At 40.5% G+C, this 144179-nt stretch overlaps 1 protein-coding gene, 1 long non-coding RNA gene and 1 pseudogene across 9 annotated transcripts; 1 reads left to right on the top strand and 2 right to left on the bottom strand.

Moving 5' to 3' along the window:
- Positions 1 to 225: 225 nt before the first annotated feature.
- On the bottom strand, positions 226 to 67360 carry LOC118548593 (uncharacterized). 3 transcript variants are annotated; one of them, XR_013448812.1, is made up of 5 exons: positions 67078 to 67360; positions 31530 to 31655; positions 6758 to 6876; positions 6016 to 6228; positions 226 to 292 (listed from the first exon to the last, which is right to left on the bottom strand). It is a non-coding gene; the product is annotated as an uncharacterized LOC118548593 (long non-coding RNA). The 3 variants fall into 3 exon arrangements; XR_013448811.1 differs by lacking the exon at positions 226 to 292 and having other exon boundaries at positions 5242 to 6228; XR_013448813.1 differs by lacking the exons at positions 226 to 292; positions 6758 to 6876; positions 31530 to 31655 and having other exon boundaries at positions 5242 to 6233.
- Positions 54875 to 56323, top strand: LOC118555912 (5'-AMP-activated protein kinase subunit gamma-1 pseudogene; annotated as a pseudogene).
- A 23889-nt stretch (positions 67361 to 91249) lies between the features above and the next one.
- Positions 91250 to 128898, bottom strand: RBBP6 (RB binding protein 6, ubiquitin ligase). Of its 6 annotated transcripts, XM_078074680.1 has the most exons (22): positions 128725 to 128898; positions 127311 to 127389; positions 124496 to 124569; positions 121607 to 121787; positions 116344 to 116443; positions 113682 to 113718; positions 109174 to 109218; positions 107018 to 107106; positions 106809 to 106905; positions 106273 to 106412; positions 104608 to 104721; positions 103478 to 103650; positions 102125 to 102228; positions 101460 to 101797; positions 100297 to 100393; positions 100080 to 100158; positions 99923 to 99977; positions 98686 to 98754; positions 96583 to 96945; positions 96189 to 96290; positions 93579 to 95339; positions 91250 to 93239 (listed from the first exon to the last, which is right to left on the bottom strand). In XM_078074680.1, exons 4-22 carry the CDS (start codon positions 121770 to 121772, stop codon positions 91670 to 91672), a joined length of 5499 nt encoding a protein of 1832 aa, XP_077930806.1. In that variant the 5' UTR covers positions 121773 to 121787; positions 124496 to 124569; positions 127311 to 127389; positions 128725 to 128898; the 3' UTR covers positions 91250 to 91669. The 6 variants fall into 6 exon arrangements, with proteins under 6 accessions (XP_077930806.1, XP_077930807.1, XP_077930809.1 ...); XM_078074681.1 differs by lacking the exon at positions 127311 to 127389; XM_078074683.1 differs by lacking the exon at positions 104608 to 104721.
- Positions 128899 to 144179: the final 15281 nt, after the last annotated feature.

The following is a 144179-nucleotide window of genomic DNA, read 5'->3' on the forward strand; positions in this document are numbered from 1 at the left end:
CATCTGCTAGGAAAGGAAAGAAGGATGTCCAAGAAAGTTGGGACAGCCTATAAACCCATGGCATCTTAAGGTTTGTTACAACTAGAGGCTAGGGTGGTGGGCTAGGAAGAATTTCCAGAAATTAGATTAAGTGAACAATGGATGTATTAGTCAGGGTTCTTCAGAAAAACAGAACTAATAGGATGTATAGATTAAGAGATTTATGAAAAGGAATTGACTCACATGATTATGGAGGATGAGACATCCAAACCCAGGAGAGCCGATGGTATTGTTCTAGTCCGAGTCCGAAGGCCTGAGACCCAGGAGAGACAGTAGTATAAATCCCAGCCTGAGTCTGAGTCTGAAGGCAGAAGACTAATGTCCCAGCTTGAATACAGTCAGGCAGAGAAAGAAAATTCTTTCTTATTCAGCCTGTTATTCTGTTCAGGCCTTCAACAGATTAGATGAGGCCCACCCACACCAGGTCTAGCAATCTGCTTTACGCAGTCTACCAATTCCAATGGTAATTACAACCAGAAACACTCTCATAGACACCTCCAGAACTAATATTTAACTAAATATTTGGACACCCTGTGGCCCAGTCAGGTTGACACGTAAAAATTAACCATCACAGTGGGTGTTAGTCAAATTGTATGCATGACAAGGAGGTTAGACTTACCCTTTGGCCATTCAGTTGTTCACATTTTCACTGATCTCCTACTCCACGGACTGTGCTTGGAGGTGGGAATTAGATGGGGAAATAATGCAGATATGATCCCTGACCTCAGGGAAGTAGGGGGAGGTATAGATGTTAAGTAGCTAATTATCTAGATGCTACCTCCTCTGGTAAGGCCTCTCTCACTGCTCAACCTCCAACTCTCCATGAAGACTGAGCGTCTCCCTCCTTCTGGGTTCCCGGGGTCACTTGAGGTAGTGGCAATAATACAACAGATCTAGGAGTACTGCCCTAGGTGCGTGCACTCACTCATTTAAACCTCAAGCAGCTCTGTGCATCAGGTGCTAGGACAGACCCCACTGAACAGAGAGGTTAACTAACTTGCCCAAGGACACAGAGCTGCTAAGTGGTAGAGCTGAGAGCTTGAACTAGTCAGTGCCACGTCAGAAGGCAGACTCCTAACCACCATGCTATGTCATGCTCCCAAGTGCCTCTCCCTATTTTACAGATGAGAAGACCAAGGCTCAGGCCCAGGCTCAGGGTTCGCCGTAGGCCATGGAGTTTAGGAGCTGAATCTGAATGCAGGCAGGCGGCGGAGGCCGAGCTTCCCATTGGGGTTCCACAGCGCCCTGCAGAGCCCTGTGTCAAGGCATGAGGCATACTGGATAGTGTGTAGCCATCCACATGCCTGTCCCCACTCTCCAGTGGACAGGCTCCTCAAGACTAACGACCCAGTCTGTTCTGCTCCTTTCTTCAGTTCCAGCACAGTTCTCCATTTAATCCAGTACCCAAGTGTTTGTTGAATGAAAAAAACTACTAAAAAAAAAAAAAAAAAAAGAAAGGATAAATGAATGAATGAATGAATGACCATTAGTGAAATTTCCAGACTCAGGGTATGCCCTGTGATTAGGGGGACTTAGAAATATTCTTCGCAAACCGGGGATGCGTGTGAGCCTCTGTGTCCTTAGCCACAGGAGGAAACAAAACCCTCTAAAAGGAAGACAGAGAGAAAATGGGGCGTAGCAAGGATTCCGGGTTGGATTCCATGACGTCACCCTCAAGCTGGATGTCTGGGCTGGTAAACAAAGGCTCTTGTGACATGGGCCCTGGCTGGGCGGCCCACCCGGCCGGCGTGGGGGAGGCAGTCAAAATGGCCCGCCTCAACCCTGGCCTCCGCCCCAAGCTTTAGCCCAGACGCCTCTGCATTCAGCAGGTATCTCGTCCAAGGGAAAACCAGGACAGGAAATCACGTTGCCATGGAGACCAGAGAGGCCCTTCCAGACACAGGGGAAAATAAACACGTTCTGGTTGGACTTAACCCCAACGAAGCCAGGGTAGCCTTACCTCCTACTCTGAGAGGTCCTGCTTTTCACTAGAAATGCCGGGGGGCCTCTCCTCCAAGGGCCCTTGGCACCAAGGGCGGTGGAGCCTGTGCCCCCTCAAGGTCTCTGGGGGCAGCGTCACCCCAGGGCTGAAGGAGGAAGCCATTGCTTTTGCCCAGACCTAAGACCTCCTCAGTCTCCTTCACAGCTGAGAGCTTCATGCTGACAAGGACTAATGCCAGGCACATTTCTGCACACTGCTGGTCTACGGAACTCATTCAATCCTCATAACAACCCAGTGAGAAAGGCCTTGTTATTATCATCATGCCCATTTTACTGACAAGGAAACTGAGACACAGACTGAGTGACCCGCCCAAGGTTGCCAGATAGTTGACGGCGGCACCAGACTATGAGGCACTTGGAGATTTCTGGGGCAACAGAGAGCACGGCACGCTGAAGCCTCCAAAACTAGCTGTGTGACCTTGAGCATGTTAAGTCATCTCTCTGAGCGTCAGTTTTCCCCCTCGGTATATAGGCACCTACCTAGAGGCACTGTGATGGGGTTAAGTATGATGCACGTTTATTGAGCACTCACTGTATGCTAGGCACTATGTTGGGCCTTGAAAGTACAGTGGGAAGGAAGACAAGTGCAGTCCCACGATCACGCAGTGGGCAGGTGCCTTCAGGACAGGGGGAAGCGCCCTTCTGGAAGCCGGGAGGCAGGGAAGGAGTTGGCCCCTTGGAAGAAGTGGGAAAAGGCCAGAAGGGCTGAAGATCCCAGCACCATGGAGCTGAGTGCCAGAAGCTGGATCACACAGGCTCATGGTAGATTTATCTTCACCCGAGGAGGTGGCGTTTGTTGCCAGGCCTGACTCTGAGTGGCAAACACAGAAGAAAGTCAGGTTTCAGGTGCGCTGCTCGGGGTTCGGCTGTGCCTGAAGGGGCCTCCACTAGGGGTTGCCTAATTCTGGACTAACGGCTAAACCTGTCTTGCTGCTTTTTTTTTTTTTACTTTTACTTATGTATTTGAGAGAAAGCACAAGTGTTGGGGGGCAGGGGAGCGGCAGGCCGAGGGAGAGGGAGAAGCAGGCTCCCCGCTGAGCAGGGAGCTGGACGTGGGGCTCGATCCCAGAACCCTGGGATCATGACCTGAGCCGAAGGCAGACGCTCAACCGACTGAGCCACCCAGGCGCCCCGCCGCTTGTTTCTGTATGGCCCGTGAACTAAGAGTGATCTTAGAAATTTTAAGTCATTGAGAAAGAATCCAAAAAATATTATTTTGTGACATGAAATTCTGATATCAGTGTCTATAAATAAAGGTTTATTGGAACCCAGCCACACCCACGTTGATAGATGGTCCCTGGCTGCTTTTGTCCTGGGAAGGTGACAAGAGATGTACGGCCCGCAAAGCCGGAAGTACTGAATGTTTGGCTCTTTACAGCCCTGGACAAGACGCCTCTGGCTTTGGGGAGCAGAGTCTCACTAAGGAGAGACGATGCCTCAGGAGCTCTTCAGGGGAGCAAGGCCAGGAGGCAGCAGACTTCTGTGAGTCAGAGCGGACGCAAGAAAAATGAGCTGGGCACTCCCCGCTGTCACGCGTGAAGCCCTCCCAACAGTCCCTGAGGTAAGAACCAGGATTATCCTCACTTTCCAGAGGGAGAAACAGGACCAGGAGACACTAAGGAGCCTGCCCGAAGCTACCCAGCTGGTGGGGGACAGAGCAGGGACCTGAACTGGAGCAGCTGTGTCCAGAATCAGACTTTGAGCCTCTCCCAGGTGCACCTCCACGGCTGGCCGTGGCTGGGGACTCGTCTACCGCACTGCACCTGAGCCACCACCTCACGTGTCACAGAGGCTGCAGGACAGTTGGGATGCACAGCTTCACCCTGTGTTGGGGATTTTCAACATCTGACAACAGGTTCGTGCTGCTGCCTACTTGCCGTCAGATCCAAGCCCCGTAGCCCTGAAGGGCACAGAGCTCAGGAGCCCTCAAAAACTGGTGTGACCTTGGGCAAGTTAGTTCATCTCTCTGAGCCTCAGTTTCCCCCACTGAAACGTAAGTGCCTGCCTTGAAGAATTGCTGTGAGGGTTACATCCAATGACACATTTATTGAGCATTTACTATATGCTGTATGCCTCAGGCCTCGGAAGGCCAAGTGTACAGATGATTCAAAGGGTGCCCTTGCCCTCTGGCTTCCCATTGGTTTTGACCCACAGGGAGTCCCAGAAGGTGACTGGGGAGGGTGGGAGAAGGAGAGTGAGGTTAGGGTATTAAGTTGCCAGCTTCCAGGCACCTGGGTGGCTCAGTTGGTTAAGCGTCTGCCTTCGGCTCAGGTCACGATCCCGGAGTCCTGGGATCGAGTCCCACGTTGACTCCCTGCTCAGCAGGGAGCCTGCTTCTCCCTTTCCTTCTGCCCCCTCCCCTCTGCTTGTGCTCTCTCTCTAATAGATAAATAAAAAATCTTAAAAAAAAAAAAAATTGCCAGCTTCCTCCCTTTGGGACCTCTAGGTGCCTTAGGACAGCCCTTGCCAGGCAGCCTCCCCTGCCTCCACTTCGGCCCTCCTCTGCCGGCGTCTGCCGGCCTGGGGTGACAACAGAGCCTGCTCTACTTAGTCCTTGACGATGCCTGTGGGGTTGTGGTACCCTACCCTCCTTTGGGAAGAGTCCCTTTATTAAATGCTCCTCAAATCACCTAATCTGAGTGTGCCTTCTCTCTCCTGCTGGGACCCTATTGCTCTCTTCATTTACATTGATTTCCCAAGTGCACTGGGTAGGCTCAGTGCATTGTGCCTGGTCTCCAGCTCCCCAATACAATACCGATAGTTGAGGAGCCATGGCAACCTTATGTCAGAGACGAATTATATCCCACACTGCTGGGGGCGTGGGGGACACAGGCACTTGTGCACACCGATTCGTAGACTCTAAATGCAGAGAGATTTGGCAACATGTTTCAAGATTTTAGGACAGCCCTTTTGACTCTGTGACTTCATCTTTAGGAATTCATCTCAAGGAAATAATCATACTAGTATAAAAAGATGTCCTATTGCAGAATCAAACCAATTGTCCATGTATGTAGTGACTACATAAATGAACGCACTCAATGGATATTTTTTGAGTAACTACTAAGCTTCAAGCATTGTGCTAACCCCTAAAGATATATACTAAAGCATATGCAAAAAAAATTAATAGTTCTATGTGTATGAGTATAGAAAGATGCCCACCATATAAGGGCAGTAGGAAAAAAATCGGGCTACAGAACAGTAAGTGAAATAGGATCCCATTTTTATTCATTAGGTTCAGAGAAAAGTATGGAAGAATATAGAACAAACTGTTCGTAATGGTTAACTGGGGAGATGGAGTTATCATGGACTTTCATCTTTTTATTTTATACAGTCTGTATTACTTGAGTTTTATTGGAATAAGCTTTACTAATTAAAAGAAATTTCCATTTTGAACAACTAAACTTCATGCCTGTTTCCTTCCTTTTTAGAGTAATATTTACCCTTTTCATTATAAAAACTATACATAAATACATTCTTAGAGTTAAATTTTCAAAAACTATAGGCAGAGTTTAAGTCCTTCTTAACCACCCCGAGGTAATGACTGCTATCTGTGGATATGTTTACCTCCAGAATTATTTTGCATCTTACATGCATTTACATATACTTACATGTAGCTATAGACAATATATTGTGCGTTGTGTTGGATTTTTTTTCTTTTACATGAATGAAAAAATACTACTAATAGTAATACTACGATAAGTATTACTCTGCACCTTGCTTTTTAAAATCCAATGTCTTGAAAGCCTTTTCACATTAGTATAGATGGACTTAGCATTTCTTAACCACTCCAGAGTATTCATAGTATGAATATACCACAGTTAACATAGGCTATTAGAGGGTTTAGAGCTTGCAATTTGAAATTAAGCCTTAGGTCACATATTAGTTATCTATATAACTAATATTAGTTATCTATATTTACAGAACAAATCACTGTGGAATTTAGCAGCTTAAGACAATCAGTATTTATTATCTTACAGTTTCTGTGGATCAGGGTCTCCCACAAGGCTGCAGGCAAGGTGTTGGCTGGGACTACAGTTTCATCTGATGGCTCAAGTGAGGAAGAATCTTATTCCCAGCTCACTCACACCGTTGTTGGCAGGTCTCCTTGCTGGCTGTTGACTGGAGGGTCTTCCTCAGTTCCTTGCCACATGGGTCTTTCCACTGGATAGCTCACAACATAGTAGCTGTCTTCCCTCAGAGAGAGCAAGCAAGAAAAGGCATGCAAAATGGAAGCCAGAGTCTTTTCATCACCTAATCTTAGAAGTGACATTCTATTGCTTTTTTGGCATATTCAGTGCATTTGAAGTGATTCACTAGGCCCAGCCCAAGCGTCAGGGGAGGAAATTATATAAGGGCATGAACATAAGAAGACAAGAATCACTGGGAACCATCTTGGAGGTTATCTACCATTGGAACGGTAATCCAGCAATCACATGAACCATGGATATGAAGAGAGAGAGAACAGTGGAAGCATAACCTGTTCAAGGCAGGGGCTGTCTATCAATTCAGCAAATATATTCTGAGCACCCACTTTGTGCCTAAGCACTACCCTAGGTCCTGGGGATAAAATGCTGAACAAGACAGACCAAGCTGAAGACAGACCTCATGGAGTTTATAGTATAGCAGAGGCAAGACAAGGCAACTAGAGAGATTATGAGCATAAGGAACAAGAAACAGTGGTCATGCAATTCACAAGTGATTTCACAGGTAAACTCACCGCAGCCTGTGACCGGTTGGATGTGGTGAGTGAAGGGGAGGGAGGAGTTCAGGATGACTCCCATGTTTCAAAGTTGGGTAACTGGTGGACTCTGGTGCCTCTGCCTGAGGGGAAGAAAACTAGAGGGAGAACAGACTTAGGGAAGGAGAGTAAGCCCAGTGTTGGACATGTTGAGTTTAAGGAATATATCTGGCAACCAGGTGATATTTGAGAGTCAACTGGACACCAGCCTAGGACCTCAGAAGTGATACCTGAACTGGAGACAGAAGATAAGGCGTCAGTGGCATGGTGGTGGTATTTAAAGCTACATCAATGACTATAGAGAGAATAGAAGGCTGGTGGAATTCTGACAAGTGGGAACATCTAAGGGGTGGCGGAAAGGAAAGAGAAGGGCAAAAGGAAGGAGGAAAAAGGAAAGAGAAGATAAAAGAGCAGTCAGAGAGACAAGGACGGGATGTCATGGATTCTGCAGGAGAGAAGAACTGGAAAATAAAGGAGTGATCATAAATGTCCCACAGAGTCAATAAATCAAGATATGTCCCTTGGCGCAAAAAGGAGGTCATCGGTGACCGTGATGAGAAGAGTTTCAGGTGGAGACTGTGATGAGAACAGTTTCAGAAGTGGTGAGTGGGAAGAAGAGAAGGCTGAAGAGCAGAGATAGTGAGTGCAAATCACCCTCGACTTTCACCCCACTGGCACATATGTGAATTCTGAGGCATTATCTGAATTAAATGTCCATCCTTGAAGTTATTTTAGCATCTGGGAGGGCGCCAGAAATTCCTTTTCCATTCAGTCCTGTTGCTGTGGTTGGGAATCATTCCATTAAGCAAGAAGAATAGGATTGCTTTTGACAGGTGGGTAAAGAAAAGGAAGAAAAGCCAGGGTGGCACATCTTTCTTGGGATGTGTTGGTGAGGCTGTGTGACCTCCAGTGAGCAGAGAAGTGAAGGAGCACCATGGTGGCTGTGGATCCTGGATCCCATGTGGGTACTCAACATCCCATATCTAACGTGAATCTTCTTCCAAAGCCGGAATGCCTTCATATCCTTTAGCAACCTGGAATCTTAGGAAATTCGGGCATTTATTATTTAAGTAGGAAGAATCCTAGCTTTCCTCGGGTGAAATATCTTCGGGTACTTCTCTTGCAATTTCCATTTGTTCTCTCTGCCCACCAGAGGCCTTGCTTCTTTGATCTCCCCTGTCCCCCTTGGGATCAGAAAACTGCATGAAATTGGTGATGTTGGTTGGAGAACTGGAGTGGATTAACCAAAATGGTTAGTTTGGTAGCCCTTTCCCTAACCTTCTGGTGACCTTTTCTAAAAAAGTTTATGAACATGATTGCTCAGATTTAGACCAATGTACACGTGTGTATTGGGGGAGGGGTGCTTTCAGAGAACATTCATGCTTAAAAGGATTACATTTCAGGGTGTCAGCTTTTGTCACAATACATTGAACGATGTACCTGCTTTTGCGCGTTATTGAGTTGCAATGGAGAGAAGATTATGCTCCACCTCCACTTATTACCATTATAAGGCTCTATTATTTGCAAGATCCCTTTCTTGTTAGTCCCAGATTAATTCCACCCAGGAAAACTGGTACCTCCCTGTTTGTGGGCCTCCTTGGTACCAAATCATTTACTACTATTTTACTTTTGAATCACCTAGGGGTTGGAAATAAAAAAGTAAACCATTGGTAAACCTTAGCATTCTACCTGAAGGGCTTTCTGTTGGGAAGTAGCATTTAGAAAGAGGTACCCAGAGCTGGAAAATTTTAGAACTAATTTGCCGGGCATTTTCATTTTTACTTGCCTTCCAAATAATCCTACCCCCACAGCTGTTTTGTTTTTATTTTCAACCACCCTCCCCAACCCCCATTTCATTTTATTAATCCATGTTCAGACACGGACCTGCATTTAGGACCCAAAGACAGTTAAGTTTTGCGAAATGTTATTGTCAATAAAAATGATTTGCAATCTGTAGATTTCACTCCTTGGGAGACGCCGGTCTGGTGTGATGTCCCCTCAACCAGGCTTTGATCATCTAGAACAGTACACCCTCCAGGGGAATCTGTGTAGCCCCTCCCATCTTCTCCTTCAATTCCGGGGAGTGAACCTTTGTTGTGTTATATCATTAATTTTAGTTTAAGACTCACTGCCAGTTCTTTCTCACCACAGGGAAGTCAGAAGCTCCATGATCCAGTTCTTCTCTTACTTTTTTTCCTTTCTTTTTAAATTTAATTTAATTTTATTTTATTAGGTTAATCACCATACATCATTAGTTTTTGATGTAGTGTTCCATGATCCATTGTTTGCGTATAACACCCAGTGCTCCATGCAGAACGTGTGCTCTTTAATACCCATCACCAGACTAACCCATCCTCCCACCCCCTCCCCTCTAGAACCCTCAGTTTGTTTCTCAGAGTCCATGGTCTCTCATGGTTAGTCTCCCCCTCTGATTTCCCCCCTTCACTTTTTTTCCTTTCTTGATTAATTTCCTGTTCATTTCCCAAGTTCTTCTTTTGTTGTATTGATACACCTTTCTCCTGTGTCATTTCTGCTTTTCCTGCCTTCAGCTGCAATTTTGACGAAGTTGATCCTTTGTATCCATTTTTTCTTTTCACCCTTGTTTTAATATCTGCCCTTTTATCTCCTTGAGTATAGACCATTTTTCAAACATTGCTGCTTTCTTGGCAGTAAATCTTTGTTATCTCGAGAAGCATTTTCTTCTGAGCTCTTTGATCTTTGTAATTCATCTCAGGCTGTTAAATATCTTCACAAATCCCAAGATTTTATTTTTTATTCATTGATAATCTACTAGTTTACTTTTTTTTATCTACATATGTGTCACTGGAATGTCTTCAAGATTGAGTAGATGTTTCAACCAATACAGATGTCCCCTCATTTTTACGATGGTTTGACTTGGATTTTCCGACTTTAATGCTGGTGTGAAAGCCATATGCATTCAGTAGAAACCATACTTCACATTTTGAATTTGGATCTTTTCCTGGGCTAGGGAGATGCACGGTACGATCCTCCCTTACCATGCTCGGCAGCGGCACCCAGCCACAGTTCACGGTTGGCCACAGGATTACTTTAATACTTTCGGGCTTGTTAAGTCTAGTGTTGAAAGTAAATTTTGGACTTGGTGCTTTTAAGAAATACTCTCGATAATATTGCTAATGTTGATGTTGTTATTGATACTGCAGACATTTTGATGCTACGAAAATTACAGACTATAGCTCCCGACTCCCCTTCCTAGGCTGTACCCAGAAATATGTTTCAAGTAGTATCTGATGCCAGACTCTGCTGCTAAGAATGTAGTCTAAAGTGGTTGCCATGTAAGCTGCACAGAGGCGGGGACTTTGTCTGTTTTCATTCATAACTGCATTCCTTTAGCCACTGACAGTTCCATAGTTGTCTCACAAAAATATCTCTTGAATAGTTGAAAGGTTGTTTCACTGCTTGGAGGGTGGGATTCTCCCATCATGCCAGAATCTGATTCCTTACTGTCTGAGTACATGGCCCCTTGCAAAGGGAACCGCTGGTATCTTTAAGGTGAGCAACAGAACAAGGTTCTGGAACACAGGGTTTGAAGCCAGGTGGCTCAGATCACAGTTCACTTCTGACACCTACTAGCTATGTGACCTTGGACCTTGGACAAGTTACTCAATCTTTCTTTACTTTTACTCACACTTATTATGAAAAATTTCATAATAGTACTATCACAACCCATGTGATATGCTACTGATAACCCAATGATGAACCACCAGGGTTCAACCGTTGTTAACATTTTGCTATATTTGCTATATTTGCTATATATGTATGTGTGTGCATAAGTGTGATATTATAACAAAAATCAATATTTGGCCTTTGTCCCAGGTTCCTGGCACAGAGCTCCTAAAACCCCTGGATCCCTGGGAATGATAAGTGTGCCTTTCGTATGCTAATGAATGGCTGCTGCCTGGGGGTCCCTAGATAGCTCCTGGACTGGGGGCTGGTGACCAGAAAGACGAAGGCACAATGAGATGGTTGGAACTTTCAGCCCCATCCTCCCACATCTGGGGAGGGGAGAGGGGCTGGCAATTTGAGTCGGTCGCTCATAGCCAACTATTTCAGCAATCCTGCCTATGTGATGAAACTTCCATAAGAACCTCCAAATGACAGGGTTCAGAGAGCTTTGGAGTTAGCAAACACCCTGAAAGCCTGGGAGGGTGGTGCGTCCCGAGAGGACATGGAAGCTCTGCGCCCTTCTCCCCTACCCTGCCCTGTGCATCTCTTCCATTTGGCTGTTCCTGAGTTGCACCCTTTGTCATACACTAGTAAATATAAGGACAATGCTTTCCTGACTTCTGAGTCATTCTAGAGAATAATCGAACCTGAGGAGGGGACTGTAGGGACCCCTGAATTTATAGCCTGGGCAGTCAGAAGTAGAGGTGAAAACCTGGGGCTTGTGACTGGTATCTCAAGTGGGGCAGTCTTGTGGACCCTGTGGGGCCTGTGCTGACTCTGGGTAGTTAGGGTCACAATTGAGTTGAATTGTAGGACCCCTCCTTAGAGTCCAGAGAAATCAGAGAATTGGCTATTAGAAAACATCATGGAGTAAGTATATGCACAAGTAAATTACAGGCATCATGATACTTCTCCCCTAAATATCACAGCCTGTGTCACCTAAAAATAAGTACATTCTCCTACATAAGCACAATACTAGTATCACACTTAGTAAAAATTAACAATGATTCCTAATGTCATCTAATATGCAGTCCATATTCAAATTTCACCAAGTGTGCCTCAAATGTGTTTTATACTGTTTTTATTTTTCATATCAGGGCTGAAGGTAGGATCGCAAACTGCATTTGGTTCTTAGCCTCTTTACTCTTCTTTTTTCTAGGAAAGATCCCTACCCTTTTGTAAATGACATTAGTATTTTTGAGGCGTCCAGGCCAACTGTCTTGCAGAATGGCCCATGTTCTGGATTTGTGGGGTTGTTCTTCCTTGGGGTGAGATACTTAACTTGTCTACGTCTTATAATCCCACCTGTGAACTGGGTGTAGGAACAGTACCTGCCACCTGGCTAGTACATGCTACTGCATAGTTAATGTGAGGATTATGTGCAATAATGCTCGCAAAGTGCTTAGTATGGTGTCTGGCACATAGTAAATGCTCAATAAATGGTCTGTTGTCATCATAGGGATCAACATCCTTATCCTCATCTGCATCATCACCACTACCATCCTCAGTGCTCAGGCTCCAAGCTGCTTCGACATGGGAACTTTTTTGATTCTTTTCTCACCTTTCTGGGATATTTTGCGCTCATCTTGACCCTGTCCTTTTATCCAGGAGAACCTAATCAATGAATCCTAAACCAAACAAATCTCTTAACCCCTCCAAGGACTGGTGTTTCCCCTTATCTGTTCTCCTAGGGACACCCCTTTTCTTTTTTTTTAAAGATTTATTTTTATTTTTGAGGGGGGGAGGGGCAAAGGGAGGGAGGGAATCCCAAGCAGACTCCGCACTGAGCACAGAGCTCAACGTGGGGCTCAATCTCACGGCCCTGCGATCATGACCTGAGCTGAAACCAAGAGTCAGACACTTAACCCACTGAGCCACCCGGGAGCCCCAAGGGACACCCTCTTCTTGCAGAATCACAATCTCATTACCTTAAATGGCTCAGACAATAGTGAGGCATCAGCCAGTGCAATGCCCACCCAAGAAGGAAGGGGGTGCTCCGTCACTGTTGGCCCCGGGGGGTGACCTTGATGCTGAGGTTGATGGAGGGCTGCTGGGGAAAGGAGACTGGCTGGCGCAGAAGGTGAGGGATGTGCTGCCAGAACACTGGGCTCAGGGCCAAATGCTAATGACAATGGGGGGGTGCTGGTACCTGCTGTCAGCATCATCTAAGGAAGTGGGAAGTGTGGGGCGGGGGGCTGGTGGGAGTGGGGGAGGTGGGAGGAACAGGAAAGGTGAGAGGGACTGACAGGTTGGAGAAATCCACTTGCTCCCCTAGGGTCCACCCTCCCTTCAGACCCAAGCTGTCTGGGAGAAATTGTGGCTGTCACCATGGCAACAGCCAGCAGCTGATGCGTGATGCACAGTGTCTTTATTAGAGAACCTCGGTCAAGCTTGTGCCAGTATTTTTCCACCTGAATCTCATTTCTTCAGTGAAACGAGAGACCAGAAGCTGGAGATGGCATGGGTAGGGCTGCGGGTGTTTGCAGACGGAGTAGAGACGGGAGGGATCTCAGATACTGTACTGAAATTCTGGGGATTGTAGTAGATTGAAGAGAAGCAGCTTTTTTTTTTTTTATGTTGTCTTGATAAGACATAATTTAAATATTCAAATTGCTTCAGAATTCCCTTAAATTATACATGAATTGCTGAAGCAGAGTTTCCGTTGCCTTTGGAAAGGTACAAGGCATTGCACTATGGAAACCCTTGAGGGAGGAGTTGTCTCTGGTCGTGAAGAGCGCAAACCTGGGAGTCAGACTGACCTTAGGCTCTCAGTTCTGCTACTTCCCAGCCAATTATCTGAGCTCATTAAGCTTCAATGTCTCATCTGTAAAATGGAGGTAGTAAGAGTAGCTTGTAGGGTTGCAATGAGAACAAATGAGCAGATGCATATAGAATTAAGTCCAATACTTGACCCACACCAGGTGTTCAGTAAATGATTGCAACTATTACTACCATGACCGCTCCTGGTACTCTTACTGTTTCTGCTCTTACTATTACTACAACTGCTACTGTCAGTACTCCTTCTTCTCCTCTTCTCCTACTATCACCACGAGGATAATGCAATCCGGCTGAGTACAGGATTATGAATCACTGGCTACTCCCTTGTCTCCCACGAACGGTATCGGAGTGCTGAATTGGCCAGCACCTTTGTGAGGAGCTGGTGTCAAAGACTGAGAAGGCCTGGTCTCTGCCCTCAGAGACTGTGGATCCAGTGCCAGACAAAAGCATGACTCCACCAACAACAAGGGAAACCTATAAGCACCGGAGGGTTTTTATTATAAGAGATTGTACAGCTGATCCATTTCAGGATTTTCCCAAACTTGTCACTCTACTACCCCCTCTCTATTTTTGTCCTGAGTACCACCCACATTGATATTTATTTAAGGTTTTCTCCTTTAAATTGGTTCCTTTTTTTATTGGTCAAATAAAGGCAGTTTTGAAGGAGCCTTTATAGTGCCATGAAAAATGTAAAACTCGTATCTCTCGCCACGAAAGAAAGTAACTATAAAAATAAAAGTGATGGAAACAGTTCGGGACCAATCCTTTTTTCCTCCTGAAAGGTTTGAGACCCAGGCTCACTTTCTGTTGAACAAAAAGGAGGCTGGCAAGGATTCCAGGGATGTTAAAGACACACCAGAACCCAAAGGAAACTTCCCTGTGTGATCAAAAGTATTGAAAAACTGAAGGGAGGTTGATGGTTCGATGATACCCAGTACTCCCTGTGTGTCCCACCTGAAGTCACCGCTGACCTTCGTGAAGAGCGAATAATGAGCTCTTCTCAGAGGGGGAGGGCTGGGGCAAGAAGCAGGCCCTAGAGCAGATGGGGTCTCAATGGCACCTGTGTTCAGGGGCCTAGGAGACAGGTGGGTGTTTCCGGTGGAAGGAAGAGTATCAGTGAAAACATGGCGGCATGGGGCAGGATGATGTACCTTCAGGCAACTTGAATAGTTCAGTCACTGCCATGGGGTAGGGACGCGGGGAGGGGGTGGACTGACAAGATCCGAATCATGCAGGCTTTCGATTCAGATTTCATTCCCCAAGGGAAGTGCAACCATTGAAATATATTAAAGAGCAGAACGACAAGACAGTCACCTTAGCTATGGTATGCAAGCGCTAACTGCGCACTAGGCATGCAGTCTTCACAACTCTGGGGCGGACCATACTCCCTGCCCCGTTCTACAGCTGAGAAAATGGAGGCTTACCGAGGTTAAGAAGCTTGCCCAAGTGTGGGAGATTGCAGAAATGACCACAGTTCTCCATCCCCCCCGGGGCTGTCACTTTGCAAATGACTTTGCAGCCCTTGCCATCAAGAGAAGAATCTGTTTTCCCACCCGCTGGCCTTGTGATCTTCTGGGCTCAAAGGAATGCAGGGGAAGGGATGAAGGGCCCAGGCCATGTGTGGTTCCAGCTGTGCTCCTAACCCTGACATCACCATGTGTACAAGGCATAGCTAGCCTTTTGCAGAACAAGAGAGACCAGGTGGAGAGGAGTCCAGTTTTTCTGGCTAAGACCCAGGCAAGTGACGGAGCCCAGCTAATATCAGCAAACCACTTCTCCAACATGCAGCTGACCAGAGGCACATGAGTGAGCCCAGACAAGCCCAGCACAGCCACCCAGCTGACCACAGACCCATGAACAATATGGTGGTGTTATTTTCAGCCACCTTTTTTTTTTAGACTGGCTTTGGTTAGTAACAGCTAACTACAAAACCAAGATAACTCGGTGAATAAAATGTTGCAGTTACGATTTGTTCCCCGGCTGTGATTTTTTCCTCTTTTTCCCAGCCTGTTCTTTAAACACCATTTCTCAGAAGCACTCAGAAAATTTCCAATTTACATTGGTATGTGTCATTTCTGCAGGACGACTGCTCGTAACTTTCCACTGATCGTGGACCACGCATCAGCTGCCTTGTACCAGCAGCACCTCACACGGATTTGATTGATACACCAGCAGAGTGTAGGCGGAGGAGGGGCAAAGAAAGATCTGTCCCCCCCGAGAAAATTTCCTGCAAGTGGCACCTCCAATAATTCTTGTAAGGCTGCAGTTCTCAGCCAGAAATGATTTTGACCCCCTAGGGGACAGTGGCAGTGTCTGGAGACATTTTTTATTGTCACAGCTGGGGAGTGGGGTGCTACTGGCATAGAGGGAGTAGAGGTCAAGGGGCGCCGCTAAACACACATCCTACAATGCACAAGACAAGCCCCCAAAACAGAATGGTTGGGCCAAAATAGCTGTGGTGAGGTTGAAAAACTCTGTTTGAAAGTAACCTGGAAACAAGACTGCGACGGATGCTTCTGAGCAGTGGATCCCAACACTGTCTATGCATTAGATTGGTCCACAAATTAAAACAAAACAAAACAAAACAATGCCCAGCCCCGATTTCCAGAGACTCTGATTCATTTGGGGCGGGGCCATTTAAAAAATTCTTTCCAGGTGATTGGAATGTATGGCCAGGGCGGAAAGCCACTCCTTGAGAAAAAGTACAACGAGTCATACAAAGAAGACAGAGAAAGGATGCTTACAAAATACGTTTGCCCCTTCTCCTCGTCAAAACCCACCTGTCCACCCCAGCCGGGCTCCCCCAACGGTGGAAGCTGCCAGCAAACCCCTGCACAATTCCCTCTGGTCCTGTGGCTTACCCCCCACCCCCCCCATTTCTTTCTGTCTCCACTTTTGTTCCCCACCACCCTCGCCCCAAACAAACACTTTTTCTCTGATGCAAAACTAAGTGCTCACAGCAAGCGTTTACAGAAAGCATTTCAGGACTTCTTACAGGCTTTTCTCAGAGATTTGGGGATTACAGGCAGGACAGTCAGTCCACAAGAGTCTTCCGACATCTTGTTTTCATTCGTCCCTCCCTTCTGTGCCCTGTTCCCTCAGCAGGCTTAGGATGGTCAAACCCTGCACATTTCATAAAGAAGACTGGCTTTGATCTGCCCCTGGAAGATAACCTCTAAGCCCTTGGAATAACCTGCTTGAGAAGAGTGTCTTTGTATACCTGAAGCCTTGGGCCCTGCCAGATAGCTTATGCGAACGTGTGATTTGGGGTGGGGACTCCGGGCCATGCTCTATCCGTGGGACTTCTGGACAGGCTGGAGACGGGGTAATGAAGGGCAGTCACACAGTCCTGACATGACTAACCCCCAGTAAAAGCTACAGATGCCAAGGCTTAGGGGAGCCTCCCTGGCTGACAGCAGTCTGTGTGAGTTGTCACACGTCACTGCCGGGAGAATTAAGTGTCGTCTACATGATCCCACTTGGAGGTACGATTGAAAGCCAGCGCCTGGACTCTGCTTGGGCAGCTTTTCCCTTTGCTGGTTTAATCTGTATCCTTTTAATCTGTATTCCTTTAACAAACGTTAACTGTGACTATACCAGGTTTTCTGAGTTCTGGGAGTCCTTCTAGAAAATCATCAAACCTGAGAGTGGTCTTGGGAACCGCTGACACATCTTCCCACTCCTCGCTTTCCACTTCTGGAATGAACCAGAAGATTCTGCTGTCTGTCTCTTGCAAAATCAGGGCATTTGTATTTCATACTCTAAGTCGTTTATCAAGAAATTTCTTTCAATACATTCAGTGCGGGGCGCCTGGGTGGCTCAGTCGTTAAGCGTCTGCCTTCGGCTCAGGTCATGATCCCAGGGTCCTGGGATCGAGCCCCGCATCGGGCTCCCTGCTCAGCGGGAAGCCTGCTTCTCCCTCTCCCACTCCCCCTGCTTGTGTTCCCTCTCTGGCTGTGTCTCTCTGTCAAATAAATAAATAAAATCTTAAAAAAAAATACATTCAGCACTCCCCATGGAAGTGACGTTGGTAAAAACAATTTTCTCTAGCTTATCTCCTTTTGCAAACACACCTAGGAAGCATGTGTGTATGCATGCATGTGCACACACACATACACACACACACATTCACACACTTAGAGTGGTCCTACCTTTATCAGAACCAGGACTAGGAGTTACTTTAATAATGCCAGAATCTAGGCATTATTTCCACTTACTGTAAGGCCAGTGAAAAAAGATGAAAAACACAATGGACAGGGCACCTCGGATGGCCTCTCTGCAAACAACATGAGGTCTCTTTACCCCCCTCATGGTGACTAATGGCTGCATTGATCTCATCACACACCTGTACCATAATTTTCTAACCAGTCATCTATTGTTGAATAATTGCATTTCTAACATTTTTGCTTTTCCAAATAAAGCACCAGTGAAGATTCTTGCATTAGTAATCATTAGGCTCTGCTATAATTATTTTCTTAACATCAATTTTTATGCATGGGATTTCTGAATTAAAGAGCCCAGATGTTTTTAAAGATCTTTGATAGAGCACACCTTTTGGGGACTGTATCAATTAAAAACTCCACCAGTTCTATGTAAACATGATCATTTCCCTGCTTCTTTATCACACCGGGCATTAATTACTTGCTCCATGAATTAATTAACTGCTCTATCAGTAAGAGGATGCTGAGTTAAATTACAGTACATTTATACTTCAGAATATTATGCTGTAAAGAACAAGGGAATTTTCAGGACTATAAAGGTGGAGAGAAACAAAAAGACGGACTTTTCCTATCCTAATATAACAAAATGAACAAAAAATTGACAAAATCTAGATGAAAAAAAAAAAAAAACCCACCAGGAACATTTAGAAGAAGACAGGGAGGTTTTACGACCTCATGTTATAGCTTTAAAATGCCAATCGAGGAAACAGAGAAGCTTCATGGAATCAACAAGCAGCTTCCACCCTGTATTCCAAGAAGAGGGGTTGAAGAATGGGTAGAAGGTAAAGGTGAAAATGCTGAAAAATCTGAGTAATATCCCCAGTTTGGAGAGAAGCCAACTGAGGGATGAGCCCCAGCCTGGAGAGAAGGCTCCCCCACCCCCTGGAGGAGAAGCCCCTTGCCTTCACCAATCTGTTCTAGAAGAGTGCGGGAAAACAGTGAAGGGCTGGCCAGTGTTTTTCCCAAATGGCAGGAAAGCAGGAAAGGAGGTGTAGACTGGTTTCAACCACCTCACTCTAACCATCCCCTGTCATAAAAGGAACTGGACAGAAGAGGAGACAGTAAAGAAAATAAATCAGATAAGCCTCCTGAGGGCAGCTGTGACAGGTGGAGGTGCATGGTGGTTGTCCCCCAGCCCCACTTTTGGCAAGGAGGGGAGTGGGTGGGATCTCTGGAAAAGCTGGGTGAGACATTTTCTAACATTGACAAATGAGGAAGTGGAGGTTTAAAATATTATCTAAAAGTATAAAGGCAAGCTAAAATTATAAAGCTAAAAACTACCAGAAACACATAGATACAAAGTAATGTGAAGCAATGCAAACATAATGCTTGTATCAAATTGGAAAGAACAGAGAAAATGTTAAAAACAGATAATAGAACATGAGAGAATTAAAACAAAGCATCTCTTATTTCAATAAGTGTATGTGGAATTTTTTTTTTAAGAAGCAATTTAGGGGCACCCGGGTGGCTAAGTTGGTTAAACGTCTGCTCTCGGCTCAGGTCATGATCTCTGGGTCCTGGGATCAAGCCCTGCCCTGGGCTTCCTGCTGAGTAGAGAGTCTGCTTCTCTCTCTCTCTCCTTCTGCCCTCCCCACTGCTCGTTCTCTCTCTCTCTCTCTCTCAAATAAATAAATGAAATCTTAAAAAAAAATAAGCAATTTAAAGAGAAAGCCTTACAGATTGGGTCAAAAAAGCAAAACCTAACTTTTGGTTGAAAACAAAAGAATATGTCAAAGTTTCTCAGGAAGGTCGAAAGTTATGAACAAAGACATGCCAGGTGAAGTTAACCAAAAGAAAGCTAGGCTCATGAAATTAATATCGGACAAAATCGAATCCAAGTTTCAATGAGGTAATGAAGACCAATGGGGGGATTTTATGATAACAAAGGGCTTATACCCTCCACAATTAGGCTAAAACTTCAATGATTGAGAAAATAACCAAAAACAACATCAAAATAATCAGAGCATCAACTTCCAACACATACCAAGGACTAACAGACTTAACTGTAGCTCATCTCTCCCATGATAGATAAGGAAATTGAAAATAAAGACTTCGAGGACCTGAATATATATTTAATAAAGCTAATTTTGCCATTTTGTATCAAATGCTATACACTGATAATACAGGATAAACTTCTTCATGAGCTTGTGGAATTTTTACGATAACAGATAACAGGCCACAAAGAAAATCCTAACAAAATTCAAAAAAGTACAAACATTACAGACCATTTTCAAATCACAGCACAAGAAAACTAGAAAACTCACAACAAAAAAAGAAGGATTAGAAAATAATTAGAAGGGAGGCGCCTGGGTGGCTCAGTCAGTCAAGTGTCTGCCTTGGGCCCAGGGTCCTAGAATCGAGCCTCGAATCGGGCTCCCTGCTCAGTGGGGAGTCTGTTTCTCCCTCTCCCTCTGTTGCTCCCCCTGCTTGTGCTCGTTCTTGCTCTCTCTCAAATAAATAAATAACATCTTAAAAAAAATAGAGAAGAATTAGAGAATTAGAAGGAAAAACCTATCACCCATTGGGCTGGGGGAGAAATTCAGGGAGAGATCAAAGAAAAAGTGTAAACCAGAATTTCCCCAGTATCTTGAATAATGAAATAAAGTTTAATAGATAGCAAAAACCTAAGTCATATGGCTAAAACGGGGTTAAGTGGAAAAATGCATAGCCTTAAACAAACACATTAGTAAAGAAAGCAGTGAAAATAAATACAGTATGCAATTGAAGAAGTTAGAAAAAGAACAACAAACTATCCTAAGAAGTTAGAAACAAGAAAATAATTTTAAAACTTCATGAATTTAAAAGCAAAACAAATCAAGAAAATGGAATTGGTTAATCCTAACCCTGAGTCTTTGGGATGGGGTCAGTTAGAATAAAATGGATAAAATCTGAGTTGGCTAATTTAAAAAAAAAGGAGGAAAGCACCAAAACCAACATTAAAGATGATGCGGAAAGAACATCACACAGGAGAAATGAAAAGACTTAGCACCTTGCAAAACTTTGTGCAATTAAATTTGAAAATCTGGGGTCGCCTGGGTGGCTCAGTCAGTTGAGCGTACAACTCTTGGTTTCAGGTCAGGTCATGATCTTGTCATTGTGAGATTGAGCCTCATGTCTGGCTCTGTGCTCAGTGTAGAGTTGGCTTTGTTTTTTATTTATTTATTTTTATTTGACAGAGATAGAGAGAGAACACAAGTAGGCAGAGCAGCAGGCAGAGTGAGAGGGAGGAGAAGCAGGCTCCCCGATGAGGAAGGAGCCGACACAGGGCTCAATCCCAGGACCCTGGGACCATGACCTGAGCCGAAGGCAGCCTTTTAACCGGCTGAGCCACCCAGGCGCCCCAGGAGTCGGCTTTGGATTCTTTCTCCCTTTGTCCCTCCCTGCTCATGCTCTCTCTCAAATAAATAAATAAATAAATAAATAAATAAATAAATAAATAAATAAAATCTTTAGAACAAATTGAAAATCTGAATGAAATAGATGATTTTCTAGAAAAATATAAGTAACTGTACCAAAATAAACACAATGTTAGAAATCTCCAAACACTAAGCAGCAACAAAACTGAGAATGTTATCAACCAGCTTCCTGTGGAAAATCCACCAGATCCTGAGGGTTTCTCAGAGGAATTCTTCCAATTAGCCAATAAACAGACAATTCTACTTCTATATAAATTATATCAGAGCACAGAGAAGGAAAAGATGCTCATATTGTCTGTGAAAGCCACATCAAAATCTGAAAATCATGTCACAAAAACTACACACCAAGCTCATTTATAAATATCATATCTTAAATAAGATATTATTTAAAGAAAACCTAACATATTTCAGGAATGTAGGAAATGCTGAGTATTTGGAAATCTATTAATAAGCATTGGTCCTCATATATCTTGGTTAAAAAATCATAAAATAATCTAAAACACGTAATTTAATCTAAAAAATTAGCATAGAATTGACAAGATATTTTCTTATCTTTCTAAATCTCAACTGGATCTCTGGCTAAACCTCCTTTTTTAATTTCCAAATTTTCAAAGATGCACTCTATTTTCCTTGATAAACCTCTCTACAGTTTTATTTTATTGATTTCATCAAAGATCTGGATCATGGATTTATTTAACATTCGTTTCTCTCTATTGCTTAACTTTGTCATGTTTGCTTTTATCATGCTTAATTCCATCTACCTGCTATTTTACTCCTTTCAGTTGTTTTTCATAACCTCCCCTTTTTTGAGATTTTATTTTTAAGTAATCTCTCCACTCAACGTGGGGCTCAAACTCATGACCCTGAGATGAAGAGTTGTATGGTCACGGACTGAGCCAGGCAGGCACCCCTCATAACCCCTTTTTATCAGAAACATTCAAGGGGTGCCTGGGTGGCTCAGTCAGTTAAGCACCTGCCCTCAGCTCAGGTCATGATCCCAGGGTTCTGGGATTGAGTCCCACATCAGGCTCCTTGCTCAGCATGGGGCCTGCTTCTCCCTCTGCTTTCTGCTCCCCCTGCTTGTGCTCTTTCTCTCTCTGACAAATAAATAAATCTTAAAAAAAAAAAAAAAGAAACATTAGATTCCATGCCCAGCATGGAACCCAATGCGGGGCTCAATCTCACAACCCTGAGATCATAACCTGAGCCAAAATCAAGAGTTAGATGCTTAACTGACTGAGCCACCTAGGTGCCCCTCTTTTCATTCTATCTGAATAAAAGCACTTAAAATTATGATTTTGCCTCTGATTACTGGGTTGCCTACATCTCATCAGTTTTGAAAACCAGTGTTCTATTTGTGTTGTTTTGTACATAAAAAGAAACTGAAGGGTTTTTTTCCCCAAAGTAATTTATATGGGTGAGATTTAAAAAATTCTATTTATTCTGATTTTTTTTCATTACGCTGATATTATTCATTGATAGTTTTTTTAAGATTGATTGATTGATTGGGGGGAGGGGCAGAGGAAGAGAGAAAATTCCAAGCAGGTTCCATGCCCGGTGCAATCCCGATGTGCGGCTCAATCTCATGACCCTGAGATCATGACCTGAGCCAAAATCAAGAGCTGGATGCTTCACCGAGTCACCCAGATGCCCCTTAAGTTTTTCATTTAAGTAATCTCTACACCCAACATGGGGCTCAAATTCACGACCCAGAGATCAAGAGTCACATGCTCTTCTGACTGAGCCAGCCAGGCACCTCTACTTAGATTTCTTCTAAAAAAATAAAAAAACAAAACATGCGAAATAAATATTTACATGCTAGGCATAAAATTAAATTCGTACTTTTATGAATTTTTTTCATCATAAAATCAAGTTTTCATCTAAGTTTGATAACTAAGAAGGGCAAGGAACCTTCTTAAATTCAGAGACTGGTTTTAATACTTCCAAGGACTTGTTGACTAAAAATTTTAAAACAATAACCACTTAATACAGGAAATAGCATTTGCTACATTTGTTTGTAGTAGAGAATTTTGCTTGTTTCCTCAATGCTGTTTGCTACATTTATCACGGGAGGTTAATTTTTCTTACTGATCTAGTCGTAATGAGCTCAGCCAGCATATACACTCTGCATGTTGTCCTGGAATCAGGAAAAGCTCTGGTAAGACCTTCCTCCCTACTTCAGTCATGTCATAGAAATAAATGACAGTTACAATAGGAATGGTTTAAAAACACAAAGCCAATCTCACTTTCTTTGACAATTTCTATCATTTTTTTTTTCTGTCAGTGCTTTGCTTTTTATTTCAGATGTTCATAAAAGTTATTATCCTTTAGGGAGATTGTACGTTCTACCATAAGATAATACTCTGCCTAAAATGCTTTGGTTATGTGTCCTCTTTCCTCTCTATTATTGTCCTGTTTCTTTTATGTTTGTATTCCTGATGTATTCTAGAGCACCCCTCCCTTTTTCCCCCTTAAGCCTCTTTTTCCCCCCCTTAACACTTTTGATTCGCTTTTCATTAGGCTGGTCTCTTGGAAACATGACACGGCTAGATTTTTAAAACCTGAAGTGTTTTGTTTTTAATTGGGTTGCTTAAGTCTTTTTTATTTCTGTTGTATTAGGTCTTATCATTGTCCTCATGTTTTGTATTTTCCAAAGGTAATGCTCTCTTGTTCACTTTTTCTTCTTGAATTTGCAGTATGAGTCATGCTATCTTTCTTGGTGTTACGGTTATACTTTTTTATAGATTAATTCATTTCGGTCTTATTCAGAGACACATATCCTCTACTTAGATAGTTTCCACAATTCAGTCTAAGGCTGAATTTCTAAGGCTGTGATCTTACAGAAGTGGAATGCAATTTCAATTTAGGGAATGGTTTGAAGCAAATGCTCCCAAGAAGCTCCAATTTCAGGACACGTTTATACAGAGTTCGAGAAGATTCTCTGGTCTCTCTGCTGATTTCGTTGTGTTCTTGACTAATCTATTTACTCAATCAATGTCAGATGGAGACAGGGTAATTTGGGATAAAGATTAAATTTATCAATCCATATCCTATAGGCCCTGGGGTAAACAATCTATTGGGAAGGCAGAAAACTGGTGCTGGGAATCCATTCATTTGAAACTGGGTTTTTCTAAGGTAAAAAAAGGGCACATTGAGGACCCCAAATACTTAGATTCCCCAGCCCCCTCTTTCCTGAGAAAAGTTATGTTGTTTAGATCCTAATTACCATCTAATCAACATCTATATTTAAGAAAAAAGAAAGCAGAAGAAAAGAACAGTGGATATGGAAATGGGAACTACAACAACTGGAAAATGTTGAGGTCAGTGGGTTGGATGCCAACTGGGACCGTGGTCTGGAGGCTTTTAATGCAACAGCAGCTTGTGATGGGTAACCTGGATGCTAGCCAAAACACTGGTGGAAGGCAAGCCTCATAAATTAGTTTTGATCACTGTTTGGCATTTCCCATTTTCAGTTTACAGAAAGGCCACCATATAATTTGTGCATCTTCTTTTTGAAGAATTACTTTTGACATATGCACTAAATATTATAACCATGTGATAACACTTATTTAGATACCATATAATCTGTATTGCAGTTAATTCTATTTAATTGGTGTCTTTGCTCATCTTTCCACTTATCAAGACTTCCCTTTAAGTTCTTTTTCTCCCAAGTTGATTTTAATTATATGAGTAATACATTAATGTATTCTTATTAAATCCCAGTTAGTCTAAGTTTTCTCGCTCCCTCCACAGAGACCCAGAGGTAACACTCTGTGTGTGTATCTGTCTATCTATCTATCTACTTAATTTTAAAATGTGGTATTTTTTTTATTTGAGAGAGAGAGAGAGAGGACAAGAGGGAGGAGCAGAAGGAGAGGGAAAAGCAGACTCCCCACTGAGCAAGGAGCCCGATGTAGGGCTCGATGCCAGAACCCTGAGATCACGACATGAGCCAAAATCAAGAGTCAGAGGCTTAACCGACTGAGCCACCCAGGTGGCTGAAGAATGTGGTATTTTTAAAATAATTACATCACATTGCATAATTTGCTTCCCCCCCAATCTGTAATATGTCTTAGAGATCTAGGTAAATATCTATTTTATTTTTTAAAAAGATTTATTTATTTGAGAGACAGAGAGAGATAGAGTGTGCGCGTGCACACGAGTGTGCAAAGGGGAAAGGGAGAGAGAGACTCTCAAGCAGAGTCCCTACTGAGCATGGAGCCTGACGCGGGCTCGATCTCATGACCCTGAGATGATGACCTGAGCTGAAATCAAGAGTGAGATGCTTAACTGACTGAGCCACCCAGGTGCCCCAGTAAATATCTAATTTAAACTATGGCATAAAATTCCTTAGAATGGATACACCACAATTTTGGGGGGTCATAATCAAATTGATAGATATCAGGGTTGTTCTGGTTGGTGACCACTGTAAACAATGTTGCAAGGAATATCCTCCTGCTGCCTTCTGGTGTACACGGGGGTGGGGGTGGGAGTTTCTTTAGGGAAGAAACTAAGCAGAAGAATTGCTTAGGCCATTTATTGTTGTGGTTTTGTATTTCTACTGTGCTATCCGATATAGTAGCCACTAGGCACATGTAACCACTGAGCACTTTCATTGTGGCTAATGTGAGTGGAGAATTAACTCTTAGATTTACTTAATTTTTAAAATGTCAAAACTGAATCAGTGTAAGACATTTTTCTGTTAAATTCCATTTTATCGGGAAGACAAATAATTGCGTGTAGGGCACGTGATGGGTACATATAGCATACACAGTGTTATAGATCAGCCACTATTGCATGTTTCTGGGATTACATGTGAACACATTACCAGTCTATTAGGTGTCAATGCACTGATTCAGTCTGAATGATCTTTTCTGTGCACTGACATAACACCGCCATGTGTTTACTTGAATATTTTATGCAAACAGTATAGGTTGCATGATACCTTTGTAAACCACAAGTGGTAATTAAGTCAAACTCCATATTATTTTAATTATCATAAAATCCAATCATTTTTCTATGTGGGGACGCAATTTTAAATTTAAAATGAAAGTATACAATGAATGCAGAACCAAATGGAGATGCAGAAGCTAGTGCTATGACCAGAAGAGGAAAAAAAAAAAAGAAAGAAAGAAAAGACAGAGACTGAAAGAAGATAAACCACAAATTTCATGATGAATGGCAACTATAATTTGCTGGGCAAAGCAAAACAAAAATGCTGTGTTTGTTGTAGAACAAACATTTAAAAAGATAATAAAGTGGAAAATATTGAGGCATTTTCAGCACACACAGTGAATTTGATAAGAGGTTTTCTTTCAACATTCAAAAAAGAATTGATGGCAAGGGAAACAAAAGCAAAAATAAACTACTGGAACTACATCAAAATAAAAAGCTTCTACACAGCAAAGGAAACCATCAACAAAATGAAAGGCATCCCATGGAATGGGAGAAGATATTTGCAAATGCTGTATTTGATAAGGGGTTAATTTCTGCAATATATAAAGAACTTATACAACTCAACACCAAAAAACCCCCAAATAACCCGATTGAAAATTGGGCAGAGGACCTGAACAGACATTTTTTCAAAGAAGGCATCCAGATGGCCAACAGATACATGCAAAGATGCTCCACATCACTCATCCTCAGGGAAATGCAAATCAAAACCACAGTGAGATATCACCTCACACCTGTCAAAATGGCTGGCATCAAAAAGGCAAGAAATAACAAGTGTTGAGGAGGATGTGGAGAGAAATGACCCCTCACGCACTCTTGGTGGGGATGTAAATTGTGCAGCCACTAGAGAAAACAGTATGGAGGTTCCTCAAAAAAATTAAAAATAGAAATACCGTATGATCCAATAATTCCACTATGGGTATTGACCCAAAGAAAACTAAAAACACTAATTTAAAAAGATATTTGCACCCCTGTGTTTATTACAGCATTACTTACAATAGGCAAGATATGGAATGTTATGCAGCCTTAAGAACGGATGAGATTGTACCATTTGCCACAACATGGATGCATGGAATCACGAATGAATGCTAAGTGAAATAAATCAGACTGAGAAAGACAAATACTAAATGATTTCATTCATATGTGGAATCTAAAAAAAATGAATAAACAAACGGAAAGCAGTATCATACCTGTAAATACAGGGAACTGAGGGCTGACAAAAGGGAGGGAGTGGGAGATGGGCAAAATGGGTGAAGAAGGGTGGGAGATACAGGCTGGTGGTATGGAATGACTATGTTACAGGAATAAAAGGCACAGCATAAGGAATATAGCTAATGATACTGTAATAGCACTGTATGCTGACAGATGGTAGCTACACTTGTGGTGGGCACAGCATAATGTATAAACTTATTGAAACACTGGGTTATACACCTGAGCCTAATGCAACATTGTATATCAATTGTACTCAAATAAAGAATTTTTTTAAAAGAAGGATTGATGACACACATGACAAGATGGCCATTATCACTTCCCAGTCAGGAGGGAAATGCAAATCAAAATCACTGGGACATGCAAATCAAAATCACAGTGAGCTCCCACCTCACGCCCATTAGGTTGGCTATTACCAAAAACTAACACATGTTGATGAGGAACTGGAACCCTTGTACATTGCTGCTGGGAATGCAAAATGGTACTTTCATGGTGAAAAACAGTATGGTAGTTCCTCAAAAAATTAAACCTAGAAATACCAAAGGATTTAACAATTCTACATCTCCGTATATACCCAAGAGAAGTGAGAGCACAGACTCCAACAGATATTTGTACACCCATGTGCAGAGCAGAATTATTCACAATAGCCAAGAGCTGGAAGCAACTCAAGTGTCGACTAAAGGATGAATGGATAAACAAAATACGGCAGGTGCTTACGATGGAATATTATTCGGCCTTAAAAAGGAAGGAAATTCTGACTCGTACTATAACATGAATAAACTTTAAAGACATCATAGTAAGTGACACAAGCCAGTCACAAAAAGACAAACACTGTATAATTCAAGTTATATGAGGTGCCTAGGACAGTCAAACTCACAGGGACAGAAAGTTAGAATGGCGGTCCCTAGGGGCTGGGGAGAAGGGGGGAGTTGAGACTCAGTTGCAGAAGATAAAACAAATTCTGAGGACACCTGGGTGGCTCAGTCGGTTAAGCGTCTGCCTTCGGCTCAGGTCATGATCCCAGGGTCCTGGGATGAAACCCCACATCTGACTCCCTGCTCAGTGGGGAGCCTGCATCTCCTTCTCTGTCTGCCCGCCACCTGCTCATGCGCACGCTCTCTCTCTCTGACAAATAAATAAATAAAATGTTAAAAAAAAAACACAAGTTCTGGGGATGGATGGTGGTGATGGTTGCATAATGTGAATGAACTCAATGCCACAGAACTATACACTTAAAAATGGTACATTTTACGTTATGTATGTTTTGCGATAGAAAAAAAAGAACTGATGAAATTAGTTGCCTGAAAGTGGAATAAAATGTTGAACAAAAAAAATTTTTTTAAATAGGTTTTAACAAGATCAGAGAGTATGATTTTGGCCAGGTAGAAAATGATCTGGATTTTTGTACACACATGCACGCACACAATTTTTAATGAAAAGATGGTAAATTATTATTTCAGTTGTGAAAAGTTTTTTAGAAAATCATGAGAAAAAGACTAAAAAGATATTCTTATAAAAAGTGAACAATTTTCAATTAAGCCACCAAACAACTGCCCACAGAATAAAAGAACTTATTAAAGATAAATTCAAATTTTGAAAAAAATAGCAAATTGTAGCCAAGTTATGCCATGAAACACTGCCCAATTAATAGTTTGAGTATAATTAGTTTTATTTTTATTTATTTGTTTTTAAAAGTTTATTTAAGTCATCTCACCACCCACTGTGGGGCTCAAACTCACAACCCTGAGATCAGGAGTCGCATGCTCCTCTGACTGAGCCAGCCAGGCGCCCTCAGTATATTTAGTTTTAAAGGTCTTCCAAATTTATGAAGAAACATTGTCAATTCATTGCTTAAAAATATAAACTGTGACAGAGATTTTTAAAAATTTTTTACATCTGACAAAGAAGAAACTCAGTTAGATATGAAATAAATTAGTTTCTATCATGCCAGATGGTGCTCCAGCTAGGTTCAGTAAAAAAAAAAATAAATAAAAAATAAAAAAAAATTCTGGATTTATTGTAATTTCAAAACAGGAGACTGATGTTTCCCTTATTGCTTCATTCCACCGTATGATATACATTGAAAATATTTGTGTTCATTTTCAGAAGTAGACTCTGTGAAAGTGTCATGGATATAGCTGTTAAAATTGTTCAGTGTATACATTCAAATGCTGTGAATCACCATCTTTTGGAAAAGAACAGAAAGCAATAAATGTGATGATCTTGTCTCTATCTATGTTCATTGGTTGGGTCATGGAAGGGTTTTACAAAGATTTACTGTGCTGTGAATGCTAATTCAAGATTTGCTTGAAACAAAAGGAATTCTTACCAAATATTTAATAATCAAAAACAAAACACGGCAATCTATGTTTTCTCACTGATATCACAGTATATTTGAATGAGACAAATTTGAAGCTCTAAGGACACAAAAAGCTTCCTTGTGACCTAGCTAGAAGGCTGCAAGAATTTACATTGAAATGGAAACTTCTCATAATAAATGATTTACTGAATGATTTAACACATTTTCTAATATGAATATATACACAAAAGATTTTTAATTGTAATAACCAGCATTATGTAAACCAGCTACAAAACCGACAAGAAAAATTTGAAGAATGTTTTGTTGGCATTGATGAACTTAGAGTTACTTTTCAATTTATGCAAGACCCCTTTACATTCCATGTTAATAATACTGAGTTGACATGAGTCAGTGAATTGACATAACTTGGACAGACCTAATCTTGACACTGATCTGCTTTTGCTACAAACAATAGTTCTAATAAAGATGAATTCATTTTGTCAATGTAGAAGCGAACATTAAAGGAAAATTATTTATTGGTACTTGATCCAGTAATTGAAAAACTTTTAAGTATGTTTGGAAGAGCCTGGGTATGTGACTTGACTTTTTCAACTGTAAATATGAATGCATATTAAATATTTCTTTTTTTTAAGATTTTATTTTTATTTATTTGACAGAGAGCGAGCACAAGCAGGAGGAGCGGCAGGCAGAGGGAGAAGCAGGCTCCCCACGGAGAAAGGAGCCCAATGCGGGGCTCGATCCCAAGACCCTGGGATCATGACCTGAGCAGAAGGCAGACGCCTAATGACTGAGCCACCTAGGTGCCCCAGATTAAATATTTCTAACAAAAATTTAGCATCTAGATCAAGGTGTGCTGAGTATAAGATACAACCTAGATCTCAAAGGCTTATAACAACCATCACAAAAAGGAACATATCTCATTAATGATTTTTTAATATTGAACATATGTTGATGTGATGAAATTTTGGAAATATCGGATTAAATAAAATGTACTGTTAAAATTAATTTCACCTGTTCCTACCTTTTTAAATGTGGTTACTAGAAGATTTTAAAGTACGTATGTGGCTTGCATTAGTATTCTATTGATCAGCACTCATCTAGAATCCCTCCCTTCTTATTAGTGCCAGATCTCCTCCGGGGGAATTACCCACTGGGATTCGGTCTGACATGAGGGCAACTGAAGCCACCTGCCTCCTCGTGCAATTCCCACTGTGGAGGCAGAGGGAGCCAGGTCCAAAGAGGTAGCCATGAACCTGAGTGATCAGGTGCTTACTCCTGGGACTTCGATTCTGGAGTAAGTGGTGCCGAGACAAGGATTGCCTGGAAGCGGAACCCCATGTGGAGTCAGTGGCAGTGTGTGGACCAGGATTTTCAATTCCCCAAACTGTATTTCTGCTGCTATGGGGGTGGGGTGGATGGATGTTGGAGAAGCGATCACCATGTCCACTACAGAAGTATAGCCAGAGGGAGATGCTGAATCAGGGGCAGATGGTGTGAATCATGAAGTCTGAAGGGTTAGGGAAGCCCCAGACAGGGACTAAGCAATGAGGGTGGAAGCCAGTAGCATGAGCTGTCCCTGAGAATGAATGGTGGATGGGGGTGGCAGCTGAAAGAAACCATAGCAAGACTAAGGAAGATGGAGATAAGGCCTCCATATCTGTCCTAATCAACAGTCCTGCCAACAAAACCAGCCTCTGAGTTATGGAATGAATGCCTGGGTTAATTCAAGAAAAAGGACTCTCTGGAACCACAATGTCATGGCAACCATGAAGGAATTCTACTTTCTCTATAGACTGGGTTGTATGGTTCTCATCAGTGGCATGCATTCTTTTCTCAGTCTGGAGAGATTTAAAGGTTCAGGAGCTCACTCCCTCTGGCTATTATTTCAGGTCTGATTAAGGGTCCAGCTTGTAACTGGGCTCCTGCAACCGCATGCCCCAGTTCTGAGGATATCTTCCTTCTTCACTCCTATGCCTGAGTCCCTGTCCTAATGCATTGCTTGGGTGGTAACTTATTTGTCCCAGAGGCTGGAAATGTTCCTTGAATCTCCACTCAGCCACCACAGCCTGGCTCTGCCTTCCTTAGTTGGAAGCCCAGGCAGCTCTGGGTGGAACGGACCGACCCACGGCCCCCAGCACGAGTGATACTACCTGTTCCATTCCTCGGGCAGCGGAATGTCTCGAGAGCCAGGACACCTGGCTTCTAGGCCTGGCTCTGCCACTAGTTGCATGACTTTAGGCAAATCACATCACCTCTCTGGGCCTCAGTTTTCACACCTGAGAAATGAAGGGGTTGCATTATATTAGTGATTCTCTACTTTTAATTATTTTTCCCTCCCAAACACAGCCAGTGAGGTATATTTACCTAAGAAACACACACCCATATGTAACTCCTGGGGGCTACCTGATTGCACCTCTTCCTTCCCCACTCAAGAAAGCCTATTGGAATGCAGGGAAGACAATCTGACTGCATTTTTATTTTTTTTATTTATTTATTTTTTTTAAAGATTTTATTTATTTATTTGACAGAGAGAGACACAGCAAGAGAGGGAACACAAGCAGGGGGAGTGGGAGAAGGAGAAGCAGGCTTCCCACTGAGCAGGGAGCCCGATGTGGGGCACGATCCCAGGACCCTGGGATCACTACCCGAGCCGAAGTCAGATGCTTAACAACTGAGCCACCCAGGCACCCCTGACTGCATTTTTATTAATATTAAAAATAATCACCTGCAGTCTTTTGACTACAACAGAGTTACACTCATTGAGGACTTAATTATCCACCTTCCAAATAAAAAGTGACAGAGAGGGAAAGAGAGAGAGCCCAAGAAGGAAAAGCTCATCACTTAGTGAGGAATGAACGTGAGGTGGGAAAAATGGACCTCTCATCTCTTCCATTGGTCTCAGTAGTTGCAAACCTCCCATCCTGTGATGTTCCTTCCCATCCGGTGAGGTTATCATTAAGCCGAGAATTATACAAATGATTTTAATACAAAGCCCCTAAATGCAAACAATGACTTTAGCTCATGGTCAACTAAAGAAATAAAAATCTTTAATGATGCTGAGAGAAAACCTGACAGCGTAGTATCTCTGGTATGGCCTCTTCCTTAGAGGGTTTTGTTTTTAAGATATATTTATTTATTTTAGAGAGAGAGAGAGAGCATGAGCAGGAGGGGCAGAGGGAGAGGGAGAGGGAGAGAAGAATCTCAAGCAGTCTCGGCGCTGAGTGTGGAGCCCTACACGGGGCTCAATCTCCCCATTCCGAGATCACGACCCGAGCAGAAACTAAGAGTCGATCGCTTAACCAACTACGCCACCCAGAGGGCCCTTCCTTAGAGGTTTTCAAGGGAAACTGACTCTACAGTTTTCACCTTCTACACTTGCCTACTGATCCGTGTGTGGGATTCTACAGAATTCTCCATAGTCTTATTTACAGGTCTCACAAGTCGCCCTTGACAACTGCTGGGTTTGCGCACCAAGGCTGCCGGCTGGTGCGCTAGTGTCTCTGAGGTCTCTCCCTGCATCAGAACGCTGGGAACCGCCTGCCTTCAGCCTCCCACCCTCTACCTGGCTTCCCCTACCTGATGCTCCTCTTCCACACTCTTGCCTAGGACGAGCACTAGCCACAGTCTTTTTTTTTTTTTTTTTTTAAGATTTTATTTATTTGACAGAGAGAGAGAAATCGAGAGCAGGAACACAAGCAGGGGGAGTGGGAGAGGGAGAAGCAGGCTTCCCGCTGAGCAGGGAGCCCGATGCGGGGCTCGATCCCAGGACCCTGGGATCATGACCTGAGCCGAAGGCAGCCGCTCAACTGACTGAGCCACCCAGGCGTCCCACCAACAGTTTCTCTTGTCAACATTTGTATCTACTTTACAGTTGTTACCCCTTTGTAAGCCGCACAAGGGCAGAGATTGTGTCTAGTTAATTCCCTGTTCTGTTGCCGCCTGCATAGCATGTACTTAGTGAAGTAGTTACAGAATACAGGACTGACTAAAAGATTGAAAGCAGAAATAAATGAAGGAAATGATTCCTGTCGATTGACTGACACCCTTTTAGCACATAAATATGTGTTAGTCTTTCTCATCTTTTATGATGAACATTCACACCAACACTAAAGAAAAATTGTCAGCCCCACATAATTCTCTCCTTTCAGAGCCAAGGAATTTGAAATATTTTTCAGCATGCTCCATTTCCCCTTCTTCGCATCCCATCTCTTCTTGAACCTCTGCGTTCTGGCATCTGCTGCCTCCACATGAGTAAAACTGCTTCCACCATCAAGAACCTACATGTTGCCAAATCCAATGGACAAATTTTTCATCCTTGTTATACTTGCTCTCCTGACTTTAAAACCTAAAATTAGGCTGAATGTCCATTGAATGCATTTATTATTCTCATATAAACAGAGGGAAGGCAGAAGTGATTTTTTTTAAAAACAAACATGGGAACGACAGTAAAAGTAGATATTGTTTCTGTTTTCCCAATGTGATCAGTTTAAGGGGAGACTAAATACAAAACCTTTTAGAGATGATAGAGATGCATTTGTTCAATCATTCATATATTCACACACACATGCGCACACACACACACACACACACTGAATCCCTTCAGTGTGCTTGGCATTGGGGAAGTAAGACAAGGCAGTAGATTTGAAGGAGGGTCCCCCTGGTGGTTGTGCCACCTATAAGATAGTTAATTTTGAATTTAAAAAATAATAGTGAAACTGTTGACATGTGGTATTCATATAGGAAATGCACACATTTCAAAAGTTCAGTTTGATGAATTTTCACAAACTGAACACACACGTGTTCACAGCACCCAGGTTAAGAAACAGAACATCACCAGAATTCCCACTGTTTTCTTCAGGACCCTCTCTGCTTCACAGTCACTGCTCCTGACTTTTAGAGGGTAGATCCATGTTGCCTGAATCTATGTTTCGTTCTCTGTACGAATGGAGTCATACAGGAATGCACTCTCCTGTGCCTTGCTTCTTTTGCTCAATATGGTATTTGCAAGATTTATTGATATTGTGGCAAGTAGTTGTACATCATTCATTCTCCCTGCTGTCTGAATTCTCTGGTAGCAATACCCTCTACCTCCCCACATGGGACCTTCCTTCCCATAATAACTACCTTTCCCTCTCTCTCAGTAATGTCTCCTGACCCCCTTCCCTTCTTTTTCTCCATACCTCCTATCACCGTCTAACATACTACACATTTTACTTATTTCTCTTATTATTTGCCCCTTGCCTAGAATGGAAGTTCCACGGAGTTAGATAAGTGCTGGATGAATTCTCTCTGAACAAATGAACCTCAGCTACTTCCGCATGGCGCCCAGCATGCTCATAGCTGGAAGGAATGCCATGTTGCCCAGACAGAACAGATGGGTCAAGAACTGCAACAAAGTGTCATTTAGCAAGGGGCCAACCTGATGTGGACTCAGGTGTGGCTCTCCGACCGTGACATCTGTACCTCAACCGTGAATATTGATGTGAAAATCCTACATAAAATGCTTGCCAATGAATTTTAGAAGTTTATTAAAATGGAAAAAGAAAACGGACCCGAAGTATCCCAAAGTCAATTGGGAATATCCCTTAGGGGTATTGGAAAATTGGATGTGGACTTCCTGGTTTTACATCCTTTTGTATTTTTGGAATTCTTAATAATAAGATCCATTGATTTAGTAGTTAAAAATTAAAGAATAACATGCCACAGCTAAGTGTGGTCTGTCTTAGTATTATAAAAACTATTTAATATTTACAAATGGATATCAGAGATATCACCAAGCCCTACAACATTTTATAAAAATTACCAATTTAATATTACAATAATAGAAGAATGCCTGGCTTATAGTAGGCACCCAGATATTTCTTGAATGAATGAAAATATATTAAGATGTTAGATCATGCCAATAGGTCAAATAAGAAAAAAAAAAAATGACACAATTTAACTAATAAATACCAAAAAAGCATTTAAAAAGAATTCGGCATCCATTCCTGATGAAAACCCTTGGCACGCATTAAAGAAAAAGGTTTCCATCATATGCCTCTCTGCAAACCACTGCAATCTGGCTGTTGCTGGCACCACGCCATGGAAACTGCTTTCCCCAAGGCGATCAGTACCCTACATATTGCCAAATCCAATGCACTTGGATGGGGAACAATAAATATGTAATGAATTAAGGAATAGATGATAAAAGAATCTCAGATCAACAGTCAACATCACATTTAAAAATAAAACACCGGAGTTGTCTCTTCAAAGTCGGAAACTAAACCAGGATGTGAGCCACCGCTATCATTTGACATTTTTTCTGGAAGCTCAAGCAGAAACAAGCAAAAAAAACCAAAAAACAAAAAAACCATGGAGACAGAACAAAATACAGCTATTGGAAATAAAGAAATAATAATTATCTTTCTTTGCATGAAATCTAGGAGAATCATAAAAAAAACTATCAGAAATAATAAGAGAGGCCTAGAAGTTTACAAAATAATACAGAAAGAGCAATAGTTCCTACTTAAAGGGTCTATCCAACAAGAAGATCTAACAATTGTAAATATCTATGCCCCTAATATGGGAGCAGCCAATTATATAAGGCAATTAATAACAAAAGCAAAGAAACACATCGACAACAATACAATAATAGTGGGGGACTTTAACACCCCCCTCACTGAAATGGACAGATCGTCTAAGCAAAAGATCAACAAGGAAATAAAGACTTTAAATGACACACTGGACCAAATGGACTTCACAGACATATTCAGAACATTCCATCCCAAAGCAACAGAATACACATTCTTCTCTAGTGCCCATGGAACATTCTCCAGAATAGATCACATCCTAGGTCATAAATCAGGTCTCAACCGGTACCAGAAGATTGGGATCATCCCCTGCCTATTTTCAGACCACAATGCTTTGAAACTAGAACTCAATCACAAGAGGAAAGTCAGAAAGAACTCAAATACATGGAGGCTAAAGAGCATCCTACTGAAGAATGAATGGGTCAACCAGGAAATTAAAGAAGAATTAAAAAAATTCATGGAAACCAATGAAAATGAAAACACAACTATTCAAAATCTTTGGGATACAGCAAAGGCAGTCCTAAGAGGAAAGTATATAGCAATACAAGCCTTTCTCAAGAAACAAGAAAGGTCTCAAGTACACAACCTAACCCTACACCTAAAGGAGCTGGAGAAAGAACAGCAAATAAAGCCTAAACCCAGCAGGAGAAGAGAAATAATAAAGATCAGAGCAGAAATCAATGAAATAGAAACCAAAAGAACAGTAGAACAGATCAACGAAACTAGGAGCTGGTTCTTTGAAAGAATTAACAAGATTGATAAGCCCCTGGCCAGACTTATCAAAAAGAAAAGAGAAATGACCCAAATCAACAAAATCATGAATGAAAGAGGAGAAATCACAACCAACACCAAGGAAATACAAACAATTATAAGAACATATTATGAGCAACTCTATGCCAACAAATTAGATAACCTGGAAGTAATGGATGATTTCCTAGAGATGTATCAACTACCAAAACTGAACCAGGAAGAAATAGAACACCTGAACAGACCTATAACCACTAAGGAAATAGAAGCAGTCATCAAAAATCTCCCAAAACACAAAAGCCCAGGGCCAGATGGCTTCCCAGGGGAATTCTACCAAACATTTCAAGAAGAATTAATACCTATCCTTCTGAAACTGTTCCAAAAAATAGAAATGGAAGGAAAACTTCCAAACTCATTTTATGAGGCCAGCATTACCTTGATCCCAAAACCAGACAAAGACCCCATCAAAAAGGAGAATTACAGACCAATATCCCTGATGAACATGGATGCAAAAATTCTCACCAAAATACTAGCCAATAGGATCCAACAGTACATTAAAAGGATTATTCACCACGACCAAGTCGGATTTATCCCTGGGCTGCAAGGTTGGTTCAACATCCGCAAATCAATCAACGTGATACAATACATTAACAAAAGAAAAAACAAGAATCACATGATCCTCTCAATAGATGCAGAAAAAGCATTTGACAAAGTACAGCATCCTTTCTTGATCAAAACTCTTCAGAGTATAGGGATAGAGGGTACATACCTCAAGATCATAAAAGCCATCTATGAAAAACCTACAGCGAATATCATTCTCAATGGGGAAAAACTGAGAGCTTTCCCCCTAAGGTCAGGAACGCGGCAGGGATGTCCACTATCACCACTGCTATTCAACATAGTATTGGAAGTCCTAGCCACAGCAATCAGACAACAAAAAGAAATCAAAGGCATCCAAATTGGCAAAGAAGAAGTCAAACTCTCACTCTTTGCAGATGATATGATACTTTATGTGGAAAATCCCAAAGACTCCACCCCAAAACTGCTAGAACTCATACAGGAATTCAGTCAAGTGGCAGGATATAAAATCAATGCACAGAAGTCAGTGGCATTCCTATACACCAACAACAAGTCAGAAGAAAGAGAAATTAAGGAGTCGATCCCATTTACAATTGCACCCAAAACCATAAGATACCTAGGAATAAATCTAACCAAAGAGGCAAAGGATCTGTACTCAGAAAACTATAAAATACTCATGAAAGAAATTGAGGAAGACACAAAGAAATGGAAAAACGTTCCATGCTCATGGATTGGAAGAACAAATATTGTGAAGATGTCAATCCTACCTAGAGCAATCTACACATTCAATGCAATCCCCATCAAAATACCATCCACTTTCTTCAAAGAAATGGAACAAATAATCCTAAAATTTGTATGGAACCAGAAAAGACCCCGCATAGCCAGAGGAATGTTGAAAAAGAAAAGCAAAGCTGGCGGCATCACAATTCCAGACTTCCAGCTCTACTACAAAGCTGTCATCATCAAGACAGTATGGTACTGGCACAAAAACAGGCACATAGATCAATGGAACAGAATTGAGAGCCCAGAAATGGACCCTCAACTCTATGGTCAACTAATCTTCGACAAAGCAGGAAAGAATGTCCAATGGAAAAAAGACAGTCTCTTCAACAAATGGTGTTGGGAAAATTGGACAGCCACATGCAGAAGAATGAAACTGGACCATTTCCTTACACCACACACAAAAATAGACTCCAAATGGTTGAAAGACCTCAATGTGAGACAGGAGTCCATCAAAATCCTAAAGGAGAACACAGGCAGCAACCTCTTCGACCTCAGCCGCAGCAACTTCTTCCTAGAAACATCGCCAAAGGCAAGGGAAACAAGGGCAAAAATGAACTATTGGGACTTCATCAAGATAAAAAGCTTTTGCAAAGCAAAGGAAACAGTCAACAAAACCAAAAGACAACTGACAGAATGGGAGAAGATATTTGTAAATGACATATCAGACAAAGGGCTAGTATCCAAAATCTATAAAGAACTCATCAAACTCAACACCAAAAGAACAAACAATCCAATCAAGAAATGGGCAGAAGACATGAACAGACATTTCTCCAAAGAAGACATCCAAATGGCCAACAGACACATGAAAAAGTGTTCAATATCGCTCGGCATCAGGGAAATCCAAATCAAAACCTCAATGAGATACCACCTCACACCAGTCAGAATGGCTAAAATTAACAAGTCAGGAAATGACAGATGTTGGCGGGGATGCGGAGAAAGGGGAACCCTCCTACACTGTTGGTGGGAATGCAAGCTGGTGCAGCCACTCTGGAAAACAGTATGGAGGTTCCTCAAAAAGTTGAAAATAGAGCTACCATATGATCCAGCAATTGCACTACTGGGTATTTACCCCAAAGATACAAAAGTAGGGACCCGAAAGGCTACGTGCACCCCGATGTTTATAGCAGCAATGTCCACAATAGCCAAACTGTGGAAAGAGCCAAGATGTCCATCAACAGATGAATGGATAAAGAAGATGTGGTATATATATACAATGGAATATTATGCAGCCATCAAAAGGAATAAGATCTTGCCATTTGCAACGACGTGGATGGAACTGGAGGGTATTATGCTGAGCGAAATAAGTCAAACAGAGAAAGACATGTATCATATGACCTCACTGATATGAGGAATTCTTAATCTCAGGAAACAAACTGAGGGTTGCTGGAGTGGGGGGTGGGGTGGGAGGGATGGGGTGACTGGGTGATGGACACTGGGGAGGGTATGTGTTCTGGTAAGCGCTGTGAATTGTGCAGGACTGTTGAATCTCAGATCTGTACCTCTGAAACAAATAATGCAATATATGTTAAGAAAGAAAAAAAGAAGAAGAAGAATGTAGCAGGAGGGGAAGAATGAAGGGGGGGAAATCGGAGGGGGAGAAGAACCATGAGAGACGATGGACTCTGAAAAACAAACTGAGGGTTCTAGAGGGGAGGGGGTTGGGAGGATGGGTTAGCCTGGTGATGGGTATTGAGGAGGGCACGTTCTGCATGGAGCACTGGGTGTTATGCATAAACAATGAATCATGGAACACTATATCTAAAACTAATGATGTAATGTATGGGGATTAACATAACAATAAAAAAATTTAAAAAATAAAAAAAAAAATAAGATTTAGAAAAAAAAAAAAAAAAAAAGAAAGAGCAATAGTTTTCCCCAAAAGTCAGCAAAGAGAATGTCTATTAAATGATGAAGCCAGTGAGAATGTAAGATATAAAGAAGGCACAGAATCCCACAAATGAGAAGGAAAACAATCTAGGTAAAAGTTACAGAGTTCCAGCATTACAAATTTATTTTTTTAAAGATTTAATTTATTTATTTGAGAGAGAGAGCGCACAAGCAGGGGAGAGGGGCAGAGGGAGAAGCAGACTCCCCACTGAGCAGGGAGTCCGATGCGGGGCTGGATCCCAGGACCCTGGGATCATGACCTGAGCTGAAGGCAGATGCTTAATTGACTGAACCACCCAGGCGCCCCCCGGGTGACAAATTTAAAAAGGAAACATGGTACAGAGGATAATATTTTTTTCATTGGCTAAATGTGAAAAATAAATAATACTTAGGTTGCAAATTTTATATTAATTCTAAGTGAGAGAGATGGGCTTGATATCTAGCATCAGGTACAGTGTAACTATGAGACAAGGTGAAGACTGTTAAAATAGGGGCTGAAATCATACACCAGTTCCCTTGTTGCCCTCTGTAATGTCCGATGGGAGCTCCTGAATTTGTAAGGTCAGCTGACCTGAGACGGTTAACTCTGCTCCCTTGTAGGGAAGTAACTTAACGAATGCGGGAAAGTGTGTGAACATGTGTATAGACGGGCAAACAAATCAAAGCTGTGGGATTAATACTTTTGTTAGCTTCAGCAGGAAGTGAAGTCCTTGTGATCAGTTGTGGGTTCCACATATTATTTAAGGGGTGTGAAACACTTGAAAGACTGTGACTTATTTAATGTGCATTTGGTTTGAAATTTATCGATCGAATTGTCACACTATTCTAGGTACCCGGCATATAGTGCTGAAAAGACAGATGAGGTCCCTGCCTTAAAAGAGCTTATGAGAAGGGCACAGAGAGCAAACAAACAAACAAATGCTTAACTCATATGATTTTTTTTTTAAGTGACTGATGCTGTGAAGAAAATAAACCTGGTTAGGGATAGACATGAAAGGGGGGTGTACTTTAGATCAAAGACTTCTCTGAGGAGGTATTTGAGCTGAGATCAAAAAACGTAGGAAGGAGCAAACCATGCAGAAGCAGAGCAGTCCATGTACGGGAAACACAGAGGCAGAAATGAGCTTGGTATGTTCCAGAGTCTTCAAGGCAACCACTGTGGCTGGAACAGAGTGAGTGAAGGGGAGCGGAGGAAGAAAGCAAAGCAGGTGCTGATGACCTTGGGGAAGGGTCTGGATTTTATTTGTATATATATATTTTTAAAGATTTTATTTATTCACTTGACAGAGAGGGAGAACGCACAAGCAGGGGTGGCGGCAGGCAGAAGGAAAGGGAGAAGCAGGTTCCCCGTGGAGCAGGGAGCCCGATGAGGGGCTCGATCCCAGGACCCTGAGATCATGACCTGAGCCGAAGGCAGATGCTTAACCGACTGAACCACCCTGGTGCCCCTATTTTTATTATTATTTTTAGAGAGAGAATCTTAAGCAGGCTCCATGCCCAGTGTGGAGCCCAACATGGGGCTTGATTTCATGACCCTTAGATCGTGACCTGAGCCGAAACCAAGAGCCGGATGCTTAACCGACTGAGCCACCCCGGTGCCCGTCTGGATTTTATTTTTGATGTAAAGGGAAGTCATTAGAAGGTTTTGGGCATGGGTGTAATGTGATCTGTTTTATGATTTTAAAAGCCCATGGGGGCTGCTGTAAGATTGATCATCTGCAGTGAGGAGGGGTACCCTGGAAACAGGCAGGCCAGTTGAGATGCTCCTTAAGTAGTCCAGGTGGAAGATGATATTGGCTTGGAAGACAAGGATGTGGTATAAATGGGCAGAAGTGAATAGCTGGGAGATATGTTTTGAAGGTGGGGCCAAAGAACTGAACTAGGAATTGATTGGGTGTGGGATATAAAGCAATGGGAAATCAAGAACTTCTAGGATTCCGAATGACACAGGTGGATGGATGGTGAGAAGATATGGGGTTTGGGTGGGCTGAAGGACATGTATGTTGAGGGGAAATCAAGAATTCTAGCTTGGACCTGTAAAATGCGGGTGCTTCTTGACTACCCAAGTGGAGATGGTAAGCAGGCAGCTGGATATGGGAAAGCACAGGAGAGTCATCTGCTTATAGATGGCATTTCCAGACAAGAGACCTAAGATATCAAAAAGAAAGTATTCAAGTGGAGTGATGCTGAAGTTTGAGGCTGGAACCCCGGGGGCATGCCAAGATTTAGGGCAAGTGGGAAGAGGAGGAGGAATGAAGAAAAGGACTCAGAGGGAGCGGGGGAATCCCTGAACTCAAAGTAATTAATTGCATGAAATGATACTGAGATTTGCTGAGAAAGATGAGGACAGAGACTGGGCCACTGGATTGGCAAACTGAAGGTCATCAGTGGCCTTCGCCAGAGAGGTTTCGTGGGACTTGTAAAAATGTGATTGGAGTGGGTAGTTGTGGGGCTGAAAGTCCCAGTGAAGGTCTACACACCATATGTCTAAATATTTAAATGTTATCAATCAAGCAAACCATTAAGTAAAATATTCTCTTCCTGGGGTGCCTGGGTGGCTCAGTCAGTTAAGCGTCTGTGTTCAGCTCGGGTCATGATCTCAGGGTCCTGGGATAAAGCCCCCCCCTGCCCCCCGGGCTGGGCTCCCTGCTTAGCAGGGAGTCTGCTTCTCCCTCTGCTCCTCCTCCTGCTCAAGCTCTCTCTCTCAAATAAATATTTAAAAATCTTAAAGAAAAAAAAAAAAGGCCAGGCACAATTCTTCCACTGTAAGAGGTTGGGGGGCAGATTAAATGTGCACAGATGCAGCAGGTTGGTAATTCCAGCAGTAGGAAGAAAAAAAGACCTATTCTTTTCTAATTGCTCCTTGTATTCATAATTGCATAATAAGTGAGATCATCCGCTGAGTGTAGGGAGAGACAAGTTGTGAAAAGTGATCTGGGAGCACTTAAGAATGGTTAAGATGGTAAATTTCATGTCATGTGTATTTTACCACAATTAAAAATACTTTTAAAAATTATAAAAAGGCTAAAAAATGACCACCCTCCTCAAAAAAAAAAAAAAAAAAAAAAAAACTACCTGGAAAACAGGAGAGTAAATATATTAGGGAAATGTAATATTAGAGGGGCAGTGCTAGAGGCTTACTGATTTGTGGACATACATTTAAAGCAAAACCAATAAACATAATTGTGCATGTTTTTCCTCCTGCTGCTTTCTGTTGCCAGGTGAAGTACGTAAAAAGTTGGGTTAGGGGAGTTTGATTGATAGAAGATTTGTGACTTTAATTAAAAATACTTAAGAGAATTTGATTGATTTAGACAGCAATGGAATGTGTAGAAACCTCTGGATCAGTAAATAATCTCAGACTTAATAGGTTTGTAAACAATGTTTCAGTGTGTAGCAATTCCGTTTGTTACATTTATAAGTCTGCCTTGTCAGACATTTGAAGCACTGAAGAGAATCAAATTTGCAACTGTGGTTAAAAATGCCAACGCAAAGGGAATGTTATTAATCAAGTTTGTAAATGATGGTTAAATATTTAGGGGAATTTACTATGTCAAATTTACAAGCTAATTTAGCATTGATCTAAGAACAAATAAAAATCTGTCAGTCATTAACTTTGCATAAGAGATAGCTAGACTTACAAACACAACAATACGATCTGTGGGTTATATGTTAAAGGCTTAGGGGAAACTAACTAGGTTTTTAAATCTATAACTTTAATACACTGAGCATTAGTTAAAATACAAGTAACTCTAAGTTTACTCCTGTTTTCCCTAAGGCCCAAATTTAGATGCTAAAAATCAGGCTGTTCCCTGTGAGATGCCATCTTATGACAGTCTCACTATTTTATTTTCTCAGCACAGGTATCTATCGCCCATGTTCCAAAATCCCACTAAAATGACAGAAAAAAAATACAGTAGTCTCTCATTATCTGTGGTTTTTCTTGCCACCGTTTAAGTTACCCGGGGTCAACCGCAGTCCAGAAGCAGATGATTCTCCTGATTTATCGTCAGAAGGTCAGTAGTAGCCTTGTGCTAGGTCACAGTGCCTACGTCATTCACCTTACTTCATCTCAACACGTGGGCATTTTATCATGTCCCATCATCAGGAGAAGAGGAAGGGTGAGAACAGGACAATAAGATACTTTGAGAGAGAGACCACATTCGCATAATTTCCATTACAGTATATTGTTATAATTGTTATATTATTTATTATTGTTAATCTCTTACTGTGCCTAATTTAAATTTTTTTAAAGATTTATTTGAGAGAGAGCAAGCGAGTGTGGTGGGGAGGAGCAGAGGGAGAGAGAATCTTAAGCAGACTCCATGCTGAGCAAGCACAGAGCCTGATGCGGGGCTCTGTCTCATGATCCTGAGATCACAACCTGAGCCGAAACCAAGAGTCAGACACTTAACCAACTGTGCCACCCAGGTGCTCCTGTACCTAATTTGTAAATTAAACTGTAACACAGGTATGCATGTGTAGAAAAAACATAGTACATACAGGGTTTGGTACTATCTGTGGTTTTGGGCATTCACTGGGGGTACAGGAAGATATAACTTGTGGTTAAGGGGGGCTAATGTATATATCTTATATATACACGCAAATTTTGCATATAGATCCATAACGGCCCCAAACAAGAAAGAATCTTAATCAGTAAATCAGAAATGGTGACAAATTCTTGTAAGACAGACTATTTAAGAGTTCGAATCAATGGCAAAACCAGGGTAAGAAACTTGAGGTTAAACACTCGGGACGGAAGGCAGTCCTTCCCAAGGAAGCCTGGGGGAAATCCAAGATTAGAGGAAACAAACACGAAGAATGAAAGAGGTCCCCCAGGGCAGTCCTTGAGGTAATTAAATACAGGGCTGCATTTGGCCTGGCTGGATCAGACATCCCCTCTGGCTGGCAGCTCCAGGAGGATAAAGTTTCTGGAGTAAAGACCTTAAGACTATTTTTTGAACAGGAGAATAAATACCTCTCCTGGGGAAGGGTCTGAATTTGAAGGTTGGCCTGGATGGGAAAGCAGAGACCTTTTTTTTTTTTTTAAGATTTAATTATTTATTTTACAGAGAGAGAGAGAGTGAGTACACAAGCAAGGGGAGGGGGAGAGGGAGAAGCAGGCTCCCTCTTGAGCAGGGAGCCCGATGTGGGGCTCGATCCCAAGACCCTGGGATCATGACCTGAGCCAAAGGCAGATGCCCAACCAACTGAGCCACCCAGGTGCCCTGAAGCAGAGCCCTTCTTAACAAGGCCTCCATAATAATAGGGGCCAAGGCTGGGGACAAAGAGGAAAGGTTGTCCCCAGTGCCTGCCCCACAACAGCCACATGGGTAGCTCTCCAAGGTAGGACACTTCAGAGTAACCACAGGAGCTGCAGAAGAAGGAGAGCAGTGGCCTGAATAATATTTAGCTACCACGAAGGATAGAGTATAAGCAACTTAGTCTGGCAGTATGATTATACCCTATCTCTTAGAATCTCAGGAATTGGGGTGCCTGGGTGGCTCAGGCGGTTAAGTGTCTGCCTTCAGCTCAGGTCATGATCCCGGAGTCCCAGGATCGAGCCCTGCCTCAGGCTCCCCACTCAGTGGGGATTCTGCTTCTCCCTCTGACCCTCCCTGTCTTGTGCACTCTCTCTCTCTCTCAAATAAATAAATAAATAAATAATCTTAAAAAAAAAAGAATCTCAGGAATTGGTTCCTGAAGTAAGAACAGGGATTCTCATTTGGACTGATGCTCCAGCTTCCAACACTGCAAAGTCTAGAGAAAGGAAGTGCTGGATATAAGAAACATAGTATCTAAAAATAACTAGTAAAACTTATGGCTATATCTAAGTAAATAAATCTAAATAGAATTTCCTAAGATCTCACTATTGGAGCTGGGACAAGAAAAAGCTTGAAAGTATGTTATGGCTTGAATTGTCCCAGGGGAGGTATAGTTGCAGTGTATAGTCTAGATACTGCCAGGAAGCTTTCTGTTTAAGGAGATTTAAGATAAATCAGGATGGGTCATGCAGCAGGCTTCTGGGGTGTTGGTAATATTTCATTTCTCAATGTAAAAATTTTAAGCTTGCTTTATGTTCTTTTTTTCCAGTGTGTGTTATATTTCTGTACTTGTGGCATTTTATAATGAAACATTAAAAAAAAAACAAAAATCAAGAAAGACTATTAGATTTTGGGTTCTCAAACCTGGCTGAACATTAGAAGAACCTGGGGAGGGTTTAAAAAAACACTGATGTACAGAATACACACCAGACCAAATAAATTAGAATGTCTGGGATGGACTCAGACATATGTATCTGAGAACGGCTGTACTAGAAGAATAAAAATAAACAAATTCAGCAGAGGAAACATTAATCACAATCATTATTGATGGGTTAAATTCCCCAATTAAAAGGCAGAACCCAAACAAGATCACCAAGATCCACATTTTCTTCATTTCTCAGGTTTCCTATCAGTATTGGCTCTGTTCTCAAATTCCTTGTGGTTATAAGATTGCTGTAGAAATACTGTCCCTATATTCTTTTACATTTGCATTAAGAGGGAAAACTCTTGAGCTTGTGCCAGAAATCTCAGCAAAAGTGTCATGGCATCTCTCTTCTAAGATTTCTTTATTTTACAGAGAGAGGGGTGAGAGAGATCGAGAGAGAGATCGAGAGAGAGCACAAGCAGTGGGAGGGGCAAAGGGAGAGAGAGAGAAAGGATCTCAAGCAAACTCCCCACTGACTACGGAGCCAACGTGGAGCTCCATCCCAGGACCCTGAGATCATGACCTGAGCCAAAACCAAGAGTCCGATGCTTAACCGACTGAGCCACCCAGGTGTCTCAGCATCTCTCTTTTTTTCTATTGTGACCCTGTGCCAATCACTGATCCTTGAGCCAATCACTATGACCAGGAGACTTTGATTGGTCAGACCTACTGCATAGGCATGGGGTGGAGTGAATACCACCAGAATTAGTGGGATGAGTGTGTGGGGGAGAGTTTGGGTTTGGAAATCAAGTTCATATAGCAAGGGATGCAGTATGATTTGCACATACTTGGCATCTGAATTTTGGATAACAAGTAGCAAGAGTTTGGATAGAGCAGTATACCGGCCCTATTAACAAGAAGTATTTGAATATACTCAGATCCTGAATTTGGGAAGAAAGAGTTGAAATTGCAAAAGCAGGATGGTGAGAAATATCAGGTCAGTTAAAGGGATATTGTTGTTTGCAGTCAATTATTGAAGTATATAATATACTTCAGATAAATAAGTATATATGTATCTGGATTAATGACAGATTCAACTTATTTTTGTTCTACGAAATTAGAAAGCACTAAGAATTATGGGCTATTAAATAAAGCAGCAAATGTTTAGTGGTCCTGACAATGGTTCTGTATAGGTGGATGGGACATATACCTAGAAAAAGTGTTGAGGTTTCTCATCAAAGACTACTTTCTTTTTTTCTTTTTAAGATTTTATTTATTTGACAGAGAGAGAGAGAACACAAGCAGGGGGAGCAGCAGGTAGAGGGAGAAGCAGGCTCCCTGCTGAGCAAGGAGCACAACGTGGGGCTCAATCCCAGGACCCCCCCAAGGATCATGACCTGAGGCAAAGGCAGACACTCAGCCGACTGAGCCATCCAGGTGCCCCATCAAAGACCCCTTTCATCAACAGCTAAGTCAAGGAACAGATCTTATTCAAAGGTTGGATGGTTTCACTTGGGTGCCAGTTGCAAATGAACTTTTTTTTAAGATTTTATTTATTTATTCATGAGAGACAGAGAGAGAAAGAGAGTCGGGGCCCTGGGATCATGACCTGAGCCAAAGGCAGATGCTTAACTGACTGAGCCACCCCGGCATCCCTGCAAATGAACTTCTAATGTTTTTTGTTTAGCTTCAGCTCTGGAAAGAATTTCTCCATGTTTCCTGGCATTGTGTATGGTTATTAAATAGTAATATGTCATTGATTTCTTTCAGAGAATGAAGAAAATCAAGTGTTAGCGAAGAGTCAATGCCTGCCGATGAAGCCTCCTGCATCGAAGTTCAATTTCCTGATATCTTATCCTCAGCACTGAATGTCCTCAGCACGTAACATCCTATTATGTGAGGCCTAAAAGGAGAAGTTCAAGCTTTTCAAGCTCCTGACCACCGTGTGTTGACATATCACTTGAAATCAGAGATAACATTTCTTCACAATGCTGATAATGAAAACAAGGACCAGATTTATGATTTCTGGTCTTTCACAGAATCATTAGTGTTGTAAGGAAATTTTATCCCCTCCTTCATTTTGATTATTCACATGAGTACCTTCCCCTTGGACGGCCAGACTGCTTTAGCGTGGAGAAGCAGCGTTAGTACCCATCACCCATTTCTTCACAAAACACACAGGAAACACTTATGCTCTGGGACTGAGATGTGATTGTGCTAACAACTTTTATTACTTCTTCGACCCTTAGTTAAGACCAGGATGCATAACTGTTCTTAGGAAGTAAACTGGTGGGCAATTTAGTACTCAGATATAACTATGTGTGATTGGTCAAGGGATGCTGACGGTAAAAATGGTGCAATTCCCCACCTCCCCACCTTATCCTATCATGTTGCAGCATCCTCCCTATCTGTGAGGTCAGCATGGGATTGTGCTGTGACCCAGTGGGATGTCAGTGAATGTGACAAGGCAGAGACTTTAAGGAGTGCTTGCATATTTGGGCTGGCTTGTTCTTTCTCCTGGGCCTTTGCCATACGAACATGCTTGGGCTAGCCTGCTGAAGGACGCAATGCATGGTGTAGAGTTACCCCAGTTGTCCCAGATAAGTCTATCCCAGACTAGCCAAGCTGATACTGGGACATATGAAAGAAGCCAGCCAAAAGCATCAGAGCTGCCCACATGACCCAGAGCCCAGGCTGGCTTCATGGTCACATGACCTTTGTAGTCACATAGGGGCTCTGTGTTAAGACCTCGTATTGGTTTGATGTTCTGCTATCATTGTCTTTAAATTTGTAATCATTTTTTCTACAAGGGGCCCTGCATTTTTATCTTGCACCGAGCTCCACAAATTATGTAGCTGACCTTGCCTCCATCTTATCACTGACACAGGGGTAAAGCCTTGCTGAGATGAGAAGAACCACCCCACTGGCCTACAGACTCATGAGATAAATAAATTCTTAGTATTTAAGTGACTGGATTTTGAGGTTGTTTTGCATTATTGTAGCAATAGATACTGATACACCAAACCTTTCTTTGCAGGACATGTGGCTGGTCCTCCAACAGCATTATCTCAAAGACGCTTCTAATCGGCGTCATGTCTCACAAAAATAATATTAGATTAATTGATAAACAGAACTCAAAATTACCAAGTGTGCCTTTATCATTCATATATGTACCACAGGGATGCAATGAGCTGGCTCATACCTTCCCCACTAGTGCTTTCACTCAGCTATAAAACAAAATATTGGGGGTCATCATTACAATCTGTATGCCCCTTGTGCTGTGCTGCAGACAACCCTGTCATTAGGTTTGCTTAGGGCTACTTTTGCTTTCTCTCCTGGCATTTTATTTGTCCTGAATTTGAGGCTGGCTTTATAAGCATGTTGACCACAGCATGACTTTCATCTGTTGTTGCTGTTGTCTGGCTTCTTTGCATTTAGAAATAAAATTTATCAATTTCATACCACAAATTATTTTGCACATAGTCCAGGAAAATCTACCGGTTGACCAGAGAGGTTATTCTATTTTAGAAATGATGTGACATCTCTGAAAGCATTATGAAACTCTCTGACAGAGTTTTCTAATAGAGTGTACATTGGAGACAAGAGGGGGATAAATCCCTTGCTCAAAAAAAAAAAAAAAAAAATCCAGTTTTCAGATATTCATAGCCACATTTTCCATTCACACTTTGCCTTTCAGCTGCTTTGGTGAAATCATCACATTCACATTCACAGATGCTCTTGTCCCAACAGATCCTGGAGTCCTGTTTGCTAATTACGCTTCTGAGTTGCGGTGTTTGTACTACTATTTTTATCTTTGCTTTTACACTTCAATGAACCGCTCTTTAGTCATTAATCTATTTTTGTTCATCAGAACTGTAACAAAACATAATAGTAACAACAAAAAATGCAAATTTTACACACATAAACAATAATAGGCAAATGATATAGCTAAAATAAACTATATCCTAGTAACTGAATTTTAACTATACCTTGCTAAGAGTCTGACCATTTTGAGCCATCGGCACCCTTGCACCATTATTAGGAACGTAACAGACCTTGATAATTTTTCTTCCTTTTCAAATTTATAACATTCTGAAGCACCTATTTTCCTATTGCTTATGTCACAGAAACTGCCAAACAACTCGGAGACCATTTGTTTTACAGACAACTTGATCGCATTTTAGAAATACTGACCCAAAAGATAAAGCTTGAGCTCTTTGACGTGGTATGTAAGCCATCTAACAGTTATTAGCATATGTATGTGTGTGTGTGTGTGTGTGTGGATGGCGTATAACAATGACAATAACAACAACACTTTCTCTTTACTGAGGCCTTAAATGATCCCATGTGATCAGTGCCAATCTAAGCATTTCAAATGGATTCTCTTACTTCAAACTCAGAATAACCCTAGGAGGGAGGTGCTAGTGTTGTTATTGTACATATATAGAAAGGGATTTCTGTGTATTACAGAGGTACTTGCTCATGATCACAGAGATAGTAGGAGGCTGAGCAGGAATCTGGTCCCAAGATTGTCTAACTCTTAATGACCACGTTGTTTGGCATCCCCTCTTTGACCTCCCCTTCCTGCACTCTCTCACAAACACGCACAGCCTCCGTACGCTCCAGCCATACCACACTCCTTTCCCTTCCTCAGTGATCTTCCATCTGTGTCTGTGCACACTTTGCTCCCTCTGTCTGGGATGTTCTCTTCCATTTCTTGCCTCGTCACCTTGGTGAACTCTCACTCACCCATCAGCACCCCATTGAAGAATCTTCTTCGTAAGGAATCTTCTTTCCTTCCACCCACATCCCAGGATTTTTACATTGTCTGTAATAGCCTACATTTTATTTCTTTCCATTCTCCAAATAAAGACGCAAAAATGTCTAGAGTGACAACTGAGTTATTAAGAATTACAATATGACAGAACATAATTTACTACATTGTATCTGATTGTTCCCTGGTCTATCATTAGTTGACTCCACTTATTGACTTATGTCTCAATGAATAGGTAATTCCTCACCTTAAAAATGTTATTCTCAGGTGGTCAGAGAACAGAATTAATTCTCATTGTGTCTATAACAGCAACTAGTTAACTTCATAAGGCACAGAAAATATATTCTGTTTTACCCTCTCCAATTTACTCTCCAAGAGTGAGACCCATGACAATAGGTAAAGTTTCTAAAATCATTATCTCTGGTAGATGATATTGCTTTATAGATATTCAGAAAATACAGTTCTATCAAGGTGGCAAGAATATATCTTCAGGTCTGCTAGTAATTAAGAAAGCTGTAAGGGGCGCCTGGGTGGCTCAGTCGTTAAGCATCTGCCTTCAGCTCAGGTCATGGTCCCAGGGTCCTGGGATCGAGCCCTGCATCAGGCTCCCTGCTCGGTGGGGGGCCTGCTTCTCCCTCTCCCACTCTCCCTGCTTATGTTCCCTCTCTTGCTGTGTCTCTCTCTGTCAAATAAATAAAATCTTAAAAAAAAAAAAAAAGTTGTAAGTTAATCAGTAAGAAGAGAAAGTAGAAGGTAGTGGCTTGGAGTAATGGTCCCTAAACTCATTTGAACACTCACTTCAACAGTATATATTTTGGGACTGCACCCCCACAAATGTGTGTATTTATTTATATTTTATGTATACATATTATTGTATGAAACACTCAGTATATTAAAAAACATTCATGAAATGGAAACTAAAAGAAATGAGGTAAGGAATAAATATAATTAGAAGTTCCACTATTTTCATTCCTCACCCAATGGGTCATCTGGTGTACCTGCTGGGTTATATATTTGCACTACATTACTGAAGATCAAAAGTCTGCAAATCATTCTCTGGATAAGTACTACTAGCCCACCTGGATCCAGATGCTGGGCTCTCCTCAGTGATCCCCAACACCTGGATGGCCCCTGTGGACTCAAGATCCAGGTCCACCACCATGTACCCAAGCATGGCCTGCCTACCAAAGGACTCCAATAATAAGCCTGCATATGGTTACCGCCAGATGGCCCACCCAGAATCTCTGGAGAGGCCAACTAGTGAAAAGTTTTGCCTGTTGAAGCCAGAGTGTAAAGACTGGAAGAGGTGCCTACTTCCTTAATTGTGCAGACACCAAAGCAAGGCCACGAGGATCATGAATAATCAAGGAAACATGACCTCACCAAAAGAAACTAATAAAACTCCAACAACTGACCCTAAAGAAATGGAGATCTAGGAACTGTCTGACAAAGAATTCAGAATAATCTTCTTAAAGAAATTCTGTGAACTGCAAGAAAACACAGATAAAAACTAAATGAAATTAGGAAAACAATGCATGAACAAAATGAGAAGTCCAGCAAGAAATAGAAACCATTAAAAAAAAACAAACACAGAAGTCCTAGAACTAACAAATACAATAACTAAAATGAAGAGATCAATAGAAAGCTCAACAGCAGACTCGACCAAGCAGAAGAAAGAATTCATGAGCTAGACGGCAGATCATTTGAAATCAGTCAGAGGAGCAAAAAGAAAAAAAATGAAAAAGAATAAAGAAAGCCTATATGAATTATGTGATAACATTCAAAGAAACCATGCATTACTGGATTACCAGAAAGAGAAGAGTGGGGAAAAGAGGCAGAAAGCTTATTTAAAGAAATAATGGCTGAGAACTTCCCAAATCTGGATAGAGATTTGGACATCCAAAAAGTTAATAAGTCACCCTAAAATTTCAGCCCAAAATGATCTTTTCTAAGACACTTTATAATAAAACTGTCTAGGGCGCCTGGGTGGCTCAGTTGGTTAAGCGACTGCCTTCGGCTCAGGTCATGATCCTGGAGTCCCTGGATCGAGTCCCGCATCGGGCTCCCTGCTCAGCAGGGAGCCTGCTTCTCCCTCTGACCCTCCCCCCTCTCATGTGCTCTCTCTCTCTCTCTCATTCTGTCTCAAATAAATAAATAAAATCTTTAAAAAATAAATAAATAAATAAATAAATAAATAAATAAATAAAACTGTCTAAAATCAAAGAAAAAGAATTTTTAAAGCAGCAAGATTAAAAAAAATTCTCACATATCTGGGAACCCCCCTAAGGCTATAGAAGATTTTTTAGCAGAGACCTTGCAGGACAGGAAGAGTGGAATGATACATTCAGATTGCTGAAAGAAAAAAAAAAAAGAAACTATCAACCAAGAATAATTTACCTGGCAAAGTTGTTTTGAGAAATGAAGGAGAGATAAAGATTTTTCCAAACAAACAGAAGCTGGGGGAGATCGTCATCACTAGAACTGCCTTACAAGACATGCTGAAAGGAATTCTTGGAGCAGAAATGAAAGGACATTAATTAGCAACATGAAAATATATGCAAATATAAAACATATTGGTAAAGGGAAGTATATAGTCAAATTCAGAATAATACTGTAATATGGTTGTGTGTTAATCACTTAATTGTAATATAAAGGTTTAAAGAACAGAAGTATTAAAAGTAACTATCACTACCATAATATGTTAGTGGATCTACAATATAAATGAGATAAACTGTGACATCAAAAACATAAAATATGGGAGGGCAGTAAGAGGGTTGAATTTTTGTATATGATCGAAGCAAATTATCATCTTAAAGTAGACTGTTAAGTCTATGAGACATTTTATACAATTCTCATAATAACCACAAAACAAAGACCTATGGTAGACACACAAAAGGTAAAGACGATCAAAGCTTACTACTATGGAAAATCATCAACTCACAATGAAAGGTAACAGAAGAGGAAGAAATAAATAAGGGAACTACAAAGCAACCAGAAAACAGTAAGATGGCATTAATAAGTATTTACCTATCAATAATTACTTCTACTATAAATAGATTAAATTCTCCAATCAAAAGGCATAGAGTGGCTGAATGGATTAAAAAACACAACCCAACCATATGTTGTGTACAAGAGACTCACTTCAACCTTAAGGACATACATAGTCTCAAAGTGAAGGGGTAGAAAAATATATTTCATGCAAATGGAAACCAAAAGCGAGTAGGAGTAGCTATACTTGTATCAGCAAAATAGACTTTTAAGTCAAAAATTGTAACAAGAAACAACAAAGGTCATTATGTAATGATAAAGGGGTTAATTCATCAAGAGAATATAACAATTGTAAATATATATGCACTTAATATCAGAGCAACTAAACATTATACTAAGCAAATACTAACAGATCTGAAGGGAGAAACAAACAACACTACAATAATAGTAGGGGACTTCAGGAGTTCACTTAAAACAATAGACTTGTTTATCCAGACAGAAAATCAATAAAGAAACATTGGACTATACCTTAGCCCAAATACATGCAGAACATTCCACCCAATGGCAGTAGAATACACATTTGTCTGAAGTGCACATGAACATTCTCTAGGATAGATATGTTCAGTTACAGAACAATTCTTAGCAAATGCAAGGTGACTGAAATCATACCAAATATCTTTTCTGACCACAATGGTATGAAACTAGAAATCAATTACAAGAGCAAAACTGGAAAATTCACAAATGTGTGGAAATTAAACAACATACTCTTGAACAACCACTGAGTCAAAGAAGAAATCAAAAGGGAAATAAAAAAATATCTTGATACAAAGGAAAATGAAAACACAAGGCACCAAACTCATGGGATGCAGCAAAAGCAGTTCTGAGAGGGAAGTTTAAAGCAATAAATGCCTTCATTGTGAAAAAAAGAGAGCACGTTTCCTAAAGCAAAAGAACCCAGCAAGTGTCTCTTGCAAAGGAGATGGTCACTTCTTGGGATAGCTTCCAGCTCTGGAAAATGAGCATCCTCAAGGGACCGCAGAATCTAACCATAGCACGTACACTTCTTTTATGAGTCTCATCACAGCTATGACCAGATTCCCACAAGCTCCAATTTGTTTGTATTTAATATTTCCCTGTAGATGAAGAAAACTTTTTTTTTCTTCCCCCCTTTGGCAACTAATGGTATATAAGCTGTCCCTTATGGGGCAGTGGGAAAGTAAGAATCAAAGTTTTGTGGGCATGCTGGCCATCAAGGATTTCATCAATATCCTGCACTATTACTAATAAACCAGTCTTGGTATAGATCTATGAGCTGTAAGAATGCAAGGCAGAAACCTGGAGGGAAGCGTACCCATAGGACTTCTTTAATCCCTTGTATGCATTGCTTCTAACGCCAGCTTGTTTGATGCTGTCTCTTCATTAATTCAAAATAAGACCCACAGGCTGCCAGTTATTGACCCGGAATCAGGCAACACTTTGTATATCCTCACCTACAAGAGCATTCTCAAGTTCTTCAAATTGTTTGCCTGTGTTTCCCAAGCCAGAGTTCATGTCTAAGTCTCTGAAAGAGCTATAGATTAGCATGTAGGCCAACACTGTTATGAGTCACGCTACCACCCCTGTTTACATGGCTCTAGGCATTTTTTTTTTTAAGATTTTATTTATTTATTTGACAGAGAGACAGCGAGAGAGGGAACACAAGCAGGGGGAGTGGGAGAGGGAGAAGCAGTCTCCCCGCCGAGCAGGGAGCCCAATGCGGGGCTCGATCCCAGGACCCGGGGACCATGACCTGAGCTGAAGGCAGACGCTTAATGACTGAGCCACCCAGGCGCCCGGGCTCTAGGCATTTTGTACAGCACTGATTTTCAGCCCTGCCACTGGATGAGAAAGAGTGTGTGGTGGACATCTACTCTAAGTTTTATGTTATCAATTTGGCAGCAGAAAAGACCTACAATAACCTAGATGTGTCAGTGACCAAAGCTCTACAGTGTTGATCACATTACTTTAAATGTGTCCTTGGGGCTCCTGGGTGGTTCAGTCAGTTAAGTGTCTGATCTTGGTTTCAGCTCAGGTCATGTTCTCAGGGTTGTGAGATTGAGCCCCGCAACAGGCTCCATGCTGAGCAGAGAGTCTGCAGGAGATTCTTTCCCCTTTTCCTCTCCCTTCCCCTCTGCTCCTCCCGCCACTCACATGCATGCACACGCACTCTCTCTCTCTCTCTCTCTCAAATAAATAGATAAATAAAATCTTTAAAAATGTCCTCAAGTGCTATTTGCATGAGACTTTGGAGACCATCATCAACAGGCTGGTGGAACCAGAGATTTACCTATTTGTAGTGGTGGATAAGAATGATGCAGTCAAGGAAATTGTATCACCATCTGACATCCTTCAGGACTTGGTGCTCACAGGCAAAGACAAAAAATCCTGACCTGGGGAAAGAGGTCAGACAGCACCAGGGGATAAGCCCTACTCACTACCCACCCTGGGAATCACAGATGAAATCCTAAGAGAACTGTGACTATTCCCTGCTCACGAGACCCCTACTCTTCTACCTGGAAGCTGGGGAAGGTAGGAAAGAGGAAGGAGAATGGATTTTAAGGTGCCCTTATCCTCACAATACTCTTGAGAAAAACTTTCAGCCTAGCCCAGCCTAGCCCCTGTCCTTTCAGACATAGTCTCTTTTTTGAGCAAACTATGGGTTCTGTGCCCCTGAAAAAAAATTTTGGTCTCTAAGAGATTCCCAAACTTCACCCAGCCCTTAACTCTGCCTTTGACTCTCCCCTAAGATAATAGCACAACAAAAGTCTTCATAAAGATATTTTTATTCATCCTGTTTCATGCTGTATAGTGACATTTCTTCCCCTAATAGGAATAGGGAGAATGGAGGGGAGAGGGGCGTCTTTGGGTTCCTGTGCTGTGTGCATATGAAGGGGAATGAGGGTTAGGTGGAGAAGGATGGCAAAGTGGCTAGCTGAGGTTATTGCTTTTCATGGCAATCCTGATTAAAATGACAGGACCCGAAAACAACAACAACAAAAATCACAAATAAAAAACCTAACTTTACCCCTTAAGGAACTAGAAAAAGTAACTAAGCCCAAGGTTAGCAGAAAGAAGGACATAACAAAGATCAGAGCAGAAATATATGAAATAGAGGAAAAACAATAGAAAAGATCAACCAAATTAACAGCTAGTTTTTTTAAAAAGATAAACAAATTGGCAAACCTTTAACCAGACAAAGAAAAAAAGAAAGGACCCAAATAACTAAAATCAGAAATGAAAGAGGAGACATTACAACTAACACCACAGTAATACAAATGATCATAAGAGACTACTATGAACCATTATATGCCAACAAATGGGATAATCCAGAAAAAATGGATAAATTCCTAGAAACATACAACCTATCAAGACTGAATCATGAAGAAATAGAAAATATGAATAGACCAAAAACAAGTAAGGAGATTGAATCGATAATTTTAAAACCTCCCAAGAGAGAAAAGCCCAGCACCAGATGGCTTCACTGGTGAATTCTAACAAATATTTAAAGAGGAATTTACATCAATCCTTTTCAAACTCTTCCCAAAAATTGAAGAGGAAGGGACACTCCCAAACTCATTTTTTGAGTCCAGCAGTACTCTGATACCAAAGCCAGATAAGGACAACACAAGAAAAGTAAACTACAGGCCCCTATTCCTAATGAATATAGATATAGATATCCTCATCAAAATACTAGCAAAATGAATTCAGCATATTGAAATGATTGTACAACATGATCAAGTGAGGTTCATTCCTGGGTTGCAAATCGATAAATGTGAATACCACATTAACAGAATGAAAGATAAAAATCATATGATCATCTCAACAGAGGAAGAAAAGTATTTGACAAAACTCAACATCCTTTCATGATAAAAACCTTCAACAAATTGGGTATAGAAGGAATGAACATACCTCAACATAATAAAGGTCCTATATGACAAACCCACACCATATTCAACAATGAAAGGTTGATTTCTCACTAAGATCAGGAACAAAAGAAAGCTGCCCACTCTCAATACTCCTGTTCAACATAGTACTGGAAGTCCTAACCAGACCAATTAGGCAAGAAAAAGAAATAAATGGCATCTAAATCAGAGAGAAAGAAGTAAATCGTCCTTGAAGATGTTATGATCTTATACATAGAAAATCCTAAAGACTCCACAAAAAAACCCATTAGAACTAATAAATGAATTCTGTAAGGTTGCAGGATACAAAACCAACTTATAAACAGCAGTTGCTTTTCTATATAGTAGCAGCAAATCATCTGGAAAAAAAATCCCATTTAAAATGGCATCAAAAGGAATGCCTGGGTGGCTCAGTTGGTTAAGCATCTACCTTCAGCTTAGGTCATGATCCCAGTCCTGCAATGGGCTCCCCGCTCTGCCTGTTGCTACTGCTGCTTGTGTTCTCTTTGTCTCTGACAAATAAATAAATAAAATCTTTAAAAAATAAAAAAATAAAATGGCATCAAAAATAGTAAAATAGTAAAATACTTAGGAATAAATTTTAAGCAAGGAGATAAATTTGCTGCAAATTACAAGACACTGATGGGGCGCCTGGGTGGCTCAGTCATTAAGCGTCTGCCTTCGGCTCAGGTCATGATCCCGGGGTCCTGGGATCGAGCCCTGCATTGAGCTCCCTGCTCCTCAGGAAGCCTGCTTCTCCCTCTCCCACTCCCCCCTGCTTGTGCTAACCTCTTTCACTGTGTCTCTTTCTGTCAAATAAATAAATGGAATCTTTAAAAAAAAAAAAAGACACTGATGAAAAAAACTGAAGAGGACACAAACAAATGAAATATATCCCATGCACATGAATTGGAAGAATTATCGTTATTAAAATGTCCATACTACCCATCTGTAGATTCAAAGCAATCCCTATCAAAACCTCAGTGGCCATTTTTTACAGAAATTGAAAAAAAATCCTAAAATGTATATAGAACCACAAAAGATCCTGAATAGCTAAAGCAATCCTGGGAAAGAAGAACAAAGCTGTAAGACCAAAACATACTTCTTGATGTCAAGATTTATTACAGAGCTGCAGTAATCAAAACAGCATGGTACTCGCATAGAAGAAAACATAAGCCAGTGGGATAGCACGAGAGCCCAGGAATAAACCCACACATACACAGGCAACTAATACGTGAGAAGGGAGCCAAGAATACTTAATGGGGAAAGGACAGCCTCTTCAATAAATGGTACTGGGAAAACTGGATATTTACATGCAAAAGAATGAAATTGGACCCCAGTCTTACACTACTCACTAAAGTTTTCTGGAAATGGATTGAAGACTTAAATGGAAGGCCCAAAATGTACCAGAAGAAAACACAGGGGAAATTCTCCTTGACATTAGTCTTAGCAACGATTTTTAGGATATGACAACAAAGTACAAGTAACAAAAGCAGCAATCAACATGTGGGACTACATCAAACTACAAAGCCTCTGTAGAGCAAAAGCAACAATCAGCAAAATGAAAAGGCAGCCTATAGAATGCGAGAAAATATTTGCAGATCATCTATCTGTTAGGGGTTAATACCCCAAATACATGAGGTTAATACCCCAAATACACAACTTAATAGAAAAAAAATCTGATTAAAGGATTTGAATAGATGTTTTCCCAAAGAAGACATACAGCTGGCCAACAGGTACCTGAAAAGATGCTCAACATCACTAATCATCAAAGGAATGTAAATCAAAACCACAATGAGATATCGCCTTTTCCTATTAGAACGCTATTTCCAAAAAGGCAAGAGACAACAAATGTTGTTGGGGAAGGTGTGGAGAAAAGGGAGCCCTGTGTGCTATGGTGGGAATGTAAATTGGTGCAGCCACTGTGGAAAACGCTATAGAGGTTCCTCAAAAAATTAAAAATAGAACTACCATATGATCCAGTAATCCTGCTTCTGGGTATATATTTGATGGAAATGTAATCAATATTGAAGAGATATTTGCACCCTCATATTCATTACAGCATTATCCACAATAGCCAAGACATGGAAACAACATAAGTGTCCACTGATGGATGAATAGCTAAATCAACTGTGATATGTACACATACACATACACTGGGATATTATTCAGCTATAAAAAAGAAGGAAATCCTGCATTTTGTAACAATATGGATGGACCCTGAGGGCCAAGTGAAATAAGTCAGACAGAGAAACACAAACATGGTATCTTCTCACTTACATGTGGGATCTAAAAAATCTGAACTCACTGAAACAGAGAGTAAACTGGTGGTTGCCAGGCCCTGGGGTGGGGGGGGGGCAGCAGGGAAAATGAGGAAGATGTTGGTCAAAGAGTATAAAGTTCCAACTCTAAGTTCCAGGAATCTAATGTACAGCATGATGACTACAACTAACAATACTATATTACTATTAGTTGTTAAGAGATTAGATCTTAAATGTTATCACCACAAATACAAAAACAAAATTATGAGAGAGAATGGAGGTGTTTACTAACCTTATTGTGGCAATCATTTCACAATATATGTGTGTATCAAATCATTACACTGTACATCTTACACCTACATAGCTTATGTTAATAGTATGTCAATAAAGCTGGGAAAAAAGAAAATCAACATAATTCACTATACTAAAAGAATAAAAATAGGAAAATCATTTTATTATCTCAAAAGACACAGAAAAAGTGTTTGATAAAGTTCAAAAACCATTAATGGTTAAACAAAACTGAGCAAAGGAGAAATAGGAATTTTCTTAATCTGATAAACACACACACACACACAACTCTAAAAAACCCCTTTAGCAAACATGTTACCTAAATGTGTAATGTTGAATGCTTTCCCTTCGAGATCAAAATGAGACAAGAATTGCTTTCACCATTTCTATTATATTGTATTAGAGGATTTAGCTGGTACAATGAGGCAAAAAGAAATTAGAAGGTATAAGGATTGGAAAGGAACAAATCAGCTTGCAGAAAATGGTTTAGCAGTTTCTTGTAAAGTTGAACTGAGGCATACTCTATGATCCAGCATTTTCTTTTTTTTTTTTTTTTTAAAGATTTTATTTATTTATTTGAGAGAGAGAGAGTGAGCAAGCAGGGGAAGTGGCAGAGGGAGAGGGAGAAGCAGTCTCCCCACCGAGCAGGGAGCCCGATGTGATGCAGGGCTCGATCCCAGGACCCGAGGATCATGACCCGAGCTGAAGGTAGATACTCAACCGACTGAGCCACCCAGATGCCCCTACGATCCAGCATTTTCACTTCTAGGTATATACCTAGGGGAATTCTTGCACAAGGACACAGATATGTACAAGAATGTTCATAGCAGCGTTATTCATAATACCTCAAAACTGGGGCTAGGTGGGAACCAAATGCCCACCAAGAGTAGAATGAATAAATCATAAAACATTCACATGGTTGATTACTATAAGCCAATGAAAATGAATGAACCATAACTACAAATATAGACATGAATGAATCTCAGAAATAAAAATATCAAGCAAGATACATGCCACAGAAGAATGTCTGTGGTGTGATTACATTTATATACAACTCACAAAGTTGGAAAAACTAAATAATATATTGCTTAGGGATGCACACATATATGGAAAAAAGCAGCAGAAAAATTATTACAAAAGTCAAGATAAAAGTTATCTCTAGGGAAGATGAAGAGGGATATTTTTGGAAAGTTTCTAAGGCAGGAGGTGGTTGTTATGAGGGTATTTTTATTCTTTAAGCTGTACATATATATTTTATACATGTTTTATGTGGGATATATTTCACTACGAAGTTTTTTCAAAAGCAATTCCCTTTAGGTCTAATTATCAGTTTATAGAGAATATAAAGGATAGCAGAACATATTAAATGATACCATGAGTAAACAATCAGCAAAGTCTAGACTTTGGGAAAATCTAGAGGACAAATCATCTTGTTTCTTCAAAACAATACATCTTGTTTCTTCTCTCTCTCTCTCTCAAATAAATAAATAAATAAACCTTCAAAATGTCAAGGAAAAAAAGAGATGAAGACGGGACCTGTAACTTACACAAGACTTAAAAGACATAGTTACCAACTGCCATGTGTGGACCTTATTTGGATACTCATCGAACAAACAAATTACAAATTAAATAATATGGCAATTGCAGATAATGTGAGCATTAACTGGTTATCTGATGATAATAAGGATTTATTCTTGATTTTATTGGGATGTGGTGATGGTACAGTGGTTATGGTTAAAAAGGGAGTCCTTGTCTTTTAGAGGTTGATAATGAAATATTTACAGATGAAATTACATTAGTCTAAGATTTGACTCAAGACAATTCTGGGTGGGAGGGACAGTATAAAGAAAACAAGATTGGCCATGAGTTGAAAATTATTGAAGTTTATGATGGTATACGGGGTTTCACTAAATTTTAACATGTTTGAAATTCTGCATACTAAAAATAAAGTAAGATAAAAACGAGAGCAAAAAAAAAAAGAAATTTGCTCAATCAAGATCTGTTTTGAAAGGGACACTTTGGGGTTCATTACCTTCTCACCTTGCCCACAATAGCACCATTTTTCTTCCACAGGATACTCTAGAGCTGTGCTTCTCAATCTTTTTTTTTTTAAGTAGGCTCCAAACCCAGCGTGGAGCCCAACGTGGGGCTTGAACTCACCACCCTGACATCAAGGCCTGAGCTGAGATCAAAAGTCAGATGCTTAACCAACTGAGCTACCCAGGTGTCCCTTTGCTTCTCAATCTTTAAGGTGCATACAAATCAGAAAGATCTTGTTAAAATGCAGATTTGGATTCAGAAGATCTGAAATGGGACCTGATATCCTGCATTTCTTTTTTTTTTTTTTTTTTTTTTAAGATTTTATTATTTATTTGACAGAGAGAGACATAGCTAGAGAGGGAACACAAGCTGGGGGGAGTGGGAGAGGGAGAAGCAGGCTTCCCTCTGAGCAGGAAGCCCGATGCGGGGCTCGATCCCAGGACCCTGGGACCATGACCTGAGCTGAAGGCAGACACTTAACGACTGAGCCACCCAGGCGCCCCTCTCCTGCATTTCTAACAAGCTCGCAGGTGATGCTGATGCAGGACTCCCTTCAAGAACACAGTCTTTCACCTCTTCATAACCTCTATCCCGTTGGCTTCTACCACTGACTCATTCTTCATCATTTCTTCCTGGTCCCATTCCCATTCTGGCCCAGCTTAGATCCTGTGGCTCACCTTGACAATCACTCCGTTTTAACCTGCTTCAACATCCTTGCCCTTTTCTCTTCTGTGGAATTTGTCCAGCAAAACTTCAGTGTGATGGCACTCTACCATCTCCAGGTGCTTGGACCCAACCACTTAAATGACATTGGAGAAAACGCCCCGATACATGCTCTTAATAGGCACTCTGTTTTATCTAGCAACCCTGCTCCGTTCTTTACAATGTTTATTTCTCCCTCTCCAAGAAGACTATGTCCTCCTCTTTCCTCTTCTCATCTCCTTTTCTCTCTGCTAATGACCTTGCCTTCTACTTCGCTGTGAAAATAAAAGCTGACAGACAGCAAGTGCTTCATCTTCCCAACACCACATCTACAAGCTTCCCTGTACTGCTCCATCTTTTCTCATTATCCGCTCCTATAAAAAATAAAAATCTGTCATCACCTATTCATTCATACACACTTTGGATCCCATTCCCTCTCTCTCTTCCAGCTGGACTGCTCTGATAGTTTACATAATCTAGAGGCTTCTATTTTTTTTTTTAAAGCAAATGTAAAATCAAGACAGTTCCCCTGACCCATATCTAAATACTGCCTGATTTCTGTTATGCCTTTCACAGTTTGTTTATCTTCATTCACTCCTTAACCCACTCCAATTTGGTCTCCATCCTCACCACTCCACCAAAATTGCTCTTGTCCAAGTCTGCAGCTACCTCCACGTTTCCAAGTCAAACAGACTCTTTTCTGCCCCTTAATTTACTCAGTGTCTCAGAAAGATTTGACCCAGCTGATACCATGTTTGACTTTTTTCTGCCCTTCCTATTCCGGTTCCCCCTGCAAACATCCTGATCCAAACCTAGTCTTTCCACTTTAGGAAATAGTATCACCAACCTGGGAAGCTTCTTTAATATGTCCCTTTTTTTCAACTCCTATCAGATCCATAAGCAAGGCTTGTTTGTTTTTTTTTTTTTCCTACCTCTTAAGCATCTTTCTTGTCTGTCCACTCCTGTTCCATTTCCACTGCAATTACATTAAACTAAATTGTCTCCTGTTTCCCAAACAAGCCACCTACTTCCTTGCCTCAGGGCCTTTGTACATGCTGTTGCCTTGCCTGGAACACTTAAACACATTCTGAGTTCCATATGGCCCAAATTTCATTCTAGGGTAACAATCTTAAAAGTCTTCCTAGACTCCAAGCTATTCCCAGATAATCCTGTGAGAAAAGGAGGCGACATTTCTATACCACATTCTAGATATGCTCCTGATCTGTGGCCAAAACAGATGCTTAGACTCCTACTTGTTCTAATCAGAACACAAAGTTTGATATACGACCAAGTTTAAGTTCATTTCCAACCATAGCGAAATTGGCTCCAAATTTCCTCCTGGCTTTCAGTTCCTCCCATAGTAGAGGAAGACAGTATCCAGCTTATCATTTTGAATTCACGTTGTACACTGGAAACAAATGGAACCCAATATTTTATAGCTCCTCTGGTTAAGAGATCTATTTCTCCATCCATTGAATCTGGCCTTGACCATGTAATCTGTGTAGGCCCAATGGAACACTAGCAAACGTGAAACAAGTGGGTGTTTGTAAAGTGCTTGTGCGTTGGGGGTTCCCCTTCTCTTGTTGCTTTTGGAACCCAGCCGTCATATGAAGAAGACTGGGCTAGCTCACTAGATATGGAGACACATGGCCCTGCCAATTTCTGTTGCCCCTGCCAATCAGCAGACGCGTGCATGAGATCATCTAGGATCAGCCACCGGCAGCCAGTGTGCCAGCTGATTAGCTACACGAGTGAACCCAGGCAAGAAGTACTATCCAGATGATCCCACCTGCAATTGCCAACTCATGGCATAAGGAGCTATAAATGAGTGTTGTTTTAAGCCACTATATTTCAGTGTGGTTTGTAATGCAGCAAAAACTAACTGATACACCTCTTGAAGAAGGCTTTTCGTACTGCAGATCCAATTATGCTACTTCCCTACTTTCAATACTTTAATGGTTTTTCATTGATCCTGGAATACAACCCAAGTCACTTTAGCAAGGCCTACAAGAGATCCACATAGTCTGGAGGGCCTCATCTCCTATCATGGTCCCACTTACACCGGGCTCAGCCTATCGGCGTCCTGTTGCTCCTCGAGTGGTCCCAGCTCTTCCCCACCTCAAGGCTCTCACACATGCTATTCCCTCGGTCTGGAATGTTCCTCCTGGCTCTTCACCTGCTTGACTTTCTGCTCCTCTCTCTCTCAGGTTACATCTTAAGTATTACATTGGCAGAGGGTACTCCTCTGACCAACTCTTCTTCTTTGTCCACCAACTGAAGTATGTCTCCAGTTACATATTCTCATGGCACCTACTATTCTTTTTAGCAAATGGTCCGATTTGAAATTATATATTGTCTTGTGATGATGTTTAATAGTTGCCTTCTCCAATGAACTGTCAACTCCATGAGAACAGGATGTCTCTGTTTTGTTCACAAATATAGCCCTGAACCTTGCATACTCCCTGTCACATAGTAATGTGGATGGATTTTTTTTTTTAAGATACTACTTATTCATTTGAGAGAGAGAGACAAAGAGAGCATAAGCAGGGGGAGAGGCAGAGGAAGAGAGAGAAGCAAACTCCCCACTGAGCTGAGAGCTTGATGCAGGGCTTGATCCCAGGACCTGGAGATCATGACCTGAGCCGAAGGCAGACGCCCAACTGACTGAGCAACCCAGGTGCCCCTGGATTTTTTTTTTTTTTTTTGAGGCAGTTTATCATAGTAGTTAACTGTGCAGGCTCTGGAGAAAAGCTGTCTGGGCTTGAATCCTAGCTCTATCACTTCCTAGTTGAGTGACCTAACTAACTGCTTTGTGCCTCAGTTTGCCCATCTCTAAATTGGGGATAAAAATAGTACCTGCTCATTGACTCCTTGGGTGGGTTGTGCACAATAATTGTTAATTATTTCTTGCTGAACAGGTATCAGCACACCTGGATAACAGTGAACCAGAAGCTTCTGACATAGCCAATATCTCTTTCCTATGTAGTAAGTATGGACACTGCCATGATTAAATTTACATGTGTCTTCCCCATGGCTAGTTTCTCAGCCAGCTATCTGCCTCATTCTGCAAAGGTGCGGCCTCAAACTCTGAGCCAGCTCTCTGAGATGCGTAGAGCCCCTAATCCTTGAGTACTGACTGGATCTTGGCCCCTGCTTTAAGACCTGATTTCTCCCACAGAGCCAGACATTTGGGGTCAGAGAGCAATGTCTCCTGACTGCTATAAGTGCCCCTCCTATCACTTGATGATCCCCTAGCTGAGCGGGGATCAGGAGCCAACAAACGTCCACCCAAGAAACAGTTCTGATGGCCCCAATAAAAAGATCAGCCACCCTTTAAAACAGACGCGCGCACACACACACACACACACATATATATGGCAGGAACCGGGCCATATACATTGTATTGGTGAGAAAAACATTTTAGAAGGGATAGTTAGTACATTTCCAATCACCAAGTCCTCAGAGGCTTGTCTTTCAGGTTCTGGACAGAAAGAATATAAGATCTAGGTGTCCAAAAAAATTTTGTTTTGAAGGCGAGGGGAGCAGACCCCCTAAGAAAAGCAGTGGGAGAGAGAAAGTGGGGGCAAATAAGAGGGGAAAATAGGAGTTGGAGAGGGAGAGGGCAGGTGAGAGAGAGACTCAGAGGAGCAAGACTGAGGGAGGAGAGAGATGGGAAAGAGGCAGGCTGAAGGGGGGGAAGAGGGGGAAAAGGATGGAGGAGCTCTTTCCACCCCAGCACAACGTAACCAGCACAGCTCGGCTTCCTAGGAAGGCTGGGGAGGTTTGGCTGACAGACAGACGGACCACCGACTGGAGAGCTGCAGCTCCCCAGAGCTGGCAGGCACTTTCCTCCCAACGTGTCCAGTGCCCAGTGAGGGTACCCTGTGCATGCTAATGAGGCAGTCTAGGACAGCTTCGCAAATAATTGCTCAAAGTGTTCAGTAACTTACCAGGCTGGGAGTCAGTGGGCTCCAGAATGATGGGGCACAGCTCCTGGGGGACCACCAGCAGAGGGGGCCTGGTTCTCCAGGTACCCGGTGCTCACAGGTTAGTGCCTGCAAGATGACGGATTTTCCATTCAGTCGGGCACCAACCCAAAGGTAGGGAGAGCCAGACCAAAAGGCAAAAGAAAGGAGGGGAACCTGCTTGTGTTTTTGTATTTAAATTGTTTTTGAGCCCACGTAGCCCTGGGAGTCACATGCTGCCTCCAACATCACCGGAGTCATCACATGATACAGGTCCCCCATCATGTGATAAGACAATTCTGCCTAACTTCGGCCCGCCGCCCCCACCCCCACCCCCCAGACTGACGGATAAAGTGCTTCTGGGGGAGCACCCCCCTCCATGCAAAAATCCGTGGTTGAGGGAGGGATGCAGATGGAGAACGCTCAGAGCCCACGCAACGCTAAGATCTTGATGAATACTTAATATGCCTTTCTCTCTCCTCCTAAGCTACTGCGACTTGGAGCCGTGCCAGCCTCATTTGAATTCCAGCCTTTGTGAATAACTCAAGTGTCGCCACCGTTGCTCCAGCAATTGCAGGGCGTTTGAGCTCACACCATCCTGCCTCGTTCTGGAAAGCCCAGCTCGGCTGCCTCCCCGCCCCGCAGCTTCCATGCTGCCTCTCCGAGCAGTGGGAGTGGGGCGGAGGTGGGGAGACTGCGCCCGCTGAATCTTCTAGGCTTTTTTTTTTCCCCCAGCTGCAGTAAGAGTCAGGTGGGGCCTGTCTGGCTCTCTGATTAGGCTGTCTCCTCTTTACTTGGTGATCGTAGCTCTGCTCTGTCTGCAGGAGCTCTCTCTCTCAATCGGCCTGTGTGCATGCATTTCTATGTTTCTCTCCTTAATCAGGATACAATTGAACACATTTGTCTTCAGGATCTATTGGGTTCGTTTCCTCCCATTGCAGTAACCTCCTTTTCTCATTTATTCATTCACTCTAACAACCTTTTATTAAACAAGCATTTTTGTAGAGCGTCTACTTTGTTTCAGGTCCTGTGCTGGGCGGGGCAGCGGAGAAGGGGAGGGGAGACAGGTTGAGGAGATACATAAAGTGAGGGGTCTCTGTTCTTGAGGTGATGCTGTGAGAGGGCAGCAGAAACACACACTGAGGTAGCAGATGCACATTTCAGAGTCCACCCAAACTCGGGCATGGGTCTGTCTACACGTGAACCTCGCCTCTACCTCCAGCCTCCCTGCCCTCCATGCTGCCCAACAGAGGAAATTGACTCCATAGTCACTACCAAATAAACACCTCTGGGCCATTTTTCTCTGCTTCAGATTTAAAGCAAATGAAATTAAAGATTTTTCTCTTGTTGTTGTCCACCCTGGGGTTGGTACTGAGCTCTGATACTCACTGTCCAATGAACTAGCAAACTGTGTGGACCACTTTCCTTAGAAGGAGATAGTGCTTCACTGTCACTTTGCAATTTGGGGGCGAGGTCCAGCAAAGGATCATGTTTTAAGGCCAGATGGGCAGCAGGTGTAAAATGCGTCTGAGAGGAAAGAGCCTGCTCCAAATAATGAAAGTTTTGTTCTATACTGTCCTATACAGTAAGGCAGAGAAAGTGTCTGTGGCACACACAGGTGACTGCCTACCCCTGATGGAGTTTACACGATGTGATACGTTGTTTCCTGCATGTGGCAGAATGGGGAGGTTTAGGCTGGAAATTAGATCTGGGGGTAGACTAATAGAGAATTTACATTTCTGTACACCTAAGTTTGTGTGACCATGAATTTTGCATTTGCTATATCTGTGTTTCTGTTGTCTCCCCCAGGCAACACGGACCTCAAGGGCAGAGATCTTGCCTTGCACATTTCTACAACTCCTATTCCTTGTCAACAAAATCCCTTTATTGTTCCAACAGCAATGTTGCCAACCCCAGGGATGAGTTGAATGATTGCTCCAGGGGTGGGTATGTGACAGTTCTTGCCAGAGGGGTGCAAGGGTCAACTGCTTGGACCTTCTGGAAAGATTTTTCCTACTCGATAAGAGAGAGGCTCATGAGGAAACAAGTCCTTTTCTTGCTTGCTACGTTTTGCTACTTGGATGTGGTCACGGGAGGCAGCCACCATGTGACGAGATAAAAAACATCACTGACATGCTAAAGATGACAAAGGAGGAGGACAGAAAAAACATAGGTCCTTAATGGAATTGAGCTGCCCAGCCAACCAGCTGTTTTAGGAAAATTAAGCATCTTTATGGTTTAAGCTCCTTTTGGCCAGATATTTTATCACTTGTGGTTGGAATACATCCTAACTGAAATGGCATCCAGGGAATTTGGCAGCTGCTTCCTGGTCATCAATGGCCTTTGAAGAATAGCACCAGTGAAGTCATGGAGGTGGAAGCCTGGTGGTAGTGGGTTAAGAAGTAAATTGGAACAGTCTGTTCCTGATAATACAGAGGACCCAACAGTCATAGAGGAAGTTCTGAATAAAATATAGCAGACATTCCTTTAAGTCATAGCTGAGCTCTCTAAGAGGGAATAAGAAACAGAAAACCAGAGAGCTAAGCACATACGTTAATACTATGTCAATCCTGAAGGACTGGAGCTTGGTGGGGACATGGTAGCCTTAGAAGATTGCGTTGTAGCTCCAAGCAGCTGTTGGTGAGAGTCTTGTGCCTGAGAGCTGGAACTGAAATTTCCACATCAACTTAGGGACCTTAAAAGCACTGTATTCTCAGTGAAAATGTGGAACAGAACAAAGTTTACCTTTATGTCTAACCAAACATGGAATCTTGTGGGATTTGACCTGAATTCTAGGTCAGGGGAAAAAAATCGACTCCCCTGATAATTAAAAACCATGGCCTGTCCTCATGTGTCTTTGATGTTTGAATATACAGTTGACTCTTGAACAACACAGGGGTGAGTGGCACCGACCCCTGATGCATCAAAAATCCACACACAAGGGGCGCCTGGGTGGCTCAGTCAGTTAAGCGTCTACCTTCGGCTCAAGTCATGATCCCAGGGTCCTGGGATCGAGCCCCACATCAAGCTCTCTGCTCAGCAGGAGCCTGCTTCTCCCTCTCTCTGCCTCTCCCCCTGCTTGTGCACTCTCTCTCTGTCAAATAAATAAATAAAATCTTAAAAAAAATCCACACACAACCTTCGACTCTTCAAAAACTTAACTACTAATATCTTACTGTTGACCAGAAGCCTTACTGATAACATAGTCGATTAATATATATTTTGTATATGTAATATATATTGTATTCTTATAATATAAAATAAGCTAGAGAAAAGAAAATGTTTTTAAGAAAATTGTAACAAAGAGAAAATACATTTACAATAATGTAAAAAGAAAAAAAGTCCATGTATAAGAGGACCTACACAGGTCAAAACTGTGTTGTTCAAAGGTCAACTGTAAACTACTTTTATGACCCAGGAATATAAAAAATAAAAAATAACACATAAAGAGGGGAGCCTTGGACAGGCAAACATAAAACTGATCTAGAGGCAAATTTCTTAAGCCCAGGCCTCACAGAATTCCCACAGATTAAGTTCCGACTGCAGATGAGTTCATAATCCAAAATTATAAAACACTTCTTTTTAACACATAAAGCGCTAGTGGACAGAACAAAGAGCAGGACAGACCCTATAAATTTCATAGACTAAAACAGGTGAGGGGTGCCTGGGTAGCTCAGTCAGTTAAGCATCTGACTTTTGATTTCAGCTCAGGTCATGATCTCAGGATCCTGGGATCGAGCCCCATACCCCTGCTCTGGGGTTCCTTGCTCAGCAGGGCATCTGCTTTTCTCCCTCTCCCTCTGCCCCTCCCCCTGCTCACTCTCTCTCTCTCTCTCTTTTTTTAAAGATTTTATTTATTTATTTGACAGAGAAAGAGACAGTGAGAGAGGGAACACAAGCAGGGGGAGTGGGAGAGGGAGAAGCAGGCTTCCCACAGAGCAGGGAGCCTGAACGCGGGACTCAATCCCAGGACCCTGGGACCATGATCTGAGCTAAAGGCAGATGCTTAACAACTGAGCCACCCAGGCACCCCACTCTCTCTCTCTCTTAAATAAATCCTTAAAAAAAAACAAAACAAAACAGTTGAATGAAGTCTATTAAAAAAAACTTTATGCTTAACTTTTAAAAAAGAGGGAGTGCCTTTTGATTCTAAATAAGATGGAATAACAGAAATAAGATGTACCTGTCTGACTGAAATTGAAAAACAAAAAACAAAAAACAACAGTTTCGAAGACATTGAACATCAAATAACAAAGGACCGTGATCTGTGGGACAAAGGAAACACATGAGATCAGCCCTATTGTTGCCCCATTATACTGCCTAGAGAGAGGCTGCAGCCTCAGATTGTTCCATAGTTATTCCATACAAGAGGCTAGAGGAAAGATATGTTAAGTAGAAACATGGACAATATAACAAAGAACAAAATCAATCTTCTAGATGTGAAAACTATAATGACTGAGAAGAAAATTACCCTGCATAAAATTAAAAGCAGATTATACTTGTAAGATAAGATAGTGAACCTGAAGACATAGCAATAGAAATAATCCAAAATGAAACACACAGAGAAGAAACAATAGAAAGAAATGAACAGAGCATTAGTGAGCTAGGGGACAACTTCAAGTGGTCTAATATACACATAATTGGAGACCCTGAAAGGAGGGGGATTGAAAAAATATTTTAAGAAATCATGACTGAGGGCGCCTGGGTGGCTCAGTTGGTTAAGCAACTGCCTTCGGCTCAGGTCATGATTCTGGAGTCCCGGGATCGAGTCCCACATCGGGCTCCCTGCTCAGCAGGGGGTCTGCTTCTCCCTCTGACCCTTCCCCTCTCATGCTCTCTGTCTCCCATTCTCTCTCTCAGATAAATAAATAAAATCTTTAAAAAAAAAAAAAAAAGAAATCATGACTGAGGGGCACACCTGGGTGGCTCAGTTGGTTGGGTGTCTGCCTTCAGCACAGGTTGTGATCCCAGGACAGGATCAAGCCCCGTGTCGGGCTCCCTGCTTGGCAAAGAGTCTGCTTCTCCCTCTCCCTCTGACCTTCCTCCCCACTTGTGCTCTCTCTCTGTCTCAAATAAATAAATAAATAAATATCTTAAAAAAAAAAAACATGACTGAAATTTTTCCAAATAGATGAAAACTATAAACATGCAGATCCAACAAGCTAAACAAACACCAACCACAAGAAACATAAGGAAAACTATACCAAATAACGTCACAATCAAATTGCTTAAAACCAATTATAAAGAGAAAATATTAAAAGTGGTCAGGGATCATTTGCTGGAATTGCTATAATTAAAAAAACATATGCATCAGGCTCCTTGCTCAATGGGGAGCCTGCTTCTCCCTCTGCCTGATGCTCCCCCTGCTTGTGCTTTCTCTCTCTCTCTAATAAATAAATAAAATCTAAAAAAAAAAAGTATGTTTTTGTGTTGGCAAAGCTGTGGAGAAATTGTAATCTTCATGCATTGCTGGTGAGAATGTAACATGGTAAACAGTTTGGCAGTTCCTCAAAAAGTTACAATTACTATTTGATCCAACAGTTCTGACCCTAGGTATATACCCAAGAAACCTTAAAACATGTTTTCATAAAAACTAATACATGAGTATTCATAGCAACACTAACCACAATAGCCAAAACATGGAAACCCAAATGTCTGTCAACTGATGAAAGAGAAGCAAAATGTGGTATGTACTTACAATGTAATATTACTTGGCCATAAAAATAAATTAAATACTGATACAAGGTGCAACATGAATGAACATTAAAAACATTAATGTTAAGTGAAAGAAGGCAGTCACCAAAAAAACCCACATATTATATGATTCCCTTCATATCGAATATCCAATATAGGCACATCTGTAAAGAAAAGTAGATCAGGGCTGGGGAGGTAAGGATTTAGGGGAGGGGATGTGATAACAGCTAAAGGGTATGGGTTTCCTTTTGGGGTGATAATATGTTCTAAAGTTGATTGTAGTCATCACTAAACAACTCTGTGAATATACTAAAAACCAGTGAATTGTACACTTTAAATGTACATTATGTGAATTACATTTCAATAAAGTGGTTATAAAAAATAAAAAAGCAATGAGGGGGGAAAGATATTTTACAGAGAAACAAAGGTAAGGATGACAACAGATTTTTGTTGGAAAAAATGCATATGAGAAGATAGTATAACATCTTTAGAGTACTAAAAGGGAAAAAAAGTCAACCTAGAATTCTATACCTAGCAATAAATCTTTCAAAAATGAAAGCAGAATAAAAATACTTTTAGTCATATAAAAGCTGAAAGAATTCATCACCAGCAGACCCTCACTATATAGGAAATGTTCAAGGAAGTTCTTCAGGCAGAAGAAAATGATGCCAGATGGAAATCTGGATCTACATAAAGGAATAAAGAGCACAAGGAATGGTAACTATGTGATTAAATAGAAATACTTTGTTTCTTATTATTTAAATCTCTATAAAAATAATAACATTGCATTGTAGGTATACAAAATAAGTAGAAGTAAAGTATATGACAAAAATAGCACAAAAACCAAGGGCAGAAATAGAAGTATAATGTTGTAAGATTCTTATACTAACTACATGTGAAGTGGAATATCACTTGAAAGTGGGCTGCAATAAGTTTAAGATGTCTACTATAAACCCTAGAGCAAGCACTAAATTAACATAATGAAAAGTCATAGCTAGGGGCGCCTGGGTGGCTCAGTCGTCAAGCCTCTGTCTTCGGCTCAGGTCATGATCCCAGGGTCCTGGGATTGAACCCTGCATCGGGCTCCCTGCTCCACTGGAAGCCTGCTTCTCCCTCTCCCACTCTCCCTGCTTGTGTTCCCTCTCTCGCTGGGTCTCTGTCTGTCAAATAAATAAAATCTTAAAAAAAAAAAAAAAAAGAAAAGTCGTAGCTAATAAGCTAACAGAGGAGATGAAATGGAATAACAAAAATATTTATTTCATCTAAAAGCAGAAAAAAATGAAAAAGGAAACAAAGAACAGATGATCTCAACCCATTCATATCAACAATCGCATTGGGGCACCTGGGTGGCTCAGTTGGTTAGGTGGCTGCCTTTGGCTCGGGTCATGATCCTGGGGTCTTGGGATCGAGCCCTGCATCCGGCTCCCTGCTCAGCAGAGAGCCTGCTTCTCTCTTTCCCTCTGCCTGCCACTCTGCCTACTTGTGTTCTCTCTCTGTCAAATAAATAAATAAAATCTTTAAAACAAACAAACAAACAAAACAATCACATTAAATGTAAATGATCCAAACACCCATTCAAAAGCAGAGATTGTCAGATTGAATAAAAAAGCAAGAACCACCTATACACTAAAAGAAACCCATTTTAAATATAAAATACAAATAGGTTAAAAATACGTGGATGGAAAAAGATTATACCATGCTAACTTTAACCAAAAGAAGGTTGGAGTGGTTCTATCAATATCGAACATAGAGAGATGTCTACTCTATCTATCTACATCTATCTCTAGATGTCTACAAGAGATAAAGAGGGTAATTTCATAATGACAATGGGGTTAATTCATCAAGAGGATATAACAAACTTAACATTTATTCACCAAGTAAGAGAGCTTCATAATAAATAAGGCAAAACAGATAGAACAGTCAGGAAAAACAGGCAAAGCCACAATTATAGGCAGCTATTTCAACAACTGTCTTTCAATAATTAATAGAACTAGACAAAAAACAAGCATAGAAGACTTGAACATTTTTACAGACTCACTCTAACTGACATTTATAGGACACTCCAAGCAAACAACAGCAGAATACACATTCCTTTCAAGTGCACATAGAAGTTTACCAGGTTAAACCACAGCCTCAGTCATAAGACAAATTTCAATAAACTCAAATAGATAAAAATCATACAAAGTATCTTCTCCTACCAAAATGGAATTAGAAATCAGTAACATAAATATATTTGAAAAATCTCTAAATATTTGGAAACTAAATAACATACTTCTAAATAACCCATGGGTAAAAGGAGAAATCAAAAAGGAAACTAGAATTTTGAACTGAATAAAAATTAAAATGGAACATATAAAAATGTGTTGGATGCATCTAACATGGTATTTAAATGGAAATCTGTGACACTAAGATGCCTATACTAGAAAAGAAAGACCTCAGCTCAATAACTTCAGCTACTACCTTAAGAAATTAGGAGGGGGCGCCTGGGTGGCTCAGTTGGTTAAGCAACTGCCTTCGGCTCAGGTCATGATCCTGGAGTCCCTGGATAGAGTCCCGCATCGGGCTCCCTGCTCTCGAGGAGTCTGCTTCTCCCTCTGACCCTCCCCCCTCTCATGTGCTCTCTCTCTCATTCTCTCTCTCAAATAAATAAATAAAATCTTAAAAAAAAAAAAAAAAGAAATTAGGAGGGAAAAAAGCAAATAAAACACACAGTAAGCAGAAGAAAGGAAATAAAAAATCAGAATTGATATTAACAAAACAGAAAACCAAAAGATAATACAGAAAAATGCATGAAACCAAACAAAAGCTGATGTTTTCAGATCAATAAAATTAATAAACTTCCAACTACGCTAATCAAGGAGAAAAAAGGAGAAGACACAAATTACCAATATCAAGAATGAGAAAGAAGGCATTGCTCCAGAGTCTATGAATATTAAAAAGGGTAATAATAAGACACTATGAGTAACTCTATGTCGATGAATTTGACAACTCTGATGAAATAGGCAAATGCCTGGAAAGACACAGACTGTCAAAGCTCACTCAAGAATAGATAGATAACTTGGATAAGTATTATATCTATTAGAGAAATTGAAATTGTACCTAAAATCTTTTCAACAAGGAAAACTCCAGAGCCAGATGACTTCACTGAGTAATTCTACCAAATTCTTAAGGAAGAAAAAATTCCAATTCTACACCAGCTCGTCCAGAAAACTGAAGGAGGAGGAATATTTCTCAATGAATTCTTCAAAGCCAGCAGTACTCAGATAGCAAATTCAGACAAACACAGTACAAGGAACACAACTAAAAACTAATATCCCTCTTTTTTTTTTTTTTTTTTAAAGATTTTATTTATTTGAGAGAGAGAGAATGAGAGACAGAGAGCATGAGAGGGAGGGGGGTCAGAGGGAGAAGCAGACTCCCCGCCGAGCAGGGAGCCCGATGTGGGACTCGATCCTGGGACTCCAGGATCATGACCCGAGCCGAAGGCAGTCGCTTAACCAACTGAGCCACCCAGGCGCCCAAAACTAATATCCCTCTTGAACATAGATGAAAAAATTCTTAACAAAATTCTATTAAATTGAATTTAATGTCATACGAAAAGGCTACCACATAATGATCCAGTGGGGTTTATTCCAACAATATAAGGTTAATTTAACATTTAATCAATGTAAGTCACACAATAACTAGAAAAGAAAACCCACATAATTATTTCAATATATGCCCCCCCAAATATTTGACAAAACACAACACCCGTTTCTAATAACTCTCAGCAAACTAGGAATAGAAGGGAACTCCCCCAACCTGATAAAAGGCATCTATGAAAACAACCTACAGCTAACATCACACATAGTAGCAAAAGACCGAAAGCTTTTCCCTTAAGATCAGGAACAAGACAAGGATGTCTGTTCTCACTACCACTATTTAACACTGTATTACAGGTCTTGGCTAGGGCACTGAGGCAAGAAAATAAATAAATAAATCAAAGGCACCTAGATTGGAAAGAAAGAAGGAAAACTGTCTTTATTTGCAGGCAACAGGATAATTTATATAGAAAATAGTACAAAAAAAGTTACCAGAATTAATATGTAAGTTTAATGAGATTCCAGGATACAAGACCAATTTCCAAAAATGTTGCTAGACACTAGCAACTATCAGAATGGAAATTTTAAGAAATACCATGAAAATATGAAAGGCTTGGGGATAAATGTGACCAAAAACTGTGTAAGTCCTGTACACTGAAAATTACAAAACCTGAGAGAAATAAAAGAATATCTAAATAAATGTAAAGGTACTTGGGCTTATGGATTGGAAGACTCAGTATTTTTAAAATGTCAATTTTCCCCAAATTGATCTATTGCCTCAATGTAATCTTAATCAAAATTCCAGAAGGAGGGGCACCTGGCTGCCTCAACTGGTGGAGTATGCAACTCTTGATCTTGGGGTTGTGAGTTCAAGTCCCATGTTGGGTGTAGAGATTACTTAAAAATAAAATCTTGGGGCGCCTGGGTGGCTCAGTCGTTAAGTGTCTGCCTTCAGCTCGGGTCATGATCCCAGGGTCCTGGGATCAAGCCCCGCATCGGGCTCCCTGCTCAGCAGGAAGCCTGCTTCTCCCTCTCCCTCTCCCCGTGCTTGTGTTCCTGCTCTCGCTGTGTCTCTCTCTGTCAAATAAATAAATAAAATCTTTAAAAAATAAATAAATAAAATCTTTAAAAAATAAATAAATAAAATCTTAAGAAAAAAACCCGAAGGCTTTTTAAAAATAAAAATTGATAAGTTGAGCACATACTAATAGTGTTCATAGTAGCACTATTCACAAAGGCCAAGAGGTGAAAATATTCCAAATTTCCGGACAGAAGAATGGATAAACAAAAATGTGGCATATACATACAATAGGGTATTATTACACCTTAAAAAGAAGGAAATTCTGATGTGTACTATACCATGGATGAAACCTGAAGGAATTATACTAAGTGAAATAAATCAGACACAAAAGGACAAATGTAATATAATTCTACTTATGTGAGGTTAAATTCATAAAGACAAGGGGCATCTGGGTGGCTCAGATGGTTAAGCATCTGCCTTCGGCTCAGGTCATGATCTCCAGGTCCTGGTATCAAGCCCCACGTCGGGCTCCCAGCTCAATGGGAAGTTTGCTTTACCCTCTCCCTCTGCCCCTCCCCCTTCTTGTGCTCTCTCTGTCTCACTCCCTCTCAAATAAATAAATAAAATCTTAAAAAAAAATAAATTCATAAAGACAGAAAATAGAATGGTTGTTGCCAGAGGCTGGGGGGAAGGAGAGATGGGGTGTTATTGTTTAATGGATACAGACTTTCATTTTGGGATGATGAAAAAGATGGATGGTTGCGATGACTGTACAACAGTATGAAGGTTCTTAATGCCACTGAACCGTACATCCAAAAATGGCTAAAATGGTGTTATGTATATTTTACCACAACAAAAATGTTGTTGATTCCAAAATTCATGGTAATATGGAAGGTGTAGAACAGTGGGGGAAAACTTTGAATCAGACCAAAACTGGAATATAGAGCTACAGTAATCAAGACATTGTAGTATTGGTGTAAAGACAGATGCAAAAAACAGTAGAACAGAACAGGAATTATAGAAGTAGACCCACACAAATCTGGCCAATTAATTTTTAACAAACTTGCAAAGGCAACTCGGTTGAGAAAGTTAGTCTTTTCAGCACATGGTGCTAACAAAATTTATATATATGCTAAAAAACAAACAAATACTTCAACCCCTACCTTGTACTATACAAAAATTAACTCAAAATGGATTATACGGACACCTCCCAATTCATTTTATGAGACCAGTGTTACCCTGATCCTAAAACCAAACAGATAACACAAGAAAAAAACATTATACCCAATATCCCTTATAGATGAAATATTCCTAAATAAAATACTAGCAAACAGAATTCAGTATCATATAAAGGTAATTATACACCATGACCAATTGGGATCTCAGGAGTGCAAAGTTGGTTTAACCTATGAAATTAAATCGATATAATACACTATATTAAATAAAAAAAAACAAAACCACAGGATCATCCCAATAGACACAGAAAAAGCATTTGACCAAGTCCAACATCCGCGGACTCAGTGAACTAGGGACACTCAATAAACTAGCAACAGAAGGAAGCTCCCTTAGGGGGAGAAATAGGAGGGGGAGACGAACCATGAGAGACTATGGACTCTGAGAAACAAACTGAGGGTTCTAGAGGGGAGGGGGGTGGGGGGATGGGTTAGCCTGGTGATGGGTATTAAAGAGTGCACGTATTGAATGGAGCACTGGGTGTTATACACAAACGATGAATCATGGAACACTACATCAAAAACTAATGATGTAATGTATAGTGATTAACATAACATAATAAAAAAATAAATAAAAAAAAAAAGAAGGAAGCTCCTTCAACCTGGTACAAGTTATTTATGAAAAACTTGGTGCTACTTAATCAGGAAAGCCTGAATGCTTTTCCCCTAACAGCAGAACTTGACAAGAATGTTTCCTCTTGCCACTTCTATTTAACATCACCAGAAAAATTAGGCATAGAAAAAAGAAAAAGGGATCCAAATTGGAAAGGAAGAACCACTATTTCCAGAGGACATGACCTCATATACAGGAAATCCCAAAGAATTCCACAAAAAACTGTTAGAGCTAATTGACAAGTTTAGCAAGGCTGCAGAATACAAGATCGATATATAAAAATCTATACACTATGCACTAGTAATGAACAACAAGAAATCAAATTAAGAAAGCAATTTAATTTACAATAGCATTAAAAAGAATAAAGCACCTAAGAATAAATTTGTCTAAGAATGTACTTGTACACTGAAAACTACAAAACATTGCTGAAAGAAATTAAGAAGATATAAATAAGGGGAAAGATTTCTTGTGTTTATGGACTAGAAGACTTAATATTATTAACACGGCAATACTACCAAAAGAGATCATTGTAATCCCTATCAAAATCCCAAATGCCTTTTTTTGAGAAATGGACAATCTAACCCTAAAATTCATATGGAAATGCAAAGGACCTAGAAGAGCCAAAAAAAAAAAAAAAAAAAAAAAAAAATTTTTAAAAGAAGCAAAGTTAGAAGACTCATACTTCCCAATTTCAAAACTCATATAAAGATGCAGTGTGGTACTGGCTTAAGGATGGGCATATATATCAATGGAACAGAATTAAAAATCCAGATATAAACCCTTACCATCATGGTCAATTGATTTTGGAGATGGTGCCAAGATTCAGTGGGGAAACAGCAGTCTTCCAACAAATGGTGCTAGGACAAGTGAATATCTGCATGCAAAAGAATAAAGGTGGACCACTACCTCCTACCATATGCAAAAATTTACTCAAAATGTATTAAAGACCTAAATGTAAGAGCTAAAACAATAAAATTCTTGAAATGTAGAAAAGTAGATCTTCATGACCTTAAACTAGGCAATGTTTTCTTAGATGTGACACCAAAGCACAAGTGACAAAAGAAAAAAATAAGGTAAATTTGACATCAACAAGATTAAAACTTGTGCTTCAAAGGACACCAAAGAGGAAATGAAAAGACAATCTACAGAATGGGAGAAGAGGGGCGCCTGGGGTGGCTCAGTCATTAAGCATCTGCCTTCGGCTCAGGTCATGATCCCAGGGTCCTGGGATCGAGCCCCGCATCGGGCTCCCTGCTCCACGGGAAGCCTGCTTCTCCCTCTCCCACTCCCCCTGCTTGTGTTCCCTCTCTCACTGTGTCTCCCTCTGTCAAATAAATAAATAAAATCTTCAAAAAAAAAAAAAAAAAAAGAATGGGAGAAGATACTTGCAAATCTTATATCTGATAAGGGACTTGTATCCAGACTATACAAGAACTCTCGCAACTCAACAATTAAGACAAACAGCCCGTGGGGCAGCTGGGTGGCTCAGATGGTTAAGCATCTGCCTTCGGCTCAGGTCATGGTCCCGGGGTCCTGGGATCGAGCCCCACATCAGGCTCCCTGCTCGGCAGGAAGCCTGCTTCTCCCTCTCCCTCTCCCCCTGCTTGTGTTCCCTCTCTCACTGTGTATCTCTCTGTCAAATAAGTAAATAAAATCTTTAAAAAAAAAAAAAAAAAAAAGACAAACAGCCCAAGCGACAAATGGGCAGAGGATCTGAATGGACATTTCTGGAAAAAAAAAAGATATGCAAATGACCATTAAGCACATGAAAAGATGCTTAACATCATCAGTCATTAGAGAAACACAAATCCAAACCACAATGAAATATCACTTTATATCCTCTAGGATAGCTATAAACAAGATGAATAATAGTAAGTGTTGGGGAGAATGTGGAGAAACTCTTTGAACACGATTGGTGAGAATATAAAATGGTAGAGCTGGGGCACCTGGCTGGCTCAGTCAAGAGGCATGTGATTCTTGATCTCGGGGTCTGTAAGTTCAAGCCCCACGTTGGGCATGGAGACTACTTAAAAAAAAATGGCAGAACTGCTTTGGGAACCATTTGGCGTATGATCCAGCAATTCCACTTATAGGATTGAGAACTGAAAATACACATCCACAGAAAAACTTGTACATGAATATTCATAGCAGCATTATTCATAATAACAAAAAAAGGACAAGTCAAATGCCCAATAAATGATGGATCAACAAAATGTGGATTATTCAGTCATAGGAAGAAATGAGGTACTTATACATACTACAATAGGGATTAACCCTGAAAACATTTTTTTGTTGTTGTTGTTGTTTAAAGATTTTATTTATTTATTTGAGAGACAGGGAGGGAGAGAGAGAGAGAAGCAGACTCCCCGCTGAGCAGGGAGCTACGGGGCTCTATCCCAGGACCCTGGGATCTTGACCTGAGCCAAAGGCAGAAGCTTAACCAACTGAGCCACCCAGGCACCCTGAACCCTGAAAACATTTAGGCTCAGTGAAAGAAGCCAGACACAGAAGGCCACATACTGTATGATTCAGTTTATAGGAAATGTCCATAATAGGTAAATCCACAGAGGCAGAAAGTCGATTAGTGGTTGCCAGGAGCTGAGGTGAGGAGGGTATGGGGAATGACCAATGGATGTGGGGTTCCTTTTTGGGGCAATGAAAGTGTTCTAATTAGATGGTGGTATCAGTTGTACAACTGTGTGAATATACTTAAACCACTGAATCATATACGTGAAAGGGGTGAACTTTATGGTATGTGAAATATATCTCAGTAAAGCTGGTATTAAAAACTGGATCATCAATCTAAGTGTAGAACCAAAGTGATAAAGTTTTTAGAAAAAAACATGGGAGTAAGTGTTTTGAATTTGGGTTAGGCAAAGATTTCTTAGAAATGCCACCAAAAGCATGGCCTTTAAGACTGAACACATAAGCTGGGCTCCAACAAAATAAAAAACTCTGGGCTTCATAAAACAATGTTAAGTGAATGAAAAACTAGCCATAGAGTAGGAAAATATATTTGCATATCACATATTTGATGAAGGACTTGTACCCAGAATATATAAAGAACTCTCAAAATACTTAAATTTTAAAATGGGTGAAAGATTAGAACAGACACTTCACTAAAGAAGATATACGAATGGCAAACAGCACATGAAAAGGTACTCAACAGGAAATATAACTTAAGAGTACAATGAGATCCTTCTTCTCAGAACAGCCAAAATTTTAAAAAGCCTGGCCACACCACATGTTGGCAAGGATGTGCAGGAACTTGAACTCCCTTACACTGCTGACAGAAATGAAAAATGGTCAGCCACATTAGAAAACAGTTTGGAAATTTCTTAAAGTATTACATTGACACTTGCCACATGATCCAGAAACTTCATTCCTAGGTAATTATCATGAGAAATGAGAGCATATAAGAGCACTAAATGAGAAAACAATGCAGCCAAGAATACTATATCCAGCTAGGCTGTCATTGAAAATAGAGGAGAGATAAAAAGCTTTCAGGACAAACAAAAACTAAAAGAATTTGTGAACACCGAACCAGCCCTACAAGAAATATTGAAAGGGGTCCTCTAAGCAAAGAAAGAGCCTGAAAATAACATAGACCAGAAAGGAACAGAGACAATATACAGTAACAATCACTAGACCAGAAAATCAGAGGTCTAAATCAGAAGCCCAAAGACAGATTGTTCATAACACAGAAGCCCAGAAGATCCAGAGTACGTTGATAGCCAAGTACTACTGAAAGCAGCAAAGCAGAGAGGGCCAAAAGGGGGAGTACAAAGCCGCTCACTCGGGCAGAAGGATGGAGGCTAACTCTCTGGAGGGTTGCAACTCAAGCAGTGGTTCCCAACTTTGGCTGTATGTTGGAATCACCTGGGAGATTCTAAGAAGCCTGATGTTCAGGTCACACCCTGATGATTAAATCAGAAACTCTGGGGGTGGCATCCACCCAGTCTTCAGTATTTGCTAAAGGTCCCCAGGTAATTCCAGTACGCAGCCCTTAGGAGAACTGCTGAATGGGAGAGCCCCTGCATTCAAGGACATCTGGCATAATAGCTGTAAGCAGGGGTGCTGTAATCAAAATAGGGAGATCAAATGTAAGCCTTTATATTTAATGGAGCCTACTTATCTCCAAAAAAGTTCCTGGTAGTCCGGATGGTAATTATACTGCTCCTCTAGCCCACACTGAAGAGTGGAGAATTCCTTCCTCGGGAAACTAGCCCAAGAAAAATGCTTGAGAGTACACTTACCATGATGAGCACTGAGTGATGTATGGACCTGCTGAATCACTATATTGTACACCTGAAACTAATATAACACTGTACGTTAATGTACTGGAATTAAAATTTTAAATTATTTTTCAAAAAAGGAAAATGCTTGGAAGACATTGGCGGCTGGGGATCCCCTCGTGAAATGATCTAATCAGATCAGATCAATAGAACCCACTTGACAAAGCTTGCACACAGTTTCTAATGCAAGGAGCATAGGAAAACCTTAAAAAAAAACAACAACAACCTATCACATCTTCACCAACCCAATTATACCCATGAAAAAAGAACAGGGTGTTATAAAAAGGGAACAATAAGAAAACAAAAAAGAATTCTGAGAGATTATAAATATGCTAGCAGAAATAAAAATTGGAATATGTTGAGGAAACTTCGCAAAAAACGGGGATGGAAAATAGGAGAAAAGAAGTAAGAAAATCAGAGAATCAGTCCAGGAAATTGAACATCTAAATAATATGTCCCAGGGGTGCCTGAGTAACTCAGTGGGTTAAGCATCTGACTTCGGCTCAGGTCATGATCCCGGGGTCCTGGAATCGAGTCCTGCATCGGGCTCCCTACTCGGCATGGAGCCTGCTTCTCCCTCGCCCTCTGACCCCCTTACCCCAGGGTCATGCACTCTCTCTCGCAAATAAACAAAATCTTTAAAAATAAATAAATATGTCCCAGAAAAACATGGAGAATATTATCTCACAATAAAAGATGGTTTCTAGAACTGAAAGACCTGAGTCTCCAGACTGAAAGGGCTCATAGAACACTCAGCAAGATAAATTTTAAAAGGCTCACATCAACACACATCATCAGATTTTTAACATACTCAGGATAAAAGGAAGTTCCCGAAAGTATCCTGGGAGAGAAAAAAGTCACAAAAATGGATAAGAGTCACAATGCCTTTGAAGTTCTTATCAGCAATGCTGGAAGCTGTATTATAAGCAATGTCTGCAAGTATGAGTGAAAATAATTTCCAACTTAGGATTCTGTACCCAAACCATAAATCAAGTGTGGCGGTGGAGTAAAAACATTCTTGATATTGTAAGCTCTCAAAAAAATGTACCTCTTCACGCAGCCCTTCTCAAGAATCTACATGTGCCCTTCACCCCAGGTGAGGCAGCCAACCTGGAAAGAGAAGGAAACAGGATGGAAGACACAGAGATCCATTGCAGAGAGAGGGTGAGGAAAATCCCCAGGGTGGTAGTAAAGAAGCTTGCAGGGTCAGAGCTGTGTGGCTGGCTTAGAGGACAACCAATTTTTATAGGAGAGTTATCACAAGAAAAAAGATAAAACTGAAAGACCACTTGATTCATTTGAATATACTGAGGAGAGATTTACATTTCTTGGCAATCTATAGGACAGGAAACACTTTAAAAAAATAAGTCAGTTATTAATTCCAGGGAAACCAAAATTTTACAGGAAAAAGAATCCTAATATACCAAATGACTTGATCTTGAACTACAGATGTAAAGACATAATAATGTCTCCCATCATCTTTTTTTTTTTTTTTAAGGAAGCTTTACACCCAACATGGGACTTGAACTCATGACCCTGAGACCAAGAGTTGCATGCTTTACCTACTGAGCCAGCCAGGAGCCCCAAGACATAATAATGTTCACGCCATTTCAATGTAGTCCAAATGGGAACTTTTATTTGGAGGATGGGAAAAGATACATGTGTGGGGGTGGTGTGGGGAGGGAGATGAGGAGCTAAAGTCAGTAGTAGCTAATACTTGAAACTGAAACATCAAGGTAAGAGTTCACTTTTTATATTCAACAAGCGTTTTTGTTTTGTTTTTAAAGAAAGAACTAGAAGAGTTGGAATTGATTGCATCTGAAGAGCTGGAGTCAGGGTGCAGTGCGGTTGGTGCAGGAGGCTCAAGTGTTTTATGTTTTGAAGAACTTTATGACTTTTTAATCGTTGTAGGGCTTTGTTAGAAATAAAAGCAAAACACATTTTAAAAGCCTGCAAACTGAGGATGCATATTATGATCTGAGCAAACTTAGTGAAAAGCTAACCACCATAGACAAATGCTGATGGAAATGCCAAGGTGGTGGGAGGAGGGAGAATCGGGTTGGTTTTGGACTTGCAGGTAACTCTAAATGCCTGAAGGCGATGGAACTTTGTTTTACTGGCATTTTTATTGCCAGTGACATTTAACCTTTTCAAATGTCAATTGGCCATTTGTATTCTGTATAATAGTTGAGTTTGTAATTTTTAAAAATTGTAGAGGGAAGAAAAGAGTTGCTATTTTAAAGAACTGCCTGCAGCTTCTTCTGCTCTCTAATGGTATAATTCATCACAGGGCAATTGTTTCTTGGCTCAGAAAAATACCTTAAAAGATGGAGAGCCTATGGTGTAGGACAGAAAAGAAGAAGAGATGTTGAACACAGGGTAAGTGAGAGGATGTGATGTATTCTGAGGGAAATGTCATAAAACTTATGAAGACCGAGACTCTACCATAGTGAGATCTGAAGAGAACAATCAGCACCAGGAATAGATGTCAGGGAATCAGAAAGGAGCAGACCAAGATAAACCACATCTCACAAGCACTATCAGAAATACGGGGGAAGATCTTGGGTTTCCAGGTGACTGGCCAGTTTGAAAAAAATAAAGACCTAAGCTATTAAAGAGAAGTTGATCCTAGAAAAAGGAAAACTGACCAACACTTGGGTTATGTAAAATAAAATTGTTGATAAAAAGATTTAATCCATCTAGAATTTTCAGGTGTGAAAAAATTTTTCTCTAAAGGGTAATCCAGTTTTCTCAAAGCTACTTACTGAAAAATGGAACTTTTTCATATTTATTTATGCTGAAACTGTCATCAAATACTTTATTTGGGCCAATTTCTGGAGTTTCATTCAATTCCATAATTTGTCTACCTGTTCTAGTAGAGACACTATCATGATTAGAATATTGTGTTATCTCCCCCCCCACACCACCTGTAATAGCCAGGGGAACGAAGCCTCTGTGGTCTGACCTCCTTCCTGGCATTGAGACCACATACAGCAAATCTATTTTTGGTTGGAACCTTCCCCTATCCCCATCAAAGTTGTAGCCTATGCTTCAGGTTTCCTTTGTGCAATTTCTATCACATTAAAATGACCACAAAGGGAGTATTCCTCATATGCTCCATAACCTACCATTGTCCCTCCAGATTATGAGGCATTCATATTGCCCAAGATCTTCTATTTGCACTTCCCAAGAGGCCATCTGCTTTTTCAAGGAAGAGAGTTCTGGGCATCTTGTCTTTAGTTCTTAAAAAACAAAAACAAAAACACAACTTTTAAAATGTGGCATTGTGGCAAAATTCCACATCTCTGGCTGTCTGCCCCTCCCATCCTTTCCCTAGACTCTAGCACTGATACAGTTTCCTCCTATGTTCGTTCACTTTTCATCCAACTTGTTTTTATTAGTTTTAAGTTTTAGGCCATGAAAAGGAATCGGTCTACCAGATCTACTTATAGGTCATTAAGCCAATGTTAAAACATATTTATAAATAATTACCAAAATTTTAAGGTGTCAATGTTTCTACAAAAACTACTTTGAATTCTAAAGGTATGTCCATTCTTTTACTAGTATCTCTTACTACTTTAGACTTTAAAAATGAAGAACTAAATTGAAAAAGATCCACACTGGCCAAGCTAGCTTCATAGCAAATTATTAAGTAGCCACATTTCTGGGTGGAAAAGCAAGATTCATTCCGATGTGGGTTCTAAAATGGGATCACTGTTCACCCATCAGTTTTTTTTTTTAACTGTAAAAATTAGCAAGAGCTATTCTTTAAAAGTCCTTTTAACATGATCGTAAAAATAATGTCAGAAGCCCGTAACAAAGAGAAGCCTTGATCAAGTGTTTAGACTACATTACTGAAAAGAATTCTCATGAAATCTCTGAACATTCCTGTTAACCCCATTTTTCATATTAGTGTGCTGAACCATTATTCACACACAGCAGAGCCACATTACCCTTTAAGGATTTAAGTGGCTTACTTTATTCAATTCTTTCATGATCATTTGCAACACAAAATTAATGAAAAATGTTAACGCCAAAAAGACCTGTTTATGATATATAAAGAGAGAAAGCAGAGCACACTATATATACACGTATCTACGTATTAGTAAGGCTTTGTTAAAATAAGAGACCAGCTGAAATTGGCTTACATAAATAGCACTGGTATAAAAGGGCTCAGAGAAGAAAGAGCTTACTCCAAACCAGGGATTTTGTTCCATGTAGTTTTGTACAATAGGAACAACATTCATTAAAGGAGTTAAAGACAGGAAAAAGTGGACAAGACAAATGGGGACACTTGAACAAATTGGGATGAATAAACCATTCACTAGCTATCTAACTCTGAAATTTCAGGCTTAAAAATTTTGGAGGGGATTTAGCGCTCTTCATTTGGCATGCTGAGACCAGCAAAGGAGTTATTCTTAGGCCCCTGATCGTAAGGCTTTGCAATACCCTTGGCACACTGAAGCAGCTGGGTATTGGAAGGATACTATCTTCCAAGTCTATAGTAGCTCAAAAATTATTTTCCTCCCTTAAAAATGTTGACGTATCGCTGGTTTCCAGGAAGTTAGCAAAATTTAACTTCAAGCTAAAAAAATTTATTTCATCTTATCAATTATTAACCTTCTAATGTGCAAGGTGTGTTTTGGCTTCTGGAATATAAACCCACATTCCTTTTGAGGCTCTCAGTCCATTGAGGAAGACAACCAGAGCCCACAGAAAACAACTGGCGTGTCCTCACAGCATCTTCAGTGATGCTATTCCATCTTGGTTGTGTGTGGGGGTGGGCAGGCAGGCACCGTGAGGGAATAGTTTAAAAAAAAAAAAAAAAAAAAAGGCAAGCTAATTCTTGAACAGTGGGTAGGAAACTGTAAGACAGGCAGAGGAGGAAGAAAACTCCAGCCAGACGAAAACAGCCAAGTATAGAAGACATGGAAATAGAACATGGCCTTTCTGGGGTCCAGCAAAAATAGATGAGTCTTAACATGTTATATCCCACTCCTCTCTACATGGCAGGGGTGAGTTGGGCTACTTAGGTGCCGAGGCTTGAGTACCCAAGGCTGGACTGAAGCTTCAGAGGTAGTAGAATTTCCTCCTCAAAGTAGCATCAGACATCAAAAGCTAGAATTTTTAAGATCAAATAAATACAAGCACCTATCACAGTGCCGGGCAGTTACTTCTTACAGTTTCTTTCAAGCCTTTAATTTCATTAAGCAGCCCATTCAGCACCCTTATTTAGGTTTGGGAGTTAAGCTATTTAGGTTCAGGAAGATGAAGGGGGAGCAGATTTGGGGAGTGTCGTGTGGTGCAAATGACAGGGTTCAGGCAATCATAGGATGGAAGAGTAAGGGAGGAGTTAAAACCTTAGGCCTATTTCCAAAGAAGACATCCAGATGGCCAACAGACACATGAAAAAGTGGTCAACATCGCTCGGCATCAGGGAAATCTCATACCTCAATGAGATATCACCTCACACCAGTCAGAACGGCTAAAATTAACAAGTCAGGAAACGACAGATGTTGGTGGGGATGCGGAGAAAGGGGAACCCTCCTACACTGTTGGTGGGAATGCAAGCTGGTGCAGCCACTCTGCAAAACAGTATGGAGGTTCCTCAAAAAGTTGGAAGTAGAGCTACCATACGATCCAGCAATTGCACTACTGGCTATTTACCCCAAATATACCAATGTAGGGATCCGAAGGGGTACGTGCATCCCGATGTTTATAGCAGCAATGTCCACAATAGCCAAACTGTGGAAAGAGCCAAGATGTCCATCGACAGATGAATGGATAAAGAAAATGTGGTATATATATACAGTGGAATATTATGCAGCCATCAAAAAGAATGAAATCTTGCCACTTGCAATGACGTGGACGGAACTGGAGGGTGTTATGCTGAGCGAAATAAGTCAATCAGAGAGAGACACGTATCATATGACCTCACTGATATGAGGAATTCTTAATCTCAGGAAACAAACTGAGGGTTGCTGGAGGGGGGGGGTGGGAGGGATGGGGTGGCTGGGTGATAGACACTGGGGAGGGTATGTGCTATGGTGAGCGCTGTGAACTGTGCAAGACTGTTGAATCACAGATCTGTACCTCTGAAAGAAATAATGCAATATATGATAAGAAAAAAAAAAGAAGATAGCAGGAGGGGAAGAATGAAGGGGGGGAAATCAGAGGGGTAGATGAACCATGAGAGACTATGGACTCTGAGAAACAAACTGAGGGTTCCAGAGGGGAGGGGGGTGGGAGGATGGGTTAGCCTGGTGATGGGTATTAAAGAGGGCATGCTCTACATGGAGCACGGGGTGTTATGCACAAACAATGAATCATGGAACACTACATCAAAAACTAATGATGTAATGTATGGTGATTAACATAACATAGTAAAAAAAAAAAAAAAAAGGAACCTTAGGCCTAAGAAAGGCCAGTAGAGGATGGAGGAAAAGATTGGTTTAAACTTAAACCAACAGCCACAGATGAATTCTGGAAAACTGTCCTAGGAGTGGACGGCTGTTAAAGGGAACGTCAGTTGAGATTAAAATGAAAGGCCAGGAGCCTACCTAGGTAAGGAAACTGACCTCACCTGATGAAGTTTATGATAAAGAGTCCCGGGTGCTAAAATCCTCAGTGAATGTGGGAGATATGATCTAGATCTGGGGTCCTGATTAGTACGAATGAAGAGGGTAGTCTAGCTGGAGTACCTCAGAGTAGAAGTGGTCGTTATGTGTTATGTGGGGTGGGGTGTGGTGGGGCTTCGAGGGGGCACAACAGACACCTTCATCCCGTGACAGCCCTTTAAACGAAAGTTGGTTTCATTTAACTTATTTTAACACACTTAACTTTTGACAAACACGTAACAAACTTAACTCAGTCCTGAATGGCTTTCATGAGGTCAACAGCATTTGTGACACCCACATTAATCTCTTTAAATCATTTTTCTTTAAACATTAGAAGTTACATTAAAAACACACTCTGAAGTATTTTTGCACACTGTCCACACGGCCCAGCCTGGAAATCCTTTAAAGGCACAGACACAGGAGGTTCATAGAAGCAAGTTGCTGCTAATTTAGTTCCCTTCCTCTCCCACTATTAACAGTCCAGGGGAACCCTAGGACCACCCTCAGACTGGAGCTGGTCTCTTTTCCTCCTTCCAGCCGCTGTCATCTTGATCCCTGTTCATACTGCCGTGTTTCTGAGGTACCATTCTTACCCTAACTCCCCAAACCCTTTCAATAGCTTTTCATTGCCTACGGTAACTTCCTGAACCACAGCCCCAAAGAGCCCATTATAGTCTAACCCAGTGCTCCTGGACCTCCTCCTGCTTGCTCTTGTCAATGGGGCAGACCAGGCAGGCCACAGACGCTCATGACTGTGTGCTTTCGCTGGCACTTTATCGAGGAATTTAACACTTGTTTATCAGGGTTTTAAGAAAAAGAACCATAAACAAATCACAATACCTCATCGCTAAAATTCAAGTCCAAACTTCTAATTACTATAAGACCCTTTTAGATTTTTTTTCAACTAGCTCTCCAATTAATCCTGATTTCTTATTTCTGGCCACCTACTACCGGCCCACTGATGAAGTCTACCTACCATGTTTACTTCGTAATTTTGTATATTTGGTGCAGCTTACACTACAGGCTCAAAGGCTATTTTAAATGAGGAAATGGAAGGGGGAAGAGACATGACACACTTCCTTCAAATAACACAGATATTCGACATTTGAAAAGTTTACTGAAAACTTTTATTGTAATCAAAAAGTGACATAACGGGGTTGTAATGAATTCAGCAAATCATTCTGCTGATATTTTAGAACTGATACCAGCTTTTGCCAGGCAATTAAAAAAATTCAAATGTGAAAATTTCACAGTACAGTAAACTCCACCCCAACTAATTAATGGTGGTTAAAAATAATAGGCCCTAGCAAAACCTCTCATGTTACATGGTCACAACTCACAATTCTGTACAAAAGTTCGTGTTATAAAGCTCTGATGTAAAAATCAAATAATCAAGCAGCAATATTTTAAGTGCAGCACAGGGTCTTCCATATCATTATTTACAAGGCTTGAATCTCTTTACATTATAACAAAATTTAATACAGATGACTTAGTAATTAAGTCAATTTTTAAAAATCTGTCCTTTTATACCGGGACAGATTTCACTTTTTGGTCATCTTTCTCCTTCTCCTTTTCTTTATCTTTGCTCTTCTTTGACTTCTTTTTCTTGTGTTTGTGTTTTTGGCTTTTTTCCAATTCTACTTCGGCGCCCGCATGCTTCTTATGCTTCTTATGTTTTTTATGTTTCTTGTGCTTTTTCTTTTCCTTCTTCTTCTTCTTCTTCTTGCTGTCCTGACTCTCTGCAGAGCTGGCACTACTGCTGTGGCTTCGGGTCTGGCTTCCAGAAGGGCTATGACTTCTACTTGGACTAACACTAGGGCTGCTTTGACTCTGGCTCCTGGCTGTGCCTACCTGGCCGCCTGCTGCTGGGTCCAGGCTGTCTTTTGCTTTCTCCACGACTTTATCTTTCAGTTCCTTAGAAACTTTTCCTGAAGTTTCCTCCTCTTTTACAGACACATTGCTTTCACTGTCACTTTCATTATAGTCTGGTTCAAAAGCAGCTTCATCAGTTTCTCTAGTTAAGTCGGAGGAAAGTCGGGAGGAGTGACTTAACTGCGGTTTCGGCTTCACCGCATTCTTGTCAGTCTGCCCAGGAACTTGCTCTTTTTCAGTCTGTGGGTCTGGTGGGTTAAGCACATATGGTAATTTATTGCCACTTGACTCTTTACTGTTCCTTGCTTCTAACATGTGCTTCTCACGATCTTTACAAGGATTTTTATCTACAGGTTTTGTCTCTTCACTTGGGCGTTTAGTATCATAAGTGGCTTTGTGATCATGAGGTTTTTTGTCTCTTGAGGGACTGGAATTGCTCTTTTTGGAATCTCCTGTTCCCTTCTTGGGCAAATCTCTCTCCTCCCGTGGCTTAGTTTTCTGTCCAGATGCAGAATCTTTACTTCGAGAAGGAGAGTCTTTCCTTCTTGTTAATTCATTCCTTTCATCTCTACGTTTGGAACTTGAGTATTCTCTGTTGTCATAGTCAGTTTTTTTGTCTCTGTTGGGGGTAAAGTCTTTAGTTGAAGAACCTCGAACAGAATCATGCTTATCTGAAGTTCTCGTCTCTTTGGAAGATTGAGACAGACTTTTAAAATTTCCTTGTTCATTCAGACGGTCCAAGTTACTATCTTTCTCTGGCTGAGCGCTGTTCTTCCTCTTCTCAGGGTTTTCCTTCTCCAACACTGAATGATCTCGATCTTTGGTCTTCCCCTTTTCACTGGATGCAGAGTTCTTTGAACTTTTGATCTCATGTTGTATAAGTTCATGGCTCACTTCCTTGGTGAGTTTCTGAATTTTCTCTGATGACTCGCTTTCTTTTTCAGTATACTTGACTGTATTTAAGGGTTTAGTGCTAACATTTTTAATAACACTGGCAGGTTTTCCTACACTTGATATAGGCTGTGTGGTCTTAACATCTTCTTCTTCAGATTCAAAGTCATCTTTATCCCATTTGGACTGAGGAACCTGAATCATAATAATAACATCTTCAGCAGGAGCTGTATTGTCATTATTATACTCTTCCATAGTTTTAATGACAGTTCGTTTGGTATCTGTTTTTTCTTCAGATTTCCGCACAGGACTGCCTCCAGTTGAGCTCGTACTAAAAAAAAATTAAAATAGTTAATTTATGATGAATTTAATGAAGAATTTACTACTACTCAACACTGATAAATATAAAAAAGGCTAACTGAAACATAAACGTCCTCAAAAGCCAATGGCCCTACTCTGAGATTAAATGATTTAAATGTAGGATTGTGTTAAAAAAAAAGGCTCACCCACAAAATCTACTTACAACCTTCAACTCCTTTCTTTAAAGACATGAATAAACCAGCCTAACCCCTTCTTAATTAACATACTACACTTTAGAATTACAAGCATTGATAAAATTAAAGGAATTCTTTCCCCAAACATCCACACCCAACCACCCATAATCAGTTACCTGGTATAATCCACAAGCGTTGAGCTGGATCCTTCAGCTCCAGCTACTTTTCGTCTGACCTTTCCTTTGACTTTTTCTTGTTTAACTTTGCTAGATGTTGATTCCAATTTTTCAGTGGTTTCTTTTGTATTAGATACATTTTCTGTACTTCCAATTTTTTTACCCGTTTCTCTGTTGAGCTTGATTTTTTTGGCTGGGGCAGTTGATGATGAAGTTTTGTCTTTCTCAGGGGTCCTATCCATCTTTTCAATATCCGGTTCCATTTTCCGCTTTGGTGATGGTTTCACTATTTCGGTTACTTCTAGTTTAGAGACTTTCATTGAAGAGGATTCAAAATCTTTATCTACACCCTTTTCTTCAGTTTTTCTTTTTCTTTTTTCTCCCTTGCTGTCAGGTGGCTTACTTTTCTCACTAGGCTTCTTGGCCTTGTCTTCCTTATTAGTTAGCTTTTCTGATTTGACATCTTTGGAGTAATCCTTCTTCACTTTTTCCTCTTTGACTGGTTTTGTCTCTTGGTGTTCTTTTGCCGACTTAGAGTGAGCTTTCCTGGGGGTACCAATGATCTTTTCATCTTTTTGGGAGGAAGATGATGATTTAGCATTGTCAGTCTTTGGAGTCTCCTCTTTGGCTTTTTTAAGTGGAGGTTCAGATCGAGGAGATTTTTCACGCTCTCCATCTAGTTTTTCTTGAGGTCCCTTAGCAGGTTTTGCAATGTTTTCTTTTTTGGACACAGTAGAACCATCATTTTTCCGTTTGGTCTTATCACTTTTTGCTTTTGGTTTGTCTTTCTCCCTCTTGTCTTTTTCAGACACTGATTTAAAAGTGATAGATTCTGCATCCATTGGCTCATCTCTAACAGGTGTAGCATCATCTCGACTTGGGAGAACAAACAATGAATCTGTTTTATTTTCTTCACCACTTGTAGGTTCTCTCGATTTCCTAGAAGTTTCTAATAACTCAGGGTTTAGAAAGCCTTCACTTTCCTCCCCCTTTCTTCTTTTCCTATGTTTCTTATGTTTGTTTCCTTTACCATCTCCTGGAGCATTTTCACTCTCCTTCTCTTTCGACTTTGTGCTGTCCTTCTGATTGTGACTGTCTCTTGTTGAAAGCTTTTCTGGATAGTTGCCACCTAAATTTCGACTTCTATGGCTTTGTCCACCAGCATAATCTTCTCTGCGGCCTCTTGTGAAGGGAGAATTCCTGATATTAAGAGGTAAAAACCTCTCTGGAGAAAAGTTCTCTCTATTTGCTGATGGTCTAGGCTGTGCTCCAGCAGCATAACCTATTTTATAGTACTTTTCATACCACTCTCTATATTTTCTCTCCCATTCTCGGTAACGCTCTTTTTCAAATGGGTCTCTAAAGTCAACACTCCTCCCATAATAAGCTTTCATGTCATAAGGTGGCGGAACTTCTCTGTATCTATTAAAATATTCACGTTCTGTTTCCCCTTGAGGCACGTTACGTTTATTAGGAGACTGTCCCCTAAATGCTTGAGGAGATCTTGACCGTGAATGGTATCGTCTATATGGGGGTGACCTTGACCTAGATCGATGATATCCATGAGATCTAGACCGTGAACGGTAATTTCGGCTCTTGCCTCTGCCTCTTCTGGGGTATGGAGGAGATCGTGAATAGGAACGAGAGTGTGAGCGGCTAAATGATCGAGAATAAGAACGTGAACGTGTTGAACCAGATCTTGACTTAGAATAAGTATATGAACTTCTTGAATATGATGAACCACTATAGGGAGATTTAGACCTAAAAACAAAAACAAAACAATAGTTGATAGTTGAGAAATATATACAAAATAAAATACAGACTCAGATTCTAGCATGCTCTCCTCACGGTTCCATCTTTATATCAAATTTCATCTTAGATGATTAAAGAGGCACAGTGACCTCTACTGGAATGGAATAAAGTACACAAAGATCAGAGCAATCACTTGTTACAAAACAAAAGTGAAATCTTGACAATTAAGAGTGAAGCGCATTAATGTACCGTGAGTTATATGAGCTAATTAACATTAAACAAAATGCCAATTAAATTTAAATTTTACTTCCTATCTGGTTATTTAAGTAGGAGTAATTTCTTTGTCCTACGTTGGCCAATAGTCTAGCTTTGAAAGGAACCACATTTGAAATGTAAGCTTAAAAAATAAGTCTTTTAAACAAACTTCCAGGGAATTTTTATAATTCAGTTTTTCTATCAATAAAGCAATCTGTATTCTACCACTACTTCATCAATTACACAGGTTAATGTTCCAGCAAGAAGCTGTAGCCTCAGGTAAAAGGGTCCTCAGAAATGTTCTTCGGCTATTTCTCTATTTCTTTCCTTCCACAAACATCTCCCAATTATTTCACGCTACAAATAACTTCGAGGGACAAGGGCAATTTCATCCCCATAACTGCTAGTTCTACACAATAGAATTTACATTGAGACATTATTTCAATAAACAGATATTGGGAAATAAGCTACATGTCCATTTCTATAAACCTAGACCGAATCAAAAAAATTCCGTAAGTGCAATGTTATTTATATCCATAGCTAATCCCTGGATATTCAAAGTCCCATTTGTAATTCTGTTGTGAAGGCTTGCAAAACACTAACCTGGAAAATGAGCGCCTACGCTCCTTTTGAATCTTTTTGTATTCCATCAATTCCTTAGCAAAATCATTTGTAAACTCATCTAGCTTGGACTTTTTCTTTTCCCTAGTAAAATAAAGTTAAAGAGTGAAAGTTAACAAAAACCATTTAAGAAAACTAACAAGACAAATGTAATTAGATCATGAATGAAATGAATGAAATTGCCATTAGTTTTCCACTTTAAAACTATAAATAACTAAGAATCCCTGAGGAAGTTGCTTGTATGGCTTTGGTTTAATTTTTAGGTGATTTTTCTTGTACTAACTGGAAACACTAGAAAATGTTTCCAAAGACACCTGGTTTTTAATGTTACATCAGAAAATGAAAGTGTATGAGAATTTCAAATTAAAACACTCACTCTTCTTTTAGCCGTCGTTGCTCTCTATAGAATTCTTCCCTGGACAACGGGGGTGCTTGTGTTGTTGGGATGGTATTTGAGTGAGCTGTCTGCACTCCTGATGATACCCAAGTTGTCGATAAATTGGCCGGAGCTGGAGGAAAGCCTGGAGGAGGGACACTATAGCCAGCAGGTGGTGGCTGGCCAGGAGGAAACTGAGGAGAGAACTGTGGAGGAGGCACACCTGGAGGGAGAGGAAGTGTATGGGGTGGGGGCGGGTACAAAGGAGGGGGTGGCACAGGCACAAAAACTGGAGTTGCTGGTAGTGACGGGCCTTGAGTTCTCTGTGATCTTTCGCTGTGGTGTCGTCCGCGGTTTATACTTCTGGAGAAATAAATCCGAGATATTATTCCTTCAAACTAAAATCAACCAAGACAAGACAAATAAGCTTGTCTTTTCTATCCATAATTATCTTCAAACTTATAAATGATGGAATAGAATCAACTATTCAAATAAGAATAGGAACTTATTTATATGAAAATATAATTTTTAAGGCCACTTGGGGACCAAAATGATACAAGTTTATAGGGCCTTCTCTCTATGGAGACGCTATATTTAGAAGTTCTCTTTTGTGAAGTTCAGATTTATTATCACTCCACAAAGATCTTTTTTTTTTTTTCACTCCACAAAGATCTTTTGTGACTTCCTAATCTGTCATTTAAAGGAACTGACAAGGTTAATGGCTCTCTGACCTAGGCCTCCCCAAAATGCCTTCCAGACCAACACTTTCAATGAATAAAAACCACTTCCTGTAATCCTTTGAGGTAGGAAGTGTGGAAAGGATCCTTCTAAGTGGTACTTCAAAAATACCTAAATACAAGGTATTTTTGATTTTCATAATTTTATATTTCACCTGACATTATGTATATCATGAGCATTTCTTGATGTCATTAAAATGTCTTTAGAAACAGTTTTAAATGGCTTCATAGCTTTTTGGTTTTGTTTTGTTTTTGCATTTAAAGTACTTTTTATTAATTGGTTACATTTTTTAAAAAACTGGAAGTATAGTTGACACACAAGGTTACATTTGTTTCAGGTGTGCAACACAGTGATTCAATAGGTCTATACCTTATGTGAGGCTCACAGTGTAACTCCTGTCACCATACTACACTATCACAATACCATTGATTATATTCCCTATGCTCTACCTTTCATCCTCAAGAAAATAAGTACTACTCTTAACATTTGTAATTAACAACTAAAAATCTCAATGTTTTATTTCTAAAGGTTGGGTGAAAATAACAGTGCTGGCCAAAGTTTCTGAATTGTCCCTCATCAAAGAAATAGTGGCTTCTTTAAAAGGTGGGCTTATTTCTGTTAAGCTAAAGGTTCTTTAAATTATGAATAACTGGTACACAACAGCAGCAGCAGGGGTTTAGAGTTTAAGCCTCTTTTCAGAGTCTGAATTAGTAAATATTATCTTCTATTAACACGTGATCTAGTAACAAAGTTATTACTTAGCAATTCTCAATGCAGCACTAGAAGATAAACCTTAATATTCTTGTTATAGAGTTAATTTAGAGGCCCTTTACCCTGGTGGCGAGTGTGACCTAGATAATAAGACTTAGGGCTTCGAAGAGTAACATTGCTTTTGCCTGTCCAGGGCAAAAGCCCCGAACAATTTCTTTGTCTCTTCTTTTGGAAAAGAGAAGGTGGGAGAAGATTCAGACAATGGAGTCTAGAAGAGAAATAAATGCAAGTCTTCACACTTGGGAGGTGAGCAAGTTAACTTTCATCTTAAATTAAACTGTCACCTTAAATACTGTCTGGACCGTAACGACTTCCTTCTACCCTCAAAAGAGCATGTGAGCTAATATTCTGCTGTGTGCTTGGAGAAAGTAGTCACTGGGAAGGAGTATTAAAGATGTAGCCTAAAACCATCATTTAAAAGACTAAATGTAATCTATTTTTCTCTAGGCCTCAAGGGCAACTCCTGAGGACTTAAGTGAGATAAGCATAAACCAAATGACCTCCCTCCCCTGCCACTGCTGTACTTTAATTTCTTTGTTATATTTTTCAGCATGTCATCAGATTACAGTTTTTCAAGATGTTTAAAAAGCCTACCTGTAGCAGCTCCTCTCCCCCCTTCTAATTTGCTGCGGTGGAGAAACCAGATATCCAAGCTTATTGGAACTGTGAGGAAAGATAAAATGGGCTTGAGTATAACACAGGATCTCTTAGTGTGTGGACTTTAAGACACATATTTTAACTAGAAATTTTTTCTTCTCCCTGATCCCCATTATGAAATTTTTTCCAGATAGAGGGGATATGAGCAAGTATTACATTTACTTAAACTATTTTTTCGATTAACTATTGTGACAATAATTAAACCTCAACGTACAATATTTTTCACAATATGGTATTCCATTTAGCATTCTACAAGTGACTGTGAACTTGTTACAAGAGAAACAGAGCCCTTTTATCTGCTGGGCACTGTGCAGCTAAGGAACTAGCACTGTTCCAATTCTGCAGATGAGGCAATGGAGCTGAGGAGTAAAACTGCATGCCCAAGGGTCATGTAGCTGCTAAGTGCAGGGGCTGGGATTCCAACCCAAGCCTACTGGTCTCCAAATCCTGTATTCCTTCTACCGACACAATCTGCTAAGTCTCTCATTTAGCATACTCTTGAAAATAAAAAATCTGACTTATCTTTCAAACAAACAGATCAAAATTTTAGAATATAAGCCAGTTTATATAAATATATAAGCCTGTTTATATATAGAAACAGAAATGATTGTATAAAGACCATTCATAAATAAATACACTAATTTTTAGTGCCACAGACCATTATCAATACAAAGATCAAAATCCTATAGATTTTAATATGTAATAAAATTCCACTAACACAGACTATTCAAAATGAGAAACTGTTTGGTAGCCTTAATATGTGTTTACTCAAATCAAATTCTGAAAATCCATATTAAGGCTAGGAAAAAGTTCAATCTATTAGCACAATAAGTGATTCAACATTTAAAATACTCTTTCAAAAAAAAAAATACTACTTTCAATTACTACTTATCCATGAACTGAGATCCTGTCAAGATCACCATTTGGTAAGACATGAAAGTAACAAGAATTGATAAGAATTTATATTTTACCATTTTAAGAAAAGAATTACTCATTCTTCTAGAAAATAGTTCTTCACATAATCTTGAATTTATGACACTTTACATGAAAACTATGTTAACGTGGCATACAAAAGAGGAGTTTACAATAAAAAATATTCACCAACACATTAGATTCTAATTCCCATTATCTAGTTCAAAAGCAATCATTTGTAGATTTTTAAACATATACTTACTGTTCCCAACCTGGTCGACCACCACCTGGACGAGCAGTATTTATTCTTACTGGACCTTGGAAACAAAAACAATAGGTAAATATGAAATCGCATGTTAAGTAAAGTTACAACTATTTTCGAAAGGAGAAAATGTTCAAACCAGAATGATTTTACTCACCAGTTGTGGGGATCAACTGTCCATGCAATAGTGACTGTCCAAGCAAAGACGGGGTTCCAAGTACAGGCACCTGGTAACCCTGTAGGATAAAAACATGAATAAAAAGAAATAGTTAAAAAAAAAAAAAAAAGACAAAGAGGGAGAGTTAAAAAACAAACAAAACCCGGAAGAAAAACTGTAAGACAAATCTCCACATTTAAAAGCCAATCAAACTTACCTTCTCCTCCATAAGAGCAGTGATTGCGATTGAAGAGGCACCCTTGGAGTGCTCGGGCGCAAGGGCCGCAGCCGGCAGTATTTTACTATCAGAGTCCCTACAAAACAATGTAGTTTGCAATACATTAAGAAGTCATCAGAAATGGAGGATTAGAGTAAAAAATTTACGTATTATTATTAAGTCGTTCACCCACCACCTGCACTAAGGTGAGTTAAATCAAAGCTGAAGAAAACTCTGGAGGAAAGTGAGAAGCCTAGACCTTTGCACAGTTCCTCAAACACACAGTGTAAGTAAAAAGAAGGAATCTCCTTAAGGAGTCCCATCTGTGATAGCTATGATAGAAACCAGTTCAGTTCTAAGAATAAAGCTTAAAAAAAAAAAAAGTCAAAAGTGTGGGACCTAAAGAAGACAGGATTAAGAGTGAATTCTACTTCCAGCTCCACCACTGAATCAAAGGGGTAATCTTAGAAAAGCCAATGAACCCTGAGACTCATTCCCACTGTTAATCACAGAAAATCAGTGAGACGTCTTCCATATACATCCCAGTCCTCAAGATTTTTGCTTCAGTAGGTCTGTACAGATCTCTGGCATCTATTTTTTTTTTTAAAAGTGGCTGATTCTTTAAGAATTTATGAGCCACTGGATGACACGGTCAAAGGTCCTTTTTGTGTCTGAAGTGGTAGGATTTAAGTGAGTTTTCATTGGTCGTCTTCTACCTAATTTTGCTCCAAAACAATTGTTTCTGACTTCTCTACTGCCACCAATGTTTTATCCCCTCTACTCCACCGATCCAAATTGTGCTTAGTTCTGCTCAGATGGACTCTTTCTACTACCACCATTACGACCACAAGTGAATTCTCTTTATGATTCGACATTTAACAAGGGTTCTTGGCAACTTGTATAGTCCTTGACCTTGGGATGCTTAATCATTTGCCGAGTGAATCTCCTTCATTTACCTGTTCCTCCAATTAAGACTAAGTCATCTCTTACAAGGAAAGCTTTAGAAGAGGGTTACTTTATTCCTCCACCTTACTGAGCACAATGATTCACAAGGATGATACATACTGCAGGCCACTACAACTGCTAGAGCAACATACAACAATAAAAAACTGTATTACTGATCTCACTTGTTTCTGAACAGTGAGAGCTGCACACAGACTTACCGGAAAGGTCCATCTGATTTTTCTGAGTGGACTGATATGGAGACTGTCGCAGTTATATCAGGTACAGGAGCTGGGGTAGAAGATGAATTTCCAGGCACAGGAGGGGCCAAGGAAGACGGGTTAGAAGTTAATGAAGACATAGAAGGAGCTGGGTGAGTTGATGAAGATGTCACTGGAATCATCAGAGGATCCTGTTGTCTTGATATTGGAGATCTCATCAGAGGTTGTAGGTTCCGCTGGATGAGTGGTCTCGGAGGTGGTACTGGGGGTGGTGGTGGGGGTAACTGTTTTCGTAGTCTTTTTGTATAACCAGTTTCATTTTTGAAGTTATTAACAGCCTATATATACCAAAGAGAAAAATGCAGGAAAATGTAAGGCTGTATTTACTCAAGTACAGTTTAAATAATCAAAAAAAAATTTTTTTAAAGATTTTACTTATTTATTTGACAGAGAGACAGCGAGAGCAGGAACACAAGCAGGGGGAGTGCGAGAGGGAGAAGCAGGCTTCCTGCCGAGCAGGGAGCCTGATGCGGGGCTCGATCCCAGGACCGCTGGGATCATGACCTGAGCGGAAGGCAGACGCTTAATGACTGAGCCACCCAGGTGCCCCTGAACAATCAAAAATTTAAAAAAATTTTTCAGAAAAGGGATACAAAGATAGTTACCTGTCGTAAGAATTTATTGGCAATTAAAGCATCAGGAGAGACATCATTTTGATGGCATGTTGGACATGTATGATCATCTGATTCCAAGAGTGCTGTTCTTATACCTATGTCAAATATTTTAAATATTAATAAAATCGGAGTACAAACTCAATGTTTAGAGAATGAATTACAAAGACCACTTATATCTAATCAGTTACATTTCTGTTTCCAAGCACACATCACTAATCATTTCTAAGATTAAGATACTGAGAAGTAAAATCTCTCGCCTGATAGCACTCCTCTGCTAACTTCTCGCTACCTTTAAAAACAGAAATCATGAATATAATTTCAACAAACATTTAAACTAAGAGAAAAAGCACTCTTTCCTAAATACTATTCTCTTTGTTTAGTAGTTGGAATATTATAGGGGAAAACAAAAGAAATAAGATATAGTCTAGAAAGATAAAACTTTACATGACTAACAGGCTTTTAAAAAAAGCCTCATAAGGAAAGTACAGAATAAAGACCAGAAGGGTGATTCAGGCAGGAAGGGCAGTGCACCTCCTGCACAGCGCACAGGAGGAACGCTAAGTCAGACTCACTGATTATGCTTCAGTGCAGTAAAAAATCCAGTAAGAAGTGGCTTATTAAATCTAAGACATACTCTGAAACAAATCTTAAGTGACCTCTTTGTGACTTTGGTCTTCACTAAAGAGACCCCAAAATAAAGATTTATATTCCAAAGCTATGTTTAGAAATGAAAAAGGCCAGAGCAGGACTGAGCAGTGAAATTTTCAGATGATGTCATTTTCATCTGGGTTAGGAAGGGGCAAATTTAGAATAAGTGGCAGAAAAAAACAAATGCTAATATAAATGATCAGAAAAAAAAGTCACAAGCCACCACATGTCAAATGTTGGGCGGTATCTTTACAGAGAGCAGTTCTCAATCAAACTTAGGAAGTTTAGAATAAGCTATTTTTCACAATCCAGGAAAGGGTAATTTAAGTACCATTTAAAAATATTTCCAGAATACCTAAGGCCCAAAAAGCTTTCAAAATTTTGCATTCCATTTAAAATGTATAGGCAACAAAAATCCTACATTTCATAAAACCTCAGTACAGCTACCCTGATGAAGGTATAAGAAGTGGTCCATTCTAACTAATAATTAACAGGACAATGAGGTTGTTGTTTAAAAAAAAAAAAAAAAAAAAAGCAGTGACAAAGACGGTCCTTGCTATTAAATGCTCACTGATGAACTGACCAATTATTGACATTTTATACTTCATTATTAAAACCTATAATGTTGCTTAGAGCCTTTCCAGGTAAATACACATATTCTAAGATCTATGTCTTTGAAGGTTCAATGTTTCTTACATTCATCACAATAACTGTTTCCACAGCAGGGAATGACAACGGCATCAGTCATAATATCTTTGCAGATGAGACACAACAATTCATCTGGGATAGGATCATCTTCTTCTGAAGAAGAAGATGGCTCCTCTGGTAAGAAAGGTGGTTTTTCTTTCTTCCCAATTGCATATGCTTCTCTGTAAAAGAAGGTTTTACTGTTTTAACACTGTTAAGAAGGCAAAGTATTTCCAAGATACACACATGTTCTACTATGCCATAATGGGAACTTATTAATTCAGTACGATGCTAAATTTGTTTACACAAGTGTAATACCTTCCAAAATAAGGGAAGTAATTATGAACATCCTCCCCCTAAACAACAAAAAGACATAAAACAAAATCCTAAACAAGTATAACAAAAAGAAACAAACACTATAAAACTGGCTAACAGGATCTTAAGAATCCACAACTCTAGAACTAAGGGCCGGAGAATAAAGGAACACACTCGGTGCCACAAAATTATGTTTAAGTGGCAGAGACAGGATTTGAACTTAGACCTGACAACACCTTAGCCACAATTTTCTCTATCCTACCATATTACTTGAAAAACAAGCGAAATTTCCCCTCCACAGTCCAACAGCCCCAGAATGTGTGAAGGTACCAGAGTGAATGTCGTACCACAGGAAATAGAAATTGGTGTTGACATTACACAATCAAGGGGGATATCTCAAGGGAAATAGGACACTACCAACCACACCAGTAGCTAGAAGTAGACTGCAAAACCAGTGGTCTACTTATTATCAGTATTTTAAAAGAGAGACTAATCTATTTATAGCCAACTAAGAAATATTAATGACTTAAGTGATCAGAGTATGTGTTACAAAAATATAAAGTAACACTTCCACCATGGGGTCCATTTTTTTGGTTGAAGTGCATTTTGCAGAAATGTTGTATATTTAATATATTAAAAAGAAAAAAACACAATACACTATTCTCAGACTTGTCACCACTATTTCGAACACCCCCATCTTCTCTGTAATCAGGCAGATTTATGAAACACAGGAATTCCTAGATTCTTTCTACCTCAATTAGGAACAGAGTGTGTCAATCTCAACGCTGGAAATGAAAGAATCTCAGCTGTACGGAGTAGGGTACCTTAGGTGTGTTATTTGTGTTGCAGTTGCTCCATAGACATCACCACGATTCCAGAAATAAGTATCAATTTGCTTATGCCCCATTGTTCCCAATTTGTGAAAGAGGAGTCTCCCACTGCCCAAAAGAGAGAAAAGAAAAGAAAAAAAAAAAAGAGGAGAACAGAGGATAGAAAAAGAAACAGAAGAAGAGTCTGAGTTGCTTATCAGTGGTGTTAGTGGAGACGGTGAAAGTTTCATTTAAAATATTTGGGCTCCCATTTTCCCCAGTATTTGCTGTGTGTTTGGCACAAATGGGCTTTTGTATTTCAGCATTCAAAAGCAATGAAGTTAATTATTAGTTAGGGTTCACAAGGGTGGTGTTAATTTTTCCAACACAAATTTCTATTTAAATACTTTTACTTGTATATATTATATTAAGATGAAGCGGTCTGCTCTTAAATTGTGTCTGTAAAAATCAACCATTTCAACCTAAGTTGTTTGGAAGCATGTATGAAATGTCTGAATTAGAAACAGCATAACAACAGACTAGTCTAAGATGAACCACAAAACACAGGATGGTGACGGATAAAAAATAGATGGGGGTGAAACTGAGAAAGGGAACAGGGTTGGGAATTTGGAAGAACATTCATTCCTATCCGTGAACTGAAACAAGGTACTTATTACTAAAGCGCATACTTGAAACCACTCTGTTCCATATCATTTCTGTAGCATAGCCATCTTTCTCCATCACCCTCACCTGCTCACTATGCTTCAACACAACAGCATGAAGCTGAGGAAAACTGTTCTTCTGCACATTTTCCCTGTGTCACTATGAACATTGCCAGCTATTCTCTAAATTGATGTTTCTCAAGGTATGTCCTGAGGACGTGCTCACTTCATAATCCACTGGAGGACTGGTTAGAGAATGCAGTCCAAAGGGACAATTAATACTGTGCTCTATATTACGTGAGTTCACAGCTGCCCAGGGCAACCGAAAATATTAGATGTATCAGTAAGAGCAGATAAAATGAGAAGTTACCTAGTTGAACTATTACCACTAGGTTTTCACATCTATCCATTTCATTAAAATTGACTAAGTAAAATCTGAAAACCCATTCAAAATAAGCACGAAGCTGTAGCATAGAGCGCTGTAGCTCTTCTAAGCTAATGGCTTATAAAATAAACCATATTTTAGAATCTTAACACTCACACAGTATATCTGAACTTATTCAAGAGGACTCAGTTTTTCATTTATTCTTGGCATTTATATTTGCCTTGAAATCTTGTAGAACGTTTATGCTTAAGCCTTTTGTTTCTCAAAAGGATTAAGATATTTGTCTTCTTCACTTAAAAAAATGTAGATAGCATATAAGATTATATGGGAGTATGTATGTGAATGAGGAAGAAAGCAGGGTATGACAGAAAAAGGAAAAAATCAGAAGACTACAAGGGAAGTGGCACTCGGTGATAACGAAAAACCCCAAATCCATTTTAAATTTGCATTTAATGGAGCAGACTGCAGCCTCTCATTCTTCACATAGAAATGCAACACATGGAGACTAACAGTCTTGCTATACAATGCTCCGTACAAGAAATCCAAATAGCCACGTTACGAGCCTGAGACTACAGAGTACTGGTGCCTGGCCGGACGGCGGCCTCACAGGTCATACCTAACTCGCATACTTACGCATCTATAGTTGGTATTGCATATTTTCCAGTGTTGGTAAGCATTGCACCTTTCATGTTAGGATCTTTCACCTCCATCATAAAACTTCTGGGAATACCAGTGCTCTTTTTAATCCTAGGACCAGATTCAAAGTTTTTATCCTATTCGGAGGGGAAAAGAGAAAGGAGGAAGAAAGAAAGCAGTTACCTTTATTTAATATGAACTAACACAGAGTGCTCATTAACTGCTTCTATTATTTGTAGTGCTTTACACATATGATCTCCTTTAATCCTCACAATAGCCATGTGAGGGAAATACTGCTATGAGCATCTCGGTCTCACAGAGAAGAAACGACAGACCTGAAGAATCAAGTAGTTCGCTCAAGCTCACCCAGCTATTAAGTGGCAGAGCCAGGGTCTGAAGCCTGGCAATTTGGCTCCAGAGCCTGTACTCATTTGCCATTGTCATAGTGAAGGCAGTATTCACCAAGAAAAACACAATGACTAAGAAATAATTAAGAAAAATAAAGTGTACCAGGGTTTTTACTTTGGACTTACCCCATTTGTTGGGCAATTCTTAATATAATGGCCAGGTTTACCACAACGAAAACAGGTGTAAGATGGAGGTGGTGGACCTAGAGGTTTCTTCATGTAACTGAAAGGGAAAAAAAATTACATGTACACAAAAACTTGAAAAAACAATGCTTTTGATTGGGGGGGGAACCCACCCCAAAGTACCTATTAGTATGAAGCATTTATGGACTTACTTGATTGGGTCGTATTCATGGCCAGATTGCGACATCATTGCTTTAATTTTATCTTCTTCAGAAGCATTGGCTTCAGCCAGATTGGCAGTCTGTTTAACAGGTAATTATTTGACACACACATTAGAAACACATTTAAGACCACACAGCCAAAGACAACACCACTCATCCTGTAAAGAGCAGTATCTAATCTTGCATAAAACCTAAAACTGAAAACTATTTACATGTATAACCTAGAAGAGGCCCCGGGAGTTTCTTTAGGTCATTACATGATGTTTGGGTGTCTGCAGGGCTGAGGAAGGTCGTTCTGGGGGCACTCAAACCTTAGACCCTGTTTGTACCTTACATTAAGATTTGCATATGACTCCTCTAAGAGTTAAAAACAGATTAAGGAAACACTTGATATTTTAAATCTTAAAAATAATTCAAGTGTCACAACATAAAGACTTAATACTAACAACTTGGAGGTAGGGTTGTGGGTAGAACAACTGAACATATTATGTAGCTGATATTAAGCCAGAAGGCTCTTTAAGGAGTAGCATCAGTTTCAAATTAAGTGCAAAGCACATGCAACTGAGCACTCATAAATCCAACTCTCCAAAGTTTTATGAATTTCATTCATCTTTAAGGTATTATATACAGAATAGTCTAGATATAAGCAGGGTCTAAGGGAGTGAGTCCTAATAACTTTAACCTTCAAGCATCTAGCACTCACATCAGCCATTCATTGGGTTTTATCTTTACATTCATCCACAAAACAAGCAACCAGTTTTAACATTTTATTGTAATTTTATATACAAAGAATGCTTAACATTAACAGAGCTTAGAACAACAGCAACATTTACAGAAAACTGGATTACAGATGTTGAACAACTAATTTGTTTGAACCCAAACATTAATTTACAAATAGTTAAAAAAAAAATCCCCCAAACCTCCAAAATTCCCCAACTGCTTCCCACAAAGAAACAATGGTAGGAACAGACCAAAACTCAAATATGGTCCTTACAGCACATAAGAATTAAAACCATGAACTATAAACTGCTTAAGAGGTTAACTATGCTAGACCACTTTGCATTAGAAAATTGTAAGAGAGGATGGTTTCAGCCCACTTGTGTCTTAGAATCATCAATTTTAATGTTTAGTTTTCCCGGAACAAGAGCTTAAAAAGCTTATTTGTTACTAGGACATTTTTTGGGGATACATTCTAGGGGAAAAGGACACAACCTCTAACAAAGCCAAGGATAAGATAGGGACAGCACTAATGGAAAATCCATCCAACTCATTAGTCTTGGTTACTTAAGTTTGGTTTTACATTTCCGATAGTAGGGAAAAAAGGATTTTTGGAAAATTGGAAGACTTCCTTCTTGGTCCTCAAAAATCTGCCTATTCTGTAATATATGTCTTTTTTTTTTAAGGCATGATTTGCAAGCTACATCTATTGTTTTAAATCCATCACTAGTGCTTTCCCAAACAAAAGTACACATTGTTGAGCAGAAAATGCAAGCAATTTTATCGCAAAACATGGCATATACAATTATTTCAGGAGGTAACAATTTGCCCCTCTGCCAAACATACACATTGGTATATTCCTGCAAACAGCTTTATACATTTACACAATTCATGTAGTCTGTGTTCAAACAAATTAGGTTGTTTAAAACTTTTTCTAATGCAGACAGACTACAAGTCTATAGCATAAAGAAACAATTGTAACACATTTAAAATGTTGACCTTCATGGGATCAATTCAAATATTCAAGAAATAACCGTGCAATCGTCCATGTAAAGGAAAGCTTCTATTTTGGCTGCTTAAAGAAAGTCCACATAATTTACAGCCAAAACCAGGAAATTCCTCCAGAACTTTGTTAGTTTCCAATGTATAATTAAACAAAATGTATGAGGGGAAAAAAAACCAAGTAAGTGTAGCTTCATGTGTTTCTTCTGTCTTGAAGATGAACAACACTCCAACATTATGGTGAGGCTGCCAAAATACTCCCCCTATCTTCTCAAAACGGCAACTACTCTTTACAGGATAGTAATAATGTGTACAATGTTTTCGCAAAATACATCCTCCCCCAACCCCTCTTCAAACAATTGTTCCATGTTAAAAAAAATACGATGTTAGAAAAAGATTTATATTTTCAAGAATATATATATATATACCTTTGTAAGCTGGGCCAGAGAAATAGACGCAGAAGAGTCATCAATCTGTTCACAAAAAATTAAACACACATTCAAGTTCCACACTGAAAACATCTGAAAGTGATCATTTAGTCCCTACTGCCACTTAATGTTCAAATATTGGGCATTTTCTTAGAAGTTTTCTAAAAAATGTTATTTCCAGTTTTAAAGCTGAAATTGTAGCTCACCCTGCTTTACCCTTCTCTACGTATTTCACACACAGTAAAAGGCTAAAGTTGAAGGGCACTCAATTACAATGAAAAAAAGAACAACAGGGTAAAGAAAAATATATCACAGAAAATGTGTTCAGAGCAGTGACTAAATATTAAAGAGTCCCGTGTCTATCGATGGTTTCTAAATCGGATAATGCTCAAGACAATGTACACTAGACGAGAGAGTAAGAAATCTAACTTTCCTGGAATGCCATTATATAACACTGTAAAACAAGCAGCTCTTTAAAGGCTCAGATAATTGCTTTAATAAACAGCTCCCACATAATTGCTACTTTTTTCTCTATTTTTGAGCATGTACTGTTCATTCTGAGTAAGTTTGTTTATTCTCCCATACAAAGAGTAAGAATGGCTTTTTGCCAAAGAAACCACAGCTTTATCAGGGCAAAGATGTTAAGCCAAAAAAAGGAAACTGAAAGTAGCCTGGGGCAAAGGCAAACAGGGCTATCATAAGAGGATGGACTTTAATGTGTGAAGAAAGTTAATTTAATCAAATGGAGCGAGCAAGTATTATATATTGAAAGATGTAAGAAGGATTTTAAAAATGTATTTTCAAATGTGATATTAAAATTTTTTTCATTATTTGATCCCTGAAATTATTTTAATCAGTTTTTAAAAGTGTATATGTGTGTATATGTGTACATACACACCCCTTTAGCATATAACTCTAAAGATATGATTTCCCTGTAAGTGTTCCAAAATGAAAACATTATTAGCTTCCTAGGTAGTAACTGGGTTGCTTATTCAACAGATTATAAATTTCTCATGCATTATTGGTCAGAACTCTTGTTTAAAATGGAGAGGATGTAACGAAATGTCTGGATCAAAGAAAAACAACAACAACAACAAAGTGAGTCTCCATCAGGTATTTTTCAAATATTCCAGAGAACTGAGAGTATTAAAATAAAAGCAGCATGACTGAGAGTCCCAAATAGAAATGTTACCAGTTTCAGTATGAAGTTCTTAGCACAATGCCTACCACAGTAGGAGTTCAATAAATAAAAATAATGTTGGCTAAATTTAAAATACACCTTATAAATATCTTAGGGTTTTAAAAGTTAGTTTAATGGATATTATTACTGGGATGCTTATTTAAACAAAAGGTTCTTAGCTCCCCACTGAGGGGTGGCAGAGTTCATAATGCACTAACTCCACATTCCTAATACACAACCGTATAATCCACCAACGTGTTCTTATTCTCATCTAGCTTTTAAGTGCTCTTTCATTACAGAACTAATCTCAAAGGGAAGCTTAAAGAAAAAAAGTAAACAAATACCTTATTTTTATCCAAATAAATTCTGATCATCTATTTTGAAGAGGGTTACATTTTACATTAGCTAGGAATTACCTGAATCTAAATAACAAGAACTGAACAAATTACTGTCAAGCATCATCTATGTTTCTAACCGAAGAAACAAAAATAGCCCTTCAAAATAAATCCATTACTATCTAGAATATTAATACTGATCATTTAAAAGAAAGCAGCTATATTAACTTTCTTACAGCTGGAACTAAAATACTAACATTTTTTGTTCTTCCCATTCCTGAGATATAGCTGTCTTTTGGTTCTTATGCCAGGCTTTCTTGCCCTTTTAGTTTTCTGCCAACTTGCTTTAGTATCCTATAAAGTTCAGATACTTGACAACTACATCACTTTTTTTTCCCACCAAACAATCACTTTAGCACCTTAAATACCTTAAAATCCACAAGGCAGTAAAATTTACCACAAATTGAGAAAGGCATCCAATTATTTTCTGCATATAGCAAGGTACTAGAAATTAGTGAAAACTGACAAGAAATGGTTTAAAAATGACTAGGAATTTACATGTCCTAAGCATCAATACATGTATTAACTCTCAGATACTAATGATTAAAAAAATGCACCATGTAAAAAAAAAAGTAGTCTTAAAAAAAACTAATCGATACTTTGGACATCATTAAAATTAACCCACTTCCCCACATCTAATTTGTGGTCTTGCTTCTGGGATAAAGAATCTGAAATTTATGCTACCTACCCTTGCTTGAAATTAAAGGATCCTACAAAATGCAATTCTGGTATTTAGTAAGCAGGAAGAACATCCAGCTTTGCAGTACCAACATGGAAGGATGACTAAATAAAACAAAGCCCAGGAATATAGATAGAAATAGCCATCCTTGATCACAATTGGCTTAGGTTACCAAAAATGTACACACATTTATTAATCAGAATTTAGAAATTTGGTTTGGTGGCTCTATCTTACTTGGCTTTTGTGAATGTGTACAATAACAGGTGATTTGTAAAATGGGCATTAATTATGCTTGATGAATATATTCTCAACCTAAACCCCAGCAACTGTACCCCAAGCAAATAAATGATGGGGATATTAAATTATCTAATGTCTCCATTTCAGACATTCTACCTAAAAATTAAAGCCACTTTTAAAGTATCAAAAAAAAAAAAAAGGAAAAAAGAAAAAAAAGAAAAAAAAGAAAAGAGAAACCTAAATAAGCATAAAATAAACTGCTTCTTGTAAGTGTAATACAGACATGCCAGGGAACACACAAGGCTAAAAGAATGTTAACTTTATTTATGAACATGTGATTTGTGTTTATACACATGCTAATAAACAAAAAGGAAATAACTTTTCAAGAAATAAAACTTCATCTGAATTAGTTTAAATACTATATAGAAGTACTTTATACAAAATGTGTTACATTAACTACTACAGTCACCAGGATAGTCACTCTAATTTGTGCTAGCATTTGGATACATAAAATCAGTTTTAAACCAATCACCAGCAAAACAGAAACTTGGACAGTTTTTTACAGCATTATGCTTTAAAAACCAAAAAACCAAACCAAAACAAAAAAACCAAAAAAACCAAAAAGCCCAAAAAAAACACAAAAAAACCAAAAAACCAAAAAACAAAAAAACCCCATATACCCCCGGGGGGGGGAACCCCAAAACACTAAGTTTTGATCTTTGAATCACCGTATTTAGTTCCATGAGAACTAAAGGCCATATACTTCAGAGAACAAGTCCAAAGTTCAGATATTCTATATTATCATGTTTAAGATGCAATGATCCAAGGTTAGTGAAATGCCTGATACACAATTAAAGATCAGTAGTATTTAAAAAGATAAAGTGAAACAGCAAGCAATACCCTTGAATTCTAAATCAAGATTTCAGACATCTTGTATTGTGTACAGATCAAGCCTGAGCAGTAAAATGTTTCGAGAACCATCAAGTTTACAGAACCCAATTACTACAGCCCTACACTCTGAAACGGATGTGTCACCCCACAACTTAGGAATACTGCCGCCTTTTACTTAAGACCTCCAAGTCAACATGGTGTCATACTTAAGCTGTGATCATAAAAATTAAGATGTTATCCCGGGTTAAGGGGAGTTACCTTTGATGAGCTACAGCTTTCAATTAGCTTACAATTAATGCAGCATTTTAATATCTTTACGAGAAAGAGGGAAATATTTGAATTTGGAGAACTAAGCAGGCTAGAAGTGAAAGACCTTGTATTAAAACTTAAAAACAATGTACTCAATTGTATAAATCATCAATGAGACATTCATATATTCATGGGGGCCCAATTTCAGGTCTCACTTTATAGTACAGATATAAACAAAGAATAAAAGCTTGAAATTGCCAAATAAGACAAAACTAAGTAATAAAGCTGCATCAAAAGTCTTTGGAAAGCTCTTTTCTATATGTCTGAACTTGGAGAAAGCATCAAACTTTAACATTAGCTTTGCACATTGCTAATGCATTTTTTAAAGCCATCAATCAGGCAGAAAAAAAAACTAACAAAAACTAAGTGATACAACGTGAAAATGGCAAAATATACACTCCAAACATTTTTTTATTGCAAGAAACAAAAAGCACACAACAGCCTGTACATACATACAAAATACTAACTATAGACAGACAGATGTAGAACATGTCATCATGTTCATTAGTGTAAAACCTACATGAGCTAAAAAGAATCATACATTAACTGTACAACACAGTGTCATACAGGGAGGATGCTATCATATTTAATATGAAACAGTGTTTTTTGGGGGGCACAAATTACCCATTTCTACAAAGTAAGTGTGCAAATTATGCCACATATATCCATATTCAACTGAGCTGTCATCAAAATACATTTTATTTACAATATGTACTATGATCAGTTGGATATTAAGTTCTAAATGATTTACTTCACTGCTACATTATAAAGGTAAAAGCAATGTGTAGAAAAAGTGTGAGATTGTGTTTTTACATACTGCTTTTGAAGTTCCCATCACTGGTTCAGTTCGACTTCTAAAAAATAAACAAAAATGAAAATAACATTAATTATGAGCAGCTATTTATGGATTTTTGTGCTAAAACATCTTAATACATATCTCTAATCACATATCTTTATGAACACAAATTTCCTTTGGTATAAAAATTTAAAAACAACCAATTTCCTAAGTAATAATAAGTACACTACTTTGATTAATCTTTACCACCTTTAAATAGTTTAAGACCTATTTGTGGCAAATAAAATAAATAAAATAAAATAAAATAAAATAAAATAAAATAAAATAAAATAAAATAAAATTCCGTACTAAGGAATTCTAGAATAGGTGTAACCTGCCATTTACAATAGATGTTTTCTCACAGGTAGTATGAAGATCTTTTGTTAAGAAACATTGTAGCTATTTCTTGGGCACCTGGGTAGTTCAGTGGGTTAAGTGTCTGCCTTCGGCCCAGGGTCCTGGGATCCAGCCCCGCCATTAGGCTCCCTGCTCAGCAGGGAGTCTGCTTCTCCCTCTGCCCCTCCCCCTCCCCCTGTGTGTGCTCTCTCTCAAATAAATAAATAAAATCTAAAAAAAAAAGGAAAGAAAGGAAAAGAAACATTGTAGCTATTTCTTTTTTTTTTTTTTTAAAGATTTTATTTATTTATTTGACAGAGAGAGACACAGCGAGAGGGAACACAAGCAAGGGGGAGTGGGAGAGGGAGAAGCAGGCCTCCCGCGGAGCAGAGAGCCCGATATGGGACTCGATCCCAGGACCCTGGGACCATGACCTGAGCCGAAGGCAGTTGCTCAACAACTGAGCCACCCAGGCACCCGTAGCTATTTCTTAATAGACTTTACAACCAAATTACATTATTCCCTGGTTTTTTAATAGGTAACAAATGTAAATTTTCATACATCAGATTTTCTTAAATGAAGACCACTCACTGTTAACATTTATAATTTGGATCCCTGAGAAATGGCTGTGCTCCAAAAACTAAATTTCAAATCCAGAAAGACAGGTTGATAGTTACTTTAACTTCTTATAAGTCTCAAAACAATGACCAAAGATTAAACAAGAATTCTAACTTCCAGAAAAACGCAATATAGTCTGACAGTATATTAGTTCAAAGACCGAGTCTGATGGTTACGAAGAATTGAACAAATTGATTTTTTAAAGTACATACAAATAAAGGCCAAGAAGAAATTCTTTTAAAAGTCCTCACAGGAAAGGGGACAGGGGTTGAGTTGCTAAATACAGTGCTTAAATGCTTAGTTGAAGTTTATGCTATCCTGACTACAGAGAAATGTTAGTGCGCATCTGAAAGGAGTTTCTAAGTTTACATGCGATTTGCAAGTCCTGGGATAAAAATGAAGCTTTTGTTTTCTAGTACTTGCTCAATAAACTCAGAGGCATTTTACGAGGCAAGAGGCAAACAGATTACAAAGGAAATCTCACACATAGTGAATTAACATACAATTTTAGGAGGCAACTTATTTTCCCGTGTACTTCAAGTAATTCTCTCCCTACGAGTTTCTTAGTATCAAAAAAAAAAAAAAAAAAAAAAAAAATCAACTGAAAACTGACTGTTTACTGTTTTTAAAAAGCAATCAGTAAAGTATAATTTCACACTAAATTCTAGGAATTAATTATTCCCTTATAATTTCTTACAATTACACAAAGTTAAAAGCACCTAATTCACTTGGTTTTTATAAGAAAAAGAAAGTATGCAGGTTTTTAAGTTGTTGCTATACAAGATATTACACAAAAGGATCTCCAAATGCTAAGACATGGAATATAACTTTATAGCAAATTAATGACAATAATTTTAGAATGAATACTTGCCCATATGAGGTAAACCTCCAAGAAATGACTATTTTACCTCAATTCCAGGAACACATTCCATTTCCTAGGACTGGCAAATTCCAGGATTTTTCATTAGCCAAAAGCAGAATTTGCCAAAATTTCAAATAAGGCTACCTAACTTCTAAGTGGAAATCACTACCTCTTTCACATTATTATAATTTTAACACCATTAAAATTGCAAGGAGGCAGGGAAAGTTAAAAGGTATGTTTTAATCCTGCGTCTTTCATGAATTCCTTAAACTCTAGGCTGGTGCTAAAATACTGCTGTGTTCTTACTTCAGTAATGGGAGTCTACCATGGGCCAGGCACTGTTTAATTCCTCCAGCTCTCTTCTTGAGCTAAGTACTCATATCCCCATATTATTTTGAGAAATCTATTTTGAGGCTTTAGATAACTTATCCAAAGTCACACAACTGATGTGAAGCAGCTACTGAAGTCAAACCTAAGCCTGATTCCATAAATCCTATAAACTCTATAGCTTCCCAACAAAAGCCCCTTATTGAGAAGCAAATGTTAGCATTACTGAACACTCTGGATGCCGTCAAAATATTTAGGACAAATCTCTTAACACACTTATATAATATAGCAAGAAATTCTTCCTGATAGCTCGTACTACTAACTACAGATTAAGTTAACTGGGGGAAGAAACCAGGAAAAAACAAACCCATGCTCACAGTTTTAAGGATTAAGAAGATACACTTATTAAGGTAATGACTTCAGTTCTAAAATACTTCTTTCTCACGAAACAAAAAAGTCTATTTTGAGGACTTAAATACGTGAGATTTGATAAAAACTTACATAACATACGTCTTGCTTGTAGATTTAACACCTCCAATAGGAATTCTTCTAACAATTACAGATGAATTCTTAGGAATTAGAGCATTATCATCAGTATATTCTGTAAAAAAGATAAGAGAGTTGAATTTCTATTTGGCGATTTAGAGAAGTCAGTCCTCAAGAATTAGAAAACTTCAACCAAACATAAACTTTATGGAAAATGAACTTAAATTTAAAAGAGCATTAATCACTACATGTTCCTTGCATCTGGATTACTGATATTGTCAGAACAAATATCCAAAGTTAAAAGAAAGCAAGTCCTCACAGGAGGTTCTCTTCAAAAGACACCAAATACGGTCACCAGGTTCTTGGCTCTAGCGCTCCTACTTTTGTGGAACCCCAAATCTCAGTAAGACTAAGTCATTCTTTAGTTTATTTAGCTAGTAATGCTAAGCATCTAAACTATGAGAAAAAGCTGTTATTTAAAATGAAGTCATTCTGTCCCTCCTAGCCCCTCAACCTGAGTATTACTAAAAACGACAGACTAAAGAAATTATGACATGTTTTGAATAGAGAAAAGAGAGTTTTGTAAAAACAATTAGTACAAACAATTAGTGCAACTTTGGATAGAACACTGATTTAAGGCTCTTCTAAGGAACACTTGGGACTTAAAGACTGAGAAACCAGCCAGATGTGCAAAAAAGCTGGACAAAGGGTGTTTCAGATAGAAAGAAAAGCATGTGGAAAAAAAAAATCATAAAAAGTCTAGAATAGCTGGAAGATAATGAAAGGAAGAATGACTTGAACTACAGAAATATATAGATCACACACTGATTTATATTTTGTTTCTAAGAACAACAGGAAGTCACTGAAGGATTTTAAACAAAAATGATGACAATTTGGTTTACATTAATAACAAACAAACAAGATAATTCCCGTATCTATATAGACAATGAATCCAGAGGGGAACAAGAGCAGAAAGAGGGTGACCAAAAAGGAGGCTGCTGCGAAGTCACAGTAAGAGATGATGGTCTGTGCTGGGATGTGACAGATTTTCTTCATCAAAGGAAGAGAATCAGAATGTTTGAGGTAGAACTGATAAGGCTATCAATGGATTTAATGGGGGGGAGGAGATGAAGGAAAAAGAGCAATCAGGCATAAAAAACTGGGTTCCTGGCTTAAGCCAACTGGAAGAACAGTGATGTCACTGAGAAGAAAACAGGGAGGATGAATGGATCCTATTTTTCTACTCTTTAAACTCCCTATTACTTGCAATACTTCTGGAAGAATGAAATTAAAAGAGAACCTGGACCAATTAACTTAACTATGGGGAAAAAGCTTTCCTGAGGAAAGAATCTGTAAAATTACTAAAAAGAAAAATAGGGAGATAGACATGAGAATGTACCCATCTCCCCCATTCAGGTATTAGGGTTCACTCTTTAAGATTATGGAGTTTACCTGCTTCACTTAAGTTACTCAGCACCAAGTGGCTGACTACTTCTGTTCTTCCAGTTATTTCAATTTATCACACATGTGAGCATTTTAAGCTTATATATACTCTATTAATTTTAATAACATTATTAGTTATTTCCTGTTACAAACTAAATTGTTCAAGAAAGGGTTCTTTGCAGTATATTTCAAGTAGTAGACTGTATCTCTCAGGTATCCAATCAGAGAAATGCAATTTCCTAGACCGTTAGAGACAATCATCATTATCTTGATAGTTCATGACAGTTCCAAATTTCAAGCAAGCTCTGAGTAAGAAAAACTGAAGATGGGAGATGTTCAAAAAATAAATTCTATTTTATTTTTAAAAGATTTTATTTATTTATTTGACAGAGAGAGACACAGCGAGAGAGGGAACATAAGCAGGGGGAGTGGGAGAGGGAGAAGCAGGCTTCCCGCGGAGCAGGGAGCCCGATGTGGGGCTGGATCCCAGGACCCTGGGATCATGACCTGAGCCTAAGGCAGATGCTTAACGACTGAGCCACCCAGGCGCCCCAAAAAATGAATTCTAGAAACAAAACTTGGTGTCAAGCACTTGACAGACTTTCTGAATATGTAACAACTCTCAAAAGTATTCACTGTAGCTTTCCAAGACAGCTTATTAATTTGATCAGCACAGTACTGTCAGACTAAAAGTCACGTGCCCCAACACCAGATGCTTTGATTGACCTTTTTTTTTTTTTTTTAAAGATTCTATTTATCTATTTGACAGAGAGAGACACAGCAAGAGAGGGAACACAAGCAGGGGGAGTGGGAGAGGGAGAAGCAGGCTTCCCGCCGAGCAGGGAGCCCGATGCGGGGCTCGATCCCAGGACTCTGGGATCATGACCTGAGCCGAAGGCAGACGCTTAACGACTGAGCCACCCAGGCGCCCCTTTGATTGACCTTTTAAGTACCTGAGTTACACTGGTGACTTCCTACCCTTAAGATACCTTACTAAGTAGCCTGTTAGCTTCAAAAGACACTTTCCAGGTGCCAGTGTGATTTCTGATCCAAAAATATGAAGACCATAGATTTTGGAATGAAAAACAAGATGAATTTGAGAAATGGATAAAGATAAGAGTCTTTTAAAAATACTTCATTCTCAGCTTTCAAATCTTTCACACTTAAGTTCAGAATGAAGGTTTATTTTGTTGCGTTTTGGGGGGGGTAAGCTGAAAGGTAGGAAAACAAGTTTATATGGAAAAGCTATATTAAAAAATATAGGAAGATCATTTGGGATTTGTTTTGAAAGACAGTCTAGAAATAAAGGAGCAAGATTCTTAAACCTAAAACATGAAATTTTGATCCAAGCATTTTGGTCTAATCAAGATTTAAGGGTCCTAAACATAGACAGATTCCCAAAACTCTAAGGAATGTTTTACAGAAATGTGATATACTGGGTAATTTAAACATTAATTCAAACAAATTAAAGTGATCCAGTTCAGCATCTTCTCCTAAGCAATCTCCTAACTCTGAGGCTATAAACATTTATTTTGCACTCTCTAATTCACTGGATGGTGCTAAAACCCAGCCCATTCTTACTCAGCTGCCTGTGACATTGGACGCTATTTCCCGTAAAACTCATTAAGTGAATATCCTCTGCGCTACTATCAATGCTATTTTTTTCTCTTAATTTGAGGATTGCACAAAACGCACATTCTCTCCCCAGAAGCTCCTTCTCTTAATCTAACATCAAAGCTTTCTCCAATAAGGACAGTTGACACAAACATATAAAAGAAAATATGCTGCTGGGCAGAACACTTCCCCGGCTTTTAGGGTTTGTAAAAATAATACATCACAGAATTTCCTGGCTTAGAAAAAAAAAATAACACAATGTCACAAAACTCTTAGATTTTTGGACAAGAATTCCACCAACTGTAACTTACTCCAATCTAACAAAATTGTATTCAATTATTAGGTGGAGAAAATGCACAAAGTCTATGATAAAATCATTTAATACTCCAGTAAAATGTAAAACCTGCCTGAGTATAGGACTAAAATTGCCTTAATATTCTTTACTTTCATTTGTATCTTCTTCCTCTCATTTGTAAGTATCATTAACATATCAGTATGTCCTGAAATTCTTATAAACCCATCTGTCCTGTGAAGTGTGGCTGCAATATTTAAGGGACACTTTTGGCGGCCTTAAAGACAAGAGTATTTCCTTTAAGGTATTCTCTTGAATGCTATTTTAAAAAGCTGTTTCTCAACTGTTCAAGATGACCAGCAATTTTTCCTTTCCGTAAGTATTCTACACATAATTACAATCACCAAAGCTTCACGTGAGGTATCCCTTAGGTATACATTTTAAAAGGGGGTGGGGGCAGCGGAGAATATTCTTTCCCATGTTACCATGTGAGTAAAGTTCTTTCTTAATGAATATTTTTGAGTCATGCCATAGTGCCATTCCTTAACATAATACAATTATACTTATATTTGGATGTAAATGGGAAACAGCTCTTTTACATGACAAGATTTACTCTATTAAAAACTACAGACTAAGGGCGCTGGCTGGCTCAGTTGGTAGAGCTTGTGACTCTTGGTCTTGAGGTTGTGAGTTCAAGCCCCACGTTGGGTGTAGAGATTACTTAAAAATAAAATCTTAAAAAAAAAAACAAACAAAAAAACCCCCACAAAACCCCAAACCCCAAATAGGCTACAAGTGAGGGACCCCAATTTCAACTAAAGAACCCAAGTCACACCTTAAGCCAAATTTAAGTGATCGATAAAATACCCTAAGCTAATTAGAACTTAATTTCTTCTCATCCCAGACTGACCTACTGAAAACTACACATCAGCATTACAACACCGAGAAAAAGAAACCAAAACAAGTGCAGAACCAGAATCTGAAGAAACTGTTTATCACACTGTCACATCTAATGTTAAATTTTCAACATTATAAAATGCTTTTAAAAAGGAGAAAGAACTTAAAGATTCCTATCAGTGGCATCTTCCAAACTCATGTGGTAGCAGCCTACTATTCTCCGTATCCTAGTAACAACATAATCATGTAAAGTCTAGCAATTACTACTTTAAAAGAAAAGCCTTTACTTTTGATCTTTACTAAATTACTGCTAAATTTTAAGAGTAATGTGATGAACTGAAAACTCAACCACTTAATTACTGTATTACTAATTCTGGAATTTACACACCAAAGTGGTGACATCAGAACACATCAGGTTCCAAAAGCAATTCCAACATTAAAGACTGGCTGGATTAAATCCTTAAAAAATACTTAAGTGAGGATCCCTTCTCCAAAACACAGGCAACTCCAAAATAAAAATAAATTAAGTACACAAGGACAGGAAGAAAAGGAGTACATAAAACCTGCCAATGAACCCCACATCGCTGTCAGGTTACAAAGTTAAGAGAAGTATCTCTACTGCTGCTTTAACAAGTAAGAAGCCTCCGTATGCTCTCCTCCCCTCCTTCTGATAAAAAAACAAGCTCGAAAACGCCACAAGGCAAGAACACCAAGAACCTGGATAACACCCCTCACCGTCTCCCACTGAAATCTTCATTTTAAGTAACATTTGAGAAGAATAATCAGACTTCCACGTTTTCAGATTAGCCTGTTACCGATGATCCCACGTACGCAGACATCAAATAAACCAGTTAAGCTCCCAGGCCGACCGCTGCAACCCTGGGGTCTCAATAAAAGTTGTATCAAAAGTATTAGAATGAACAGTCCCACAAGAGACGTAATGGCGGTTAGCCTTCTGCCAGGCAACCAGTATCTAGCACAACTAGTATCTATCTTCAACCAGCAAATATCTGGAGCCCAGGTGGCCCTTACCTTCTTTCGTCTGCGCGTTGGTGATCTGCAGGTCGCAGTCGGCAGCTTTCAACTTTTCTCTCCCCATAATCTGCTTCTTTAAATCGCAGAGGGAGATGTGGAGCCCATCAAAGGTGACGGTATCATAGTTGAGTTTAGAGGAAAATTTATAATGCACACAGGACATGGTGCCAAAGGATTCCTAAGGTTCAGCGAGGAGACGTGGACACTCTCAATATATGTATATTTATAAACTCAAGAGCAAAATATGTACACACACAAAACACTCAAAAGACACCGAAGGACCCTAAGGCCTCAGATTAAATACCCCCCCAACCACAAGCAGGGGTTCGTAAAAACAATAATCCAGAACCCCCCCCGTCCCCCCCGATACTCAGAAGCACTTCATACGGGAGGAAGCGGACGAGGACGGGGAAAGGGGAAATCGAGAATCCGCCAACGGGCACAATGTCACCCGGCTGGGTCCCCCTCGCTCATGCTAAGGGCCGGCAGGAGACGGGGGGCAGGCGGTGCAGTCAGTAGCGGTCAGTCCACACGTTAGAGTCCGAATGACCCCGCGGGGTCAGGGGTCCATAGCGCGGCCGCACCTCCCGGTTGGTCTCTCTTTCCGTGGATTGGGGTGACCCAGGCCCCGGGAGAAGGTTGGGGGAGAGGGCCTAGGCCCGGAGTCCACGAGCGGCCTCTCGCCTCCTCCTGGCTTCCGGACGACCGGCGTCAGCTTCCCCAGGCCCAGGCCCCCCCACACACAAACCCCTGTCGCCTGCTCCCCGGAGGCCACGAGCGGCCCGCGGCCTAGGCCAAAAACGCGCGGTCGGCGGAGGAGAGGCCTTCCCGCAGGCCGCCCCCGGCTCCGCCTCCCCCCCGCCGCCGCCGCCGCCGCCGCCTCAGACACAAAGCCGGTACTAGGCCTCAACTAGGCCTCGAAGCACTTCCTCACCACCCCGGGCCCCAGCCAGCGGCCGGGTGGCTTTGGCGGACCCTGGGGACGCCGCCGAGGCTCCCCGACGCTTCCTCTCGCCGTGTGCTCCGCGCTTCTCTCGCCTTTCGCTCCCGTCGCCTTTCGGCCCCGAACCGCGAGAGGAGGCCCGGAAACCGCCGGGCAACGGCAAGGGCTTCGGGGCTCTCTTTTTGTTTTGCCCCCCTGCCGCTCTCGGGCCCTCACCCAGCGCCGGCGACACCTCCAAGCCAGGCACTATGGCGGACGCGGCCTGGCTTCGGGCGAGCGCCCCACTCCGGGGTCTCTTAAGCAGGGATTGCACGGGCGGCGCGCGCGAGGCGGGGCTGGCGTGCGCGGATAGGCGGGCCGGGAGGCGGGGCCCGCGGCGTCACAAAGCGCACCGGCCCGCCCACGTGACCCCGCGCTTTGTGACTCGGAGCGCGGAACCTGAACCAGCCCGGAGAACGGAAGGAACCATCTGTCTCAAGAGGGAGGGGGCGCTGCACGGAAGGCCGGCTCACCCGGCGGCTCCGGAGAGGGGTGGGGGGGAGCTCGGATTTCAGCTGCTACGGTGCTTGTTAGTCTCCGCGGCAAAGTGGGGTGCCTAGGGGTGGCCGGCTAACTCCCCTTCTCCGCAATCCCCACCAACTCCCGCAGTTCAAGTAAACATTATAGTTGCTATGCAGTGAACTATGGTTGCTATGCAAGCGCCCCCTAGCCTCCTCTTCCAACAAACCCGCTACCTTCCGCTCTTCCTAAGTGGAAATTCTGGAGCAGCCCCCTGGCGAGAACTGACAAAACCACCACTATAAAGATTTATTGAGTCCTTACTATGTGCTAGGCACAGGGCTGAGCCCTTTGTAACACTGCCAGTCTCTGGAGCCCAGTTGTCGTGGTTGGAACCCTAGCTGCGGGGGTCAAGATTTAACTCCTCCGTGCCTCAGTTTCCTTGGCTGTAAAGTTTAAAATTGTACTCGGTCTACGGGGTTGTTATGGATTAAATGAATGAATATGTTTCCATTGTTTAGGACTATGCCTGGCATATGGTTCAATGTGTCTCACATGTAGCTCAATAAATGTCTTTTTAACATCAAAAAAACCCACAAAAAACAAAAAACAAAACCCTAAGTGGTCAGCACGACCATTATCTCGGATTTATAGATGAGGCAACGGAAGCTAGCAATCGAGAACTTTCTGAATTCGCAGAATCAGGGGAATGCCTGCTTTGTAGCGGGGTCCGAAATCCCATTCCTAATTGTAAACGAAGGGAACTCTGCCAAGACCCCCCCCGCCCCCCAGTGGATTGGAGCTTATTTTTTCCTTGGGGCATGGGGAAGTTATTATAACATCCATGAAACTCATACTATACAAAATTGCATTCATAAAGTGTAATAATCACTATAACTTACAGTGCATTTTCCTCATCCTCTCTGGATTTTTACTGGCTTGGGCTCAGAGAAGTTAGTCACTGACGACAAGATCACCCAGCCATGATGGGGCACTTTGCCAGGGGCTTCCTAAATACATACACCCAATCCTTGCAGAAGGTGGTTTAAATAGATCATCATCTTGTCAGGAACGTCTTCCTAGGGCGACTTTATCCAAACAGGATGGCCATCGTTCTATCTCTTCCTCTTTTTTATTTTCTTCCAAGCATTTGTTACTATTTGACATGGTATATATTTACTTTTTAAATTTTCTGTTTCCCCCCACAGCTGAGAACAGGGATTTTTCTCTTTTAGTCATGCCATATACCCAGCTCTTAGAACCCCAGCCTGGACATAGTAAGCACTCAATAAATGTGTTGAATAAATACATTTTTATGTGATCTATAGAAATACCATGGCAGTAAGATTTTGGCAAATCAAGGGCAGCCCCAGAGACACAAATACGATTTAACTCAACCACATCATTAGCATCAGTGCTTTTCACATATAACAAATTTCTCCCACCTTTATCTTTGGTAACTGACCAAAATTTTCTCACTCTTGGGTCCACTTCAGAACGGCTGCTTTTCTTGAAAAACCTGTATGAACCAAAGGGGGAAAATTACATCTAACGAAAGAAAAGGTGGACAGGAAAATGAGGTATTGTATTGGTATTCACACCTCTAAAGTGGTAAATCTATATTCTTTCACTGGTCTTTGGCCTATCCCTTCACACTTAATTCAGTGCTAATTTAATCAACCTGATGGGAGTCAAAGGAGGCCACATCTTCAGGATAGAGTGGATTAGAATCCTGCCGGAGATGAGTATGTCTCCTTGGAAAGAATATAGTCAGTGTTATGATTTGGTCCAATGGTTCTCCTCAGCCAAGAGCCCTTTACAATGCTTTTGGAGACCTCACTCTATATCACATTGAACAGGTCAAAATTCACCCACAACCCGCATAAAATGCGCTTGTGATGGGATTTAATTCAGTTGCTTGCCTAATTGACAAAATGTTACATTTGGTTCATTTCATGAAATTCCTTAACAAATCTCAACTTTGTAAACTTCCGTTGGTAATATGGAGCTGCTCTCCCTGCCACTCCTCCCCTCACCCCCACCCCGATATTCGTGTAAGCCCTGGAAAAGCCTTTTGTACTGTACCTACCTTTCCAAACTTTTTGTAGATAGCAACTCCGGAGCTCCCACCTCCTAGAATTTTAACCTTTGTCACTCTCAAACTCATTGTACCCTCACATCCCCACCAAACACATACATCTAGTAGATCCCCTACCTTATTTTAGTATGCAGACATTTCAGTTTCAGAGAACAGAATTGGGAGACCCAAGAAAGTCTGCCAGTCCCCTGCAGGGCACTTGTGTTACTATCCAGGCTCTGGAGGTTAAAATGAGATCTACCAGGCTGCTATATACTCTTATAATCTAATCCCACCAAGTGCCCCAACAGCAGGCACGTCACCAGATTCTGAGTCTGGCCTCCGCGTTCTCAGCCCAAATTCACAAAAGATAGATAGATCCTTTATATCACTGATGTATCTCCCCCAGATGGTTGAGTGCCTTTATATTTTCTTTATTTAACACTGAAACCTACAAAAGGTTTTGCATTTTTATGTAATAAAGTCCATCAATGTTTTTTCCTCATGGTTTTTACCTTTATTTGTATGTTGTAAAAAGTAGTTCCTAGCCACTCAGCACCCACCTTAGATTTTTATTTGCTTAAGTTTCCCTCCAGCTTATGTATGGGCATCATGATTTTAAATTAAACTCTGTAATCTATTTGAATTTGTTTGTGTATAGGGTATAATATAAAGCGAAGACCATTTTATCCCTTTTTAAATTGTGAAATATATTGTTAAAGGAAAAAAAGCATAAAATCTGTATTTATGGTTTGATGCAAATTATACAAGTGTCTTATAAAAGGAGTTTCTATCTTTTGTTTTTTTCAGTTTTTTTTTTTTTTTTTTTTAAGATTTTATTTATTTATTTGAGAGAGAGAGAATGAGAGACAGAGAGCAGAGAGGGAGGAGGGTCAGAGGGAGAAGCAGACTCCCCGCCGAGCAAGGAGCCCGATGCGGGACTCGATCCCGGGACTCCAGGATCATGACCTGAGCCGAAGGCAGTCGCTTAACCAACTGAGCCACCCAGGCGTCCCTATCTTTTGTTTTTTAACTATTTATATTTTATGGCAATTTATAACAGATTGAATGATTTTAGTTTTTATAAGATTTTTGCAACATTTTACTTGAAATGTTTCATTTTCTCTTCTTGGCAACATTTTATTTTTATTTATTTATTTATTTATTTTTAAAGATTTTATTTATTTATTTGACAGAGAGAGACACAGCGAGATAGGGAACACAAGCAGGGGTAGTGGGAGAGGGAGAAGCAGGCTTCCCACTGAGCAGGGAGCCGGATGGCGGGGCTCGATCCGCATGACTGAGCCGAAGGCAGATGCTTAAGGACTGAGCCACCCAGGTGCCTCTATTTTTATTTTTTTAAAGATTTATTTTTTTATCTGAGAGGGGGGCATGAACAAACAGGGGGAGGGGTAGAGGGAGAGAGAGAATCCTGAAACAGACTCCCCACTGAGCAGGGAGCCCCACTTGGGGGCTTGATCCCAGGACCTTGAGATCATGACCTGAACTGAAATCAAGAGTCAGCAGCTTAACCGACTGAGCCACCCAGGCACCCCTTGGCAACATTTTAAAGCACATTTAATTTGTTTAAAGCTAAAGGTCACTGATTGATCATATGAACTGATTTTTTGTGAACAATCTAGTTTCCCCATTATTGAGTCATTCATTCATCCAATAGTCATTCAACTGGCAAAATCAAAAATGTTGACAATACCATATATGGGAGATGGGGATCAATGGGATCCCCTATGATCACTGGGGGGTTTGCAACAGTAATTTTGGAAAACGATCTGGCATCCTCTTGCAAATTTGAGCATTCCTATACCCTATGAATCAGTCATTGCACTCCTGGTTATATATACCCAAGGCAAAATTTAACTCATGTACTTGCATGAGAATTTCACGGGAGCTCTCTTTTCAGGAGCAAAAAGCTGAAACAACCCGAATGCCCTTGAGAGGGGAATGAGTGAATACATGGTGGTCTATCCAGACGGTGGAGTATAATGCGATAGTGAAAATAAATAAAATAACAGTAGGTGTAACGACATGGCAATGCGATCTTTTTAGCTGTTCTGGAGTCAGGAAAGCAAGTCTCAGAAGCTGACATACCCCTCCTATGAATTTCAAAAACAACTCAAAGCAAACAATGGATTATTTAGCGAGGCATACAAATGTTAACGCACCTGAAAACTGGCAATCTGGAGACACAACATTCAGGACAGTGGTTACCTCTGAGATGGAAGGATGAGACAGGTGAGGAGCCTAGAGGAGATAGGAGTTATCAGCAGTGACCTAGTTCTTGGGTGGGTTCACATGTAGTCATTAGTGTACTGAAAATGGACAAATAAAGAATACTTAAACTAAAAGGGGATCATGTACAGAACAATAAGAGGTTGTGAGATCAGGAGTATGATTAATCCATTGATATGTCCCTGAGGTTTCATCTCTACTTTCTTTTCACTGCCAGCAAAGACTCTCACGGTCAGACAGAAAAAAATGAAATCCCTTTCAGAGCAACAAAACATACAGGCTAGTTCCCTAAACTCTTTTGCAGCACTGAATGCTGTAACTGTAAATAAAATTCGTGTTTAGCTTATACTTTTACAATTTGGTTCTAGTTTTCTTGTGTTGAGATCAGGGAGGGGACTTGGCCATCAGACTTTTGGGGACCTGAGGCCAGAACATGCTACCAGTGACCTCTCTTTATCCAGCGACTTCTTCTTCTTCTTCTTCTTCTTTTTTTTTAAGATTTTATTTATTTATTTGACAGAGAGAGACACAGCGAGAGAGGGAACACAAGCAGGGGGAGTAGAAGAGGGAGAAGCAGGCTTCCTGCAGAGCAGGGAGCCCGATGTAGGGCTCGATCCCAGGACCCTGGGATCATGAACTGAGCCAAAGGCAGACGCTTAACGACTGAGCCACCCAGGCGCCCCTTCTTTTTTTTTTTTTTTTAAGATTTTATTTATTTATTTGAGAGAGAGACAGAGATAGCGACAGACATAGAGAGAGAAAGCATGAGCAGGGAGGAGAGAGTAGAAGCCCTGATGTGGGACTCGATCCCAGGACTCTTGGGGCTTGATCCCAGGACCCTCAGGGCTCGATCCCAGGATCTCAGGATCACAACCTGAACCGAAGGCAGACACTTAGCAGACTGATCCACCCAGGCGCCCCTATCCAGTGACTTCTAATTCCACTCCACGGGTAAAGGTGGGACTCGAAACCAGGAATGTTTTGAAGAGGAAAGGACTCGTAAAAATGCCAGGGGACATTATATATAGAAAGACACACGCCACACTTGCTTCTCCTAGAAATTCAAGGGCTCTAGGTAAACACAAAGGAGGAAGAGGAATGGGAATGCTATTGCGCCAGAGCACAGACCCTTGGACAAAGCCCTTCTCTCTCAGGTGAATGTGACCGATTTATTCATTCCCCCAGATATGAACTATGTAATGAATGACCAGGGGCACCAGGCACTATGCTGGTTGCTGGCCACTCTGCGGTGAACAAATCAAAACCCCTGCCTGCAGGGAGTTTACAATAAGTAAAGGATTTTAGAGACTCCAAAACTTGCTGTGTGACTTTGGGAAAGTAACTTACCTTCTCTGGCCCCTGGTTTCCTCCAGGGCCTGTTTCATGAGTCCTGTGTGATTGTGCTTGATGTAGTGCTCTGCTGTGATCATCTTGACCATTCCTCATAATTTTCATTTTCATTTTGCCCCGAGTCCCACAAACTATGTAGCTGATCTTGGTTTCTTGACTTGTGAAACAGAGTTAGAACAGTACCTTCCTAGAAACAGAAACCAACGGTTACGGGAAGGGGAAGTGAGGAGATGATGTTCAATGGGTACAGAGTTTCATTTTTGCAAAAACAAAAAAAGAACAAAAATGTTCTAGAGATCTGTTGCATAACAGTGTGATTATACTTAACACTACTGAACTGTACACTTAAAAATGGTTAAGATGGTAAATTTTATGTTATGTATAAAAAAAAAAAGACCAAAAAATAGTACCTTCCTTATAAGGTTGTTAAGACAGAGTCTGGCACGGAAGTACCATGTAAATGTTGTTTGGAAACTAAATTTAAGGGACACCTGGGTAGCTCCGTGGGTTAAGCCTTTGGCTCAGGTCATGATCTCAGGGTCCTGGGTTGGAGCCCTGCATTGGGCTCCCTGCTGAGAGGGGAGTCTGCTTTTCCCTCTCCCTCTACGGCTCCCCCTCTTGTGCTCACGCTCCACTCGATTGTGTTCTCTCTCCCTCTGTCAAATAAATAAAATCTTTTAAAAAATTAAAGAAAAAAAAGGAAAAATTTAAGCAGCAAATGCTGGAGAAGTTTCTTTGAAGTTGAAATACTTCCATCTTGGATAAACATAACAACAAAGCAAGAACTGTGGCTATACATTTCTTATTTACCACCCTGTGCCAAGGACTTTTAATGCAGACTTCTTGAAATCCTCTCAAGAACCCTGTGAATAGGTCCCAATATTATCCCTATTTCATAAATGAGGAATGAGGTTCAGAGAGGTGATGTCATGTGCTTGAGGTCACAGAGGAAACACAATTTAAAAAGGGGTGTGCCTGAATGGGAAGGGCATTCTCTTAACCACTGACTCTATTTTACTGCCGAGGCATCTTTCGGAGGGGCCCGTGGAGGGGTGCCCTCCCTTCAGGTACCAGGAGCAAAGCCGGTCCGCTGCCAACAGACTATCCCCTGGCCCTCCTCCCTTTGTCTTCTGCTTAACCTCTACTGTCTTTGGTCTTGTGTTTTTATCTTGTCTCTGCTCCTAGATTAAGTCCCCAGACCTCATCATCTGTCTCCTCCATGTCTTTCCTAAGGCACCTGGCAGGTTCTTGGTAATTATTTGGGGAGCCCAAAACTGACTCTTGATAAGTGGTTCTGCTTGGCTTCTCCGGCAGTAACAAGCTGGGTAGATTAAAGCAGGGCAGTGGCCTTGAATGTCCCCTCATCCCCCCCAACCTCCCTTGAGGAAGTACAAATGGGGACGCCTTTCAGGCTTTGTGCGTGCCCCTCCCCGGCTCTGCATCCAGGATTGTGGGTCTGAGAGACTGGGCTACGTGCTTCACGTGTACTATCTCATTTCACCTTACCATGACCCTTTGTGGTAGGTCTGATGCTTTGCCTGATTTTACACAAGAAGAAAACAGGCTCACAGCCGGGAGCCCGAGGTCACACAGCCCAGAGGTGAGGCCAGGGTCATGGTGGGTAGGGATAGAGCCAGGATTCGAACCCAGTTGGTGAGCTTACTCTCCCTGTCAGGTGTTCCCGGTGGCATCTGTCACACCTGTGCCCATCTCAGGGGGCACACTCTGCCTTCAGATTGCTGGCTTTGCTCCTGGAGGACCCTGGTTGGGAGGAGTGGGGTGGGGATGAGAGAAAGCGCTGATGGCAAAGGCTCTCATTCATGTCCTAGATACTTATGGAGTGTTCTAGGCACCGTTCCCGGCAGGCTTCTGGCACTCAGGACACAGCAGTGACCATGGCAGGCAAAGCTTTTGCTATCCTGGAGTTTCCATTCTAGTGTTAGAGACAATAAGCACCCAGACAAGCAAAGGAGAGATAGCTATGGAATGTCATAAGTATTTTTTTATACAAATGGAATTATTTTATTTTAATTTTTATTATTTATTTGTCAGAGAGAGAGAGAGAACACAAGCAGAGGGAGTGGCAGAGGGAGAGGGAAAGGGAGAAGCAGGCTCCTTGCTGAGCAGGAAGCCCAATGCGGGGCTCGATCCCAGGACCCCGATACCATGACCCGAGCCGAAGGCAGATGCTTAACTGACCGCGCCACCCAGGCATCCTGGGTATATATCCTGCCAGGATTATGAAGAAAATAAAACAAGGTTAGCAAGATGGAGAGTGATGGGGGAGGGTAGAGGAGGGGGATTTACATCGGATGGCCTCTGTGAGGAGGTGACATTGGAGTTGGCATTTGAATGATAAGAATGAGCTAGCCGTGTGAAGTTCTAGGGGAAGAATGTTCTAGGTAGGATGAATGGCGAGTGTCAGAGTCTTCAGGTGTGAGCCATCACAGTTGAAAGGCTGGTGTGGCTCGAGTGTGGATCATGATGGGGAGTGACTGGGCTCAGGTCAGAGAGATTAGCAGGGGCCAGATCACGTAAGACCATAATACCCATTTAAACAAATTTTGATTTGAGAGAAGAATGTCCTAGAGGGGTATGAGAACTCAGGGCCATCTTATTTTAACGTTCAGGGCAATTCGACTATGGTTGGTACCATGGGTTCCTACGACCCAAGTTACAGCTGAACTATACTTTCCGAAACATCCCGGGAGTTTCTAATATCCTGAAGGGGCTCAGGATAACATGGGGTTGTCAGATGTGGTTTATTTAAAAGACAGAGGTTGGGTGACACACCCGCCATGGCTCACAGCATCTTTCCCAGTAGTCACCTGACCAGGGTTGTGGCTTCGGACAGGAGGAGAAGGATAATCCCAGGGACAGCCGTCTCTTCCTGCAGCTCCTAGAACCAGTTCCACCTGTCGCGCAGACTGGTGACATGGCTCTGTCAGGAATGGGTCAAAGGTAACCCTAATTATCTAGTCCTATGACTTGGTAAAGAGCCAGTGAGTCAGGAAAAGGACGACAGGGAGGGGAAGGGAATGCCTATATTTGGGCACCAAGGCCCGGAGTTTGTACCCAGCACAGGGGCCGGAGAGTCTGATTCAGCAAGCAGGTCTTTGCAGGTCGTGCAGGTGATTCTGAGGCATGGCCAGCATGAAAGACCCACCGCACCCTAGGGTGCACGGGGCTGAGTGCACAGAGGCAGGCACCAGACAGCCTCTGTGCCAAGCCCAGCTCCGCCACACACTGCCGTGAGGGGCACTGAGCAAGTGGCGTAAGCTCGCTGTGCCCCAGTCTGCTCCCTGTCCAATGGAGCTGAGAATAATAGTGCCTCGTTCCTAGGCTGCTGCAAGGAATAAAGCACCCGAGGGCAGCTCCTGCTTGAGTAAGCACCACGTAAACACTGGCCTCCGTGGTGCTACCTCACTGCCCTTCAGAACCACCTTTTGAGGAAAGTATCATGATTATTCAGATAGACAAATGAGAACTGAGGTGAAGCGACCTTTCCAAGGTCATACTGAAAGTGTTTGACTTCAGAACAAAGGAGAAAAGAAAAAACAAAACAAGGCGCCTGGGTGGCTCAGTAGGTTAAGGGTCCAACTCTTGATTTCGGCTCAGGTTATGATCCGGGGTCGTGAGATCGAGCCCTGAGTCGGGCTCTGTGCTGGGCGTGGAGCCTGCTTGAGATTCTTTCTCTCTCCCTCTCCCCTCCCCTGCCACCTGCAGGTGCGTACCCCCCCTCTCTCAAATAAATAAATCTTAAACAAAACAAAACACCAAAATACAGTCCATTCCCAAATGCTCAAATGATCTGGGGTCCAATGGGTCCATGGTACCCATTGCTCTGCAGACAGGGGGCAGAATACTACCTTTCTCGCAGGGTTGTCTGGAAGGTGAAATGTAGTAGCTCAAGAGTGAGGCAAAATTCCTCTCCCAGTCATGGCCGAGTAACTCCTCACAGATGGGTCCTGCACAAATAACAACTATAAACTCTGGACAAAATGCAAAAAACAAAAAGCAACCCCCCCCCCCCCACACAAAATCAAACTACCTGTAGACACTGGGGAATGATCAAAAAACAGACAGGTGCTAGAGGGCTGTCATCACTTGGAGGAAAGGGACAGTACAGGCTGAGTGTCCTGTTTTCAAAGGCAGGGCAAATCTGTGCGAAAGGAGGATGGCCAAAACTCTGCCAGGATACCTGGTTTTACCGGCCTGAAGAACCAGAGGACAGGGTACACACAAACACAGCCTCTGGAGGTTGAGTAGGGAATCCTGGAAAAGGAAGATCCAGGGAAGGGGAGCCCCAAATTCTATGTATGAGCTCTGCCTACATCTGAGCTGGGCGCTGGAATACAGGGTTAACACTAGGCAAAGTGAACTGATGGCTTCAGCTGCCACTCACCCCCGCGGAGCAGTTCTGCAATTCAAGTTTAGCCAAATTAACTGCCTGCTTTAAAAAAAGAAAAAAAAAAGGATGAGACAGGCTGTTATATACTGATGTGGAAGGGTATTCAAAATTTACAGTTAGGTGCAAAGCAAAGACCAGTGTATAATATGCTTCCAAAACTATTTTTATATATGTGTGCATGTGTGTGTATACACACACACACACATTTGTATATGTAAATGTATATACAAGTAAATGTATATACACGTAAATGTATATACAAGTAAATGTATATACACGTAAATGTATATACACGTAAACGTATATACACGTAAATGTATATACATGTAAATGTATATACATGTAAATGTATTGCATATACATGTATCCATACATACTTGTATATATCTAGAATATTTCTGAGAAGCCGAAAGGATCTACAAACCAGTAAGAGTGATTGTCTTCTGGGAAGGGAAAATAGAATTGAGCAATTGGCCCAGCGATGTAGAGGAAGACCCACTTTTCCCCTCTTCGTTTTTTTTTTTTTTTAAGTCAGATTCATTGAAGTACAATTTACATTCAGAAAAATTCATTCCTTTTTAGTTTACACTTGTCTGATTTCTGGCAAACACATCCGATCATGAAGCAACCACCACAGTCAAGATATAGAACGTTTTCATCAGCCTCCAAAATTCCTGTGTACTCCTTTGTGGTCAACCACTCTCTACCCCCAGCCCCTGACACTCATTGACCTGTTTTCCGTTCCTACAAATGGGCCTTTTCCAGCTTATCTTATAAAATAGAATTATATAGTAAGTTGCCTTTTGAGGCTGGCTTCTTTCACTTAGCATATTGCATTTGAAAAGCAACCATCTTGCTGTAATACCAGTAGTTCATTCCCTCCTATTGCTGACTAATCTTCCATTGTATGGATGCACCATGGTTGGTTGACTCATCAGTTGAATATTTGGGTTATCTCCTGTTCTGGCAATTACCAATAACACTGCTACAAAATTAATGTGTAGGTTTTTCCATGAACATAAGTTTTCTTTTTTTCTTTTTTCTTTCTTTCTTTCTTTCTTTTTAAAGATTTTATTTATTTATTTGACAGAGAGAGAGATAGCGAGAGGGGGAACACAAGCAGGGGGAGTGGGAGAGGGAGAAGCAGGCTTCCTGCTGAGCAGGGAGCCCGATGCGGGGCTCGATCCCAGGACCCTGGGATCATGACCTGAGCCGAAGGCAGACGCTTAACGACTGAGCCACCCAGGCGCCCCAAGTTTTCTTTTTTTAAAATTTAAATTCAATTAATTAACATATAGTGTATTATTAATTTCAGAGGTAGAGTTTAGTAATTCATGAGTTGCATATAACACCCAGTGTTCATTACATCAAGTGCCCTCCTTAATGCCCATCACCCACTTACACCATCCACCAACCCCTCCAGCAACCCTCAGTTTGTTTCCTAGAGTCTCTTATGGGTTAGATGGTTTGTCTCCCTCTCTTATTTTGTCTTATTTTTCCCTCCCATCTCCTATGTTCATCTGTTTTGTTTCTTTAATTCCACATATGAGTGAAATCATATGATAATTGTCTTTCTCTAACTTATTTCGCTTAGCAGAATACCCTCTAGTTCCATCCACGTTGTTGCAAATGGTAAGATTTCATTTTTTTTGATAGCTGAGTAGTATTCCATTGTATATGTATACACCACATCTTCTTTATCCATTCCTCTGTTGATGGACATCTGGACTCTTTCCATATATTGGCTATTGTGGGCATTGCTGCTATAAACATTGGGATGCAGGTGCCCCTTCGGATCACTACGTTTGTATCCTTTGGGTAAATACTTAGTAGTGCAATTGCTGGGTCGTAGAGTAGCTCTATTTTTAACTTTTTGAGGAACCTCCATACCTCATGAACATGTTTTCATTTCTCTTTGGTAAATACCTAAGAATGGGTTATCAGACCAGATGGTAAATGTATGTTTAACATTACCAAAAAAACCCCCAAAAAACAAAAAAACACCAAACTGTTTTCCAAAGTGGCTTCATTTTGCATTCCTACCGGCAATGATGAGAGGTCCAGTGAGTCCATAGTTTTGTCAGCACATGGCATTGTCAGTCCTTTCTCCTTTTTTCAGCCATTCTAACAGATATGTAGAAGTATCTCACTGTGGTTTTTTTTTTTTAATTATTTTTTTTAAGTAAACTCTACCCCCAACGTGGGGCTCAAACTCACAACCCAGAGATTAAGAGTCACATGCTCACCGACTGAGCCAGCCAGGCTCAGTGGTTTTAATATAAATTTCCCTAAAAGTCAATGTTGTGGAGCAACTTTTCATGTGCTTATCTGCCATCCATGTATCTTCTTTCCTTATTGAAGGAAATATATCCTCCAATATATCCTTATTGAGATATAATTCCTATACCCTAAAAGTTACCTTTTAAACATATACAATTCAGGGGCTTAAATATATCCATAGAGTTATGCAGTCATCACCACTATCAATTTCAGAGCATTTTTTATCACCCCCAAAAAGAAACCCTGAAGCCATTGGCTGTCATTCCCCATTCATACCGGCCTGACTTCTCTCTCTGCCCCAGCCCCACCCCAACCAATAATTTACTTTTCTCTATTGATTTGCCTATTCTGAACCTTTCATAAAGATGGTATTATACACTATGTGGTCTTGGGCATCTAACATCCTTCACTTAGCATAACGTTTTCAAGGCTCATCCATGTTTTCAAATGTATTAGTACCTCATGCTAAATAATTACCCAGCTTTTTAATGGCAGATTAATAAACCATTCTATAGAGTTTTGTTTCTCCATCCATCAGTTGATGAGTATTTGGATTGTTTCCACTTTGCGGCTGTTATGAATAAAGCTGTATGAACGTTTGAGTACAAATGTTTGCATGGATGTTATCTTTCAGTTCTCTTGGTTCAGGAATGGGATTGCATGGTTATGTGATAATTCTATGTTTAACTTCTTGAGGAACCACCAGACTCTTTTTCCACAACTATACCATTTTACATTTGCATCAGCAATGTATGGGGGTTCCTGTTTCTCCACATCCTCACAAACCCTTGTTATTGTCCTCCTTTTTGATTATAGCCATCTAGTGGGTGGGTATAAAGTCCTATCGTATTGTGGTTTTGATTTTCATTTCCTTAGTGGCTGATGATGTTGAGCATCTCTTCATGTACTTATTGGCCATTTGTATATTTCCTTTATATATATATTCAAATCCTTTGAACATTTTTAAATTGGGTTATTTGCCTTTTTGTTATTGAATTATAAGAGTTTTTTATATAGTCTGGATACAGATTCCTTATCAGATATATAATTTGCAAATATTTTCTCCCATGATGTGATTTGTCTTTTTAGTTTCTTGATGATGTCCTTTGAAGGACAAAAGTTTTCAATTTTGATGTAAAACTTCTATTTTTTCTTTTGGTATCATATCTAAGAAAGCAGTGCCTGATCTATAGTCACACAGATATATTCGTATATTTTCTTCTAGGAGTTTTATATTTATATTTATATTTAGGCCTACAATTCATCTTCAGTTAAGACTATTCTTTCCTCATTGGGTAGCCTTGGCACCCTTGTTGAAAATCAGTCAGCCATAAATATAAGAGTTTATTTCTGAACTCTCAAATCTATTCTATTGATCTATAATTCTATCCTTAAACCAGTACTATACTTTCTTGATTACTGTAGATTTAAAGTAAATTTTGAAACAAATGAGTGTGAGTCCTTCAACTTTGTTTTTATTTTTTAAAATTGTTTTGGGTATTCAAGATATGAATTTTATGATTAGGTTATCAATTTCTGCAAAAAAATTCAGGTTTGCATGGAATTTTGATACAAATTGCATTGAATTTTTCAATCAGGAGTATTGCCATCTTAGTATCAAGACTTCTGATCTGTGAAGACAGCGTGTCTTTCTGTTTATTTAGGTCTTCTTTAATTATTTTCAACAATGTTTTTAATAGTCACTGTACAAATCTTGTTCTACTATTGTTGAATTTATTCCTAAGTATTTTATTCTTTTTGATGCTATTGTAAACGGAATTGTTTTCTTAACTTCATTTTCACATTGTTCATTGATAGTCTGTATCCTCTTCAGTGTCTATTCAAATATTTTGCCCATTTTTAAACCGTGTTGCTCATTTTCTTATTATGGAGTTTCATGAGTTCTTTGTATTTTTCCTGTATACATAGAATGTGTTTTGCAAATATTCTTTCCTAGTCTGTGGCTTGTCTTTTCATTTCCTTAGTTAATTTCATTTTCAGATTGTTCATTGACAGTCTATGTATTTTTTTAGTGAACTGTCTATTCAAATATTTTGCCTATTTTTATTATTTTTTAAAGATCTATTTATTTATGTGAGAGAGTGCACGAGTGGGGTGAGGGGAAGAGGGAGAGAGAATCTCAAGCAGACTCCCCACTGAGTGCAGAGCCAGACATGGGGCTCGATTCCACGACCCTGAGATCACGACCCTGAGATCATGACTTGAGCTGGAACCAAGAGTTGGACGCTTTTTTAACTGACTGAGCCAACCAGGCACCCCAGAAGTTTTAAAATTTTGATGAAGTTCAATACATCAAATTTTTCTTTTGTGGATTGTGCTTTTTCTGTCTTATCTAAGAAATTTTTGCATTTGCATGACTCAAGATAACAAAGGTTTTCTCTTATGTTTTCTTCTGGGTGTTTTGTGTTTAAGATTTGACATTTAAGCCTGTCCTCATTTCAAGTAAATTTTTTTAAAAAAGATTTATTTATTTATTTTAGAGAGAGAGAGCGAGAGTGTAGGGTGAGGAGAGGCAGAGGGAGAGAGAGAGAATCTCAAGTAGACACCCAGTGAGTGTGGAACCTGACGTGTGGCTCAGTCCCATGACCCTGAGATCACAACCCTGAAATCATGACCTGAGCCGAAATCAAGAGTCAGATGTTTAACCAACTGAGCCACCTAGGTGCCCCCATTTTGAGTTAATTTTTGATTATGGGTCAAGGCTTATTTTTGTTTTGTTATTTTAGGTTTCCCGGGGTTACAGTACTGTTTGCTCAATAGACTGTCCTTTTTCCCCGAATGCTTTTTGACTTTTGTTGAGAGCAATCCATTATATATATGTATTTTCCTTTGTTTTATATATATATACATATATAAGTGTATATATACATATATATGTAGAAAGTACATAAAATATGTTCAGTTTAAAGAGTAATTATAGGGGCACCTGGGTGGCTCAGTCGTTAAGCGTCTGCCTTCGGCTCAGGTCATGGTCCCAGGGTCCTGGGATCGAGCCCCACATCGGGCTCCCTGCTCAGCGGGAAGTCTGCTTCTCCCTCTCCCACTCCCCCTGCTTGTGTTCCCTCTCTCGCTATGTCTCTCTCTGTCAAATAATAAATAAAAAATATATATATTAAAAAAAAAAAAAAAGTAATTATATACAGGGGCGCCTGGCTGGCTCAGTCGGTGGAGCATGTGACTCTTGATCTCAGGGTTGTGGGTTTGAGCCCCACACTGGTGTAGAGATTGCTTAAAAATTAAAAAAAAAAATCTTTTTTTTTTTTTTTTAAAGATTTTATTTATTTATTTGAGAGAGAGAGAATGAGAGAGACAGCACATGAGAGGGGGGAGGGTCAGAGGGAGAAGCAGACTCCCCGCCGAGCAGGGAGCCCGATGTGGGACTCGATCCAGGGACTCCAGGATCATGACCTGAGCCGAAGGCAGTCGCTTAACCAACTGAGCCACCCAGGCGCCCCCAAAAAAAATCTTTTTTAATAAAAAGAGTAATTATATACAGTACTACTTAGGTCAGTCTCCAAATACAACCCCATTCTTCTCTCCAAGAGTACTGACCATCTTGATTTTATAATAATTCCCTTGTTCTTAAAGATTTACCATGCATGTATGTGTCCTTAAATAATTTAGTATAGTTTTGACTGTTTTGAAATGTTATTACATGAATGTAATCTTACTGAGTGTATTCTTTTAAAATTTTTAATTGTGGTGAAATACATGTAACATAAGATTCACCATATTAACTCTTTGTGAGTGTACATTTCACTGGTATTAAGACATTTCACTGATATTAAGTGCTTCCCAGTGTTATGCAACCATCACCACGGTCCATCTCCAGAACTCTTTTCATCTTGCAAAACTGAAACTCTGTACCCACTAAGCAGTAACTCCCCATCCTCCCTCCCCCCGAATGTATTCTTTTGTATCTTGCTTCTTTTGTTCAATATGATGTTTGTGAGAGCTCTCTGTAACACCCCACATAATGATGTAGCTCACTTATTTTCATTGCTATATTGTGGTGCTTCTCAAAATCAGACCATCCAAGAAGTCAGAACTATTTTCATACTACCGACTACACAAACATAGTCTATAAATACTAAGACGTTATTTACCCTTTTTTTAAATTTTTTATTTTTTTTAAAGATTTTATTTATTTATTTGACAGAGAGAGACACAGTGAGAGAGGGAACACAAGCAGGGGGAAGTGGGACTGGGAGAAGCAGGCTTCCCGCCGAGCGGGGAGCCCGATGCGGGACTCGATCCCAGGACCCCAGGATCACGACCTGAGCCAAAGGCAGACGCTTAATGACTGAGCCACCCAGGCACCCCTTATTTGCCCTTTTTTATCTTCATTCTCTCATGAGGTTACTGTGGAGCTTTTGAGAAACTACATGGTGTGCAATATTGCAACAGACTGAATGCAGAAGCAGATATAAGAACTCACTTGTCTTCTATTAAGGAAGACATTAAAGAGATTTGCAAAAATGTAATGCTGCCATTCTTGCTAGTTTAAAAAAAGTTATTTTTCATACCAATATGATTTATGTCATATATTTATTATTTTAAAAATGAATAAACAAATAGATATATTAAAAGTTTCTCAGTTTAGGGGTACCTGGCTGGCTTAGCTGGTAAAACATGCAACTCTTGATCTCAGGGTTGTGAATTTGAGCTTCACGTTGGGTGTAGAGATTGTTTAAAAATAAAACCTTAAAAAGAAAAGTTTCTCACTTTAAATTTCTCATTTGGTAAATACATATAGATATAACCCACGTAAACAAAAGCTCTTTGGGAGTAGTTGGTAGTTTTTCAGAAATGAATAAGTCCTGAGATTTTATCTTTAAAATCTTTTTAAAGATTGACAGGGGCGCCTGGGTAGCTCAGTCAGTTAAGCATCTGATTCGGCTCAGGTTATGATCCCAGGGTCCTGGGATCGAGCCCCCTGTTGGGCTCCCTGCTCAGTGGAGAGTCTGCTTCTCTCTCTCCCTCTGTGCTTTCTCTCAAAAATAAATAAGTAAGAATTTTTAAGAGAGATTTTATTTATTTATTTGACAGAGAGACACAGTGAGAGAGGGAACACAAGCTGGGGGAGTGGGAAAGGGAGAAGCAGGCTCCCTGCTGAACCAGGAGCCCGATGAGGGACTCGATCCCAGGACCCCGGGATCATGATCTGAGCCGAGGGCAGACACTTAAGCGACTGAGCCATCCAGGTGCCCCAAATAAGAATCTTTTAAAAATTTGACAATTGGTGCTGTATCATGTTCATTATATGAATATGCCACAATTTATTTATACATTCTACTGCAGACAGACATATGGGATGTTTCCAATAGCATTAAGAATAATACTCCTATAAATAAGCTTGAACATGTCTCTTCCTCATACACATGTTCATGAGGAAAAGAATTGTACATCTTCAACTTGAAGAATGTCATACTGTTTTCCAGAGTGGTCGTACCCACTTTTGCTCCCACCAGCTCTACATTTGCCCCAACATATAGAATGACAATCCTTTTAATTTTTTTTAGGCCAACTTTACAGATGTATGATAGAGATGTACTTTCTGTTGTGTATTCTTTTGTGTATTTGGAGATTTTTCCATGTGCATGTGCAATTATGAAACTTACACTGTGTGTGTGTGTGTTCGAGAGAGAAAGAAAGAGAGAATGCAATCGGGGAGAGGGGCCGAGGGACAGAGGGAATCTTAAGCAGGCTCCACGCCTAGCCCAGAGCCTGACGCCGGGCTCGATCTCATGACCCATGAGATCATGACCTGAGCTGAAATCAAGAGTGGGATGCTTAACCAACTGAGCCACCCAGGTGTCCCATGAAACTTACACTATATGTTTTTATTTTTATTTTTTTAAAGATTTTATTTATTTATTTGACAGAGAAAGAGAGAGACACACAGCGAGAGAGGGAACACAAGCAGGGGCAAAGGGAGAGGGAGAAGCAGGCTTCCCGCTGAGTAGGGAGCCCAATGCGGGGCTCGATCCCAGGACCATGGGATCCTGACCTGAGTCGAAGGCAGAGGCTTACCGACTAAGCCACCCAGGCGCCCCACACTATATGTTTTTAAAGAGAAAATTTATCTTCATAAAGCCACTTTAAAATAACTTTCCATACAAATATGTTGACAGTGCTTCCATATATTTTTCCCTGAAAAAATTTCCTTGGGAACAATAGATGTGTTGCCCGTCTGCGTGTCTTTCTTTGGCAAATATGGGTGAATGGCAGAGCTGGAATTTTAACCAACGTGGCTCTCTTACTCCAGGCTCCTTCGCTTCTCTTTAGGACAGCATGGTGACAGGCAGCAGATCTTTTCTTGTTTTATTTTATCTTTTGATTTAATTTTAAGCCACCTTCACAGGAGGAGGCTGCTGATGGCTGCCCCCTTGTGGACTCCTGCAAGACTGCTTCTACTGGATTGTAAGAAACCCACTCTGCGCGCTGAGCTCTTTCCTGCCAGGAGGGCAAGGCCTCCGCTCTGTATTAGCATCTGCTTCCAATAGACAACAAACACAGTGATGATCCTCAGTAAAGAAATGACATGCTTACCTTGACAGCGTAACTATACTCTTGGGAACTGATCAAGGTCAGCTTGTACCATCCCAGCTTTGGTTACATGTTTGGGTTGGCTATCAGATTTAAAAGGCACGACAGGCTTGAATCCAATACAGTTTCTCAACCTAAGCACTATTGACATTTTGAGCTGCATCATCTTTTGTGATGGGTGCACTGTAGGATGTTTAAGAGCATTCTTGGCCTCTACTCATCAGATGTCAGTGGCATCCTTCCCCTAGTTGTGACAGCCAAAAAAGTCCCCAGACATTGCCAAATATCTTGTTTTGGGGGGGAGTGCACAACAGCCCTCAGCTGAGAAGCACTGTAATAGAGGGATACAAAGCGGGAGGTGCAGCTTACGCAGTTTCTTTATCTCATCGGAAAAGCCAGCAGTACCCGCCTGCGTAGCTTCTCTTGCCCCCTCACGCACACGGCTGCAATGACAAGAGCCCAGGCATGCATAAACCACCCTTACACAGAGAAGCCTCTGCCTTGATTTCTCACCCATCTTTGGGGCCACGTTAGCCATGTGGGGCCGAAGTCTTGCGTGCAGACCCCGAGAGCCTCTGATAACAGGTGCATTCCCACAGAGTAGAAGCAACTGCCACAACATTCCACGTTTATCTTAAATCTTTGTTTTCCAAAGAAACTGCGCTGGGAGAACTCAGAGAGCTGACATTATCCCCAGGCAGGCCTGTCTTAGCCCAGGCCTGAAGCTAACCAACACTTTACTTATCTACATAAACCGTAAACCATACCCGGCAAATTAGAGTTTGTTTATTAAATGCTTCCCCTCCCTGCAGAGACGCTATTCATGCCCCACCCCATCCCCAAAACCACCAAAAAAAAAAAAAAAAAAGGAACCGGGCTTCTGTGTCTGCCAGGACCCGCGCAGCCTCAGAGCAGCTTGCTTTCAGCTCCCCGATCCCTACATCCCGGATGAACTTCATGGGGCCGTCGAAAATCTAGGCTTCTGGGATGGCTGGCAATGGCTTACTTTGCTCCTTCACTTAAAACACTGCTGCGTATCATGTATATTGTCCTGGGTATGGGGTTATGGTATATTGACTATATCTAGAAACATTCGTCAGCATGCTAGAGACATCCTGAAATGTTCCCCTAAAAGAAGAGTCTGGGGAGGATTTCACAGGCCGCGATTCCACTCCAAGGACACCAAGATTCTGTCAAGACACGGGTGGCTTCTTACATGGCAAAGTCGTCTAGGGAACGTTGGCAGCTGCTGGAAATGTACGGGGGCCAAGGAAATTCTGGAAATCTCAAAAGAGTTGCCTTTTCTACTTGGAAATCCCCCGGAGATCCTTACTTTACCTCCCTCCGAGGACCCTAAAGTAATTCAGGAGAAACACTCTGTCTCTCCCCCACGATTTAGGTTGCTGAAAAGGTAAGTCGCAAATTTGAATTTACTGATGGCCATCGGGGAGATCCCGCAGCAAGGTTGTGAGTACAACCAGTTCACTTGGCAATTGATCGCAGGAAGCACCAGTAGGGGATTAGAGTCATGAGACACAGGAGGGAAGGAAGCCAGCCAATTAGGGGTGTTTTATGGAACAGGTTATTGCTGTGGGCAACTGGGGTGTGAACCCCGCTGGGGACTCTGAGAGATCGTGTAGAACATGCATCATAGAGTTATCCTGACCACAAGTATTGGTCCATCCACTCTTTAAAAAAAGATTTATTTATTTATTTATTTGAGGGGGGAGGGGCAGAAGGAGAGGGAGAAAGAGAATCTCAAGCAGACTCCCCGCTGAGTGTGGAGCCCTACGTGGGGCTCGATCTCACGACCCTGAGATCATGACCTGAGCCAAGCTCAAGAGTCAGATGCTTAACCAACTGAGCCACCCAGGTGCCCGGTACATCCATTTTTATCAGCATTTGAAGGCACGCCCAGCCTGTCCCACAGGTGGACCAGGTGGCCTCAGTGGCCAGAGTCCCAGGCAAAGAACTGCAGCTGCTTGCACTGGAGGCTGACACGAGAGCTGGGCACCTCGATTCCCTCATGCTTCATATTAATTCATTCTTCACTCTGTCCCTTGTCGCCTGTTCCTCTGGGTGGTGGCCCGTTATCATCGTTTCTTAAAAAAAAAAAGACACCAAAAGGAGTGTTGGTGGGATAAACTCCCTCTCCGCTGTTTCAGTTGGTCCTGAGGCTGTAATTTATCTT

This window comes from Halichoerus grypus, chromosome 6 (genome assembly GCF_964656455.1).
Source record: "Halichoerus grypus chromosome 6, mHalGry1.hap1.1, whole genome shotgun sequence".
Lineage (NCBI taxonomy): Eukaryota > Metazoa > Chordata > Mammalia > Carnivora > Phocidae > Halichoerus > Halichoerus grypus.

Bases quoted from the DNA above. Each gene is read 5' to 3' on its own strand.
- RBBP6 (XM_078074681.1), bottom strand. From the start codon at position 121,772: ATGTCCTGTGTGCATTATAAATTTTCCTCTAAACTCAACTATGATACC. The intron at 101,798-102,124 runs GTAACTATCTTT...TGGTATATATAG, and splicing joins CCAATAAATTCTTACGACAG to GCTGTTAATAACTTCAAAAA. The intron at 100,159-100,296 runs GTAAGTTTGATT...TTTATCCTACAG, and splicing joins CTGCTCTTATGGAGGAGAAG to GGTTACCAGGTGCCTGTACT.